The following is a 115,742-nucleotide window of genomic DNA, read 5'->3' on the forward strand; positions in this document are numbered from 1 at the left end:
TCTCTAGTCGATCCGTGTCGTGGCAAATGGCAAGATTTCATCCTTTTTGTGGCTGAGCGATATTCTATTTTACATATATATTTATATGCATATGTATTTAGATATGTATGTGTATGTGTGTGTACGTGTGTGTGTATACACCACATCTTCTTAATCCACACATCAGATAACGGACATCTGGGCTGCTTCCCCATCTTGGCGATTGTACATAATGTTATAAGGAACATAGGGATACTTCTATCTTTTTGAGTTAGTGTTCTCATATTCTTTGGGTAAATGTCCAGTAGTGTAATTGCTGGATCATAGGATAGTTCTGGTTTTAACTTTTTGAAGAACATCCATACTGTCTTCCAGAGTGGCTGCACCGGTTTACATTCAGTGCAAGAGGGTTCCTTTTTTTTCTCCACGTCCTCACCGACACCTGCTGTTTCTTGTGTTGCTGATTTTAGCCATTCTGACGGGTGTGAGGTGATAACTCATGGTAGTTTTGATTTGTATTTCCCTGACGATCAGTGATGATGAGCATCTTCTCATATGTGTGTTGGTCATCTGTATGTCTTCTTTGGAAAAATGTCTATTCGTGGCTTCTGCCCAGTTTTAATTGGATTATTTGTTTTTTGGGGTATTGAGTTGTAGACGTTCTTTATATATTTTGGATACTAACCCTTCAATGGATATGTCATTTGTAAACACGTTCTTTCATTCAGTAGGTTGTCTTGTAGTTTTGCTGATTGTTTCCTTTGCTGCACAGAAAACTTTTATTTTGATGTAGTTTAAATGGTTTATTTTTGCTTTTGTTTCCCTTGCCTCAGGAGACACATCTAGAAAGAAGTTTCTATGGACCATGTCAAAGAGCTTACTGCCTATGCTCTTCTCTAGGATTTTTATGGTTTCAGGAAAAGGACCCTACTTTAGACTGCATGGTTAGGGGGTGCTCTCTCTGATTAATGACCACCATTACTGAGATAATGAGGGAGAGAGGGAGCCAGCCAGATAGAGGTGGCAGAAAAGATCCACCGACAGAGAGCAAGCAAGCACAGACACTCCTAGGGGCGATAACTGACGTTGTTAACTCCCAAATAAGCCATCACTTCTTTAACGATAAAAAACTCATGTATTAGAATGTAGTAAAAGCAGATTCAATATATATTTTGGTCTGTTTTTACGCTCCATCGTCTTGCTCCCTTATAGGGATATATATTTGCCAATAATAACATATTTTAATTATTCTTCATAATATTTGGCAGGGATAGGCACCTTTCATTATTCTTTCTTCAGAATCTACTTGGTTATTTTTCCACTACACTTAAAATTACTTCATACAATTGCAAAAGTAATTTCCTCTGGTGTTTCTATTGAGATCACATCAAACTTATGATTTAATTTTGAGGCAATTGAACTTTACACTATTGAATCATCCTACCCACGAATAGAGTACATCTCTCCATTTGGACAGGTATTGTTTTTAATTATTCAGTAGTATTTGAAAGATTTCTTTATAAAGATCTACTACATTTCTTATTCTCCTTATTTCTTGCAATTTTACAGGCATTACAGTGATTTTTCTAATAGATTTTCTAACTGATTTCTTGTATAAGTAGTTAATTGATTTTAATATGAACTTCATAGCTTATGGAAGTTCATTTATTGTTTTTAGGGTTTCCAGATAGACAAATCATAGAATCTATAAATGTCAATATGTTTCCTTCATCTCCTCCTAGTTTTTACTTCTCATTTCTTTTTTCTGCCTAAATGTACTTATTCTTCAGAATAGCATTAAACAATGGCGATGATTCTGGACACTCATATGTTTGTGACGAACGTATCCATCTAGGGGCATCTGGCTGGCTCAGTCCATACAGCAGGTGGCTCTTGATATCAAGATGGTAAGGTTCAAACCCCCACCTTGGGTACAGAGATTACTTAGCCAATACCGTCATAGAATGTAGGAAAATGACACAATGCATTTTCATGTTGGTAACACCGTGGTAAAATTTGGAGCTATCCCTGGTACAAACCCCACTTGGTTGTGGTGTGTATTCTTTAAAGATGGACCTTGACCTTATTAACTACTATTTTATTTATGACTTTTTTAAGTGTATTCATTTTTGAGAGAGAGAGAGAGAGCATGAGTGGGAGAGGGGCAGAGAGAGAGGGACAGAGGATCTGAAGCAGGTTCTGCACCGACAGAAGGGAGCTCATGTGGGGCTCAAAACCACAAACTGTGAGGTCATGACCTGAGCCACAGTTGGACCCTTACCTGGCTGAGCCACCCAGGCGCCCCTTGTTTATGACTTTCATCTTGCTTTCATAAGGTATATCTGTTATCAGTGATAAGCTAGTTTCAAAAAACTTAGACAAAAAAGTTTTTCCTCAATGCTATGAAATAGTTTAATGATGTGAAAATTGTATGTCCTCCAAATTTTGGTAGAATTCAACCTCAAAACTAACGGGGCTTGAAACATTTTTGCTGGAAAGCTGACTCGTTAACAACTTCGAAAGGTTTTAACCTGTGGTAATCGGCCTGTCTTCATTTTCTAACATTCCTAGGATCAGTCTTGGTGGTTTTGTTATTACAGAAAATAATGAATTTGTCCAGACTTTCAAATTTATTTTCACAGAGTGAGACAAAACTTTTGTGTTTCAGTTTCTTTACTATTTGTGGTTATTTCTGTCAGTTTTTTTGCATGTGTATTCCTTCTTTTATAGATAGCATTTTTTTTTCTCTCTTTCAAAAGGCTAGTTTTTGGTTCATTTTTTCCATGACATTGCTGTTTTTTAATTGACTGATTTCCACTTTCACCTTTGTAACTTCTCTATATTGTTTCCTGCTGGTTTGTACTATTTTTCTAATTTCTTGAGGTTAAGTAGAATTGTTGGGTGCTTAACAGATTTATCATTATCACGCAAGCTTGGAGAACTTTCTTTAATATTTTCCGTTAAGGGCTAGTGACATATGCTCTCAACTTTTTTTTTTTTAATTTTTTTTTCAACGTTTATTTATTTTTGGGACAGAGAGAGACAGAGCATGAACAGGGGAGGGGCAGAGAGAGAGGGAGACACAGAATCGGAAACAGGCTCCAGGCTCTGAGCCATCAGCCCAGAGCCCGACGCGGGGCTCGAACTCACGGACCGCGAGATCGTGACCTGGCTGAAGTCGGACGCTTAACCGACTGCGCCACCCAGGCGCCCCTATGCTCTCAACTTTTAACTGAAAATGTCTTAAACTTTATTTTTGAAGTATAATTCTTCTGGATACAGAATTCTAGGTTGAAAATTTTCTTCTTTCAACCCTTTAAAGATGCCAGTTCTTGGGGCATCTGGAAGGCTCAGATGGTTAAGTGGTCAACTTTGGCTCAGGTCATGATCTCACAGTGTGTGAGTTCAAGCCCCGCCTCGGGCCCTGTGTTGACAGCTCTGAGCCTGGAGCTTGCTTCAGATTCTCTCTCTCTCTCTCTCTCTCTCTCTCTCTCTTCCCCTCTCCCACTTGCTTGCTCTTTGTCTCTCAAAAAAATGAATAAATGTTAAAAAGATTAAAAAAATTAAGATGCCAGTTCTTGGTAGGCTATCTCATACTGTTTTTAATGAGAAGTTAATAGTCATTCTTACCTTTGGAAAAATTTCAGCCATTATAATGTTTCTGATTTTTTTCTCTACCTTCAACTCTCTCTATGTTCTTCTGTGGCTCTAGTTATACATATGTTTTATGCTTGATATGTCTCATGGGTCACTTCATTTGTAAATCTTTTTCCATGTTCAAATTTAGGTTTTCTGTTCCCCTCCATTAAACTTACTGTTCCCTCCTGCATTTTCCTATCTGCTGTTCAACTCACCTAGTGAATGTCTCATTTCCGATTTGTTTTTCGTTCCAGATTTTCCATGAATTAAATTTTTATGGTTTTGATTTCTCTGCTGAAATATCCTCTCTCTTCCCTCAGTGTGTTTATGCTTTCCTTTTAATCCTCAAACAGATTTATAATACTCTTTGGAAGTTTTTATTCATAATTCCACCATCTGAGTCATCTCAGATCTGTTTCTGTTGACTTGTTTTGCTCCCGGTTATGGGTCACATTTTCTTGCTTCTTTGTATGTCTAGGGACCCTGTATTGCACGTTCGATAATGAAGCCGCTATGCTGCATAGAGTCCGGATTGTGTTTCATCCCTTTAAATAACGTTGAGCTTTATTCTGACAGGCAGTTAATTGACTGATGAATGAACATGACTTTGGCTTCACTAAGATGGCTCTAGCATGGCACTTACTCTATGGTTAGTCTAGCCCTACTGTGTGTGTGTGTTTTTTTAAAACAATCCAATGATTTTAGTACATTTATAGAATGTGTCACCACCACCACAGTCCAATTTAAGAACATTCTCATCATCCCCACATGCTCCTTTGTGCCATTTACAGTTAATTAAAGTTTCTATCTTCAGTCCTAGGCAGACACTGACCTGCTTTCTGACTATAAATTTGCCTTTTCTAGACATTGCATATAAATCCAATGGTTTTTGTATCTGGCATCTTTCACTTAGCGCATTTTTAGCTTCGGACATTTTATAGCATGCATCAACAACTCGTTCCTTTCAATTGCTGAACGCACCATTTCCCTGTATCCATTTAGGTTTATTCCATCACCAACTGATGGACATTTAGATTGTTTCTTTTTTTTTTTTTTTTTTGGCTATTATAAATAATGCTGCTGTGAACACTCATGTACAAGTCTTTATGAAGACCTATGTCTTTACTGGTCTTGGGTAGATTTCTAGAAGTGGATTTGCTAGGTTGAATGGTAAATTTACGTTTAACCCTTTAAGAAACTGCCAGAATGTTACCTGAAGTAGCTGTACCGTCTTCATTCCCACAAGAATACATGAGGTTTCCTGGTTCTCCACATCTTTGTCAACACTTAGTAGTATCTGACTTCTTACCACAGTCGTTTCAGCGTGTATGTAGTGCTAGGTCACTATTGTTTTTTGGTTTTGTTTGGTTTTGTTAATGTTTATTTATTTTGAGAAAGAGAGAGTGAGCAGGGGAGGGGAAGAGAGAGAGGGAGACACAGAATCTGAAGCAGACTCCAGGCTCCGAGCCATCAGCACAGAGCCCGATGCAGGGCTCGAATCCATGAACCGTGGGATCATGACCTGAGCCAGAGTCGGAAGCCCAACAGACTGAGTCGCCCAGGCGTCCCTAGATCGCTATTGTTTTAACACACATTCCCCTAACGGCTAATGATAGTGAGCAAATTTCCATGTACTTATTAGCCATTCATCTATCTTTGTAAAATAAAATGTGCATTCGAACACTATGCTCACTCTTTAGTTCAGTTGTTAGCCTGCTTTTTTTTTTTTTTTAGTTATTATTTTAATTCCAGTTAGTTAACGTACAGTGTAATATTAGTTTCAGGTGTACCGTATAGTGATTCAACACTGCCATACAACACCTGGGGCTCGTCATGATCTCCCTCACCTAGTTAACTTCATAACCCCAAACTCCTACCCTCTGGTAACCAAAAGCTTGTTCTATAAAGTTATGAGTCTGTTTCTTGGTTTGTCTCTTTCTCTCTCTTTCTCCCTTTTTCATTTTCTCCCTTTGCTCATGTGTTCTGGTTCTTACATTCCACATATGAGTGAAATCGTGTAGTATTTGTCTTGCTCTGACTTATTTCACTTAGCATCATACTCTCTAGCCCCACAAATTACCGTGGTCTTAGAAGCCCTGATCTCTTGACATTTGTTTCCTCCACTAAGCAAAACCACTGCTCTCAATCTGGGTTAACTTCCTTGTCCTATAGTTTGGAAAGTGCCCCAGGCAGAAAGCTGAAGTGAATAGAGGAGATATCTGCATTCATGTGTTTTCCTTCTTTTAAGAACAGAAGACCTGCCTGGTATATGGTCTGATGTCTGAAAACAGCTAGTTCATATCTTTTGTGTTTTAGGTAGCTAAATCCAATAGCTGTTATATGGTCATGTCCATAACCAAAAGTTCCATCTTTATTTCAGAATGTTTATGTATTTACTTTGGGGAGGGGAGGGGCAGAGAGAGGGAGAATCCCAAACAGGCTCCTTGCTGTCAGTGGGGAGCCTGACGTGGGGCTCAATCTCACGAACGGTGAGATCATGCCCTGAGCCCAGACCAAGAGTTGGATGCTTAACGGACTGAGTCACCAGGCACCCCAGAAGTTGCTTGTTTTTTAGCACCCAAATGGTTATCTCAGAAATTTTACTCTAAATGTATATATGTACGTGTGTGTGTGTTTATTTATTTAAACACACCTTAAACTAGTCTGAAGTTTTACAAAAACATTTTGAAGACCTCAACTGCTTTTCATTTTCAAACAAATAATGCTCTCTCCTGGGGAGATTTTTAATGTTTCCATACATTAATTTAATGTTTCCACACATCACTTTCCAGCTGAAGTTTTCACTGTTCTGGGACAACTAAGTAATGACTTACAAAAGCTTGGTTTTTTTTTTTTTTTTTTAGGTGAAGTTTAAACTTATGAATCTGGATTGTTTTTGTTTTGTTTTCTATTCTAACTGCTTCATAGAAACCGAAAATGCACGCTAAAAAAACCCTCTCCCTGAGAAAGCAGATTGATGCACAAAAGGGCTGCAGTTCACATTTAAGAGGCTATTAAAAAGGAAAATGGAAGAAACCATCAGTAGCCTCATTGATCTAATCATAATGCAATTAAAATGTAAATATAGTCTGCCAGAATGGGATTGTTTGTGAATGCCACATTAACAGATGGCAATGACTACAGATCAAAATACACTTTGTGTGCGGGTCTGGAATAGTGGAATGCAGAGAAGCGTGTTTGAGTCTGTACTTAGTGCGACGGATAAGGACATTTTTTTTTAACGTTTGTGCCAGATGTCACTACAGGGATTCATATCTAACCATTTTGCAGCTGGGGCGCCTGGGTGGCGCAGTCGGTTGAGCATCTGACTTCAGCCAGGTCACGATCTCGCGGTCCGTGAGTTCGAGCCCCACGTCGGGCTCTGGGCTGATGGCTCGGAGCCTGGAGCCTGTTTCCGATTCTGTGTCTCCCTCTCTCTCTGCCCCTCCCCCGTTCGTGCTCTGTCTCTCTCTGTCCCCAAAATAAATAAACGTTGAAAAAAAAAATGTTTTTAAACATTTTGCAGCTAACGTCCTACAAAATCCCAGATCAGCCCACAAAGTGGAGACAAGTCAGTCAAATTCTCAATACAGAGGCTTTGAGAGATTCCAAATTAGGATCTCGGCTAAAAAGACTTTGCCTAGCCTCTCCTGAAGCCAAACAAGAAAGACAATCCATGTCATTTCAACTGTCTGCAAGAAAAAATGACCTGATGGAATCCTAACTGTCCCATTTACATTCTGACAAATAACTCACCCTACCCACAAAGACTAGTTATCTATGTATGTATCCATTTTATTTATCATCTATCCGTCAATGCGTTCATATCACTAACATGATTTAGTCTAGCATGTCTGCCACTGTAATTTGTTAAAGCCGTTTGAGTTAATAACTTGAAATTCTTTATCATTTATTTTTGTTAGTGATTTATATTTCAAACTTTTTTCATTCACATGGAAAAATATAAGCATAGATTCTACCCTTTGTTTCGTAATCTCTAATCTCAAGGGGCGGGACAAAATTATTAAGATACAGTTAGTTTTGATTCATATCCCTATAGAGGAAATGTGTACTGTAATATAATTTTTAGTGGCGACTAGACAGGGTCCAAAAATGAGTTGAAATCACTGTCCAATAATTAAATGATCATATCTTGTAAATGTGAAACATGATGAAAGGTGGCAAAAAAGATTAGGAATCAGGAAATCTGAATTCTAATCCAAGCAGGACAAGATTAAATTAAGTGATTAAATCTTCGTTATCTCCATTATGTTTTTCATCTAAAACTAAGGGCTTTTATCGGAAAGATCACTGTGGAATGCATCTCCAAGAACTTCATTTTATGGCTTGCAACCCAGACGTTTGCACAGAATATTTAATAAGCACAAGAGGGTGCTGAAGCCAGCCCCGGAAGAGCCACACCTTTCAATACGCCTTTCCTTCTCTCTCTTTCCCTCCTTCCTTTTTCTCAGTGTGCTTTCTGAGCACGTAATGTATCTGATTGCTCCTGCAGAGGGCATTAAGATCAGTTCAAACCACAGCTTTGTTTTACCATTATTTATGAATCCACTAATTCTCAAGTTTTTCTGCTTTCCACAATGATTACAACTAGATTTGGTAGGCTTCTAACATTTCTTTTGTTTTCCTTTGGCTTAAAACTTGTCTGGAATTTTTTTAAAAAAACATTTCTCTTAGCTGTTCTTGTTGAAAGCACATTTTCTTTGTAATACATAAATCTTCCCTATTTGATGCTGGGGACAGTTACTATATATATATATATATATACACACACATTCAATATAATATAATATTATAATAGATAATATTACATTGCAGTTTGGTCTCTAGCATGATTCTTGTATCTCCACTTCCAAAAAATCAGATGACGCACACCCTTTCCTGAGTTACTCGGGAGGGTCACCATTTGAGCTGACACCACATCCCTGCAGGAAGCATTCACACAGTGTCACTCTCATTAGTAATCGCATAGAGTTTCTAATATTAGTAATGACATCTTTGCGTACAGCACTGTCTGTTTTGTTAGATGATTCTAATGCACGTCTTCACTGACTCTGCCTCTCAAAGCTCTTCCGAAGGGGGCATGGCGGGCACTCCTCTTTAAGAAGAAAGAAAAGGAAGATCAGAGAGAGTGAACCACAGCGACTACAAGTAATGGGATTGAGGGGAGAACCCACGTTCTACAGCCCCTGGTTCAGGACTCAGTCCAGGGGGCCATCTTGCCTCTCTGAAGAAACAGCCATTTCCTTCAGCCCTGAATGACAGTGAAAAATCTCACTGGACATCTCCATGAAAATACCTTGTTTCATATCAACTCACATGCGATCAGAACTCTTGCTCCTAGTTGGAAGAATGATAGATCTCAGAGTTGCCAATGATCTGCTAGCCTTCTGATTGGTACACTGATTGTGCTGTCTTTTTACTTCACATCCCTGAGGCGTGACATGAGGAAGCCATTTCAGAGAGTGATGTTTTATATATATATATTTTTTTGGCTTTTATTATTTTTTTTATTTACATAAAAGGCAAATTTCAAAGAATGGGGGGGGGGGGAAATGGTATTCCAATGTGATCCGATTTCCCTTTGACTTCCCTCCATGATGAGTTCCTAAAAACAGGTGTCCAAATTTCCAAATACCTGCTTTAATCTGCATTTGAAATGGTTTTTCTCTCTTGCATGGTTTCCGATCGTTAATACGGGAAGTGCTTGAGTTTGGGGCCCCATGTATGGGCTAATTCCCAAATCTTAAGGAGTTGGGAATAAATGACAAAATAATTGGATTATTATTCTGGGAATAATAACATGGGGATTATTATCTGGGGAATCAAGTTTTGGGAGAAGAGCTGTGAGGTATTCATCGTTTCTATATCTTGGTTTTCAATCTCGATCACAATCTCAGTCGTTTGGCAGGTAAAAAAGCAGCTTTTCTTTTTGCCAGGCTGTCTGGCAAAATACGTTGTCGTTATCCAAAGAGAAGAAAAGGATTTTAAGGTGAGTCATCAAGATGTTAGCTCCCATGTTTTATGACTTGAGAAGAACCAAATCTGCACTTTGACAAATATAAGCTCTTACCTTAACACACTTGGGTTAGCACAACGGCATCCAAAATAATATTCACATTTTCACATATTGACTTTAGTGAGGGAGTGCTTTGGCATTGGGGTATATTTTTGTTGGCTCGAGAATCTTCTGGAAGTCCCCAAATACTTTCTTTTGGATTACCTCAGTTCTTTTCTGCAATAACAGATTGGAGAAAGCTCACAAGCCAAGCTAAACATATGTACAATCAGAATCATAAAGTGGTCCGTCCATTTGGAGTATCAGCTCGTACCCTGACATATCTTTGTTGGCCGGTGAATCTCCCCAAATTGCCATCATCGCTTTTCCTGATGTGTAGCCAATGGAGTCCTATGTTGTTTGCACCTTTATGTGATATAGTCTTTATTTGGGATTAAATAGCATTTACAAGAAGAAGGAGAGACGGAGAAGGAGGAGGGGGAGGAGGAGGGGGAGGAGGAGGAGGGAAAGAGGAGAGAGGGGGAGAAAGGAGGAAGAGGAAAAGAAGAAGCTTTGATGCAAATGAAAACAAAGATATGTTCATGTATTTGATTATCAATCTCTTATGTAAATTTCCGACATTGTGGAGGAAGATCTGAAGTAATTGACAAGGAAAAGAATGTGGGAACCCTTCCAGTAGACTTAAGCCCAGAGTGTGGCCTCGCACTGTTTCACATTAGGAAATGGAAATTGTCATGGATGGAAATTATATGGTTGTTTATGAAGTACAGGAAACGCTGAAGGTCTTTCTCATGTCTTCATACTAAAACATCTATTTATAATTATTTGTTAAGAAATTTAAAGAACCATAGTCATCTGGAGAAGCTGACTATTAGAGCAAATCTGCAGGTGATTATTAAATACCTAGCACAAACAGAGACATTTTTCTCTCTGAAAATATTGAGCGCTTATAATGATAGTTTACAGGAATAAAAGCCTCTTTCTTCTTTGTAGATGAAGACTCGAGTTTGTGAATCACTGCAAGTGTATATGACAAGAGAATAACTAAATTTATCTTAATTTTAAACACATATGTTCAGCTTATCCAATGGTGGCCTGGTAGCTGGGAGAGAATTTTGGTAAAGAACAAGGGAGATAAATATGCATTGAAATGGGCTCAATTTTTCTGGGACCTTGGAAAAATATTTATCCATTGTAAGCCTCAGTTTCCTTAACTGAAGAAGCATGCAAACCCCATGGTGCTTAAAAAAAAAAAAAAGAAAAATGAAATGAAAAAAAAAAAAAAACCATGTAAAGTGTAAAACATGTAAAGTGCCTTGCACACAGTACTTTTCATTTTAATATTTATTTATTATTTCAAAAATGCTACTCAATAATTTGAATGTATAGTGGTGTTGATATGAAACTTACTGAACGTCTACATGTTCAATTTCATAGAAATTTCCAGTCCTTTTAAAGAAAATTCATGTGATATCTTTTGAGCTTTCTTTTTTTTTTTTTAATTTTATTTTTAAATGTTTTTAAACTTGTTTTTTTAGCACTGATTTATGAGAGACAGAGAGAGAGTGCATAAGCGGGAGAGGAGCAAAGACAGAGGAAGACACAGGATTCGAAACAGGCTCCAGGCTCTGAGCTGTCAGCACAGAGCCCGATGCGGAGCTCGAACCCACAAACCATGAGCTCGTGACCTGAGCAGAAGTCAGATGCTTAACCAACTGAGACACCCAGGCGCCCCTATTGAGCTTTCTGTTTTGCCTTTAATCTTAATTTTTATTCTATTACATAACTTGTACAAAAATATTTTTTCCTTGGAAGTATTAAAGCATTGCGTGTACGGGACCACTGTTCTGAGAAAAAGCTGACCTCCTTTCTAAATTTCTATTTAAATTTTGGTTTTGTTCACTTGTGTTGCAAGAATACATTTCCTCTTTCTAAAGCATTAAAACGTGGCTTGTTAGCAACGCTGTTAAGGGAGGCGCTCATTCATCACCATGGTGGGACCAGAATAACAGTAACATTAAAAGCAGCAACAAGAGTAATGCTGACCTGGCTGCCCCATCCTTTCCAGACTCCTCCAGAGGATGTGAAAGAAAGATGTGTTACCTACGTGGTGGGGACAGCATTGGTCCACATTTTTAAGTCAAGTGGAGCCCGTCTCTTAAAAGGTTATGAGATTGAGGAACCGGTCTTTTAACTCCCTTCTCTGGCTCTGACCATTATGAGGTTAGGAAGAACGGAACTCTCTTGCAAAATGTCCCCAAGGCTTGGACTGAAAGGGAGAGGGGACATGCAGGGGGTAAATGTGATGGGAGCAAGACCTCAGCAAGCCTGTTGGCTTGTGGACCTAAGCCATCGGCTCCGTTATAGCCTTCATCCATCATAAAACTGACAGTTTTGTCCCTGTCTACATATTAATCTGTTCTTGACTTGCTGGGCCCATAAAACCCGATGAATGCCCACCCCCCAATGCCTTTGCCATGATCCCCAGCTCTTCAGCTATGAGTTGTATCTTTCCATGACTTTTCCTGTGCTTCTACGTAAAGACATAGGACTCCAGGGTGCCTGGGTGGCTCAGTGGGTTAAGTGTCTGACTTCAGCTCAGGTCATGATCTCATGGTTTATGAGTTCAAGCCCCACGTCACGCTCTGTGCAGACAGCTCAGAGCCTGGAGCCTGCTTCAGATTCTGTGTCTCCCTCTCTCTCTGCCTCTCCCTCCCTCTCTCAAAAATAAACAGACATTAATTTTTTTTTTTAAAGACATGTGACTCCAAACAGCTGTACTCCGTTTGGTTATATCTTTTTATATTTTACATATCAACTGTACCTATTATATGAGTTTTCCTGCTACTGGTTACTTTTATCTCAAGCTAGGCCCTGGAGATCTATCCCTCTGTTTAATACTTTCCTTTTTAATCACGCTTAGCATTTCAGAGAAGGAATATGCCCTGGTTTATTCAGCATTATTCCATCGAAGGAGAGTTAGGTTTTTTATAATTTTTCAACATAGAAAAAAACCCCAAAACAATCACACATTATTTTGGTTCCTGTTTGTCTATGTGTTTCTGTCTGTGTTCCTGCATATTGAGCATTGGTACAGAGAAGGAGGGACACAGACTGCATTTTGGGTTTTGGTGAAAACTGCTAAATTGTTCTTCTCAATGGCTGCATCAACTCAGACCTCGCCAGCCATGTCTAAAAACAGCTATGGCCTGTCTCCATAGCCCTAGCCACACTCGATGCCATTAGGCTTTTAATATCTACGTACCTAAGGGGAAAAAAATCTCATTTTAATTTTCCTTTTCTCATTTTTGTTGAAGGTGGACATTTGTAACATATGCGTTGGCCATTTGTATTTTTTCTGTGAGTTTCTTAGTCTTACCTTTTGAACATTTTCCTACTAGGTCTTTTGACTTTTTTTCCTTACCGGCTTATAAAATATTTTAAATATGTTTTCAGTGAGTATCTTTTGTGAGATATCTAAGGCAAATCCGTTCCCCAGCTGAGTTGTCTTTCTTAACATTTTAATGTTTTTATGTTGAACCAAAGTTTGGCATTTTGATGAACTTGAATTTTTAGTTCTTGCTTCTTACCTAAAAAAAAGGCTTTTTCTACCTCAGTGTCATAAAGATAATACCTTATATTTTTTCCTAGTAAATTTACAATTTTCCTTTTTATAGTAATACTTTGAAATGCCATCTTAAGCATTTGAAGTCCCCAAAACATAAACTCAAAGAATTAAATTCTTTCAAACACTGTTTATAAAATAATCAAATTCTTTAAAAACATTCCAAGCATAACTTTTATAACCTAATCCTCTCAGGTACTCTGAATACTGCGCTGGGAGGCAAAAACAAAAACAAATAACCCTGAGTATAAAAATTCTCCTTATCATTTAGCCAGCTCATTAGAGGTCAAGAGTGAAGATCAGAGCATAAAGCAATGTTTGACTGTCAGCCCATTGTCTTCTGGTTTCTTTCCAACTTAGTAAAACCAACTAAAGTAAAACCAACAGGTATAATTGTAATATAAGAATGAGGCAACCTTGATTGAATACTCATTATAGGCTAGGCAGGTTCATTACTAAATAGCCTAATGAGATGTCATTAGATCTTCCTGCCGATTTCTGAGTTTTGGATTATTTTTATCCCCATTTTTAGATCGGGAACTTGAAGTACAGGGAGGGTCAATGACCTATTCGGGAAAGCTTGTAAGCAGAGGAGGAAGGAAGTAATCTCAGGAACTGTCCTGTGCGCCTGCGTTGGTAGCCAGTGGCCACTTTGTATCTTTCCTTTATTTTTTTTTAAGTTTATTTATTTTGAGAGAGACAGAGAGAGGGAGAATCTCAAGCAGACTCTACACTGTCAGCCCAGAGCCCGATGCAGGGCTGGGCTTGAACTCACGGAACTGTGAGATCATGATGTGAGCCGAAATCAAGAGCTGGACACTCTAATGACTGGGCCTCCCGCGTGCCGCCACCCCCCCCCCCCGACTTTTTATCTCCCTAGAAGGATGTAGAGTATTTACCCTCTTGGGACATCATTTTCGTCATCGATTAAATGAGAAGATTGGAGGAGCTTTTTATATCTAAATTCAGTGATTCTTAAAAGCACACCCAAGACTCAAAGTAATAAAGTGACCTAGAATCAAACCAGATCAACTATTTCCAATCACCGCTTCAACTGTGTAATTTGGATGTCCTCCTGTCCAATTGGGTGTGACCTTGAAGTTGCCAGGCAGTGAGAGCAGCCCCAGTTCGGGCACAACAACTCGGAGATGCTGAGAGGCACCAGCCTAATTCTGCTGGGTGGGGCTTCTCTCAGCAACCTGAGGTTTAGTGGTTCTCTAACACCGATCTCTGGGCAGACCTGGGCTCTGTGGAGATTCCAGCTGTGATCTTCCCCTGAAGAAAACTCTCTGTGCCTCACTTCCTGCTAGATTCCAGCAAGAAAAAAGGCAAGCACGGAACAGCCTCAGAAATCTGTACCTTTCCCTGAGTGGTGTACTTTTCATTTGCAAATATCACACAGCTCTTTTTGCCAGCCAGCCGACAGCCCATCTTCCTGGGGATGAACAAGAACAACTTCACTTTTTCAAACTTGGAGACGGAAGAGTTTCCGTAAGCTGTCAGCAATAACCTGTTCGGCTTATTCGTTTTCCTTCTGCCTTGTCTGGTTTTCCTGCAAAGCAACAACATTAGAAAACATTGTAAACATGGGGCGGCATTTACAAAGGGGCGCGGGTGGGTTTTAGCGGAGTCGCAAAGATCTGACCGTGGTCTTGCGCAGGGAAGGTGCTTGTAAGTATTTGCTGGATGACTGTTGGCATCTGCCCTGTTGCAAAGCATCCCAACTCACTTAAAAACTCGAGTCATCAGTGCTAACATTTATTCAGATGTTTCTATGCACCAGGAATTGTTAATTTCTGCGTACTTGCTATGTTTTTAACTGAGATGTAACTGACAAATAACATTGTGTACGTTTAAGGTGTGCGCTGGGTTAACTTGATACGTTTGCATATTGTGATGCGATTGCCGTGGTAGCATATTGTGATGCGATTGCCGTGGTAGCATGAGCTGACACTTCTATCACGTCATGTGATCAGCGTTTCTTTTTTGTGGTGAGAACGATTAAGATCTAGTCTCTTAGCAACTTTGGAGTTTATAATACAGGATTGCTGACTGTAATCACTATACTGTGCATTATTAGGTCTCCAGGACTTACCCATCAACTAGTCGCAAGTTCATACCCTTAAACAACATCTGCCCAACCCTCCATTCTACTGTGGCTCCATTCTACTGTTTTTTCCAGTTCTGCTTTTTTAGATTCCACATGTAAGTGAGATAATACAGTATTTGTCTTTCTCTGTCTGACTTATCTCAGCATAAGGCCCTCAAGGTCTATCCATGTGGTCATAAATGGTAGGGTTTCCTTCTTTCTCATGGCTGGACCGTACTCCACTATATATATCTATATTTATATATAATGATAAAACAATAATGGTTATTATTATGTATAAAGATCACATTTTCTTCATCCATTCCTCCTTTGATGGACACTTAAGTTGTTGCCATAAATCTTGGCTGTTGAGAATAATGGTGCAGTAAGAGGCATGGGAGCACTTACCGTTGCCCTAAATGACAGATGAGAAAATTGAGGAACAGAAAATAATTTGATAATCAGCCAGGAAATTGTGGAGTTGGGATGTGAATTTAAGCATTCTGTTCTTAAGATTACTCGTTTCCATACGCAAGATGTTACATGCCTCTACCCGTAGTACCGAAAAGAACTAAGACTGAAGCTTCTGTTTTGATTTGACAAACAGGTAAACTCTGGAACATATAACACCTACGCTAATAATAATCTATGGGCCTGGAGATACTCTTTGCACATTCACTCTTTCTTGTTCATATTCCATACGGTCATACATTTGTGGGACGATTTACAGCAGTTAGGAATGCAATCATTGGCCACTGGAATAAGTCCTGAGCAGAGACTGAACTGAAGTTCAATCACACTCCAGCCAACAGATCTAAGTGGCCCCTAACACCGGGCTAAATTTTAATGAAATGTGCAGGTTTTACACATCAGTTACACCATATTACAAGTCATTTACAAACACACTCAGAATGTATGCCATATGCTGAAGAGGAAGTTATTGAAGTAGCAAGAGTAAAAACAGCAATGAAAGCTTTAAGTGCTTGTAAGAGACAATAACGAAAGTATGTTGTGAAATATTGGCTCTAGTTCAGCTGAAACGCTAAGGAACATAGGACTCTCCCTATAGAAGAAACTTTAAATGTTTTGACGCCTCAATCTGTTTTGTCTTCCAAATCCCTCTTTTTTTTGAAGGATTTAGAAAAATGACAACAAAGAGTTCACAGGAATTTGTTTAGTTACAAAACAAAACAAACACAACATTTTCTAGGATAGGCCCCTGGGGTCCCTGTGTCAGTTCTGATCTTTATCTCTATTTAAAGAACCTTCGTGGGCATTGACCTGAAGGCATTCAGGGTTGCTTAAGCATCAAAGAGGATTGATGTACCATGTACTAAACATTTTACAACTATTTCCAACAGAGGCTGAAACAAAGAAAAATATCTCTTATCAAGCATTTAACTTCGCGGTCATTCACCAAAGGAAGTCATTAGTGATTTGGGTCTGAAATTAATTTTTAAAAAGGTGAGTTTTAAAAGTTATTTTTTCTCCCATAGATTACTTCCTGAGGTTCAGTTTCTTACAGTCAACATTATGAGTTCAAAAAGGTGCAGCCCCTTGTAGACTATGAAATGGTGCAAGTTATTTTATCAGAATAGTTAATATACTTTCGATGAAGGCTGGATCTTTCAATAATTATTATAATGGTACATGGTACATTGGTTGGTTATGAATAAGCAGACTCTGCATGAAAGCTTAAACTACTTTTGGTGGGCTACTTCTAGGGAATACGAGTGTGGAAGTAACAGAAAAGGTCTCAAGGTATAATGTATAAAGATATTCCAAAATAACAAAAATCAAAGCTATCAAAGGATGCGATTGCTGAATCAAAACCAGTCTTAACATTTGACCCCACGGGGCCAAACTAAGCCTTGCTATTAGCAAAGAAAACTAAGCATGCCTGGCTAATTGACTGATCTCAAAGCTGGCTTTTCTTTCCATGATTGACCTCCAGGAATGTAAACTCCTGTTGTCTTTCACCTAACATGGTTTCCGTAGACCCCATTTGGCAACATTCATAGGTAAATAACCAAACATAAGGTCTTTCAAGTAACTGGAAATGACTGAATGAAAGGTGTCCTGTCTCCAGCAAAACCAACCACATAACAAATGTCTATTGGTCTTTATAACGTTATAAAACGTACAAATACGTGGACTTTATGAAATTATTCACTTCTATGACTCAGACACCGAAAGTAAGAACTGGCAAGTCGGCAAGGGTTAGTTCTATAGAGTGACCTCCACTGGTGTACTCTGAGATATGGAATCACTTGATGAGGAGCTCAATTATTTCTTTTTCACTTTTACTGCTTCTGTAAAAGGAATTTATTAATGTCTTCATTTCCTTCTGAATTCCTATCTTTGCTTTCTTGACATTATATTTAAATAGCACAATTTAAGATATTTTTTAAAAGTACAATTTGATGCTCCCTTTTGCCCGAGAAATACATTTAAATAATTTTCTCCTCTATCAAAAATCATAGAAAATTGCTCTATTTCTTTTTAAAAATATTTCCAAAAGGATCAAATTCAGAGACTTTATGATATAATGTTACACTGTGCTCAAACCATGTTTGTGTCCAAAACAATGTGGATCTATGTTCAACTTTCCCTTTTTGCTTGACTTTAACTACCATAAGATAGGTAACAAAGACATCTTTCTGAATGATGATTAATAATTGACACCTCATATACTTTGGAAATTTGCATGTTTTATGCTTGATTAGAATTGTCACTTTACATGCTATTTTATCTCCTGTTTAAATATTTCTTCACTAATATTTCTATGGCTCCTGTTATCTCAATGATGAGAAAAGGCATATAGAAAGGTTATAAAATCTAATATCTATACAAATACGCATGGCGCTGGACCTATTCATTTCATTTGGAAATTTACATGGGATGTTTTATGAATACTAAGTAGACTTTCACCTAGAAATGAATACAATACAACACAATTACTGTGTAAATCATTACTGAAAAGCAGTACGGTGGGGGGGGGGCGGACACGGAGCTAGTTTTCAATCCTAGTTTCACTCACTACTTTGTAACCCTTAGATATATTCTCAACCATAAAATGGGATTAGCATCATATCATATTGCAATTATCAAAATTAGAAATACTGCATTATATACAACGTGACTTGTTCAGAAAATACTCTGTTGCACCCGTGGATCTCAAAACATATCTGCATGGATACCTTATTAGTTTAAGAAAATTGACCTAATTCTGAAAATGAACGTATCATAACTTTTCAAGCCAGGAAATTTTCACATGTGATTTGGAGTTTCATAACAACAACCTAAGTCAGCTACTTCTTTTCAGAATGGGGGATGGCCTGGGTGGTGGGGAAATAAAATGTAAAGCTTTCCATCATTATCCCAACAAGCAGCCTCACCTCTACCAGAATCCAGAGCCTCAAAAGAATAACTCTTCATTGTGCCGAACTAAACCCTTCATTTCCAACGGAACCTCAGGCATTAGGGAACGAGGCAGCCCTAACTTCTCCGAGCACAAAAGCATAGTGATGAGACTTTTGTTATAGGGGCACCTGGGTGGCTCAGTTGGTTAAGCAGCCGACTTCGGCTCAGGTCACGATCTCACAGTTCGTGAGTTCAAGTGCCCTATTGGGTGCCGAGCCTGCTTCCAATTCTCTGTCTCCCCCTCTCTCTCTGCTCCTGCTCTGCTTGGGCTCTCTTCTCTCTCTCTCTCTCTCTCTCTCTCTCTCTCTCTCTCTCAAATAAATGAACATTAAAAAAATAAAATAAAACTTTTGTTATATGTTGTGGGGACTTTTTATTTTAAAAAGGGCCCCGACTACCAAATAAGCAAAATTTGATCCGTGACTTTGAGAGAAACACCTGCCTGGCCCTTCTTCCTGGTGTCAGAATGTGGCTGGGTCACCGATCCTCGTTTCTGGGGCTCTTCTTTGCTGCACCTGCACATTGCCAGAGCAGAGAGGTCCTAAGCACCCAAGCTCGCGGAAGTGGTATTCTTTTAGAACTTGGCCTCAGCATGCAGAGGCAGGGACAAGAGTCAAGCGTGCCCTCCCCTGGCTTGTCCTGATAGATCTTAATGGATTGGTGTGAGTAATACTGGAATTTTTAAGATCCTGGTCTTCCCTGAAGATATATTCCTCTATGTCTGGTTATTATGCAAATGTGAGTTTTCCTTTGTGAGCCATGAATTCCCGCCAGCTGCTTGCTGGGAGGCTAATCCTGTTTTACGTAAAAGTTAATGGAGGGGCGCCTGGGTGGCGCAGTCGTTAAGCGTCCGACTTCAGCCAGGTCACGATCTCGCGGTCCGTGAGTTCGAGCCCCGCGTCGGGCTCTGGGCTGATGGCTCAGAGCCTGGAGCCTGTTTCCGATTCTGTGTCTCCCTCTCTCTCTGTCCCTCCCCCGTTCATGCTCTGTCTCTCTCTGTCCCGAAAATAAATAAAAAAAAAAAACGTTGAAAAAAAAAAAAGTTAATGGAGACAAGGCATTTCCCTCACAATGGCCCACTCTCCTTTATTCATACGCCCCAAACTCACTCTCTCATTCTCTCTCTCTCTCTCTCTTCTCCTGGAAAGACAAGGTTACGGCTATTCTTTATTTATTATTATTACTTTTCATTATGATGCCTCCTTATTCTTGCTGCTGCTGTGACCTTCCTGAAGCCTGAAGGGCTTTCTTGGCTGCGTGGCGGACCATCCAGGCTGTCCGGCCTCTGGCCCTCTCACAAAGGCCCTTCTCTAGGCTTGGTTTCCAGAGCTCGATGGCCTCAAAACGTGCGCGTTTCTTTCTGTATTGCTCGGGCTTGGGATCCAGGCTTGGGATCCAGAAGTCACAGTTACAAAAAAGACTTCCATGATGTTCTCTGGTCGTGAGGGAAGAGAGCGTGGCTATTTTTTTTAATATGGCTCTAACTAATGTATTTCTAATATCCCAAGACGATGTTGTTTTTTTTGGGGGGGGGCAGGGGGGTTGAAGAATGGCACACACTGAACTTTATATAAGTGAATCTGCTAAATTTTTATTTTTATATTTTTTAAATGTTCATTTATTTTTGAGAGAGAGAGAGTGAGTGGGGGAGGGGGGAGACAGGGGGACAGAGGATCCCAAGCAGGCTCTGTGGTGACAGCCGAGAGCCCAAAGTAGATCTCACACCTATGAACCTTGAGATCATGACCTGAGCCGAAGTCAGAGGCCACCCAGGCACCCCCAAACCGCCACATTTAAAAAAAATTTGTTTTCATGTTTATTTTTGACAGAGAGAGAGAGAGAGAGACAGAGCATGAGCGGGGGAGAGGCAGAGAGAGAGGGAGACACAGAATCCGAAGCGGGCTCCAGGTTCTGAGCTGTCAGCACAAGCCCGACGCGGGGCTCGAACTCACGGACCGCGAGATCATGACCGGAGCCAAAGTCGGACACCCAACTGACTAAGCCACTCAGGCGCCCCCCCAAACTGCCACCTTTTTAAATGCAGTTTCATTTTTTCCTGTTAAATTTTGTCTTACATCCAGCCCCTCACTCCAGTTGGCCCAATCTTCTTGGACATTGATCCTCATCTATCTGAATTGTCAACAAATGTCTTCTGTAATTTTATTGAGTCTTCCAATTAAAAAGAACTGTGGTCAGCTTGGTAACGGGTACTGTGTGTCTACCTTCCTGCTCCCGCCATTACTTCCTTTCCCTCTCACTTTTCTGTCCTGTTATTGCCAGTTCCTGAGCTGAATTATTAGCACATTAAAGAAAGGACTCTGACCCACCGGGTGCCCTTTCCACTTGAAGAGCCCACACACTTCTTTTTTTTTTTTTTTATAAAAATTTTTTTTTTCAATGTTTATTTATTTTTGGGACAGAGAGAGACAGAGCATGAATGGGGGAGGGGCAGAGAGAGAGGGAGACACAGAATCGGAAACAGGCTCCAGGCTCTGAGCCATCAGCCCAGAGCCCGACGCGGGGCTCGAACTCACGGACCGCGAGATCGTGACCTGGCTGAAGTCGGACGCTTAACCGACTGCGCCACCCAGGCGCCCCAACTTCTTTTTAATCTTTTAAGTTGATTTATTTATTTTGAGAGAGAGCTGAGGGACAGAGAGAGAGAAGAGAGAGAATCTCAGAAAGAATCCCGATGTGGGGCTTGAACTCATGAACTGGGAGATTATGACTTGAGCCCAGACCAAGAGCTGGACGCTTAACCCACTGAGCCACCCAGGTGCCCCGAGCCCACACACTTTTAATCATCTTCAATTCTGTCCCTTGTTCTTCACAATATTACCACGGCGTTGCTGGGTTCTTGCTAGACCAATGAAACGCTGTCGGCTCCCTTCGCCTTGATTCTTCACGCTTCCTGCACCATTGCTTACGTGCAATGCTGTTGTCACGCAAACTTTTTAAATACCACTCCTGCACCAGCATGATGAAGATGCAAAACAATGAGAGACGCAGCCTTCTTGTCTATAAAATGGGAGAATAATACTTGCCTTGGTTAAAATGAGGTTACATTTTTTTAATGCTTATTTATTTTTGAGACAGAGAGACAGTATGTCAGTGGGGGAGGGGCAGAGACAGAGGGAGACACAGAATCGGAAGCAGGCTCCAGGCTCTGAGCTGTCAGCCCAGAGCGGGGCTGGAACTCAGGAACCGAGAGATCATGACCTGAGCCGAGGTTGGCTTAACTGACTGAGCCATCCCGATGCCCCTAAATGAGATTATAAACAGGACATAGTAGGGATAAATCTTAACCACATCCTCTCTGTCGGTGATGTCCTTCCCTTCTATTGTTTCGGCTTAGTGAAGTCCCTTCGAGGCCACGCTGGAATGTCACATGCTCCATAAAGCGCTCCCTGATCAATTTAACCAGGAGCTCTTCCTTATTTGTACTAATGCTCTTGGTTACACATATCCCCTTATCAGTGGACACCTGAAACCACAGAGTAGTACTGACCTCTATTTACGATGTTTTTTTTCCAATACATTCATGCCTGTGAAAAAGTGTAACTTATCAATGAGGCACATTAGAAGATCAACAGGAACTAATGATAAAATAGAACCATTGTAGTATACCAAAATGGAGATCAGGTGCGTGGTCGCTTTCTCTCAAAAGATCTTCCTGTACCATACGCACCACCTTGGGATGATGAGAGGGGATGGAGGGAGGTGAAAGACACAGGCACCACTACTGACCTGCTGGGGATGGGCCAGAGGGAGACCACCTGCTTCTGGGCCGAGGTAGGCTGCGGTAACCGAACCCGTGAACCCGCGGAAGGTGAAGCTCCTTCGCCTCTCGAGATCCTCTGCGCCTTGTGCTTGTTCTACTAGGACGTAAGCTCCTACAGAATAGATGCTATTTAGTTTGCGTTTAATTCCGATCTCCAAAGTGCCCTCTACATTCTCGGTGCTAAATATTTGTGGAAAGCCCGAGCGAAGCCTCTTTTCCACTTAGGTTGGTTCCCAGACACAATTTTATTTATTTTAAAGTTTATTTATTTTGAGAGAGAGAGAGAGAGAGAGTGCAGGAGAGTGAGCAGGCAGCGGGAGAGAGAGAATCCCAAGCAGGCTCCGAGCTGTCAGCAGACCAGGCACGATCTTAACTCACAGAGTCATCTCAGCTATTTTTATTGTACTGCGTAGCATTATCTCTAGAGCCCCAAATCCCATCCCTTCTTCAAAATACAGCAGTCCCTAACATAGACAAATCGCTAATTACTGCATATAAAAACTTTCTTAACTCTCAAAATGTTTACAGTCTGTGGTTTCTAAGATACGTGTGGTCTGGTATCATTCTCTAGTTTATATGGCCTAAGTCTTAAGCAAGCATGCTCCTTTGGGGTAGAAAGCGTGCTTTCTAATTTCTTTTGTATCTTGCATAGTATTGGAGTTTGTTGGTACTTACTACAAGTGCTGGGTTTTGGATGCCTAAATCTGCTTCGGACCCGAGCCTGGTTCAGAGGAGAGGGAACACCAAGGAGTGGGTTATATCTCTGCTTTAACTCTTATGTCTACAGTGCCTGCACACTGTATGTATTCAAGGTTCTGGATGAACCCAATATACGTAAAAGCCTCGTGACTTTCAGATTACATAATTTGTAGAAAAAAAATGTTTTACCAGTTTTGCTTTAAATTTCTTTTTGTAATGACGGCAGAGAGTCAGGGTCATTAAAAGATAAATATATAAATAATAACCTTCATTGACGGTTAAAGAGATAACTCCAAGTCATGGGAAATCAGTTCGGCAGAAGATTCTTGTCTTAGATTTAATATCCCGTGTTTAGAATGGATAGGTAGTTTTGAGACAAAACTACTTTAATAAAAGTCACCTTTTGGTGTGGCTGAAACTTGATCTCAAAGTGTAAGCTTAAAAACAGAAAAGTAAAGAAGCTCATTGATGTTATATTTTGACCTGAGCACACATCAAGAAATATCAACAGTCTTCCAACAAAAATAATGAACATCTCCATAATCCTTGTTAAGCCCTATCATTTAAAATTCAGATTAGAGATTAAGAGTATTATTTATACTGTTTCTGTGAAGTGAAATGAAAGTCACAGCTGTATTATTTAAAAAAATGAGAAATAAAACCTCTACATGAAATATTATCAGTTAATTATCATTCTGAAAACATTAAGTATCATTATAGCCTAAAGTTGAGGGAATGAAAACAAGTTACTTGAATGTCACTGACGTCCATTAACTCAACATTTTCATAAAATGGATCTAGCAACTTTTGAAAACTAGAAAGATGAACTTTTTTTTTTAGAAGTTTTATTAGGTGAGATTTATTTATTTTCTTTAATCTCTACCCCCACCATGGGGTTCGAACTCACGACCCTGAGATCAGGAGTCACATGCCGTACCAACTGAGCCAGCCAGGCACCCCAGACCTTTGGCTCTTTAGCTACAACACTTCTGAGAGTGACATTGCTGTGGGTTTATAAAAGAAGATACTGAAATTGACTCACATTATGCTTTTCATAAACGCACAACTGTTTTGCTAATAACATCATCGGGATTCGCTATGGTCATTGTGCTCTCAGTCTCTAGTGACCTGTCTCTTTCATGACAGTACAAGAGAATAAAAGTCACGTGTAGTCTCACTAGCTGTCTGGATTGCATCATTTGAAAGTCACGCATGTTTAAGAATAACAATGCTCCTTAGGAAAAGATGACTTTGCAGAAAGTGTTCAACATTATTTCCTTGTATTTTGTTTACATAACTATTTCAAAATATAATGGCTCACACTTAGGTTATAATGGCTCAGACTTAGGTAATGTTTCTTACTTAGCTGTATATTTCAAATGCCAGCAAAATATTTGCAAGCCACATTAAGAGTACTAAAGTCACTAATATTAAAGATATGTGTATAATGTAATGAATCTTAAAAAGTCAAGCCTGCAAAAGAAGCTTAAGATACATGGCAGCATTAGATAAAATTCTCAAGGGGGCATCCAATTATATCACAACATTTGGTATTTGGTTAAATGTAGGAAAATTAAGAAAATTCTCCCTCTACAAACTAAAAAGAAAAACCCAATCCTGAAATTCTGAGCATTACTTTTGAATTTAGAGAAGTTATACATACCTAAAATGTGATTACACAATAAAAATGTTACACTGCTTTAAAATCTTTGGCCAAGTACAACAACAGGTGTAATAGAAAGCATGACATGAAGTTAAGACAGTAATTTTGAGGTATTTGATGGATAATGGACTTCATTTTCAACAACCGTATTGATAGATGGATATAATAGAAGTTTCTAGGATTCTTTTCAAATCTATCTTGAAATATAAAGTTTGTTTTTTTATATTTTTGAGAGAATTTTGGTACTTAATCTGTCGGTAAGAGTAAATAAAAATTTAAGCATGCGTCCAAAGCATCACAGACCCATCAGAGCCTGCTGCGGCCAGACTGCCTTCTAGAGATAATTTAGGTTTAGGGCATGCAGACCGAGATGGCAGGTGCCTTTCCCAAAGTCACAGGAAGCGGGGCTCACCAACAGCAGGTCTCCAAACTCCTTAGAATACTTCCCCCAAGGAGTCTGTGGTCTCAATGGCTTCAGAGCCCTGGTATCCCCACAAAGGAAGCCGCCTTTAAAAAATGTGAATGCATTGCCTTCACGATGTGCGACATACTCAATTCCAACGTTAAAACACGTTCTCACAGATCTAGCATCTGTAACGCCTAGGTCATAATGCCAATCGCTGCCAAGGTAACTGAATTTTTTTCTGAATGAGTAAGGGCAGTTAAGCCTCCCAGGACAGGAAAGCATCATTTCTAAAGAGAATCACGTAAATAATTCAAAGTCTGAATTTGGTTCTTCTGTAAATCTTGGGCCCTCTGTGGTTCGGTACTGGTCAGAGAGCTCTCGGAGCGTAAAAAAGCAGGACTTATTATGAGGGAAAGAAAGAGTCTGCGACTACTGGACAGACCTGGGGGTGGAACACGGGCCTCAGCCAAGTTCTCAGGACAACTGTTTTTGTAACTTATTTTCTGCTTACCAGAAATGGTCCCACCTGCACTGAGGAAGTTTGCCCATTCCAGGCTCTGTGCCACATGCATTTACAAAAAGAGTTCTAAGTAGCGAACCTTCTAGGAGTTCATGGCTATGAAGTTACTCCTCACAGTTGGGTGGGTTTCACGGAGTTTCACACGGCAGTAACACCAGTAAAGCCCCCGTTTCTCAAAACTAAGGGTGAGGCTGAGCGTAGACAGAACGTGACCTATGGCTATTTTCGGAACACAGATTACTGATCGCCAAATACATAAAGAAGGCACAAGTGAAGCAAAGGTAAAGTCAGTAAACAATATTTTACTGAAACATTTCATGACACAGAAAATCTGTCTGAAGTGTAAAGTTACTGTCTTACACAGGAAGGACAGACCCATTTTCAAAGACTAATATGAATACAATAAATATGGAGTTTACATACTAATTTATACACAGAAACTCTGCCCCACAGCCATAAAAATTTAATTTAACAGTGCAACATATAATTTAATTATTTGATTTGACAGGTTTTTTTTTTTTTCTTTCTAAACACAAATAACTACCTGGTTTTCATATACATATATAATATATATTTTATGTATATAGATATTCAACAATCTGTACAGCTTCTAAACATAAACTCCTAAAAGGCACAAGTGTCTATACAACATGTACAAAAATGGCTGGAGCGGACACAAAACAACAATTATTGGTCAAAAGTTCATGATTGCACAAAGATTAGTCATGAGTTTATGTCAGAAAAATGTGCTTTAAGGAAAGGAGGGTTTTCAAAGAAACCTTTAAGTGTTATATAAAAAACAAACAAACAAACAAAAAAAAAACCACAAAAAACCCCAAAACCAACCCCACCAAAAGCCCAGACCAAACCAACCCCCCCCCCAAGTCGAGGCCCACTAGGTGGCGATCACGAGCCTGTCCTCGTCGTCGTCACTACTCACGTCGCTGAACTGCGCGGTGGCCTGCCTTCGGGGCGGCGCTTTGGGCCCGGGCACCTGCCCCTCGGGGGAGCGAGTCCGCAGGCCGCAAGGCTCCAGGGAAGCTTCGGGACGCACCTGCAGCAGAGGCTCGGCCGAGGCGGCTGGTTTGCCCTGCAGGGGGGCGGGCTCCTGCGTGGGCTTCACATGATTCACAGCGGCGGCCTTGCCCGCGTCGGCTTTCCTTGAGCCGTCGGGCCGGCCGGGGTCTCTCGCGGGGGCAGACGCATCTAGAACGTGTGTTGCATTTTCCCGCCGGACTTGGGGGGACCCCTGAGGAGACGAGGCCCCGCCGCCCTGATCTGCGCCGGCTCCCGAAGTCGGCCTGGGGGGCGCCTCCCGCGCCCTGGGTTGGGAAGGGGGCATCTCGGGAACCCCCGGCGGGTCGGCGGGCACTTGACCCACAGAGGAGATTAAAGTGGGCAAGGCAATGTTCAGGATCTGGAGGCCTGGAATGTGCGCCTGAGGGGTGGGGCTGCTCTGCGGGGAGGGGTTTGCGGTGAGAACCTGCAGGCCCACGGCACTGAGCGCCAGCCCCGGCGGGTGCACCTGCGGGGCCACGTTGGTGTTGGCCAGGCCCAGGATGTTGACGGTCTCCACGCCCAGCGACGGCAGCGGCTGCAAGGCCTGCGTGCTGAGGTTCTGAAGGCCCGGCATGCGGATTTGGCCAATGGGTATACACGGCACCACGCCGCTCAATTCGGCCACTCCCGCGGGGCTGGGAGCGCCGGAAACTTCTGCGACCGAATCCCCGGGCGGGCCCACAGTTCTGTGAATCACATTGACGGCGGGGATCGTGAGCTGCATTGGCCCCGCCTGGATGGGCACGAAGGTGGAGTACGTGAGGCCGGCGGGGACCACGTGGATTCCCCCGACTGGAACCATGTTGTAAGGTGTCCTGGACTGCTGTTGAGAATGCAGAGGGAGGTGGCTGAACAGATGAGTCTGGGGAGAGGGCAGGCCCGGAGGCGGCTGGAGGGTCACTTGCTGCTTCTGCTCTTGGGCGTCAGGCTGAGGCGAGGCCCCTGAGGGAGCCCCCACTGCTGTGTGCGGGCCGCGCTCAGCCGCAGGAGGGGGTCGGCGCACGCAAGCGGTGCCCTGAAAGACAACAGACAAAACCCCTTTCCAGCGAAACTGCCAGCGTAAAATCTCCTCTTCCTAACGAGGAGAAAGCATGTATATTCACATAAAAATGACAGGCCTGCTAAAAAATGATGTCTTCATTATAAAAAAGAAATTCCCAACTAAAAAATCTATTATGTCTTTAATCTCTAGGGCAAGGAACAGCAACGCATTTCATGGAATACTTTGCAGTTTTGCAAATTTCCTCCTTCCCTTTCCCTTTCCCTTCCCTTCCCTTCCTCCCCTCCCCTCTTTTCCTACCTTCACCTCTTCCCTCTCTCCCTCCCTTGCTTCCTATGTTTGTGAAAGGTCTACTGAAGATCAGATTTCCAGGCACTGGCAGGTATGTAAGTGATCTGGGATAGAGAAGCTGAGAACACAGGTGACCAGTCTGGAAGTAATTTAATTTAAATATCAAGTATAATTTAAATATTAATGCAATTATGTTAAATTATATTAATTTAGAATAGCCTATAGAAATCTGAGCTTTCACAGACTTTTTCGTTTTCTCCAGTGTTACCTAGCAAACCAAGATCTGCCACATTTAGAAATAAACCCTATGGCCATCATCAATACATACAAGACATAAGAGAAGGTAAGAGACGTTAAGAGGTCAGTGGGATGAATATATTCGGCATAGAATTAAACACTCCTCATGAGCCACCAGGGGTAAAAAGCACCCGGAGGGTGGCTTTCTGCAGGCCCGTGTCTGGCCCTGAGCTGGTTCTCCAGCAGGAAGCTTTCCCAAGCTGGTCACAGCAATTTCATCATTCAAGCAAAGTGAACTTCTTGATACATTTTTGGGGGCCACATTACCTTTGCCACAGACACTGGTCGCTGTCGTGTCGACAGGGGCAAAGTGCAAAATGTTTGGATAATTTAGCACAGATCCGTCACATCAATCGATGCCACTGGAAAAACAATTCAGGGCAAGCGAGGGGGATAAGTAGGTCCCAAAAGTCAGGTTCCCAATTGGAACATACATATTTTTAAAAAGGAGTGTAGTTTTAGAGAACCATTTGGTTCTTTCACAGATTTATGTGAAGTCACATGTGACCTCTGATTAAAATACCTAGCAAGAATCCAGGGGGCATAAATAAAGTCCTTTGCCTTTAAATACAACCAAAACTTGCTCTTGAACCCACTGACTTAGCCATAAATTAAAAAAAAAAAACAACAACTTAAGTACATTATTTTCTTGAGCCATGAGGATCCCCCTGTGGGGAAACCCTACAACAAGACATTTACCTGGGTTAAAGTAGTGTTCTTTCCGGCCACAGAACTTCCCAGAATTTCTTCTGATTCAGGGTAGTCTACAGACATCTGGTGACACGGGGACCTGGGCGCAGCCTCAGGTGACCTAGAAGAGTCGACGGGAGTAGCCGTTTCTTCTCCGTCTTTTGCGGCGTGTGGCCCGGTCTTCACCGGAGACTCCATCTTCCGGCTGTGGTCTGACTGCACCGTGCTAAGTACGGTCATCTTGGTGGGCAAGGCTCTGGGTAGAACGTCCATCGGGTCCGTGTGCGCCCCAGAAAAGCAGTCGGCGATCCTGACGTCCTCCTCTGCGCTCCCAGGATCCTGGAGGCCACCTCTAGATGGAAGATGCTGCGGGCTGGCCGTAACGGAGGGAGCCGCTGACAAGACAGATTCAGCCTGACTGTCTTCATCGTCATCTTCATTTTCATTATCGTCCTCATCCGGGCCATCCGACTCTTCAAGGTCATACCCAGACCGCTCGAAACCGAATCTTTGCTTCTCATCTAATAAAAACAACCGAGGGGCGATGTTATAGCATGTTTCGCATGTGGACAGGTGCAGCCTTTTATTTTCTTTTAGTTTTTGTAAGCTTGGCAATGCTGTGAGGATCATAACAGAGAAGGGCCCTACTCACAGAAAGTCTCCAGTTTAGCCGAGGAGGGGTGGCAGGGGGAAGAATAAGTCAGTTGGGCCAGGAATCGGACAAGCGGGGCGCTGACAGAGAGTGGCATGGCCAGTACACTTGTCAGGGACGCAGAATGTGAAATGGGCCTCGGGAGGTTAGGCAGGTGAGGATAATATACCAAGAAAATCAGAAATAAAGGCCTCAACTATTTTTTTTTTTAAATTTTTTAACGTTTATTTATTTTTTGAGTGACAGAGAGAGACAGAGCGCGAGCAGGGAAGGTGCAGAGAGAGAGACACACACACAATCGGAAGCAGGCTCCAGGCTCTGAGCTGTCAGCACAGAGCCCGTAAAGGACTCAACTGTTAAAGAAGACGGGAAGATATAAAAAATTTGACAGAGTTCAACACAACTCTTCCTGAGCTCTATCTACTTCTCTGCCTCTCTTTTGAACAAACTGAAACAAAAAGCAAAACAAACTGATGGCATTTGGATTTGTGAGCCCAATAATTTTATTTGATAATTCTATGAAATATGTGAACTGATATTTGGATAGTATTTTAGAGAGGTTTCCATTGTGCTCTGGGTAGTAATACTCTCTAGGACTTAAGACTTCTACCTTTTTCTTTTCTTTTCGCTAAGAGAGGTGCTAAATTTTCCTGTCATTTTTTCCCTATGGTAATCCAACTCGCTCCTCACAGGAAGAGGAACCATAACTAATAAGAGTCATTAGTATCAGCCTCATAACGTCACACGGGACCGTGTTTATTTTATTTATTTATTTATAAAAAAAATTTTTTTTTAACATTTATTTATTTCTGGGACAGAGAGAGACAGAGCATGAACGGGCGAGGGGCAGAGAGAGAGGGAGACACAGAATCGGAAGCAGGCTCCAGGCTCTGAGCCATCAGCCCAGAGCCCGACGCGGGGCTCGAACTCACGGACCGTGAGATCGTGACCTGGCTGAAGTCGGACGCTTAACCGACTGCGCCACCCAGGCGCCCCAAGGGACCGTATTTAACAAAGAAGATTCAGGAAGGTCCAGGGAATAGTTTCTTAATTCTCGTAAGATCATGTGGAAACTGGATTTAAATTTTTATCTGTTCAGAATCCCACAAATTAGAGGTTCTTTCCCTTAGAAAGCTAATAAACTTTTAAAAAGTTAAATGGTGGATGAATGAAACACCTCTACCCCAAATCTCTGGCGCTGAGCTATAATAAAGAAGGTATCAGAATGTATTCAGCTTAGCTGCGAACCGTTCTGTCATTTACGCATACTTTTAACATTCTGCACTTATGTATACTTTCTGAGCAGGAAAAATAATAGGGAAATAAGCAACACGTTTGCTTCCTGCATATCCCAAATGGTCTGCGTATTAATTGATTTTACTATTCCTTCTATATTACCAAGTTCTTAGAGAAAAGTCTCAAAGGATCGACACCAAACCATTGGAGGCTGATTATTTCAAGAGGATGGAATGGACTAGAACTTTTCTGCTGTTGATCTCAAGCACGTTACTTTTACAATTAAAACATTCAAGAACAAAACACATTCATTTAGGTTACCTTAACACGTGATTTCATATGCTTTTTGCTTTGAGGGTTCTGCTGGTTTTGCTATGAAATAATGCTAATATCCTGAATCCCACCAGGCGCCCGTGCTACAGATGGAATGGGTGATTTCTGGGTAAATGGCCTGCCCCTTGCCTCACAGGTAGCTCTCCTGACCCCTATCAGATGGTTGAAATTCTAAAATTGGAGTCACTCCCAATTTGTTTTGAATTTGCTCCAACAGTGCCGAGTCAGACATATTTTAAGAGACTGAGGGGAAAATGGGCAAGAAAATCCAAAGACATGAGATGACCAAGGAACAGGTTACCAGACAGGGGGGCTGACTTCACCAGAGGCGAGCCCGGCTCCAAAGTCCAACTAGGGTGAGATGTGCTTTCACTTAAAAATTATTACTCTATCTTAAACAAACAAACAAACACACAAACAGGCCTATCTTCATATTGATGACTTTTTCAATATTCCCTATAAAGCTGAGGTCCCCGCCAATCAAACACTCCAAACTGTAAACAGAGACGGTGTCTGTGGGAAGAGAGCAGACATAAGCCAGCATCATCTGGGGTGTGTGCGATGGGACACTGGCCGGGAGGTTGCTGTTCAACAGATGACAGGGTGGTCAGAGCCAAGTATGGACTGCCCGCGTTGTGTGAATCCTCTGAAGCTACTCTTTCCTGCAGGCTCTATGCCAGGAACCCCATTCAAGTCCTCACAGGAAAGAGTGTGAAGTATCCCCTGTTGTCCAGATCTGGGGGACAGGCGCCGTAGCCAGAGAGAAGGAACAAGACATTCCACCTGGATCCACTTCCTCTCGCTCCTTTAGGGAAAAACACTGTGGAGGGAAGGGCACAAGCACTGCTGCTCTTAGGAACCTGGTGAAAACTTACTGCAGTGGGGAGAGGGGGTGAACAGGAGAAAAAACACAGCTCTACTCCTTGAGGAAGGACAAGATTACCAGCTGAGTCCCCCACAACAGCTGAGGGAGTGGTGGGAGAACACAAGCGCCATGGCCCAGAAACCTAAAAGCATGGCGCATGTGGGAGTCTGAGGCTGAATCGGAACCCGAGGGCATCCTGTCCTCCTCCCCACCCCTAAATGCCAAGCTAAGACCTTTACGTAATGGGTAACAGCCGAAAACTTTTGGGAGAGGGATAGGAGATGAACGGGAATGTGTAGACTGACACTCACTGAGACACCTAAAACTGTGGACTGAAATGGGCATTGCCCTCCTCATCAACCCCTCCTCCCCCAAAGACAAGTTAAGTCTCTAGAGGAATCTGAAGCCTCTGATGCTGGAAGCCTGCCGTATATATAACGTATCACGCACCTGCAGCCCCACTTCTAACTCCAAAAACTCTTGATGCCCACACTAAAGGCCCGGCAGGAGAGGCACACCTGTCAAGAGGCAGGAAGCCTATTTACGTAGTCTCCACTGTCTTACACAAGATGTCTAGCTCTCGTAACAAAAATTACGAGACATATAAAAAGGCAGGAAAAGAAAACGTATGCAGAAGAGAAAAAGCAATCAGAACCAGTCGGATAGGACACAGATGTCAGAAGCATCAGAGAATTCAAAGTAATTGTGGGTTAAAGGCTTGTGGGCCACCCGCAGGGTCCAGTGGGAATTTCAGCTGAGGGCTGGACACAGGTGACGGAGAAGGCAGTGAGATGCTACAAACGAAAAACAAAGTAACAATGACAACAAGAGAATGGCCAAACCCAGAGTTCTATGCTCAACGGAAACAGTGTTCAAAGACGAAGGAGAAATGCAGACTTTCTTAGAAAAATACAAACGGAGGGGATTCACTGCCAGTAGGACTTACTTGACAGTAAATGTTCAAGGAAACTCTTTGGGCAGAGAGGATACGGGCTCAGAAGGGAATGTGGATCGACACAAAGAGCTGAAGAGTATCAGAAGCAGAATAAGGACTCTTTCTGTAAAGTTCTAATTGCTTGCTCTAAAAGACAACTGAACATCTGCGGCAGACATAATGGAGCAGGTGTTTACGGCACCGGTAAACGTAGACAGTATGAACACAACAGCACAAATAACGGAAAGGAGGTACTGTGAATACAGTTACAAAGTCTCTAAGCTGCATGTGAAGTAATGCAGCATTATGTGAAGGAAGACAACTAAATTTTCTAAAGAGGGGTGTAAATAAAGTCAAGGAGGAGATAAAACAGAGTCATAAAAAAATGCGCAATGAAGTCATAAAAAGAAAAAAAATTAAATAAAAAAACCACACCCAGGTGGCAAGGTGGTAGGTTTTATTCTACTACGTGAAAAATAACATTAAAAGGAATTCAAGTCTAACACCTTAATTAAAAGAGAGAAATTGCTAGACTGGATTAAGCAAGCAAGTGCCAAGTATATATACTATATACCAAAAAACCCATTTTAAACAGAAAGACATAAACAGATTGAAAATAAAGTTTGGAGAAAAGTATACCTTACAACATTGACGAAATCACAGCTGGAAAAACTGTATCAGTACCAGGCAAAGTAGATTTCAGAACAAAGAATACTATCAAGAATGAACAGGAACATTACATCATGATAAAAGACACATAATCCTAAACGTATATCAACTAATAAACCAGAGCCTCAAAATAAATGGGGCTAAAACTGAAAAAAGTAATAAACTGATCCATAATTAGAGTTGAAGATTTTAACATCCCACTCTTAGTAAGTGATGGAACAAGCGTACAGAAAATGAGTGACAACACAGAAGGAAGACCTGAAAAACACTACCAATTAACTAGTCCCAGCTGACAGTTATAGAACATTCCAAGCAATAACACACTCTGCTTTCCTTGTAAGTATACATGGAATGTTCACCAATCTCTGCCATATTCAGAGCTACGAAGCAAACCTCAACACATTTAAGTTAATAAAAGTCACAGAGTAAGTATTCAGATGAAAACAGAATCAAACTAGAAATCAATAATTGGAAGATACCTGAAAATCTTCCAATATTCCAGACTTACGAAACATATTCCTAAATAATCTGTGGGTCAAAGAGCAAGTCTCAAAGAAAGGTTAGAAATACTTTGAGGTAGATGAATTTATATTTTTAAAATGTTTATTTATTTTTGAGAGAGAGAGAGAAAGAGCATGGGGGAGGGGTAGAGAGCGAGGGAGACAGAGGATCTGAAGCGGGCTCTGTGCTGAGAGCAGAAAGATGGATGTGGGGCTTGAACTCATGAACTATGAGATCATGACCTAACTGACTGAACCATCCAGGTGCTCCTGAGCTAGATGAATATTAAAATATAACACTCAAATTGTGGCATGCAGCTAAAGAAGTGGTTATTGAGAAACTTACTGTATCAAACACTTCTGTTAGAAGAGAGGTCTCAAATAAATAATCTAAGTTCTCCCCTTTAGAAATGAAAAAGAGAAAACCAAAACTAAACCCAAAGCAGGGAGCAGAAAGGAAATAACAGAGATGAGAACAGAAATAAAGAAATTGAAAAAAGAAAAACAGGAATCCAATAAAACCAGAAGCTGGGTCTTTGGGGAAAGAAATGAAAAAAAAAAAAATTGACAAACATCTAGTAATACTGGCCAAGGGGAAAGAAAAGATACAAATCACCAGCAATAGGAAAGAAAAAGGGGATATTACTACAAACCCACAGATATTAAAAGGATAATAAATCTATTAAAAACTCTATTGCCCACCAATGAACAACTAGAATTCAAAATTAAAGATACAATCCTATTTGGGGCTCCTGGGTGGCTCAATCGGTTAAGCGTCTGACTTCAGCTCAGGTCATGATCTTGTGGTTTGTGAGTTTGAGCCCCGCGTCGGGCTCTGTGCTGACAGCTCGGGGCCTGGAGCCTGCTTCGGATTCTGTGTCTCCCTCTCTCTCTGCCCCTCCCCCATGTGTGCACGGGCACACAGGTGTATGTGCACGTGCACTCTCCTGCTCTCAAAAATAAATAAACATTAAAAAAAAACCCCACAATGCTATTTAAAATAGCACCGAAAGAATAAAATTTAAAAATGTGCAGGATTTGTAGGTTGAAAACTACAAAATACTAGTTAAAGAAACCAAAGACAGAAGTAAATGAAGACATCTAGTATATTCATAGAAAGACTAGAAGTTTCAATATTGTTAAGGTAGCCTTTCTCCCAAATTCAATCTATAGATGCAATACAATTGCAATAAAAATCTCACAAAAAAGCTCAGTCAGTTAAGCATCCGACTCCTGATTTTGGCACAGGTCATGATTTCACAGTTTGTGAGTTGAGGCCTCGCTTCGGGCTCTGTGCTCACAGTATGGAGCCTGCTTGCGATTCTCTCTCCCTCCCTCCCTCTCTTTCTGCCCCTCCCCAGCTCACACTCTCTGTCTCCAAAGTGAATAAATAAAACAAAACAAAACAAAACAAAACAAAACAAAACAAAACAAAACAAGGTAGCTCCATGGAGAAAGGACAGTCTTCTCAATAAGTATCACTGAAACGAATGGACATCCACATAGGAAAAACATGACACATACTTTGTATCTTCCACAATCACTCAAAACCGATCGTATATCTAAATGTAAAATACACGACTGTAAAACTTCTCAAAGAAACTGTAGAAAATCTGTAACCTTAGGGTAGACAAAGGTTTCTTACGTAGGACACCAAAAGCACAATTAAAAAAAAAATTGATAAACTAGGCAACCTGAACATTCATTTTTTTTTTCCTCTGAGAAAGACATTGCAAAAATGAACAAAAAGAGACATAGATGGCGAGAAAACTTCTGCAAATTACATTTCTGACAAAATATTTCCAGGATATATTTTTAAAAATATTAAGATTCAACAATAAATACATGTCCCACTTGAAAAATGGGCAAAATTTCTGAATACTTCACCAATACTTTTCCAGACATCTGAAAAACAAATAGCATATGAAAATATGCTCCATATCATCAACTGAAGAAATGCAAATTAAAACTGCAACAAAATACCACTGTAAACCTGTTAGAATAGTTTTTTTAAACTGTGCTGGGAAGGGCACAGAATAACTCGACTCCCATGCATTGCTGGTGAGACTGTAAAATGGTGCAGGCACTTTGAAAAGCAGTCTGGACAGTCTGTTATAATGCTAAACCCATACCAGCCATATGACCCAGAGATTCCTACCCCTAGTATGAAACCATGCAGAAATGGAAATTTAAATTCATATAAAAACCTATACGTGAATGTCTTTAAAAAAAATTCTTTTTAGCATCTATTCATTTTGGAGAGAGAGAGACAGAGTGCAAGCAGGGAGGGGGAGAGAGGGAGACACAGAATCTGATGCAGGCTCCAGGCTCTGGGCTGTCAGCACAGAGCTCGATGTGGGTTCGAACTCGTGAACTGCGAGATCATGACCGAAGACGAAGTCGGATGCTTAACGGACTGAGCTACCCAGGAGCCCCATGAATGTCTTATAGCAAGTTTATTCATATTTGCCAAATACTAGCGGCACTCCAAATCTTTTGGCTGGTCTGTGGATAACAAATCATGGCACATCAATACAATGGAATACTACTTAATAATAAAAAGAAATTAACTATGGATAACTCTTACTTGCCTTATGCTAAGTGAAAGAAGCCAGACCCGAAAAGCTACTTACTCTATTTTCCCTTTTATATGCACTCTGGAAAAGAGATCAGTGGTGCTAGGGGTTGCTGGGTAAGAGAAGCAGTTGTCTATGAAGGAATGGCACTAGGGGAGTTTTTGGGGTGACGGAACTGTGGGGGTAGACACACCATTCTCTGCATTTGTCAAAGACTGCCATAGAGTGAGCTGTAAACCATGAAGTGAACGTTATGGGATGTAAATAGAAGCATCATCAGCCAGGATGTGGGAAGAATCCAAGATAAATGCAGGCTGAGATAGATGACCTAACTGAAGTACAAGTGAACCACACACCCGCTCAGTAGGGATGGGAAGAAAGGTCCCACCCTAGGTGACCTTCGCAAAGAGGGCTCTGACCAGGTGAGGTGAAGGCTAAAGACAAAAAGAACTGCACACAAACACTGCACTGTAACTTAAATCTGTCCTTCTCGGGTGGGTTAGGATTTCGGGAACTGGCTCACCGATTAACACTGGAGTTGAACAAATAGGTAAACGCATTGTAGATGAGGACCGGGTTCCTCACTGTGGGTGAAAGAAAAAGAAGGAAATAGAAAATGCTAGAATCAACTTTGTGGTGCTGGCCTGGAATTGGAAACATGTATGGACTCGTGTTTCATTCATGTATATGGCATAACATGTATGTGCGCGTGCACGTGTGTGTGTGTGTGTGTGTGTGTATTCACACACACAGATACAGAAATAGTGTGTAAGTAGGAGTTAGCACATGTGCATATACTTCCTAGCGCTATCCACTGAGAGGGCTCAGAAGCAGTGACAGGTCAGTAGCAATGAACACACCATCCAGCGAGATCTTGGTTTCTAAATTCCATTCTCCGGTAAAGAGAACCAGAGGCCTTGAAGAAATGGTTGATTTTGGGGTTGAAACATCTTGGGGTGCTAGAAAATCAGGAACTTCTTAAAGAAAAAAAAACAAAACATGGGGCAGGTTGAAAGGGCACAGGAAGAGACCTCAAAGAGCTCTCGATGGCCCGTTTTATTGAGCTGTACACAAGAAAACACCGTAAAAGATTATAACCCAAAGAATACAATACATATCTTTGAGTCCATAGTGATATAACTGAATAAAAGGCTGAGGGGACAAAAGGAGACATGGTAACTTCTCCCTGCAGAAAAATTCTAATTAATAAATTAGAACGCTCTAGTAATCCCCTCGGCAAGATCCACCAATGTAGAAATAGGACATCTACATATTCTCAAAGCATCTCCGATAAACGTTTAACAACGACAACAGGCAGTAAGTTAACAGTAGAGAGTCCTGGTTAACATGACCAACAATACCTACTGACGTAATGTACCTCCCGATATCAAACACTAACAAAAGTACAGTCACCCTACGGCACCTTCCTAATACTGCCAACCCCAATCCCATCGTGAGCGTACATCAGAAAACCCTGAATTGAGGACGTTCTACAAAATAACCGATCAGTATTCCCTACAAACATCTAGGTCACGGAAGACAACAGCGACAGGGGAACACACTGGCAGAGTCTAAAGAGGCATGGGCCACGAAGGGCAGTGTGGGATTCTGAAGGAGACCCCGGGGCAGGAAAAGGACAACGGTGGCAAAACTGGGGAAATTCAAGTCAGTTCTGTCCTTTAGTCAGTAACGTGGAGCTGGAGTTAGTCTCTTCGGGTTGGCAAATGTCCTGCGGTATGTAGACGCAGACACAAGGAGAGGCTGGGTGAGGAGCTCACGAGAACTCTCTACACTCGTTTGCGGCAGCTTTTCTGTGAGACTAAAATAATCTTTTGGAAAACTGCGTGAAACAAACAATTTGTCAGTGCTCCAGGGTCTTGTCCTTACTCTATCGACACGAAGATTCCATCTCATTCAGACAGGCTTGCAGGAAATGTACCCCCTGCTGTTCTTACAGTCATAAAGACTTCTCTTTCTGCGAAGCAATTTTTTTCTTTCCTATGGTTTAATAAGAAACTATGAGTTCTTGAGACCAAAGCCAACACTTCTCTTGGTCAATCGAAAAGCACAGGAGATTTCTCCAAAATATACCAGGATCTACATACACCTGTTAAATTTTTACCACCCGAACCTGTTCCTACCTTGTATCTTGCACCTATTTTTACATCTCTTGGTTCGTTGTGCACAAGGGGACTGAATGGCTCTACTCTGGGTCTGGCCACCGGGACTCTAGTGGAATCTAGCTTAGCACGTCACATAGCTCAATCCTATTTGATCATAACTAAAACAAGGACTAGCGACGGACGTGACATTTCCTCAGATAATAATTTTAAAACCTGTGAAATGCAGTTAATTATTTTCAAGTGTCAAGCCCACAGCTCGCAAGTGTCGGGGCTGAGATTCAAACCCAGGTTATGTTTGGCTCCTGAGTCTGTGCTAAACATCCCCCATTCCAATGTCACGTTTTAAAAATCTAACTACAGGGTGATACGAAAGGTCAACAATAAATTACGGAAATGCAGCTAGCTTATGAATACGCAGGAGTTGAAACGTTTATAGGTACACACATTAGAATCTTTGATTATGAATAGGAGAACATACAAAATGCAATCCCCAAGAAGAATGTAAACTAGTAACTTAACCTTTTATATTTCACCACAAATACACTGCAATTTATATATAGGTACAGATTTTCAGTGTATGCAATTTATGTGAGAGATTTAAAAAACAAAACAACAAAAACCATACACTGTTTAAGGAGAAGGGGGTAAAACTATTTGGCTCCATTTTAATCTGATTTCGCCTCGATCACGCCGAGTTTCAGACCAAAGTTGGAGGTATGATGGGTAGGAAGACACACAGGGTGGTTTTACGGGACCTTCCTTTCTCCCTGGCCAGAGCCACAGGCCTACAGCTTGGGAGGACTTAACAAGGGCTGGGATTCCTTTCTGCAGATTTCCTTCGCCAAGACAAGGAGAGAGTCATGTTTACCTCCCTGCATGCACTGTGTCTTCAAACTCCTGAAGGGGGAGACCACTATCCCTGTTTGGAAACCTGAAAATGAATTCTGGATCATTACATACTTGTTAAACAGGGTTGATACCCTAGGGTGACAGAGAAAAGATAGACCGGAGAGCTTAAATGAATGGAAGACGATGGCATCCTTTTAAATACCCGTAGCACCGACGCAGAGCCCACCCACTCACATGAACACGAATTTGTTTATGTGTGCTAATAAAAGTCCTTTCATGTAACCCCGCGGTCCCCTTAGCCCCGCTCCCACCCCCAAAGACGATGATTGCTACTGCCCCAGAAATTAGGCTGACAGAAGACAAAGCGGGGAAAAGTGACTCGTCTGTGATCACAAGCCAGCGGGGACGAGAACACAGACTTGTTAACCACTCCCCAAACTTAACCATTTAGGACTCTGCGGTATCGCTCGTTTTGCTGTAGCAGGTTACACAGTGTAGTAACTACTACGCCAGACCACGCCGAGCACCTGTTACATCAGAAGCCGGTAAACTACGGCTGCTGGGCTGGCCGCGTGCGGCTTGCTGCCTGTTCGGGTCAGTCAAGTTTCACCGATGCACAGCAGGCCTGCTGGTGTACAAACCGCCTCAGGCAGCTTTTGGCCACAACCACAAGCGTCAGTAGTCACGGCAAAGACCGTATGACCCACAGAACCTAAAAATATTCACTATCCGGCCCTTTCCAGAAAAAAATTTGCCCACGTCTATATTCTGCTGTCAGGCTTAAATCTAACAAGCACCTCATAGCAGCACCGATCATCAAATTCATCCCAGTTCAGCGATTTCTATACGGCTCGGGCGCATCAGAGTGGAAATCTGGAACCAGGTTTCCGTGTATCTAGGAGTCCTGTCGTTACGCCAATAAGATATACTGACTTCGCACTATTCTTGCGACCGTTCCCTTCATGGTGTGGACAATACAGAGTGTAATATTCCAGGAGCGTCAAGGCTGGAGCGTCTGACCCCTCTGCATCACCCAGGGAGCCCGGAACAGATACAAAAAAAAAAAAAAAATACTTGTTCCCAAACTCATAAATGCGTGGCCCTTAAGACTTGTATTACTTCCTATTTTTCCAATACTCAGTAAAATTTGATGCAAGTGTAAAATTAACTTTATTTTCTGTGAATTTAAATTCACGAGGGAAAGAAGAGGTATTCGGTGCAGCGACCTTGCTCTTCAAGAGTAAATGTTTCGAACAATTTCCCTAGACATGGATTTCAAAACCCAGCGCCAGCTGGATGAAGGGTACCCCGCCCTCCCATCCTTGCCAGACAGTGACACCTGCTGGAAGGTGCTCAGACTCACGAGAGGTCAGCACCACCCCGTCTGGGATCCACACTCTCCTGCTCTCATCTGTCTGTTTTTGTTCTTCTCACATGTTTAGAAATATTACTTGGAGATCCAGACAAACAGCCGCAAAAACTGGGGAAATTTTCCCTGAAAGCCCACAACTACTGCGGTAACAAACTTTTGTGTTATTTTTGGATGTTTTTAAAGATGAAAACATCACTACGCATGTAACGGGCCAGAGTTTAACGTTTTACTTTAGGAAGTACACCGAAAGACCCTTATCTGTGTCGTTTGTTAATGACATTAAGACTTATTTATCTTAAATATAAATCTTAAGAGCTCTTACGGTTTCACATCGTACACGGAAATTTTTCTTAGGAGTACTAATGTTTTCCAACAAAATCCCAGTGACAAAAACATACTGTGCAGGTTTCATGTAGACAGGATTTCATTTAGAGAAACACGCTTCAATTTATTTTAAGGGTAAATGTGCTACAGTTTTAAATCCTGCGAGCTAACATTGTTTTCTTACACACATTATCCTCTACCTCACCCCCAGCGAGAATCACTTTTGCAGCTGCATTTTGCCACGCTGAATGGCTCTCCCAGTTTGGCAGCTGAGGGCACATATTAACATTCCTAGCACTGAGGTCCGGCATTCTGTTGACAAAAACATTCTTTGGATCAAGGCATGAAAGCAAATAGCCAGCAGCGCGTTTTTTGACATAAAAGGTGAAAACGAAAAAGTATTCGCTAATACCCCGAGAACACAGGGACCAAATTCCTGAGACAGTGTAATTTTGCACGACAAGACAAATAGGAGGGCCATGTGCAGCTGGCTGGAGGGATGAGACTTTTCATGAGCACATACTATAATTACAACTCGAGTTGCTGGTTTTAAGCTAAACAGAAACTTCTTCACAATGCCAAATGCCCGTATTTTATTTCCTTTTAATTAAAAAAAAAATCTACTTTTTTAAATATTTATTTTTGAAAGAGAGAGAGAGAGAGAGAGAGGGAGATGCAGAATCGTGAAGCAGGCTCCAGGCTCTCAGTTGTCAGCACAGAGCCGGATGAGGGGCTCGAACTCAGGAACCATGAGATCATGACCTGAGCTGAAATCAGAGGCTTAACTGCCTGAGCCACCCAGGCACCCCTTGGCAAATGTCCTTATTTTAATGGTAGGCTTAGAACAATTTGTAATTCCTCCTGCTTCATTCAAAGTAAATGTTTCCAAGCATCTGTCCATTTACTCCACTTGGACATCAGCACAAGAATTACAGGCTAAAATGGGCAGCCATGCAGCCTGCTGTTACTAAGAGTAGTAAGGAATTTAAACTATCCAGGGTCTTCAGTCCTTCGTCCACTATCCTTTTCACATTGATCCTCAGTAAGTGCTCTTTATCACCCAGCGAGCATGCACGTGACCCCAATGAAGGACATTCCCAGTATCATGTTGGTGGGCACAGAAGAGAACAGGTTTAGGATCAAAAAAAAAAAAAAAAAAAGATTGACGATAATACCAGGAAAAGAAACACCGAGGTTAAGGAGAAATAAACCCAGAGGAAACCTTTGGTGAAACAAGACAAAACGAGGCAGACATCCAGAAATAACTATACATATAGCATAGGAAGCCTTGGACTTTTCCCAGAAGGCCCTAAGCTGGCCAAGACATTACCAAATGGTAATAATGGTTAAGAAATAAATACTCGGGGGCGCCTGGGTGGCTCAATCGGTTGAGCGTCCGACTTCAGCTCAGGTCATGATCTCACGGTTCGTGAGTTCGAACCCCACATTGGGCTCACTTCTGTCAGCGCACAGCCTGCTTTGGATCCTCTGTCCCTGCGTCCCTATCCCCCTCCCCTGCCTGTTCTCGCTCTCTCTCTCTAAAAAAAAAAAAAAAAAAAAACAAAAAAAAACCAAAACCAAAACAAAACAAAACCAAAAAACCCCACAAAAAACAAACAAAAAGAAAGAAATATTCTGGTGACATACTCTAGTAATTCCTGCCTTTCTGAGCCTTTGCTACATTTTGTTGAACAAATAGAAGCTCAGAGAGGACAGTTCTTGGTGGCAATCACATGTGTGCTACAGAAAAGATCTATTTAAATGGCCAAACCCCTAAATTTTTCCTGTAAACCTAAACACACTGTTCTCAGGATAGGGTTTTGGGTGCTATTCTGGCAAGGTCTGGCATTTAGAATCCGGTCTCCCTAATAACATCATTGTGGGTTACTTTCTCCTTTAAAAAGATTGACCCCCATCTCTCAGAGGTCTGAGGTGATCAAGGTTTAAAGATATGCTGTACGTTATTACATGTCCTGTTAGCATGGGCAGTCTGTCTGCGATGGCCGTGAAGGTAAGCCCCCTTCCTACGGCACCGTAGGACCCCACTGCCCATGCCGCTCCCACACTGTTAAACCAGGAAATCTGTCACGCGGCTATCAAAACTCCGTAGGAATTTAAACCAGTACCCGGAGAAGACAACGTCACAAATTTTCATGCTGATCGAGCCTTGACATTTTAGAGGAATGGGTTCGGTTCCCAAAAGACAAGGGGCTCCTGAATCTCACTTAGTTTTCTTGAATCACTATTCTCTTTAGTAGGCATCTACAACCTGTCAGCGTAATTAGTGACCAATGTCAACTGCGTTTGGGAAGAGCCAGGTGCTGCTACGGGACAGTCAACCGGTTGAGTTTACTTAGTTATTCCTGACTTCCACTTTTCACCTGGCTGGACTAGCTGGCTCCCGACAACCTGAGGCTGTGTCGGCACGAAAGGCATCTGCGAAGCCACCGTAACCACTACCTTTCTGAAATATAGGTGAGAAAGCTAACCGTGCTAAGAGCCGTGCACCTCGCTGCCGGCCAAGCCCTTCGCACTTTCCTGAATGTTTACTGTGGACACGCGGCAGCTGGAATCCCAGTGTGCTTTCTGACAGTGCGCGTGCACAGGCTTAATACTGGATTTATGTTAGATTACAAATATGAGAAACGATATCAAGACCCCAGGATGCCACAGAAGCATTTGAGAAAGCTGCTCACCACTGAAGAACAAAGACAGCACGTTTGCTCGTTTTCATCGGTGGGGCCATGAAGATGGAGAATATGCTCTCAGGCAGGAATGTCGACATGGGCAGGGGATCCTAGGTGGCAGCTAAAGTCGCAGAAGGAACCACTGCCATGCATCTGATCCCTACGAGGGGGAGGCTGCCCTTGTGGCCAGGGTGATGGGCAACCCCAGCGGGTAAGGAGGGTGCAGAGAAGCGAACCTCGAATGGAAGATCACTCGACACTGACCAGCCTCAGAGCCCCAAGCTCCGGTCTACCAGCAGATGTACGCTTCAAAATTTAAAACTGCAATACCTGAAAGCATTGACCCTCCTTCCTAAGTTTTTAAAAGGCAGCCACTTCATCTCCTACAAATGTATGCCTGGTAATTTGTATGTTTCCTCGGGAAGGGAAATTGACGGTAAAAGTGAAACACTTCATAACAAGCTGCTAGGCCTTATCACATCCTTATGGAGTCGATAAGGGCAGGGTTTCCAAATATACACAGAAACCTTAAAAGCGGGAACAAATCAGGCCCTTACCTTTTAGGACAGTCTATTCTATGGGGACAATTCTATACCAGAGTGATGCTGGGTCAGAGTAGAAATTAATTCCAGGGGAAACAGTGCTCCCTAATTTAATAAATGAAGAACGAGATTTCTAAGTTAGTCGTTACACATGTATACATGCAACTGGATGTCACGAGAGAGAAACCACGCCAGACTTTCCACCCAAACTTGTAAACTCCATCTACAGGGGAATAAGGGACACAGAAGAACTGAGGCACTTTCTCTATAGAAACAGCCTTCCAGAAAGAGGCTTTTGCTCTATGTTACGGTTTTATTGTTGCTGCTGAACGGGACCATCCACTTAATGAAATCATGCTTCTTTTAGTCACTATGGTCTAATTTCTCACTACAAAATAAAATCACATCATCGGTGGGGGCGGGGGGGAGAACAAAAATAAAACCAAAGCAAAACAAAAAAAGAGCTCAGCAATGAAAATTCCAGAGTCACGGATTAAAAGCCCCATTATCTTTTCTTTTGTTTCAGAAACATTTGAAAAAATAATCCAGATTGAAAGACAGGTGTATGTGGGTCTAAGGAGGCAATGGCTTTAAATGACTGTAGGTGACATTAAAAAAATTAAACTTTTTAAGTCTTGGGAACACTTTACATATTATGGAATGTTTAAAAGAATAAAAATATGGGGGTACCTGGGTGTCACAGTTGGTTAAGTGTCTGACTTGGGCTCAGGTCATGATCTCACAGTTTGTGAGTTCAAGCCTTGCGTTGGGCTTTGTGCTGACAGCTCGGTTTTGGATTCTGGAGCCTGTTTCGGATTCTGTGTCTCCCTCTGTGTCCCTTCCCCATTCGCACTCTGTCTCTCTCTCTCTCAAAAATAAATTAAAAAACAGAAGAGTGAAAGTACTAGAAAAATCATAGCAAAGAAATAATGGTTTTCGAGTGTCACAACATCAAGACATCTGTATCAATTGCCACAGCAGAGACTCTGATTCTATCTAAGGATAAGTGAGCATAGTTTGCACCTGGAGCGAGTGCTCCCTTGCATAGTCGGACCCGTCCCTCAGCACTGGTCAGCTATGTGTCCTGTCCAACTCTCTCACATCTTGTCCCAGTTACATGCTCATCAGCACCCTACTTCGCTCTCCTAACCCCGGGGCTTTTGCCCAAACGACTCTCTCGGTCCAGAATGCTGCCCCCCGTCAGCTGCAGGTACGTCGCCGATAAAGCAACGTATGAATAGATAAGCCCCTTCCCCTACTTCCGGGACACCCTCGGTCATCTTTCTACAACCAACGAGGCATCTCTGCTCCTTCCCCAACCCCAGCCTTGGGGAGCGAGCCCTGCTGAGTCTGTTTCTCCTGAGGGCAGTGACTGTGCATGTAACAGCTGCTCAAGTGCTAAGTACATAAATGGATGTGTCAGTGAGAGAATTAACTTTTCTTCTCTGGAACTACTGAAGAACAGAACAGATCTTCACCCATCTGGAATGGTGGAATCATCGGAGAACTTGAACTAACTTCTAGTCTTCTGATCCAATGACCAATAAATAACAAATTAACACATGCCGTCATCGTCTCAATGTCACCTGTGTCTGCCTAGGCCATGTCACGTAAACACTGCTTATAGTAAAGGCATTAAATACTATATTAGGGCTACCACCGGATTTGAGTGAAGGGATTTCATAGAAACTAACATGTCAAATTCTAAACATAATAATATGGAACAATTTTCTGAGAGCTAATAGGTCATTTTCCCCTCCAGTCCTTCATTAAATCAGCAACTATTTACTACCTGTCACTTGCCAGCCACCATCCTAAGAAGCTGGAGATATGGCAGTGGGCATATTACAATCCGTGTCCTTATGATTTACTTCCTAGTTGAAAGGAACAGATAATGACACTGACACACACACACACACACACACCCGGGTAGGGGTAAGTGCCATAAGAGACAAAGCAGAACAGAGAGGAGCAGGAATTGCTGGCAGGAAGACAGTGAGGGTGCTTTTGGCCCAGGGGGGTCAGGAAGCCTTCCTTGACAGGGCGGCACTGGAAGAGAGCGCTGAAGGGGGTGATGAGCGAAGTCCTGCGGGATCTGGCGGAGGGCACTCCGGAGAGAGGATATGAGTGCAGGCCCCGAGATGGGGCCTGCTGGGCTGTCTAATGAAGAGCAGGGAGGTGCGTGTGGGTGTAGCTGACTGAGCCAGGGCAGAAGACGCGGGAAACGAGCTTGGGAGAGACAGTGTGAGGAAGGTGAGTGGGCTGGAGAGCCCTGAAGCACACAGCAGAGCAGAGCTCTGAATGAGACGGGAAAACTTTAGCGGGTTTTAAGCAAAATGGTGACGTGATGAAAACAAAACACTTTGGCAGCCGTGTTGAAAGAGTCCGTAGAGAGGCTGGAGTTGGACACAGAGACCAGTCAGGGTCTCCTCCAAGCGATTTCATAGAGGCGGTGGTAGCTGTGACCAGGGTTGGGCGGTAGAGGTAATGGGATCCTGAACACCTTTTGAAAAAAGAAAAAAAAAAGCCAAAGGTTCTAGGGGTAAATTGGAGACGGAGGGTCTCAAGGATGACTTCAAGACTTTTGGTTTAGTAGCTGGAGGATGGGAGAAGACGAGAGGGGAGGCGTGCTTCTTGGAGGTAAGGGGGGAAATCGGAAGTCTGGGGCTCGTCCGACTTGAGATGCCCATCCGATTCGCGAGTGGGGGTGGCCGGCAGCCAGATGGATGTGCCAGTTTGGAGTGAGTGCTGGAATGGGCAGCAGATAGATGGTATTTACGGTCAGAAAACGGAATGAGATTAACCCGGTGAGTGGGTATAGACAGAAAAGAAAAGAGATTAGCCAGCCCAGCCCCAGGGTGGGGAGGTGAGGCCGGGGAGGTGAGGAGGGGCAGCCAAGGAAATGGAAAGAGAAGAGCCAGCTGGTGCATTCTGGGGCTGTGTGCGATCAGAAAACAGGACAGCCTGCAGACAGGCAGCACCCCACTGCAGGCTTCTGGGCTTTCTCCCTTAAAAGCACAGACACCTGAGGAACTGTTAAGCAAGATCCCCTGGCTAACTATCATTGATTTAATAGAGCGGAACTTCTTTCCAAAGAATAATAAGACACAACCACCTTAGGAGAGTAATGAAGAAAACACAAACAAAGATGGCAGACTATCACTCATCTAATCGGCCGAAATGTAAATTCCTGCAACGTAAGTATGGTTAAGGCTGTGCACAAAAAGAAATGGCTCCAGAAACCCATTCAAAGTTATCAAGCAAAATTCATTTTCTTGGCATCGACATACAAGGTGATAGATACCGTTCATGCAAATTTAAAACACGAGCCAACCAACCACATACTATTCACAGATGTGGAAATAAATGTATGTCACACGAACTGAAAAGAGAACCCCTCAGCTCAGTTGGCGTCCGCCTCTGGGAGGGAGAGTGACCGGGAAAGGTGACCTGATGTGTAATGACTTGTTTCGCTGTTTTTGTTTTCCAAAAACACACTGAATTTATGAAAAAGACTTGAAGCAGATAAGAGAAAAGATAATAATCAACTCTGGCGTGAATACATGAATACAGGTAACAAAACTCTTTGTAATCTTTTTGTATTTAGAAAAAATCAAAATATTGTTTTTTGAAAGCACAATAGAGTGAAAGGAAAGCAAGACCACTGGTTTCAAACAACAAATTTGTACTACATTTACACCTACATTCCAAGCCCATAATAAAGCGAAGGAAGAAGAGATTTGTTGGCATATTCATTAGGAACCGTTAGGTCTCCAGAATGGCACGACGCTTGGCAAAATCCACCTATGTGCCAATATTGAATCTACTATTCAATAAAAACGGTGAAAAAACAAAATATACTACCCATCATCACAGTAATTAAAAAAACGTAGCCAAGAGAAAAACAAGTAAAATACCTAGCTTTAGCAGAGGGTCTCCTCTGAATATGCAATTAGAATATCAAGTTTGAGTTATAACCCGAACCCTGCCTCATGTGCTTTTGGAACAAGCTGCGGAATAGAAAAATGAATGAATAGATGTGTAAGTCGGTCTGTCAGCCAGTCTAAACAATACATGATAATTCATGGAAACCACACTTGACTGTCCTATGCAAATTCAGAATATAAACACTCCCTTCCTTTAACTGTAGAGGCTCTTTCACTTACTTTTTATAAGACAGAGAGATCTTCCTCAAGAAGTAAAACCTGTAAATGAGCATATATTGTGATAATACTTCCTGTGTGTCCGTGTTTTTCAGACAGTAGTATTTCCCATTTCTGCCTCATACCTTTCCTAGTCAGTGGGTAATAATAAACTTGCTGAAACTCTTATTCATTCTTCCCAGTTTTCTACTTCTGAATGCCTCGGTAGAATAGCAATACAGCAAATAATAGCAAAGCAAATCGATAATAAAGCAAATAAAAAAATTTATTCCCTTCATGATGGTAGTTCACTCACTGCATGATTACTAACAGCAGAAAACAAACCAACTGTCTATATTAGAAGTGAATTATAATTAATTCTATCAACTGTGTCAGTGTCTTTGTTTCAAGACACGGACGTAGAATTCAATTTCTGGCAATTCAACAATCGGCTTTTAACAAATAAGTTCCTAAGAAAAGTGACATGTACATTAATGTGATAGGCACTTTTAAATCCTGATCTGGCCACCCCTAACATGCATCAAAGCAACAAGGGTGTCTAAAACACTTAAAAAACTCCTTATTGTCCTAAATTTGTTACGATTATCTTTTTTCTTCTATCAAGAATGCATCAGTTTATTCCCCAAAAGGAGTTAAAGGCAATCCTCTCCATGTGCTTAAAATACCGAATCATATCAGCTGTACCACTTAAGACGTGAGTCACTTCCTCTGCATATTTAGAAATAAGTTCAGGCTCATTCATTTAGTGTGCTACCGGTTGTTAGGTGGAATTAAAAGCGTTTGACTTTTTACCTATATTTACCATGGTGTGCTCACCATTTACTCTTTGGAAATATTCTACGTATCAAACTAATGCATGTTAACTAAGACATGGCAAGCAGGTAAATGTCTAATTTAGGGCACTTTTCAAAAACAGAAAGTTTCTTTTTTAAAGAAAACTTATCTCTTTGATAAATTCTTGACCTATGTAAAAAGTCTCACGAAAGAAGAATTCTACTTTCTAATTAGAACAGAAGAATGGGTTTATTTTCCCTCAAAATTGGTCAGAGATAAACACTTAGATTTGTTAACACCGTTATGAAAACCCCCAGCCAGCGTTTTCAAAATGACAAACATTTTGGGGAAGCACCCAAGTGTTTTACTGCACAAACATTCCCAGAGCGGCTGCTACATGCAAGGCCCTGCATTAAGGGCTGCGGGTGCAGCTAGGATCACTCTGTCGTCAGTTCTGCTCATGACCTGCTTAAGAATCTCCGTGAGGAGGAAAGGTCGGCATGTAAATAATCCAAAAATGAGGCAGAAAGAGATTCAATGCTTTCAGAGAGCAAACTCGGAAATACTACAGGAGCTGAGAGAAGAGAAAAATGGTTTCCCACAGTGTGGGAAGGGAAAATCAGAGACGGCTTCATGGCGGCGGTGGATCTGAGGGAGACCTTGAAGGAAAGTACGATGTTGTCCGATGCGCACTGGGAGCCACGTTCTGCGTGGGGACTGAGGGCGGGGTTTTGAGGGAGGGCTGTACAGGCAGAGAGCCAGATCAATGTCACGTAAGCAGGAAATTTAAGCATTAGGGTAGGTGAAAGACAGAAAGGAGAAAGAAGGGTGATAAGGCAGGCGGACACCAGATCATAAAGGATTCGGGGGATGCGAGCTCATCATTTATTCAGTCGGCAAATGGAAACCAATGGAAGACTTGCAACAGAGTAGTACGACCAGATGCAGGCTTCACGAAGATTAATTTAACATCCGTGGGAATGGATGGACGGGAAGGAAGACAAATTAATGATGGGGAAACTGAGCAGGAGTCTGTTGTACAGTGTAAATAAACAGTAACGAAAATAAGAACTAAGCAGTATCAGTGGGAATGGAAAGAAGAACATGGACGCAAAAAAAAAAAAAAAAAGAATAGTACATCGTAAATAGCATTTATGAAAAATATGGAATAAAGCCTTACCTGATTCTTCTGTATCTTGTTCATCTATTAAACCTACTGAGACGCCTAAATCCACACATTTCTTGCTATGTGTCTTGGACTTCATGTGTTTTGTCAGATTTCCTTAAGGGAAAAGAATGTTTACTAAGCTTACGCAGTAGTATTTTGCTGCTGCATTTGTCAACACTGGCAAATTCCATTCCTACTTCAAATGAAAGCACAGACTGTGGTTATACAGTTCCAAGACTCAAATTTGGACAAAAGAAAATACTGGTATCTGTATGTTGTAATAACCTCGTTATTTACTACTAACAACTTCTCTTTTCAATTCTGCCTCTTCTACTTGGATAATGTCTACTTTTGCCTTTGGTCTCTATTCTGTCGTCCTTATTTTTTTTTTTTTTAAACATTTTAAACATCCTCGATTTAAAGTCCCTTTTGGATCGCACTAAGATGTGTAGTTCCTGGCGTCCAAATTCTCCACCACTGTGCCTGCCGGATCTCCCTCATGGTACTTTGTTTCCCTGCATGCCTTTTAGTTTTTATCCTAAGCTTATCTTTAGCAAGACTGTTTTCCACGGAGCCTTACATACCCTGAGTTGCAGAAACATCTCTGTGGGTCAGTTTTCCAACTGCTTCTACTCGGGGCTGAAGGTTTCAGACCTCTGATTCTAGACCAGTTCTTTCTTTCTTTTTGCATGGCATAGGTATGGGATTTTGCTCTTCAGCAGAAATGTTTTTCCCACATGGTCCAAAGTCACTGGACAGGAGGGCCAGGCTTATTTCAGAGGCCTCGGACTCTATTCCAGTATTAACATTAAAATCCTTGAGCTGTGGGCATATACCTGGCTTTGCTGTGCCCATGAATTCTTGTATTTTAAATTTTATTTTTTATTATTATTATTATTATTATTATTATTATTATTATTATTTTAAGTGTCTATTCACTATACTAGCATGGAGTTTCTTTTTTATTTCTGTTACCTGGGAATTTGCCTTTTTTAAATTTCAAGCTTGACTATCTATTAAACACTACATTTGTTATATCATAAACAGCATTTCTGTTATTTGGAACAGGAGAGAATTTCCTGTGTTAATTTCACTTCACCATATTGACTAGACGTCTCATAACAGTACCTCTAAAGACGTGTTTCCTTTGGCGGTTAATGTAGCTAAGTATTATCAGGTTAACTGGGACCCACTGGGAACGTCCATCCCAAGTGATCACGAATGCATGGGAAGAGCTCAGATTCTAAGGATGCCAAGCAGTCTGAGTGCAGAACGCCACACACACAAAACATCGCCAACAAGGGAAGGTCCTCTCTTTTGAGAAAACAAAATCCAGATACTTAGCTTGGTGAGCAGGGGCGAATTAGTATTTGAGAATAAGCCTGGAGGTAAAGATGTCTGAATCCTTGGTCTTAACTTTGGGCTTGCAGTAGCTGAAGGGCCTGTGAAACTGCTGTATTTATAGAGCCTCAGTACCACTAAAACTTCCCTAAGTACTTGGAACTGGTCACACTGTTCAAGCCACTTCTTGCACTTCACAGCGTGCAGCACCTCAGAGCTTAGTGCTTAAAGGGCTCAAGGGTGACAGGGTTACCTGGACTAGATGATATCTAAGACCCAGCAAACCCTGACTTCTGTAATTCCGGAGATGACATCCGGCTTAAATGGCTTGGCCATGTCTGATAGTTACTTGAAATACACTTAAAACAAACAAACAAACAAACGACACATGAGGTAAATATGGCAAAATGTTAACAATTAGTAAAAGGTGGACTGGTTGGTAGACTGGTGTTCATGATACAAATCTCTACTTTCCCGTAAGCTTCAAAATGTTCATATTAAAAACTTGTAAAAAAAGACGCTTTGGCCATCTCAATATGGCTTAAATTTCCATTTACAAGCCAAAGCACTTCCTAATACAATAACACTATTACAAACCAAATTACTTTACCGAAAGTGCTTTCGTTCCCTACATGAACAGTCACGGAAGGTTATTTGCTTCTTAGAGACGTTAATGGATAATTGTAACCAGACAAATTTGGGACTATAAGCTTTTAATAAGCATATCTTCTCATAATTCGAGCTATTACTTACTACTAACCTACTTCTTAAATAAGTTAAAATAAACACGACAATTTGCATTTTAACATGCAAAATAGATGCATATATCCCTTAGCAATGCCATAAACTCTGTGCATCAACATAATAAGTACATTTTTCAACAGACTTAAGAAACATTAGTCTAAATCCTCTGGAAAGCATGTGAGGTTTTGTTTCTGGGCTCCTACAGCTACACAGAGAGTCTAGCTTTCTGTGACATAAATGGTAGTAAATCCTGCAGGGGTGCAAGCTCACTGTGTCTTTTCTGCTGACTGACCTTTAAAGCAGAACAGTGAAAACAAATCAATTACAATTCTTTTGGAAGTGTACTCATCAGATAAATTAAGGGGACAAATGACAAAGTAGAGATTTATAGGCACGAGGCATCAGAAGCATCAATTTCTAGCACTGCAGACTGTTTAGCTGGCCGCAGCGTGCTCTTTCTCGGTACCCATATTTATGTGGCATGCCATTACATCACTGTTTTTCTGTTCCTATCCAGACACATCCAGTGGGGAGTAGAGTTGCGCTGGCTAGGACGACAGAGTAAATCCAGGAGGACAACATCTGCAGCCTAACCTAAAAACGAGTCGACTAGTATTCAGCTGCATTTAAAAGATCCTATGGAATCTGTTTTACAGATATTCACAAAAGGCAGACTTCTACGAGGAAGCTGACCCATAAAATAAAGAACTATCACCCTGAGAAGAGGGAAATACTGAATTTCTAATATTTTCTTCACCGGTCTCCTTAGCTAGGGTCGCTTTCCTCAAATACGCATTTATCGCAAAATTGCAATGGATTTTCTGACAAGACAAAACATCTAACGTAAATTCAGATCGGCAGCATATCCGAGAAGTTGGAAGACGTGAAAACTGCAAAGATCTAATGCTCACTCTTCAGGGGTCATTATGCTCTGTCCGCCTCTTGGGAAACATTTATCTAAACCTTTACGTGACGCTGTTTGGAGTTATTTCACTAAGATTACTTACTTGGTGATTCAGAGTATTTTTCTTGGCCAAGAAGGTTCATTTGGTTTTCCACACCTAAGTTTCCCTCCCTTTCTTGCCCTCATTTTATGAATATCATTTAAGTATCCTGGTTCCTTCTCTTCTTTCTATTGAGAAATACACATTTCACATTATACCTTGATCCTCTTTTATTTAGCAACATCATTCTGTACTTGCTAATCTTTTATGAGTTATATTGGCCCATTTCTGGTCTCCTGGCTGTGTACTGGAAATTCGCAGATGTTGCGTAATCACAGGATCAAAACCAGTGAAAGGGCAATAAACTGGGTTAAGAAATCATGGTACCTTCTCCTATCAAAGCCTGCACACAAGACCAGGAAAAGCATCCTGAAACCCACCCTCCATTTCCAGAAGGTGAATCCACATCACAACCAGAGGACTACAGACAGTGAACCTCTCAACTACTCATGATGTCCCAAAGCTATTCAGAAATATTCAAGACTAGCTGAAGAACAATTCTGTTGTTGTTATTTCTATTATTCTTGCTTCGGGTACTCCCGGCATCTAAGGAGAGCTAATGTGAATGTTTAGTTGCTATGTATCATAACTCTCCTTAAACGCCAAAAAATTCTAGCCAAATAACGTAGTAAATTTTGCTGATGAGTTGATCAATCTCTAAAACAAAAACCCTGAAGGCAGCCAATATAATCAGACAAAAGTGAGTGTTCACTCAAAGGGAATAAAAATAAAGTTTCTGTAAAAAAATCGTCAATTAAATATTTTTTACAGATATCACACTTTCAGACAGAGAATTTTAGGATGACATTGTTTTCTTTTAGAGAGGTTCTTATTTTTAAAAGGTAGGGAGGAAACTGAAGTCTCAAGTAACAAATTTTTATGTAATGATTCGTGAGCAAGGAGCCTAATGGAGAAAGTGGGCATTATTTTTTAAGTAGTGTTCTCGTTATATGTAGCAGGGAATCTGGAGAGGGTAAAATTACCTTAACTATAATAAAGACTTGCAATTTAAATAAAAACATATAAAGCATACAGAAAGAGTACTAAATATAATTTTAATGACTAGTTCTGAGTTCTGTGCACATTAAATAGGACAACAGAAGTTTTCTGAAGCTGAAATTCAATAGAATTTGGGTAAAAAACAAAAAGCATCATGGAAAAAAAATGGCCTTTCATGCCTAAAATTAGATAATAAGACACGAATGCAGTCATTGTAAGTTTACTATAGTTATTATTTAAACTTTCACTTCAATCCTGTAGCACAGAAAGGAGTTTCCTTATCATCATGAAAATTTTTTTCTTCTTCAGCTCCAAAGTATTTTTGAAATGTATTAGTCATCATGTTATGCAACTCTAATCTGGGGAGGGAAATAAAAAAGGGTAGTTGCTCCTTTTAAAATGTTATATTTATTATCTATATGGTGAAAGTATATAATTAAAAAAAAAAAAAAAACTTTTTCTTCCTTTCCCTGAGAGGTCTAGAGACATATAAAGAGACAAGGCTACCGTGTTGACAAGATGTTATTTCTATCAGTCTATTCAAGTTACTGCATCCTTGGTCACAGAGTGTCAAGGTGGATCTTGGCTCTACTAACTCAATGCATATCAAAAGGACCACCGAACAATGCCATTTCATACCTTTCGTCTTAAAGGAGAAGTTACAGTAAGTGCAGTGGTAGGGGCGGACATCTGTATGGGTCCGTATGTGTTTCTTTAACATACTAGGTTTCTTACAACGTATTCCACATTCTTCACAAATGTACTTTCCTCTTCCCCTGCCTCGGACATATACATACTCTTCATTTGATTTATATCTAATTTAAAGAAAAAAAATAGGGAGATTGGATACTAGGTCTTCGAGAAAATATTGATGATTAGAATTCAGCTTACAAAATACAAGAAGTCACCATTTTTACACTCAATCAATACAAATTTTATGCACATGTAAGTAACAATATTCCAGCTTTTCGCATCAACATTTAATATGCAAATAGCCAATTCTGATCAAACCACCTTACTCGATACCAGGTTTAATTTTAGGACAGAACTCCCTCTTTCTCAGCCACTGGCTCCAAAGTTTTCTTTATTATTAAATTCAATTACAGCAACTCTAAAAGTACTGAAACTTCTCTTGGCTTCACTAGAGCTACAATCAGCTTTTACAACGTGTTTTTCTCATAACTGAAAACACAGCGACATCCAATAGGCAGTGAATTTGTCTCTCTTCGAGCAGATTTCCCACGGAGCTCCTTATTGTAAATCAACGTGAAACCCAGAGTTTACTCTGAAAATAGTTCTTAGCTGCCTCCTAGGACCTATGATGTTTCCTAAATATTTTCTTGATCAAAATGGATTTATTTAACATGACATCTAACATATATTTTGCCATGAAGATTCTGTTAATAAGCTGAGAAACCTTGTAACATTTATATAAAATTGGCACTGGTTAAGTCTTCATTCACATGAAAGCAAATGTACATTTAAAAAGTAAGTTTAAATGTACATTTAGAAAGTAAAATTTGTACTTGCCCTCCATCAAATATTTTAATTCTTCTTGGTTCACTTTTGATTAAGGAATTTTCTTTATCTTGCTCACTGTTAATTTCAGAGGCATCTTTATTGCTGAATTCAACTACTGTGGACTTTTGATTACCTAATGCTCTCTGAAAGGAAAAAAAAAAAGAGAAACTAATTTAATAAAACTGAAAACACAAACATGCTAACGTTTCACTTGGAAATTAAAACATGGCAGAGTACCGTACGCGTAGTTAACTTAATGGAATGCATTTCAAGGAAATAACATGTTTAAAGGTCATTTGCTCTCTCCCCTCCCCTATCTTTAACCTATCTGTCTGCACCACTGCGAACTGATAAATTCTATGTTGTTTTAAGATCCCACCACAGTCTCCTGACCAATCATTCACACTACACTGTATTTCTGAAACGAGCTTTATTCTTCCAAGATGGGAAAGTGCCAGTTACCCCGTTTGGTATAATAATGTCTCATACTCCTAAGAACGTGACCAATTCCCTGCGACGTCGGTGGACTGTAACTGCACTTCGGTTCAAGCAAAAGTCCGTTTGCCAACATTCTCCCCTTCTCCTATCATTTTAAACCATAATTATGTTTCCCTGCTGTATCTTCTCAAAAGTTCCTGAATACCGATAACTGTGACATACAGGCAGGTCACAAGTCAGGGTGTGGACTGATAATAATTAAATGTCTGGAAAACAGTAACACACATCAACATGGCGAGTGTTGGGTGCTTCTCCTCTGGAAACACTACCGTGACACCACCTGAGGATTTCACAAGCGTCCCCCTCCTCAGTCCCTACCATTCTCACATATCCTGCGGTGCCAGCAGCACAGGACCCAGTGTGGAAGGACACTCTCAGGGTGAAGTCACTTGTCCAAGGTCAAGCTTAACAGCAAAGGCTCAAACTCCAGTCCTGTGGCCAAATCCAAAGTGAGGCACAACTTTTCTGATCAAGGGGCCTCTTTGTCACAAAACCTTAAAAACCACATCCCCAAGCAGATGGCTCTGCACTGAGATGACCTGATTCTAGCAAATGAGAGAGTGTGCGCCATGGTCAGAGGGCCCGCGCAGCCTCAGAAGGTGCACCCTGGGGAGCTCAGGAAGGCAGTGCGAGGAGGTAATGACACTGACCCTAGCAGACAGGAAGGCATCGGTCTCCTCTTGTCCTAGCAAACACACCAGGTGTCCCCACAATCTGGAATGCACACGCACACTACTCCTTGACTTTATACCGTTAACGCTAATCCTGCTTTTTACCTTCTTTTCAACACCAAATTCCCATTTCTCTGTGCCTCACTTTCCTACCATCGAATCTGGCTTCTGTTCACCAATTACCAACGAGCCAAATGCCCAAATCCTTATCCCTTCCTTAGTCTTTATGTGCTTGGCCACCTGTGCAGTTTATGTTGTTGACACCTTGCTTCTCTTAGAGACCCTTCCATTTCAGCACCTTTCTTTTCCATTCTCCATTATAAGTACATTAACATCTGGGTTGTGAGTCAACCCAGTACCCAGGCCTCCACAGCCACCTGCTCATGTCCCCAACACTCCAGCGATATTGGGACCGCTCGGTCCAGGAACCACGTTAGTCTCCATCTTTATGTGACCTTTATTTGACCTCTCTGTCTGAGTATCTTTCCATGAAATTTCCTCCTTGATCTATGTGATACCGCTTTCTCCTGGTCCTCTTCTTTCCTTGATGAACAACCTCTCTCAGTTTCCCGTATGGACTTCATCCATTCAACCCTTTAAGTAGTGGTGAATCCCGAACCCATTCTGAGATCTTCTGTCCCTCCTCCCGCTCTGAGCAAGCTCATTAACTACCCCCATGCACCAAGGAATCCTGACACCTTCCACCAGGAGTCCTCGCCTAGCTCCAAATCTAAGTACACATTTCCAGAGGCATTTCTACCAAGGCACTTGATACTGAAGGAGAACCACTTTTCCAGAGGCGCTTTGGGAATATTCCAGAAGCTCTGTCTAAATTCTCATGATCAGGTCTCATCTTCCAAGATTCTGATTTTAGTAGGTCTGGAGTAAAGCCGGGTCATTTAAAAATTAAATTCTGAATGGTTGCCTGCACCCTCCTTTGTTGAAAACGTATCAATGGCTCTCCACCAGTGTGCATATTTTTTTTGGTTTTTATCTATATTTCCAACTTGGAAGCATGTCAGTGTTTCAAACTTACACCTTCTAGCCACCCATGGCAGACTCCTCAGGATTCTTTAAAATGAACTAAGTTCTTTATCATGTCCATGTCATGTCAGCAGACTATTAAAATTTCTCACCCTTTTACCTGAAACAAAAATCCCTACATTTTTTTTTTTAAGACTCAGCTAAAATATCACCACTTTGGGAATTTCGTCCCTGTATCCATACCTCTTTAACCTACCGGCAAATTTAGAGACTTCCTTCTTGGTAAGTGTGTGTGTGTGTGTGTGTGTGTGTGTGTGTGTGTGTGATTGTGTGTCTATATATATATATATATATATATATATATATATGTATATGTATGTATATATGTGTGTATGTACGTATATGTATGTGTGTCTATATATATATGTATGTATATATGTATATATACAGACACGTTCTATATATACACGTTATATATATACATATATATGTATATATATATATATAGACACACATATCATGTCTATGAACCTATACTGTATGCTCATGAACCTGTAGAGGTCACGGACTTAATCTATAATTCTTAATGTCAGGAGTCCACCATGATCCCCTTACCTATTTATTTATTCTCACTTAAATGATTTTTCCCATTTTATAAAGCCAACAACTCTAGTAAGACTGATTACACAAATAATTCCAAATTACAGTTTTATGACCCTATTCTATACATCTTGACCAAATCCAACTTAATTATATCAAGTGTATAAGTCAGCTATTCTGTGAGTCTTCTCTCTAGCACTAAGATGATTCTAACACCGGGTGGGAGTTGGGACTAGCATGGCCAGGGGAGGCTAGTCAGGTGTACAAAGACAAGTATGAATGTCTCTGCTTATATTTCGAAATGAAATGTAACAGTCTTTGATTACTCACACCTCTATTCCCCCGCACCAGCAGGGACAAAACACAAACATAATCTCTTTTCACTTAATACAAGAGAAAGATGAAAGTTAAACCGTGATGATCTGTATGTACCATTACGTAAGGACTTCAACATTCAGCTCAGGGCAAGTTATTTCCAAAATATCTCAAGACAGAATCACCGAAGGATTCCATGTAACCCTTATCAGTCTAACTCGCGGGGTAAACTTCTCATCCTTTCGTCTGGGTGACTTTATACTTACACAGCACACTTTGTCATTCAAAATTAAGATACACTTTCCAATTAAAACATTTAAAGGCATCAAGACATCGCACAAACTATTTGTGAAGATAAATGATATGTCAAGTACCTTGCTTAAGTTGCTTTTCCACTTGCTTGAATAGACCAATAAATCTGATTTGGAATGGGTAGTTATTGCTTGACAATATAGTGATTTTCCAGTCTTCTGTTTTGAATTAAGGAGAGAAAGGGCAACTTTTGTAGGCAAACCAAGTGGGTTTGGATTACTGGCACTAACTGTCCAATCAGTATAGGCTGAAGTTTTCTGGTCATTCTGAGGCAAATGCAATGCCTTCTGCTTTAATAGGTAACACCATGTAAAGTTGGTTGAGGTCTTCAGGCTGGGGAAAGGCAGCTGCTGTGCACCTCCCGCATCAGACACTAAAAGTGTGGCTTGACTTTGGTCTTGGATGCTCTCTTTGTCACGTTGAGTTCTAACCCCTGGAGACTTCCTTTCTTGGTTACCGTCTACACGTTCCAAAGGAGAAAGGTGAATGTCTTCTGCAGGGACAGGTGAATTTCTCACTGTAAGAGTGAGCGACGTGGAGGACTTGATGTTTTCAAACTCCTGTAGTTCGACTATAGGTTCTGTAACTACAGACTTAGAGTGTTCGGATGACAAATCATCAGCTGGTAGGACATCTGTCAAACTAACAGCCTCGCTACTAATTTCAGGTTGAGAAAAAACATCCTGTTCCGACAGCACACCATCAAGAGGCTCCGTAGTACAAACCTGCCTCACTAAAATAGGTTTCTTCTGTTTATTAACTTCACTAGGTCTTGAACTCCCTGGTTCAAAGGGTCTGATCTCTGTTGTACAAATAGCCCCATTTTCATCTTTAGCACGCTTTTGGTGTTTTTCCATGGCAATGTCTAAACTGTTTGCTGGGGAAAGCATCCTTTTACTTGAAGCTGAAGATTCTTGCTGGGGGGAAAGCCTACCAACAGACGTTTTCTGGGTTACGGGCAAAGGTTCTGATGGAGGGAGAGTCTGACCCATCTCTGAAAAAACATTTTCACAGACAGGTTCTGCCTCTGGGTTTGACAAAGCATTCTGGTGTTCTGTCTGCAATTTTGGCACGGAATTTTGTTCCTCGCTGATTGGCACCATGCTACAATTAGCCTGGCAAATTGGCTGGTTGGACAGGTCTTGGGTCACCAGGATTTGTGGCAGAGGAGTGACTGTGGCAAAACAGTACGCTGGAACGTTACTCTGCAGATGGACGGGCAATGCAAACGACGTCGGCACGTTCTGCGCCTGCCCACCTAGCTTCAGTGGTGGTGGAACACATGAACCGGACATGGCATCTATCAATTTGGTTGGTAATGCTAACGAAGTCCCGCGATGGTCAGCAGCCCCAACTGGATCCGAGAGAACTTGCTTTGGCAAAGAAAGCACAGGATTGGAAGCGCAAGACTGGCTTGAAGTGAAAACCTGACAACGAAGTTGGTACTTGGGAGCAAAGCAACCTTTACTTTTAGAAGCTACACATAAACTGGAATTTGCATCCGGCTGAACACTCTGCATAGACACTTGCAGAGACGTCTGTGTGTTTGGGTGGCTGTGGGGGGTGTGGACTGGACTTAACACATTGATACCGAAAAGCTGTTGAACGGGGAAGATGTTAGTAGAGCTGGAACTGGAGGTTTCTGTTCGCTGATCCTTAACTTGAGTCTGGGAGCGCAGAGCGTTTGCAGGAAACTCGGCTAAAGACGCATTCGTGAGCTGAGGGCCCGGAAACGGTGCTGTGTTCACGCTCGCAAGAGCGATTGTTTGGAAAGATGGTGGGTTCCCGGGAGACACACGACTATCTGGGGCTAGGTTTAAAGATATCTGCCGCATCAGCGGGCCCCTCCTTCTTTCTAAGAGAGGCACGTGCCCGGTGACCCCCATGCCCGAAGGGGACGTCAGGGGCTGCGATTCAACAGGTGGTGTTGTCTGGGGTGGAGTTATGCTTCCACAGTCAAACGATTTACTTCTGAAATCGGAGACCTCCATCGACGTTTGCACGCAGCTAATGTGTTCTGAAGCGGTGCGCCTCATTTCTCGGTGAGTTCCAGGAACGTTCAGTGTATTCGAGCCAGCTGGAATCATGAGAAACTCTGCTCTGTTTAGAAAATCCATTTTGGGGGAAGCCTCCGTTTTAGAAACCTCCTCAACGTCCAATGAAGCTGAGAAACTCGAAGTGTGAGATAAACTACTCTCCCTACTTAGGCTCCTGGACAGAGTGGAGTCGAAACTCGATTCTGTGGACGAGTGCTCCATCTCGGCAAGACGGAGCCTCTTCTTTTTGGGTGGCAGCTTCTCGGTTGGCAACTTTGACAAGGTTTCACTACGCTGAGGCCAACTGAACTTCTCTGACTTTTCCTGATCATAGCCTTGGGCTTCGAGGTCCCGATCTGGCTCTTCGGTGACCAGAATTTCTGGGACTTGGATGTTGTGCTGCCGAACGAGTCGGGAGGGCTGTCCCAACACATGTCGTTCACTTGGACTCTTCCTGGGACCGTCCTGAAGTTCTGCCCTCAGAGCATCTGATGACAGCGCAGGCTGGTGAGGGTGAGACGTGTTCTGGGGAGGGCGCCCTTCTTCTGGGGAAATTCCCATCACTTTCAGAGACCCGGGCTTCACTGTCCTGTTCAGCTCCTGGAAGGAGACTGGGGAACCTCTTTCAAAAGACTCAAGCTTGTCGAATGAATTGGGTCTGCTCAGCGAGTTTGTATGCTGAATGACGGAGATTCCAGTTCCGTGCCTCTTCGGCTCCGTCTTGTCCTGGGCAGCTGAACTTATGTGTTGCTCCATGATGGTAGACAGCTTGGGATCCATGGTCTGGTCGGGACCTCTGGCCGCCAGCTGGATTTGGGAAGCCTGCAGCTGTATCTTTCTGTGCTGGTCACTTGTTATTGCAACGTTATGCTTAGACAAAGTGGAAGCAGGGCCCAGAGAATTCTGGAACTGGAGGCCTTCGGAGCTTTTCGGGGACGCCCCCCTTTCATTTTGCTGAAGTTCATCGTCATCTCCAACACTCTTCATCTTCCTCCGTTTTCTGATCTGAGGTGTCTGCTCCCACACCCCTGCAGGGCCCGCAACTCGGTAGTGCAGAATCTGAGGCTGTGTACTACCAGCAGGCACGGGGCTGTGTTCAGGTTCCCTCACGGCCACCTTTGTTTTTGGTCCATGTAACTCTGAACAGTAAAATTTCTTATGGTTTTCAAAATTCTCCAGTTTTCTATACCTGTTTCTGCAGGTTTCACACTCAAACATTGTCCCTCGCCCTTGATGGGACTTCTTTTTCTCCAAATGTGAGCCTGGGGCCAAGGACTTGCCCCTGGCCGGCCCAGTGTCACTGGCCGCACCGCATCCTGGATAGCTCTCGTCCAGGGACTGTCCAGCACCGAGAAGGTGGTTTTCATTTGCTGAAGAGTCTTCTACTGCTGACTGTCTGACAAGGGTCCGCGGATGTGCACTCTGGGGCATGGCAGTGTTAGGGCCTGACACAAAGACGTCATCGTAGAAAGCGCCAATTTTGTCATCAAATGACTGACTTCCTCTCAGGGGGTGAGGGGGCGGGATGACGCTCGCAGGTACTGCTGAATAACCTGTGGTAGGCATGGAGTTACTTCTCGTAATGGGCAAGCAGTCAAGGGAAGGTACAGACAGAAGGAAGACTTGCTTCGATTTCTCGGTAGGGGTGAAAGGGGACTTTGGTATATCCGAGCTGGAGCTTGTTCTCCGTCCCATTGGTTTCAAATCGAACTGGAAAGAATCTTTAAATATGTATGACTTGGGAGAGTCGATACTTCCTCGCCTCGAGAGAGAGGTTCTCCGTGGCTTTACGCTATCCAGCTGTTTATCGTCAACCAAGGCTTCGTTGTCTGAGATTAGCTTTGATATCCGCTCCTCAAGTGTTTTCGTCGCCAAGGGTGGGCGCATCTGACCCGGTAGGAGCAATGCTTTTTCACTTGTTGACAGAGCAGAAGGTGCTGGTGTACTGATCCGAGCTGCAGAGGGCCCATTATTCTTACTTAAGTCTTGGTCCGTGGTGGGCAACGTTTTGGCAAAGGGAGTCGGCGGACTCACAGTCTGGTCGGCACTTTCCGAACGCGAAAAGTACCCAGAATCCGTACTTCCTAAACTCCGAGGACTCAGAAGTTTCCCTTGCTGCTCTTGGGAGCAATCGGTAGCCTGCTGCCTTTGCAGCTGGGCATGTCCTGTCCCCACGTGAGGTTCCTGTTTCCCTTCTGGCTGACTCCCGTCCCCTTTCTGACGAGACTTCTCATCAGTCTCGAGGGGGGATGTCCGGGCTGAGTGGGACAGGACATTGGTTCCCTGAAGGTCCTTCGGTGTCTGTGCACTCGACAGTTCAGGTTTGGAATCCGGGAGCTTTGGGCTGTCGACTCTTAAAGGGGACACACCGACAGGGTGGACCACGACTTTTGGTAACTCTGACACAGCCTGTGATTCTGAAGATTTGTCCTGTAGCGGAAAGTCACCTACCACATGGTCTGGATTGCTTGGAATGGAACCTGATTTTGGGAACGCTTCAGAATGGGACATCACTTTCACTATCTGCACAGGCTGCGGGTCCATGGAGACCGGGTCGTTCTGTCTTTCCTCAGCAGCCCCCTCCTCATCGCTCTCCCCACTGTCTTCTACGTCCGATTGGATGCTAAGTGCTTTGGGGGACTCCTGTGACAAGAACAAACCACCAGCATCTGGTTGCAAGACAAGACCCAGTTTGATAGTATGTGCATGGGATTTTTTGTGCTTGTACAGATTGCTTTTAGTCTTAAATGAAAATCCACAGGTCACACAGGGATAGGGTCGCTCTCCAGTATGGGAGCGGATGTGCTTCAAAAGCACGCTAGGCTTTGCACAAGCTCTATTGCAATACTCACAAATGTATTTTCCTTGTTTTTTTGGCTTCTGATCTTTCAGAAGAAGATTGCACATTTGCTCCACGCTGTGGTTAACGACAGAGGCGACAGGAGCTGAATTATAAATTGGCGTGGGGGCTGATGGTGTCGAATGGGCTGGACTCACAGACATCGGTGAAGCAGAATCCATTTGCTGGTTTTGCGGAGTAACCTGAGTTCTACTGGAAGGCGGAGTCAGACCCACAGATGACGTCGCTGCCATATGATAAACCTGTTCAAGTTTGGCATTCTCTTGATTTTGCAGATTCACCAGGGACCTTGGGAAACCTGAACGTGCTGGAAGCGGCTGATTTTGTTGGTGAGGCTGAGAAACGAAGTGTTCGTGTTGGTTACACGGGTGAGACACTGACTGAACTGTGGCTGGCTCACTCTTCTGAGTTGCAGACACGTGCACTGTGTACGAGGGACAAGGAGAAGGCTGCGATTCAGAAACAGATTCTTGGGAAGTCTGAGTTGGGGCGTCCGGTGAGCTGCTGTTTAACTGAGAAGGGGGCTGTACAGTTTTATTTGGTCTCAGTTTTTCTACCTTAACTGCACAAGATGAGCCCTTTTGCGACAAGGTGCTCAGCTCTGGCTCCATTGCCTTCAGTAAGACATCAAATGCGGTGTTTGTGTAAGAGGAAGCGGGACTACGAGTGGAGGAGATACATTCACTGCGGTCAGTCCTGGTTTTACTCGACAAAGATCGAGAGTCACATTTTGCATCCGGGAAGCCCGACCTGCTGGGGTCAGAGCCTGCCGATCCCCATCGGCGCAGTTCAGATGGGTGCTGCAGAAACACGGGCTTCTTTGGGGACACAGAATCTTCAGATTTGGAGGCCTCAGCGACTACCCCAGGTGTTTCTCCATTGTGTTTGGCAAACTGCTTCCCATTTTTCACGGGGCTAGGATTCTGCTTCTTGTGAGACTCCGGCGCGCTCTGAAGAACAGCAAAAGCAGGCTCGTCTGTATTTTGTTTATGTTTTGCCTGAAGGGGACTCCTCAGGGGGGATTTTGGTATTTTTTTCAGGTGGTTCTCAGCTACAATCTTTTTTCGTTTCACACCTTTAAGTGATTCTGAAGTTGCTTTAATACCAGCCTCTAAGATTTCTGTTAAAAAAAAAAAAAAGTTAAAAAGTCAATTGGTAAGATGGTAGACATGCCAACCACGCGTATATGTTTTTTTTAAATGAGGATTACAATCACGAGGGCGTTATGACAACTAAAGAAGGTAGTTTAAGGAAAGCCCACTGTGGATAAAACTGTATTTTGATATCTTGGCATTTGTAAGAATGGTGGCAATCAAAAGCTATTGGAACGATCGTGCAGAGACCTTCGTGTCCATTTCCAGAATGCTTTGTTCCTCCCTGGACCACCAGCTCACCAGCGTCCTAGAACCTGACCTTTCAAAACTACATTATTCTCCCTCTTCACAGTGACAGCTGAGGACTCAGTCTATCCAACAGTCTGAGATACCTGCTGCACAAGGAAGAAAACTCAACCTTTTAATGCGGGGTATTTGACGGTCTTGTCGCAATTTAGTATCTTTTATTTTTATTTATTTTTTATTAGACGGAGAGGCAGAGTGAGCAAGGGAGGGAGGAGGGAGAGGGAAAGAATCCCAAGCAGGCTCCACGCTTAGCACGGAGCCCAATGCAGGGCTCGATTCTACAACGCTGGGATCATGATCTGAGCTGAAATCAAGAGTTGGATGGCTCAACAGACTGAGCCACCCAGGCGCCCCACATTTAGTACCTTCTCGAGAAAACTTCTCAGCAAGTTTTAAAGTAAGAGGATTCCAAAATAGGCAATAGTGCCATTTTTGTGAGGAAAAAAAAAAGGCTAGTATACAATAATTTTTGGAGCAAACATATCTCAGGTGCTTATGAGATATTAAGGTTGGTAGAATCATAAAGAACTACTATTGCAGTAATTGTATCAGTGAACAAAAACTATGAAAGTAAAAACATCTCCCTTATTTGTGGTTCTCCACCAACACAATTTAAAAAGTCATAATGTTGTAGTGGCCCTTAGTTTAAAAAAAAAAAAATCCCCATTTTAACGGAACAAAACATCCAATGGCTAGGTTTCTTTGTCATTAGTGACAGGTAGATGGAAGGCAGGTGGACAGGTAGGTAGAGCTAACTGTGGGAGACAAGACAGGAAGCTACCTTCATTTCTGGCTGTGTTGGAAGGAAATCCGTGTTTAACTGGCCTCAGCCCCCCACAACCTCTGTCAACTACGATGTCTGTGAGCAGTAAATACCTGCCATAATTTCATTTGTTTCCATTTGTTGGATTCTTGGGCACAGAGACAAAAACTCATTCAAGCTCCTCTTATTTATTTGCAGAAAAGTCAAATACTCAAATTCCTGGTTATTTTCAAATAGCTGTTGCAACGGACGTATTTGAAATTCGTATCAGACCAAATGCCTATGCCATAATAACCACTGGAGATAAAAAATTTACATAAAATAAAAAAAAATACCCTAGTCCTCTTGTGATGATCGGTTTATGTGCTGTGATAGATTAAGTTAATGAAAAAAACACAGGACTAACACTCTAATGATACGTTTATCCACCATAATCAGAAGAGCAAAAATTTAAAAAAGGGGAGGGTCCCTCGTGACTAAAATGCTTGAGCTAAGAAAAACAGAAAAACAAGTATCAGGTTTGTTGATACAAAATGATGTTGAGCAAATCTTTTTTATGTTTCGATCTACTCATTTACAGAATGCTTCCCACTGTTTTTCCCTTTTCAAGATAAACGCAATAAACTGAATGTCATATGTTGTGCCTACTGGGCTAATGGACACCATGAAAAACACGAATCATCATCTAGGATGAGTAGTTTCCCCAGTCACTTCCAAAAGGCTTGGAGTGGGTTGTAGGAAAGGTCAGAGCCACCAGGCTGTCAAAATACATATAAAGACACAGAGCGGGGCGCCTGGGTGGCTTAGTCGGTTAAGCCTCTGATTCCATTTCAGCTCAGGTCATGATCTCATGGTTCTGGGTGGATCCCCATGTCAGAATCCCTGCTTGGGATTCTCTCTCTCTACCCCTCCTCTGCTCTCCCTCTCTTTCAAAAATAAACTTTAAAGAAGACTGTATGTATGTGTATACACACACACACACACACACACACACACACACCCACCCATGCCAAGCCCCTTCCAGAACCTATGGAACCAGTGGCTTAGTTGGGTAGATAGGCTTATTTTGTTATGTTTTACGTGGTTTTTGGAATAAGCTTTTATGTTTAGACAGTTATTTGTAAAAAAAAAAAAAAAAAAAATTAAATGTCTTACACTTCAAAAAAAAAAAAAAAGCAAAAATTCAACCCACGAGCAGAAACACCCGGAAATACCACATTAAGTTTTAAAGGGATTCTATAAGCCATCCTATGTATGTTTTAAACAGAAAGGGTAAAATTTAACTTTGTACTTAAAATGAAGCTGAGTGAAAATAAAGGAAAAACCGCCCTTAAATCTGTATTTCTTTATGGAGACACCACTTTCCTAAAAATTCTTCTGAAGTTAAGAATTTGGACAACCGTATTTTAAATAGATATTCTGAACTGCAGGCTTCAATTTTAGAGGATTCAGCTCCCTTTTGTCAGTGTCTAACATTTACATTCTATTTGCATAGTTGTTGACTCTTGGTCTCTCTGAATTTTAACACTTACTTGGTGCTAATGCATCAATTCTTTCTTTCAAAATGTTGCAATCTCTTTTGCTTTGTGGCAGGAACCTGGAGCCAGCCTGGCTGATGGCCTCCCCTCCTAGCCATGACTTGCTTTTTTTCTGTTTGTCTATCTGCAAAATTCTTTTACTTCTGAAATCTGTTAACTGCCAGTCAGCTCAGAGTTTGTTACTACACAAACTTTAAGTCTTTCCCCCTAGAACACAGTGTCCTTCTCCATGAGGAGACGCGTTTTGTTTCTTCCAGAAAACTTTTTTTTTTTTGCATCTTCAAGTAGATCTATCTTCTGGCCAATGTTTTCTTTGGGATGGGCTCCTTTATGGACACTAATTATCTTTATGCTGCACCATCTTTACAAGGATTTAAATTGCTTCCACCTTTTTGGGGTTTTCTTGCCTTTCGCTTTCTCTAGAACTATCTAACGCTTTTCCCTATGTCAGTCACTCAATTTTCAGGCTATTAAATTCCTTACTGTTTCAAATGTCTTTATTTGTTTTGGACGAAGATTGTTTCGTTCTCATCTTGTTCCCTTAGCTCCATATTTCCCGTTTCATCTCATTTTATTGTCTCATATCACGTTGAATTGTCACTTAAGTTTATGATCTTAGGGCACCTGGGTGGCTCTGTTGGTTAAGCGTCTGAGTCTTGATTTCGGCTCAGGTCATGATCTCACAGTGCGTGGGTTGGAGCCCAGCATCGGGCTGTGCTCTACCAGCGCAGAGCCTGCCTAGGAGTCTCCCGCTCCCTCTCTGTCCCTCCCCCGGTCACGCTCTCTCAAAATAAATAAACATTAAAAAAAAATTATAACCTTATTAAGTTCAATGCTTAGAACACACTTCTGTTTCTGAGGGAATATTTTAAGGCTGAGCGTTTAGTCTGTCTTTTCATGTTCTGTGTGCTTTTCTAAGACTGCCTGAGATCATGGGGGAGGGGAAGGGGATGGCGTTCACTGGAGAATACGGTCCTAATCGCTTTTGTTCTGAGCTGCAGTCACACCTCTAAGGTTTTGTCATGTCTCCTTTAACAGAGTTCACACTCCTTGCTCAAGGGATAAAGCCCATTCCATCATGGGTGGCTGGATGGGTATGACTTTGCATGTTGGATCAGTCTCTAAATCCAAGGACTTTGTGGTCATTGTGGTTGTGAACGGAGAGGGCAGCGGACGGGATCGGAGAGAATGCAAACACAGGGAGGGGACCGGGCACATCTGAGATGAGCACCACACTATCATCCCAGAGCTGGGACTGAAACAAGTTGTGTGCTTCACTGCTGACCGTTACCTTGGTTCTCAAGACCGGGGCAGGCGTGCACAGAGTGGATGGCTAAGGTGTGCACAGAGTGATTCGGGCTACGAATCACAGACAGAAGCCTCCTTCTGGGAACCAAGGCCTGGAGTAGGAGGACGTGGCCGACCCTGGGGCCCTGGAGAACGAAGCACCCGGCACACTTTTTAATCCCGATCAATCTCCAGTGTATCCACCAGAGAGTCACGGAAGTTGCTTTCACCTGCCCTCTTATCTACAGGAAAGGGCACGATCCTCACACTCCTCACACGCTGTGGCTGCATCCACCATGTCGGGTATACAGTTGCCAGAGGCCAGAGTTAAGAGGATGCACAGACCAGAATGCCTCAAGGCAGAAATAGGGTGGGGATGAGGGCTGGGAGGGGCTGCTGTTCCCATCAGGGCCTGCGCTCACTTTAAAGGGGATCTGGTATTACGGCGTACTGAACGGAAAACTAACTAGAGGATCTGAGAGACCACAGGGTAAGTGGCAGAAGGCAGCGTAAAGGACAGTGGCTTTCCGATACGCCCACTCCCCACTGGCCAGCGCGCGGGCCTACCTTCTGCTCGCAGTACGGGCGCCACTTTGTATTTCTACCACAGGGTTCCAGGGCTGCTGGGGTTTTACTGACACTGGGGTTGGAAACACTTGGGGCGCGTGCTCTGTTTGTGTGAACGATGAGATACCACCCGCTTTCCTTACGCAGTGCTGATGTGCAGTCAGAGTGGGCAAGGGTGGGACAGGCCCCAAAACGGGAGTCAGCCAACTGCTGAACCCTGCGTTCTGGGGGCGGGAGGGAGGGGGGTTAGGCGTGCTCCTGGAAAGGGCCGGCGGCCAGGCAGAGGCTCTGAGGCATCAACGGGTCGGAACCCCAAAGAGCAATTCATTTAACAAGTACCAGTCACACTGAGGGGAGGGACCGCAGCGGGCAGCGTGACGCTGTCGGAAGCTTCGATCTACAGGGCTTCGTCAGAAAGCCATTCCTCCACTGGGGAGGTGGCCGGAACAGCTCGGAAAGATCACAAAGGCCACTTGACGGGGGAGAGGGTCGCAGTTAGAGAAACAGAGGCTAAAGCTCCCACCTTCTCTGAAAGGAAGGCACTGGCACCTCGTGTGCCAAGGACAAGCCTAGTGAACGTGAGGCCTCCTCTAGCTTTTGGAGAGGAGCACCAAGGAGCGTAAAACGGCACCATCCGCGGGTTTCCAGGATTACTTTAGAGAGTAACAGAATGAAAACAAACACGTTTCCTGAGACAGAGCATCTGAGTTGCCAGTTAAATGCGGCAAAAAATACTCCCGAGGCTGGTAGTAGGTATCGGGAACTACAACCCGACGGTGTGTTTAAAGAAAAAAAAATTATTTTAATGTTTATTTTAGAGGGAGACAGCGCATGAGTGGGGGAGGGGCAGACAGAGAGGGAGACACAGAATCCAAAGCAGGCTCCAGGCTCCAAGCCATCAGCACAGAGCCCGACGTGGGGCTCGAACCCATGAACCGTCACATCGTGACCTGAGCTGAAGTCAAATGCTTAACTGACTGAGCCACCCAGGTGCCTCTAAACAGTGGCTTTAAAAGCCCGCCTTGCTGGAAGGTGAATCACTTTTCCGGATTTACTCAGAGACGCATCAGTGTGAAAAACTTTAGGGTCTTCTGGGTCTTGGGAGACACAAGGACTACTTGTCCTCTAACAATGCAGAGCATGTTGTATCAGAAAGTAAAGAGACCAGGAGTGCCTGGGTAGCTCAGTCGGTTAAGCATCTGACTTCAGCTCAGGTCATGATCTCACAGATCATGGGTTCAAGCCCCGTGTCGGGCTCTGTGCTAACAGGTCAAAGTATGCAGGCTGCTTCAGATTCTGTGTTTCCCTCTCTCTGCCCTTCCCCACTTGCGCTCTGTCACTCTTTAAAAAAAAAAAATTAAAGAAATGAAAAAACAAAGTAAAGAGACCGGAGACATGGACAGCACACAGAAGGCCCTTCTGGAGTTCACGTGAAAGTGAAAACGCTACCTTGAATCCAGGTAGTTGACAGAGGGGCCTCTCAGCTGATTCAAAGCAAGAAAGCCTAAAAAAGATTTGCCAAAGATTCTGCTCAGTTCCTGTCTTTATCCGTGAGGCCCAAGCCAGTTTGGGAGGGGTAAAAAAAAAAAAAAAATCAATTCACTTTCCATCCCACCAAAGCTCAAACTCAATATACATGTGGAGAATTCTAAGGTGTAGCTGCAAATCCAGGGCTAGAAATTTTCAACAGAGAAATGCTTAGGCTAATTACAGCACAGGCACTTAACAGAACATTACACATCCATTTAAAATAATTACAAAGATTACATAGCAATACGAAAATTACGATCTATTAAATATAGACGCATATTCTTTTCTTTCCCTAGAGAGAAGTCTGGGCTACGGGCATAGATCTGGAAGTACCCGATGAGAGCTGTTTTTTGTAGAAGCACACCAATGATAAGGCAGAGAGAATATGCCCGGTAAAGAGAAAAGTGTGACATCAGCAGAGAAAAGTCTGACATCGTGGGTTATCCCTCGATTTAGGGTGAACTAGAAAAGAAACTGGGTAATAAAAAAGATAAAACAAAACTTGTGACAGTGAGGTGTCCAGGAAGTCAGAGGTTAGAGACTTAAAAAAAAAAAAAAATTTTTATTTTTAAGGGAGGGGAGGAGAGGAGGTTGGGGGGGGGGGGGTTGGAGCTAGAACATGAGGGGGAGAGGGGCAGACAGAAAGAGACAGAATCCCAAGCAGGCTCTGCACTCTCAGTGCAGCGCCCGATGCAGGGCTCGAACCCATAAACCGTAAGATCATGACCTGAGCCAAAATCAGGCGTCAGACACATTAAGCCACCCAGGCACCCTAGGGTTTGGAGACTACCAAGGAATATGTGGCCAAGAGTGTATTTTTAAATACTCCATTTGGATCCAGAAGCATAAACAAGAGGGTGCTCGGTTTGGCGGCCACTGGGATTAGGACACTGTGATGGCAAAAACCAGTTCACAGAAGGGGAAGGCGGGAGAGTGGGCAAGGTGAAGTGCAGGCCAGCAAGCATGGAACACTTTCTGAGAAGTGGCTGCGAAGGCACTGAGAAAGGGGGGTGTGGGGGGTATCCGGGGAAGAAAAGGACAGGAGAAGGTGTTGTTAGGACAAGGCGGGTGGGGGCTGAGTGTGCTTATGAAGAGGAAGGAAAAGGCAGCACTCAGAGACTGAAAACGTAAGCCAGGTAACGAATAAGCTAATGTGAGATAAACAAGGACACAAGAGGCACACAGGCACACCTCGCTTTATTGTGCTCTGCACTGCGCAGAGAGTGCTTTTGTTTTGTTTTTTTCCCCCACAAATTGAAGGTCTGTGGCAACCCTGCACCAAGCAAGTCGATCGGTGCCATTTATCCAGCAGCGTCTGCCCACTTAGTGTTTCTGCGTCACAGGTTGGTAATTCTTGCAATACTTCAAACGTTTTTATTATTACTATATCTGTTATGGTAGCTGTGATCGGTGGTCATCACTCACTGAAAACTCACAAGATGGCTGGCATTTCTTAGCAACAAAGTCTTATTTTTTTTATTATTTTTAAATTTCCTTTTATTACATTTATCTTTGAGAGACAGAGTGAGACAGAGCATGAGCGGGGGAGGGGCAGAGAGAGAGAGGGAGACACAGAATCTGAAACAGGATCCAGGCTCCAAGCTGTCAGCACAGAGCCCGACGCGGGGCTCGAACCCACGAACCAGGAGATCGTGACCTGAGCCGAAGTCGGACACTTAACCGACTGAGCCACCCAGGCACCCCCAACAAAGTCTTTTTAAAAACTATATCTTGAAGGGGCACCTGGGTGACTCAGTAGGTTAAGCGTCTGGCTTCGGCTCAGGTCACAGTCTCGCGGTTCGGGAGTTTGAGCCCCGTGTCGGGCTCGCTGCTGTCACTGCAGAGCCCACTTCGGATCCTCTGTCCCCCTCTCTTTGCCCCTTCCTCTCTCTCTCTCTCTCTCTCTCTCTCAAAAGTAAACATTAAAAAATAATAATAATAAATGTTCAAAATTGTGTCTTTAACTTTTGCTTAGGAATAATGCTATTGCACAGTTGAGAGACTACAGCATAGTATAAACATAACTTTTATTCACACTGGGAAGCCAAAGACTTCATTTGACACACTTCACTGAGATACTCGCTTCACCGCAGCAGCCTGGAACCCACCATGCCTCTGGGGTGTGTCCATAATCCAGAAGCTACTGCATCGACGTGGGAACAACTACGAGCAACAGGAGCCACGTTCGTCACCACGTTCTTCCCCTTCCTCATGTAATTCAAACGTGGAACGCGGCTGGAAGATGGCACGGCCATCTGGCTCTGATGACCTCTGCGACCTCCCTTTGTAACATTTCCCCCGTCCTCACTGTTTCGGCCACGTCGGTGAAGTTCTGATCTTCCACCAGGGCCCATCTCCTTCCTACCTTTGGGGATCTGTACTCGCCAGCCCCTGAAAAGCCCTCCCCGCTCTCAACTCTTTTAGGTGACTGGATCCCTTCTGACCTTTAGATCCTAACACCAGTGTCATCTATCACCAGCTGGTCTTGTCCACCCACCTAAACTAGTTGCCCCCACCGCCCACCCACCCTGTTCATTTCCTTCCTAACTATGATCACAATCTAAAATGTCCTATTTATCGGGGCACCTAGGTGGCTCAGTCGCTTGGGCGCCCCACGTTGGAATCAGGTCACGATCTCGCGGTCCGTGAGCTCGAGCCCACGTCGGGTTCTGCACTGACAGTTCAGGGCCTAAAGCCTGCTTCGGATTCTGTGTCTCCTTCTCTCTCTCTGTTCCTCCCTGCTCATGCTCTGGCTCTCTCTGTCTCCCCAAAATGATTAAACTTAAAAAAAAACAACACTTTTTAAATGCCCTATTTATTTATTTACATGTTGTTTTTGTCTACCTTCTGATTACAGTGCAAATCTGTAAGACTCCGTCTTTATTATCCATCCCTCTAAACCCAGTCCGTAATAGATATCAAAGAAAGATTTGCTAATGAAAAAATTCTTCAAGTGAGAGAAGATAAGGGATGAATTTAGTATGAGGTAACCTACTCGTACGATGCAGCATGTCAGGAAGAATAACTTAGAAATTCACGTGGCCATTTTCAATAAGGGTGAATGCTATTTAATAAAATTCAATATCCATTCCTGATTTTAAAAAATAAAGCTAGATGAGTCTGCTTTTGGACGTAGACGCTTGAAAGGAATGCTGCCCCCACCACAATGGCACAAAACAGCCAGAGATAGCACAAAAGCCCTAACTTCTTTTGAGCCCATCACACAGTTGGGGTCACAGAGCAACCGAAGCCCGAACTCCACGGAGGGATGCAGGAAACGGCTCACCTGGGGTCAAGCAGGGAAGATGTGGAGGACACGAAAGCCATGCAAACAAGCAAAATATCATCTAAAACTACAGCAAACTATGAAGGGCTGCGCATGGGCTGGATTCGCCTGGCCTCGGACCCGGGGGAGTCCATACGCACACCCAGGCTCTTTCCCGTGGGCCCCCAGCAGATGCTGACACAGGGGCCGGGGCGGGGGACCAGAGAGAGCACCCACCGTGGGAGGCACCAAGCAGGGGGTGCAGCTGTGGAAAACACACAAAGCCCGAGGCCCCGACAGCTTCTCTCATGTGGAGCAAAACCCTTCAACTTTAAGCTGCTGGGGAAAGGACAGCGGGCACATCACCCACAGGGCACAGGTAAATGCCACAGTGGCCTGGGAAAGGGCAGAAGAAGAAAGCTTTTATCCCAGGGGAAGTAGGAAACTGTCCCGGGACCAGAGTCCCATACCGATAAAATGAGAGGTCTGCTACCATGGGAGAGGGTCATGTCTGAGACTGAGGGTGGAACAGGACAGGAGAGCAATCCTCACCAACCCCCACTACCAGCCCGGCAATGAGGAAGAAGTAACAGCGCTCTACCGCCAGGAGAGGCAAAGGGGTAGAGACTTCCACTCCCACAAGGATATAGGCGGCTTAGCTCAGTATGGAGCACCAAACTGAGAAAAGCCATCCAGGCCCCCGGCTCCCCTGCATTCACAGGGAGATGGCAGATCGTCACTGGAATACCTGGAGGCCAGTGTGGCACACGGAAGACAAACACAACAATACCAAAAGCTGAACCCAGCCCAGCTCCTGAACAGACAGCCTCAATTCCCCTCCTGATGACCTCACAAAAGAAAAACAGTGCCCATTTCTAGCCATTAAAAGCTCATGACCCCAGTAACTACTGTTATGCACACAATATCCGAACCTCAATAGAGTGTTAAAATACAGGCACGACTGACCCGCTGTCAAGACACAAAACGGTCAAGAGAACCAGACTCGGGGATGATATAGGTGCCCGAACGCTCAAGACAGGGGATTTAAAATGACTATAATCAACGTGTCAAAAGGGCTGGAGGAAAAAGTTGACAACATGGGAATTTAAACTCAGTGAGATGGTCAAATGAAAATGTTAGAAATAAAAGAAAAAGTAATAGAAACAAAGAAAGCCGTTTATACACTCATTAGCAGATTTGACAAAACTAAGGAATCAGTGAACTTACAGATTAACCAAAAAAAAAAAAAAATCACACAAAGAGGAAAAACAGCATGGAGGGGTCCCTGGGTGGCTCAGTCAGTTAAGAGTCAGACTCTTGATTTGGGCTCAGGTCATGATCTCAAGGCCTGAGATGGGCTCTGCATTGAGCATGGAGACTGCTTAAGATTCTCTTTTCCTCTTCCTCTGAACTGCTCATGCTTGCTCACTTTCTTGGTCTCTCTCTCTCTCTCTCTCTCTCAAAAATAACTTAAAAATGTAGGGGCGCCTGGGTGGCTCAGTCGGTTAATTTAAGCTGCTGACTTCAGCTCAGGTCATGATCTTGTGGTTCGTGGGTTTGAGCCCCGTGCCGGGCTGTGTGCCGACAGCTCAGAGCCTGGAACCTGCTTCGGATTCTGTGTCTCCCTCTTTCTCTGCCCCTCCCCCACTCACACTCTGTCTCTGTCTCTCCAAAGTAAATAAACAATAATTTTTTTTTTAAAAGGAAAGAAAACCAGTATGGAAACAAAACAAAAGAACAGCGCATCCAAGACCCATAGGACAATGTCAAATGGTCTAATGTAGAATTAGAATCACAAAAGGGGGGGCACCTGGGTGGCTCAGTTGGTTAGGTGACCGACTTTGGCTCAGGTCATGATCTCACAGTTTGTGAGTTTGAGCCCCACGTCAGGCTCTGTGCTGACAGCTGCTGAACCTCTGCTTCGGATTCTGTGTCTCCCCCTCTCTGTCCCCTCCCCTGCTCACACTCTGTGCCTACCTCTCTGTCTCTCAATGATAAATAAACGTTAAAAGAAATTAAAAACAAAAAAGAATCACAAAAGGGAAAAAGAACAAATAGGGTAGTAGAAATAAGTGAAGAGATAGCAGCAAGTATTTTCCAAAAATAAACAAACCATAGATCAAAAAAGCTTAGAGAACTTCAACTGGATGAGTAAAAATAAGGAAAGATGAGAAGAAAAACCAAAAACTAAAAGTAAGAAAAAGAAAGAAAGGAGGTAAAAACACATAGCTAAGTTATATTCAATGTGCTGAAAACCAAAGAAAAAAGAAAATTCAAAACTTTGAAGGTACCCAGAAGTTAGAAAAATGTATTACAGACAAAGAGAAAAATTAAAGCAGACTTCTCAACAGAAACTCTGCAGTGATACTTTCACACTACTGAAAGAAAAAAATAAATGGCCCACTCAGAATTCTCTATCAAAGGATAACAGTTTGCAAAAATGCAGGCAAAACAAAGGCTTTTAGAGGAAAACAAAAACAGAGCATATTGCCGCCTGGCCTGTGCTGAAATGTTACAACTTTAATTTGGATCTCCACATATAAATAAAGAGCTCCGAAAATAACAATAAAAGGAAATTTGGAAAAGAATTTTTAAAATTGCATCACTTTAAAATATAATGCAGCGAGGGGCAGCTGGGTGGCTCAGTCGGTTAAGCCTCCGACTTCAGCTCAGGTCATGATCTCGTGGTTTGTGGGCTCGAGCCCCGTGTCGGGCTCTGTGCTGACCGCTCAGAGCCTGGAGCCCGCTTCGGATTCGGTGCCCCTCCCTCCCTTTCTGCCCGCCGCCTACTCACACTCTCTCTCCCTCTCTCAAAAGTAAATAAACGCTTAAAAAACCTTAAATATAACGCAGTAGGATGCCACATTGTCCTACATGGTAGTGTGGCAGACAAAATAATGGCCCTGCAAAACGTCCACACCCTAATCCCCAGAACGGGCGACTAGGTTCCTTGACACGTGCAAAGGGGACCTTGTCGATGTGATAAAGTCACGGACGTTAAAATGTGGAGCCTACCCTGGATTATCGTAGGATCTCTTCAAAAAAAATTTTTTTTTTTCAACGTTTATTTATTTTTGGGACAGAGAGAGACAGAGCATGAATGGGGGAGGGGCAGAGAGAGAGAGGGAGACACAGAATCGGAAACAGGCTCCAAGCTCCGAGCCATCAGCCCAGAGCCCGACGCGGGGCTCGAACTCAACAGACCGCGAGATCGTGACCTGGCTGAAGTCGGACGCTTAACCGACTGCGCCACCCAGGCGCCCCTCGTAGGATCTCTTCAAAGTGAATACACTGACAGAAGATGTGAGAGAGAAAGAGAAAGGAAAGGGAGAGAGAGAAAAAGAGAGATCTGAAGTGTGACGACCCCGAACAGCTACTGCAGCCAGGATCCAAGCACAGCAGGCGACGTGAGAAGCTGGGAAGGCCAGCATGGCCACGAGGAATTCAGGCTGACGGGCACAGGAGTTTAGTTCTGCCCAAATCTGAACGAGCAAGGAACCGGATTCTCCCCCAGAGCCTCCGGAAAGGTGGCCCTGCTGACAGACAGCCAGGTTACAGCCTGGTGAGACCACTTCAGGCTCTGACCTAAAAACTGTAAGATAATAAGTATTTTTTAAACTGCTAAGTTCACAGTAAATTGTTCTGCAGCCCCGGGAAACTAACACAGGGAGCCGCTGGGCACAGGTGACTTTAAATTTAAAACCAAGGTCTGTTGCTCCAAAAGGTTACAAGGACACAAAAGGTATGGTCTCTGTGACCACAACAAAATCAAATGAGAAATAAGACGCAGAATGGCATGTGGAAAGCCCCCAAATATTTGGAAATGAAACAACATATTTCTAAGCAGCCTAGGGGTCAGGGAGGAAGTCACAGGGAAATCAGAAAAATCTAAACAAAACTCTAGAGAACTAGGAAAACACCATAAAGAATATTTACCTTGCCCACGATATGCAACACTGAAAATCAGACACTAGAGAAATCTCTTTTGAACCATAGGATGACAAAGAGATTTTTGCCATAATTGCTATGATTTAAAAAAAATTTTTTTTAATGTTTATTTTTGACAGAGAGAGAGAGAGAGAGAGAGAATGAGCAAGGGAGGGGCAGAGAGAGAGGGAGACACAGAATCAATCCAAAGCAGGCTCCGGGCTCTGAGCTGTCAGCCCAACGCAGGGCTCGAACTCACAGACCACGAGATCATGACCTGAGGTGAAGTTGGACACAATCGACTGAGCCGCCCTGATGCCCCGAATCCCTATGATTTTTAATCAGAAGGTAGGTGTCTACCAATAGCATAAAAATATCAATCTTGTCATTTGCACCAAAAACAACTAGTTAGAAAATACAAGGAAAAGATTCTATCTGTAACAGCAATAACAGAAAAATGTCTAGGAATAAATTTGGCACAAAATATTCAAAACGTACAAGAAATTAAGCGATTTTCTGCTATTTTTTTTTTTTTTAAAAAGACTTACAAAACAAAGAAACACACCATGCTCCTGGAAAGAATATTTTGAAGATATTGATTCAGTTCTTTTCAAATTTCTAAACTTCACACAATTTCAAACAATAAAAAAAGTTATTTTTTTATTATATTTTTATTTTGAGAGAGAGAGAGAGAGAGAGAGAGAGAGAGAGAGAGAATTCCACAAGGGGCAGAGAGAGAGAGAAGCTGGGCTCACCCAATGCAGGCCTCAAACTCACAAACCAAAAGATCATGACCTGAGCCAAAGTCAGATGCGTAACCAACTGAGCCATCAAGGCACCCCAAAAAAGTTGTTCTTTTTAAATTCTTTTCATTATTTTTTTTTATAAATCTAATTTTTAAATATTTATTTATTTTTGAGAGAGAGACAGACCACGAGCAAGGGAGGGGCAGAGAGAGAGGAAAACACTGAATCTGAAGCAGGCTCCAGGCTCTGAGCTGTCAGCATAGAGCTCAAACCTACACAGGGCTCAAACCCACAAACCACAAGATCATGACCTGAGACGAACTCGGACACCTAACTGACTAAGCCACCCAGGCACCCCAAAAGTTGTTCTTTTTTTTAATTTTACGTGACTCTAATCTTCACTTGGGGAAATAAATATTCTAAATTATACTATAAAATTCTGAAAAAGAATGTTATAAGGTCACCGACATGGCGAGGCATTTAATGATTAAACAGTAAAGTACTTTTCCAAAATCAGATTAATAGTTAAACTGAAAACTCAAAGAAAGATCCCATCATATGTGTATTCAGTACACGAAAAATATTTCAAAACCTTGGGGAAAGGATGATCTAATTTTTAAACACATGGAACAAAGGGAAGGTAAACAGTAAGCAAACACCACATTCCACACTAAGCTCACTCACATTCAATGTAAGCAATAAAACCACAGAGAAGTGAACTCTCTGGAAGAAATCTGGGTGTGTATAAAAAACTCTTTGATATGCAAAAAGGCAAATGAGAAAGAGAAACATACTGCAATACGTAACGCAGATAATGAGTTGATATTCTGAAAATAGAAAGAACTGTACAGTGATGGAGAATTAAGTAATTTAAGCAATTCAAATGATATTCCTTGGAAGATGACAGAATAGCTAAATAAAATATAAATATTATCAGCTTGAAGGCAGTGAAACAGTAGGAAGGTAGTGGAAAGTTAGTGGGCCAAGATCCAGGGGAGGGTACAGGTCCAAAAGGGTGAAGTCAGCATGTAGGGCTCCTTTTGCTCAGGGAAGGTTTGTCCAGGAGCAGGTAAATGGCTGGGGCAGTTCTCACGACAATCTAAAGGAGCTGAGTAGGTACGTGACAGAATCCAGGGCACGCCAGGCGTGGAGTCCCTATGAATATCTACGTATTCCCTGTTGGGAGACTGAATGGCTTTATGCTAAAAATGAGAGAACTGGATGTAGACCAAGCAAGCTTCATATGAACTGCCAACTTGCATCCAGTGCCCTGGAAAATCACAAACCCCCAAATTGGATTAAGTGGATACCGGATCGTTAGCTCTCCTGGGAGCCTCACAGAAGTGAATTCAAATCTTCTCTGGTGGAAGATGTCAACCAGGACTTCAAACCATTCTGATAATTTTTACTTGTTCTTTTTTTTTTTTTAATTGTTTATTTTTGAGAGAGGGAGTGCGGGCGGGGGGGGGGGGCAGACACACACACACACACACGCACACACACACATGCACACGCACACACAATCCACAGCAGGCTCCAGGCTCCAAGCTGTCAGCACAGAGCCCAATGAGGGGCTCAAACCCACAAACCACAAGATCATGACCTCAGCTGAAGTTGGTGCTTAACTGACTGAGCTACCCTGGAGGCCTGATAGTTTTTAAAATAGAATGTCTAACTATTCAAAGACAACGAGGCACCTCAGAAAAGAAAGAACCAACATCACTAACAGATCAACAAGGGTCCAATATATTGGAACTGACATACAGAGACTTTAAAATAAACGTACTTACTTTGTTTATATTGAAATCTTATTGAAAATTCCAGAGGGATAACTGGAAAGTATAAAAAGAGATAGTAGTAGAGGGGCTCCTGGGTGGCTTAGTCAGTTAAGGGTCCGACTTCGGCTCAGGTCATGATCTCATGGTTTGTGAGTTCGAGCCCCGCATCCGGCTCTGTGCTGACAGGTCAGAGACTGGAGCCTGCTTCCGATTCTGTGTCTCCCTCTCCCTCTGCCCCTCCCATGCTAATGCTCTGTCTGTCTCTCTCTCAAAAATAAACAAACATTAAAAAAAAATTAAAAAGAGATAGTATAGTTGAAAAGCCAAATATAAATGACAGAACTGAAAAACACTTGCAAATTTAGAACTCACTGGATTGATTTAAGTCCAGATTATGACAGGGAACTGGGAGAGGAGTCAAAAAGAAACAACAGAGAATAAAGTACTAGAGACAAAAGGCAAACAAAATGGAGAGGTTTTGAAACAAAGGATGAGTCGAAAAGACTGGAAGTGGAATCTCGGAAGATGAGGACATAAATGATTGGGCACGAATGAAACATGTGACTGTACAAATCCAAGAGTGCTGTAAAGCACACGCATGGTAAATACAGAGAAATCACACCTATTCGCCTCACTCTGTAACTGCAAGGCAGGGGCGAGGCCAAACTCTTAATTAAAAGTCTCAGGAAGACACGTTAAAATGAAAAGACAGGTTACCTTCCAATGAGCAATAATCAGACTCACAAGTGACAATCTCAACAGCAACAACGTGCTCAAGGAGATGAACTGCCATGCCGGAAGTCTCTGGTTTTATACTCAGTGAAAGTATTTTTCGAGAATGAAAATGAAACAGACATTTTCTAATAAATGATACTTGAAGTGATTTGTCACAACAGACCTGCGCTAATGGAAAACTGAAGACTGTTCTTGAAGTAAAATAAAATTATCCCAGATGGGAAACTAGAGATGTAAGGCGAAGTGAAAGAGCGAAAGTGTGATGAATATCGTGGCTAAGTCAAAATGAGCAGCGACTGTACGAAAAAGAACGAAGCCTACGGAATTCAAACACACGGTAACAGACGGCATGGGAGTCAAAGGCGGGGCGGGGGGGGGGAACGAGCTCCTAAGAGAAAAGAACTTCAAGCTGTGTGACAAAGTTCTAGAAGCCTGGAGTGAGTACGGGCACAGCAGCCACTTCTGAGAGCATCAGGAAGCCTCATGAAGGGCATCTCTCCAGAAGATTAGAGCAATTAGTTCTTGCGGCATTCAGGGACATGTGAGTTGAGTTTTACCAACCAAAGTCAGTTCAGAGGCTTGTTAATATTCCTAACGGAGGAATACACTGAAAAGCAATGAGAAGACAGCAGCATTCCTGAACAAGAACCTCAGCCCTGAAAAGAAAAGCAAGGATAGAATGTAAGTGGAATTTGAGGTCAGCTCCCATCCCGAGTAAGACCAAGAATCATCTGGCTAAAGGTTTAAACAGTGCAAGAGACAACATTACTGAACTTCTGTAACATAACAGATGGGCAACAACGTACATTAAAAAACTGTTCAAAAGAAAAAGAACAGTAATTATGGGGGAGGGTCTGAATTCACTAGCCAGCTATGGCAGATGTAGTAAAAAGTCGCTTTGGAAACAAACTTTGGATTTCTCGGTCCTCTTAAATTTATTGATAAATCGTTCCACGGCCTAAGTTAGGACCTATCTTGGAGAATGCTCCACGCACACCAAAGAACATATGTGTTCTGCTGCTGTTGGGTGGAATGTTCTAGGTCCAGTGAGTTTACTGTGCTGTTCAAGTCTTCGAGGCTGACCTTTTGCCTAGCTGTCCCACCCATTCTGGAAAGTGGGCCACTGAAGTCTCTGACCACACTGCTGAATTGTTTACTTGGTCCTTCATTTCTGTCCATTTGCTTCGTGTATTTTGGGACTGTGTTGTGAGGTACATATAAGTTTATGACTGCTATGTCTTCCCAAAGGATTCATTCTTTTGTCATTAGAAAATACCCCTCTATTTTAAGTCTCTAATATAACTACTCGGCTTTTTCATGCTGGCTGTTTACATGATAAATCTTTTTCTAACCGTTTAGTTTCCATCTAGTTGTGCGACTTTGAATCTAAAGTGTATCTCCGTGTAGGCCGCACATAGTTGGATCTTGTTTTTTTAACCTGCCCGACAATCTCTGCCTCTGATGGGATTATTCAACCAATTCCTGTGTGATGTTTCGGTTGACACTGCCGGGTTCCTGTCTGGCAGTTTACTTTTCGTTTTCTATTCATCTTGTGTCTTTCTTGGTCTTCCACTTCTCCTTTACTGCTTTATTCTATATTAAGATGGTATTTTCTAATACAACACTTTAATTTCTTTAATGACCTCTTTTCAGAACTTTTTTGAGTGGTTCTCTTTGTAGTGATCTAGAACTGACCTTGCATTCTAACTTATCGGAAGCTAATGCAGATTCTAATACAATATGGAAACCTTACGACTATACAGCTCTGTTCTCTTTTGCCGTATTACGGTTGGTTGTGCGTATCACTTTCACAAATATTACACGTCCACAAAACACTGTAGCCATTACTCCTTCACATAACTTACGTCTTTGAAGATGCCACTGAAAGAGGAAACCAAGTATATACTTCCAGATTTGTTCTATTAACCTTATTTATCATTCCGATAAGTACTTCTCCTTACTTCTAAAGAGCACCTCAGAAAAACTGGACTTCTGTGGCTATGCTATAGCCAGGTTAGCAAAGGTAGAAAAGTTAACAACAACTGAGAGGAGGCGTTATGAGTAAGTACGTTTTCCATTTTTATAAGTTGTTCTAATGTCTTATGACAGGGCTTGTGCAAAAATAGTGAGCTGGAGAGGCAGGAGATAAAAACCTGACTGTCGTTAACAAGAGAGCTGACACGGAGAATAAAATCAGATACCCGGATGTACTTCTGCAGGTTTAAGAAGGTCACCTGGTAGGAGGCTGACTCAGCCTTCAATACAAATAAGAACTTTTTCAAAGACAGTCAGATTTCCTTGTCTTGAAGGTCATTCAGGTTTGTATCCTGTTGCACTTTCATAAGAAAGATTCCAAAAACTCTGGCAATTTTTCTAAGAAAGTCCAAACGCAGGACTGGGGCCCGTTTTGTTCTGAGTCTTACTCTCCCTATACTTGAAACCACAAGAAAAATACTGCATGATGATAATTTCTTTGAGCAGTATGTGCTCAAGACAGCTCTATTAAATATTCAGGAATTCTGGATTGCCCACACAACCCCGGGCAGCTTTAAAGTCAAGTCTTGGCGGGAGTATTTTCACCACAGGGGCAAATGCTACCAATTGTCCCTTCCCTAACCCAGGGACCAGCACATGACTGGCCCTCAATCGAAAAGAAAAGAAGAAGAAAGCAAGCTTAAATTGAGGCTAACGCTAACCAAGACAAGAAAGTATGAAATCCATTTGATAAACATTTCTACCATGAAGGCTCTAGGGGTTATAGCGTTAAACCTTCAGAAAGGTGAAATCCTCAAATCTTTATTCAGAACATCACAACCTCTCACCAGGTTAACGAAGATATTGTTATCTTACCAAAGTATCCAAGAATAGTTTTAATCTTAGTGCTCAAATAAAATCGTAAGAAAGGATTCATTTGCAGTGGCTGTCCGCAGTCTCTATTAAAGGTTAGAGAAGAGCTTTAATTTTTGCTCGATATACTTAAGTGAGTTCTGTGGTTCACCGCGGAGACATACAATTAAATTATACAGACAATTTAATATAATGAAAAACTTACTTCAGATACGCAATCTAGGTTATACCAGAAGAAATAAAAAATATCTGTGTAACCACACGTAAAAAATAGGAAGAAAGTAATAGTACGTATTGTTTAAAACTCCTGCCTGTAATGCGAAGGAGGTCACTCTCTTCTCTCCCTCACGCACGTACCCACCCACCTTCACCTATTCAGTGACCGTCTGCCAAGTGCCTACTACTCTATGCACTAGGAACTGGGGCAAGTACTGGTGGTGGGGCAGTGGGCAAAAATTAACTGGAGGAATCCCAGCACTCATAGGAGGCAGAGGTGAGTGGGTGAGGGGCAGGGCTCAGCGAGCCGAGGTCTCTCTCATTCGCCGCGTTTTGGAGACTGTCTTCAGGCTAAGAGCCACAGACAGCCATTAAAGGGTTTCATTAAACAGTTTCTGAGTGGCTAACCCCATGCTCGGTGGTGGGCCTCCAGAAATAAACACCCACAGCAACCCCCTCCTTCCCAGTTAGCGCGCTGCACCCCCAATACGATCTGTTCTGCGGTCTGGTGGAGTCTACTTCCCACTAACTAACCATCGGACGACGTGTCGATGCCACTACCTACATTTGTTCTCACTTAAACATTCTTCAGTCCTCTCTGTACCCTTCCTCCCTCGTCCACAGAATCTCATTTGCTGCTTCCGAATCTCTTCTTAAAGGAAACAGTTAATTTTGTGCTTGGTGCTCAGGGCAAAACTCTTAAGGCACCACCACTCACAATTTTATACTCCTCCCATAGGCGGTCCAATCCAGTAAAACACACTCCGAGTTGTGAAACTGACAAAAGGATACCATGTTTGGGTGAAATGGTACTTTGCTATTTCCACAACAGTGTTTAATTTTTTTTTTCTTCTTAATTTAGTTTCCAGAGTTTCTCTCAGTTGTTTAATCCATTTTCAATTTATTCTGCCTCCGCTCGCTTTTATTTTCTATTCTTCCTTTCCTGGGATTCTATTCCTTGGTTTCATGCCCACACTGTCTAGTGCCTTCTCTCATCTGTGTTAACAGAAAAGAACAAGTCTCTCTGTAGGCAATAAGTATCTGAGCTTGCTTCCCTCTTTTTCCTTTTGCCCCACACGTAGATTACAGCAGCCAAGTGGAGAAATGTCTAAATAGATCAGCAGTAACACAGATTATCCTGTTAAGTCACTGTGCGACATTATTTACGTAGAAAATACTGAGGCATGTGCATGGGGTGGGTTACACAAGAAGCAAAGAGTGTAAGTTGAACATAACCTGTTCCCCCCGCCCCACATCATTCTTCCATGAGTCCCCAAGTGAACCAACAGAAAAAGATCCATTCCTTTGTTCTTCACAGTCCTCCAGGATGCGGTCCTCAAAGCCGCTCAAATCCACACGTCGTCATCTGAACCACTTCATCTCTCATACCAAAAAATGAAGCGGTGGATGTAAATATGTACTCTGTGGACTCTCAAGCAAACACGCTTTGAAATTTTAATCTCCCTGAAATCAGGATTCATTTTCTACTCAATTATAAGAGCACTGTGTCACGATTCAACCGGCAGTGACTTTCCCTTTCTAAATGGTGCATGAAATCAGTGCGCATCTCACCATCAATAGCATCTTGAAGTCAATGGAATATGCCATAAAAATGCAAGAGAATGCAAATCGATGATATCGTGAATCCCATAAAATAAAAATCCTGTTAGCTACTGAAGTTTCTAATTTAATGAATGATTACTCAACAGAGAAGTCATCAGTCACAGAATTTGCATTCTGCTAAGACAGTAGGAAGGATTTTTGCCTGTCGTATTCTACGGGCAACAAAGTGTTGGGTGTTTTTGCATTTAAACACCATGGGTACGGAACGTTGAGAGACATTTATTTTACACTGGTGTACTAAAAAATGCTTTGATTTACCGTTGTGCAAATCATCTTCTATGTGGCTGGCACAGTCTATCTGAACAACAATGATCTCTTAGCACCTGGTGTTTTTAAATCTACAAATATTGACAGGATTGCCCTATGGTGCCTTTAGGCCAGACACACTGCCCATATCATTAAAACAATTCTAATCCTTCCGTGGTTCAAATTAGCATGGTTCGTTACACTAGGAGAAAACTTCATGAAACCTGAATGTTTAAATCTAAAATTCCAAGTAATAAAATACTAAAAGAAGAGGGCTTCTTTTCCCTAAAAATCAGAAAATCTGTTGCCGTTCTCCCAAGGGAAATTTGTTAGGCATCACTGCCAGGCTACATAAAACCTCATGAATTTTGATTCTACCAATTCAGATTTCAGGATAATTTGGCCAAGAGCGGAGCTAAGGTGATGGGTTCTTTTGAGGGTTAGACTTTTTCTTTCCTATCTACTCCCCGGGGCTACAAAGAATGTCTGAAGCACAATACAAATTTATTGAAAAAAGAATGAACTAACAACCTTATAGGAAAAACATGATGCATTTTTGGGGCATTTATTAAGAACGCCGAATTTATAAGTGTTTTTATTGAAAATAAACATCCATTAACAAGCTCGTTTAAACACATTATTTCCTAGCAATTAATTTATAAACTCAAGGACCACAACTTGTCAAGAATATATACTTGACGAGTGTTACTATATACTAAAGTAACAAAACTGCATTCCTTTAAAATGCTCTGAAGTTCAGACATCTCAATGAAAAGTACACCAGCCTTTCCTCTGGCTGGGAACTTGCATTTAGTAAATTGTTAATGCCCTTCTAGATTTATTACATTTTGATAAAGCCAACCAGGTTTTGTTTTATTGCACAAACTTTCTCCCAAACTATTTTAAAACCTTTTTATCTTACTTTTATGGCATTAACATTATTCATCTTAATTTCATGAAATGAGTCCAAATTTTCCATAATGCACCTCAATTTTAGTCTCAGGAAGGACTTCACTGTCCCTAACCTAAGAACAAGCCCTTATATTTTCTTAAATATGCTTAGCAGAATTCTTAAGGAAGAGAATGTCATTAGCATTAAAGCACATTATTAATATATAATATTATTCCAAATCAGCCTCATTTTTTAAAGTAGCATATGCTGTACTTAAAAAAACAATGGGAGTATTTTTTGTACTTCTCGCAAACTTACTCATCTTATAAGAAGCTTAAAAAAATTAGGTAAGTAGGTGAGCAAAGTCTAGGTTTCTTATGTACACACTAATTAGAATTCCACAACCTAGTTTTCTGCTCATTACTCTGTTAGTCTCACTTCAGAATTACTCTGTCTAGTTTTTCACAGAAACCTAACTTCCCTCAAGCTTCCCCGGATAGCAGGAGGGTAATTCCAGGGCATAAATTATGCCTATGTTAACAAAAATCCTACTTGTCAAGTGATTCCTCGGAGCAAATCTGAAATCACAAAGTTACTTGAGCAGTCAGTATGGATTCCTTACACTGTCTCTTAAACCATATAAACCATATATATATATATATATATATATATATATATATATATATATATATGCATGCATGCTTAGGACCTCCTTACTCTCAGATCCATGGTAAAATGGATGATTAACAGAAACTATTTTGTACATACAAAACTTTCTGGTGGCTGGAGTATAAAACTTCAGAGTGATATACCCCAGGTGCTGGAAGGAGATGGCTGGCGTTATGACGGCAATGTCAGGATTTTGCTGTTTGAGACAGAATTAATGTGAAAAATTCCAGTGCAAGCTGACCTACGATCTCTACCTTCTTCAGTACCCACTGTCTGAATCCTATTTTTTCCTGCATTATCACAACATTTTTAAAGGAGGTGACTTACACACTATCATAATCTCATCACTCAAAGGGTCATTTAGAATAGGACTCATAGACTCAGCTCTCGTCCAGTTAGGACACGAAATAATGTTAGAACAGCACAGTCCAAGACAAGGACTCGAAGCCTCCTCATTTCACTTCCTGCTTGCATTCTCCTGGGGGTAATGTTATTTGACCTCTTTCAACTTCAGCTATTTAATCTTTGTAACCCTGAAGTTTATAAGGTGCTGAATTCTAAATTGCTAGCTTAAAATCCAGGAGCGTTTTTGTAGAACATTTCCCGAAAATCTTGAGTTCACAGTGTTCAGATACAGAGAGCAAATTATGTTAGAAATACAGACTGGTTTTAAAAAAGACAATTAATTATAACCATGCAATTAAGTGACAAATCGCTAACAAAAACATAAGTAAAATCCCCAAAAATGTGAGGAAAAAAATTGTCAAGAGGGTAAAAGAAGAAAACAGCATAGACGTTAATGAAAGCAGTAAATACGAAATCGTGTACAATTTAACTAAAGCAATAACTTAGAAGGTAATTAATACCCTGAAGTGATTTGAATTAAAAAAAAAAACCAAATGCTTAAAATAAATTAGCCCAGATTCCAACCTAAGAAATTTGATAACAGAGTGAACCCAAAGAAAAAGAGGAAAAAAATATAATAAAAAAGCAAAACTTACTGATAACTTAAAAGGACGCTACAAAAGAGTATGAAGAAAATCAGAAGTTGGTATAATTGGAAGTGAAGCAGATAAGCCTTTTGTAAGACTAATCAAGAAAGAGAGAAAAAGCACAAATGAACAAAATTAACAATAAAAAAATCCAGCAGCAATGAAAGAGTAAGAGAATACCACAAATGACTTTTTACCAATAAATGTGAAGACTTAACAGAATGTATAAATTATAACAATATAACGTACTCTCTGATAGAAGAGAAAAAAGAAAACTTGAGTAGATCCATACTATTAAATATACTGATTTGACACTTAAAAATCTACCCTCAACTCCTCTTGAAAGTCAAAATAGGGGCACCTGGTCGGCTCAGTCGGTTAAGGGTCCAACTTCGGCTCAGGTCATGATCTCATGGCTCATGAGTTCGAGACCCATGTCGGGCTCTGTGCTGACAGCTCAGAGCCTGGAGCCTGCTTCAGATTCTGTGTCTCTCTCTCTCTCTCTCTCTGCCCCTCCCCTGCTTCCATGCTCTCTCTCTCTCTCTCTCTCTTAAAAATAAACATAAAAAAAATGTTTTTAAAACCAAGTCAAAATATATCCTACAACCTTCCTATAAAGCCATCATTCCAGTATTAAACAAATACGTCCATAGGAAACAGGAGGATAGTTCTCAGATCACCTCTACTGAGCTACTATAATTTTGAAATAAGTCAGGCATGGATAATTAAAAGAAACTAAAACTACAGACCAATATCTTCAATTTGAACCTGGATATAGAATACTTCAACAAATATATATTTTTCAAATTTTATTTATTTATTTTGGAGACAATCTTAAGCAGGCTCTGCACTATCAGCGTGGAGCCCAATGCAGGGCTTAGTACCGTGAAACTTGAGATCACGACCTGAGCTGAGACCAAGAGTCCGAAGCTCAATTGACTAAGCCACCCAGGTGCCCCAGAATTCTTCATCAAATATTAACAAATTAAATCTAGCAGTGTATTTAAAAAGATAAAAATCGAGACTAAATTCATTGTATTAAGAAGATGCAAGAGAAGTTTAAACACTAGAATGAGAGAAGGGAGACTCTAAGATTAAGCTCTACATATGAAGAAAAACCATTTGATGAAAAAAAGATCCACTTATGATTCTTTTAAAAATCTCAGTAGATCAAAAAGATAACCTCCTTATGCTACTTAAACAAGCGCACGCATGGACGTGCACACACACACACAAAACAAAACAAAAAAAAAAACCCTGACCCTCCCTTCCCCTAAAAAGACTTTAAACATTTCCATGAAATATTAGAAGCATTCCCTTTACAATCAAGAACAAGTCAAGGACACCAATACTACCCTTCTTTTGATTTTACCAGAGCCTACTGGGTAAAACAAGAAAACTAAATAAAGGAACAATAATTTAAAAAGGTGGAAACAAAACTTTCATTACTGCTAGCATCAGGCTGTTTACAAGAAAATCTCAAGCACCTGCAAACAAATTTTTGGAATGAATGATTCAGCCAAGTGGCTGGATACAAGATGAATATACAAAAAATATACTGTATTTCTATTTGCCAACAAGAGCTAAAAAACAATTTCACATATATACACACACAATCAATGTAATCAGTAAAAAAATAAAGCTTCAAGAAATAAATTCAATAAAATAAGTACAAGATCCATATGGAAGAAATTATAAGACAAAGAAAACACAAGTATCAAAAATATACTATTTTTGGAGATAGAAAGCCTGAAAATTGTGACAATTGTCAGTTTGCCCCAAATTCAATGCAATCCCAAACCAAGCCCCAACAAGTTATTTTAAAAGCTGATTCTAAAATTTAAATGTATGAGCAAAAAACTAGAAATAGTCAAAACACTTTAGGAATTTTCCCTGCTGTGCACTGAAACATGTAGTGATAGTAATTAACACATTGTAATATTAACTCGCAGATTAACAGAAGAGAACAGAGAGCCAAGAAACAAACCCATACCTATCAGGAAAATTAAGATGAAAAAGAGTAAAAGGAGAATGAACGTAATAAATACTCTGGGACAAATAGTTATCCATTTGGGGAAAAAAAAAAAAAAGAGAGAGAGAAAGAAAGTGGAACCCAAACTCACACTGTATTGTTTTTTAAAATAAACTCCAGGGGCGCCTGGGTGGCGCAGTCGGTTAAGCGTCCGACTTCAGCCAGGTCACGATCTCGCGGTCCGTGAGTTCCAGCCCCACGTCGGGCTCTGGGCGGATGGCTCGGAGCCTGGAGCCTGTTTCCGATTCTGTGTCTCCCTCTCTCTCTGCCCCTCCCCCGTTCATGCTCTGTCTCTCTCTGTCCCAAAAATAAATAAACGTTGAAAAAAAAAATTTAAAAAAATAAAAAATAAAAAAAAAAATAAAATAAACTTCAGATGTATTTTTTTATCTGAACGTGAAAGTTTTTTTTGTTTTTTTGTTTTGTTTGTTTTGTTTAGAATAAAACAGAGAAAAAACATGTAAGACCTTGTAGGAGGGAAGAATTTAAGGCAAGCAAATATATTTAAAAATCTCCAGAAAAACAACAACAAAAAAATACTAATCATAAATGAAAAAGCTTAATAGTTTGATATTAAAACCAAGAACTTCTGTGTACAAAAGGTACTTTATTTATTTATTCATTTTTAAAAATTTTTAAATGCTTATTTATTTTTGAGAGAGAGAGAGAGAGAGAGAGACAGAGCACAAGCAGGAGAGGGGGTTGAAAGAGGGAGACCCAGAATCTGAAGCAGGCTCCAGGCTCTGAGCCGTCAGTACAGAGCCCGACACGGGGCACGAACCCACGGACCGCGAGATCATGACCCGAGCCGAAGTCGGACGCCCAACTGACTGAGCCACCCAGGTGCCCCTCAAAAAGTACTTTAAAGAAAGTAAAAAAGTAAGCCCAGAACTAAAGCACATAACATGAATAAAGAGCTGTTATCCAAAATATATTTAAAAAAAAAAAGATGTTTAAAATGCATAAAAGATACAAGTAAGCATTTCAAGAAAGTGGTATACAAGTGAAGACATGTTTAACATTATTACTAATTGGGGAAAAATAAATCCAGAGCAGAACAAGACTATTTTTTACCCATCCAACTGGAAAAAGTAAGAACAATGACAATACCAAGTACTGGATAGCACAAAATGAATTCTTAGACACTGATGGGGGAAATGTAAAATTTCCAAAAAACTCTGGAAAAGCATTTCGCATCATCTGATGAAGCTGAACATCTACGCTCCCTGTGTATGTCCTGGAAAACTCACACATGTGCACTAGGCTATGAGAGTATTCGGAGCTGCACTGTTTGTGACAGCAAAAAGGGAGAAATAACTGAAATCCATCAACAAGAGAATGGAGGTACATATTGCATCATGTAATAAAATATTGTTACAGCAATGGGAAGAAATAGCTACTTTCAACAACATGCATACATTTTAGAAACAAGGTTGAGTGAAAAAGCTGTTAAAATTAGGGAACATAATTTTATTTTTAAAGCTCAAACTCAAGCAAAGCTAAAAAGTATACTGTTTGAGAATATGTAATTATTTTTATGAAGCATTAACACGATGAACGTAAAGCTGAGGACGGTAAATACCTCTAAAGAGCAGACAGAGGGAAATAATGACGAGCACGCAGGCTGATGCGATGGTATTGACGATGCGCCAGTTTTCACACTGGGTGGTGGAATGAAAGATCACCATGTTGTTTTTATGCTTTATAACACATTACACACAGGGGCACCTGGGTGGCTCAGTCGGTTAAGCGTCCGACTTTGGCTCAGGTCATGATCTCATGGTTCATGAGTTCGAGCCCCGTGTCGGGCTCTGTGCTGACAGCTCAGAGCCTGGAGCTTGCTTTGGATTCTCTGTCTCCCTCACTCTCTGCCCCTCCCCCTCTCGTGCTCTGTGTCTCTCTCTCTCTCAAAAATTAAAAGACAAAAATTTGTAATACATTACATATATTAACTTACATATGTCAAATATTGTATGGTAAAAATTTAAAACAAAGTATTAAAATTAAAGCTTATACAAAAGATAGACTATGAAAGCTCTCCTGAAAAACCGATCTATTTATTTCTTCCTAGTTTATACATTTTCCATTCCCACATCTGTGACATTCACTATTTTATTTAAATCCCATGTGGGGCGCCTGGGTGGCTCAGTCGGTTGAGCGTCCGACTTCAGCTCAGGTCATGATCTCACAGTCTGTGCTGGCAGTCGGAGCCTGGAGCCTGTTTCAGATTCTGTGTCTCCCTCTCTCTGACCCTCCCCTGTTCATGCTCTGTCTCTCCCTGTCTCAAAAATAAATAAAACGTTAAAAAAAAAAAAATCCCATGCAATAATTTTAAGAGTAGTGTCAAATATGATGGATGTTAAGAACAAGTAAAGAGCACTGTAAGGAAGAATATAACGATGTTATGGAGAATTATGTGAATGTTACATGTTACGTTTATCCCCAGACTGATTAAAATTAAAATAAATCAAAGTCATCTAATTTTCATTCATGTATTCTTTCTCTCTAGAAAGAGTAAAAGAAACACATTAACATAATTTAGTGCCCTTCTTTATTTTATTGGTGCATAATGGGCAAAGTCACTTTCTTTGCCACCCTATTACACTAAACAGATTAATCTTTTCTTAAAATGTTAGAAAACAATAAAGATCTATCAATGACCGAGGTGTTTTTTCTTTTTTTGTGGGTTTTTTAAGGGCTTGCCATTAATGCTAGATTCAAATTAGTTACTTGTACTAATGGTTAAAAAAAAAAAAAGAAGGAAAGGAGGAGAAAGAACAATAAATAAATTGAACAATTACAGTATCTTCAGTGGAGGAAAAAATCTTAGAACCACAGCATTGTAGAAAAATAGCCATATATAGAAGACAAAAGTCAAACTTTCAGGGGGAAAAAGCAAAGGCCTGTTGAAAAAATAGTGAAATTAAAAAAAAAAAAAAAAAGGGGGGCGCCTGGGTGGCTCAGTCGGTTAAGCGTCCGACTTCAGCTCAGGTCACGATCTCGCGGTCCGTGAGTTCAAGCCCCGCGTCAGGCTCTGGGCTGATGGCTGAGAGCCTGGAGCCTGCTTCCGATTCTGTGTCTCCCTCTCTCTCTGCCCCTCCCCCATTCATTCTCTGTCTCTGTCTGTCTCAAAAATAAATAAAAACATTAAAAAAAATTAAAAAAAAAGAAAAAAAGAAAAAATAGTGAAAAAGTGATCTGCCCTAGATGAATCATCCTAATAAAAATAACAACAAATTTCTACAGCATATTATCCAAAGGAAGAAATGAATTTCCTTTAATCAGCAGCTTGGCCAGCAAAGATTTGAGAAATCTCAATACTTTTATTACTGAAAGATTTTTATCTCATATTGTTAAAGACAAAATGATATTATTCCTTAATTATATTTGAGAGAAAAACTATTTCATTAAAAAAAAAATTTTTTTTAAATGTTTACTTACTTGGGGGGGGGGGGGAGGAGGTGTGAGCAGGGGAGGGGCAGAGAAAGGGAGACACAGAATCGGAAGCAGGATCCAGGCTCTGAGCTGTCAGCACAGAGCCCAATGCAGGGCTCGAACTCACAGACCGTGAGATCATGACAAGAGCTGAAGTTGGATGCCTAACCGACTGAGACACCCAGGCGCCCCAAAAACTATTTCATTTTTAATTTGCCCCGAATGTGTGCGTAAAAATGAAAGCCAAGTAGTAATTCTAGGCAGCGAACCGCACAGAACAATGCTCACTTGGTATTCATCCTCGGTCTTAAATAAGTGTAGCCTGCCAAGTGTAGCCCACTGGATTATTCTGAAACTCATTATCCAATTTCTTCTTCTAGAACCTTTGTTCGCTTCCTCCTTCCTATATAGGCATTTAGTTCACTGTTCTTAAAATTCTTTGCCACGGGAGTAAGAAAGAAGGAAATGCAAAACAAGCACACATTTATTTTTCTCCTTGCAGCAGCTCTAAACCATTACTGGATGTAAAGCATCTCTTACAGCCTGTGTGTCTTAACATGCTTTATGTCTATAGCAATGAGGGAAGGGACCTTTAGTCAACCGTGGAAAGGGGCAGCATGGCTACAGTGATTTCTCTGTTCTTTCTAGGCTTTTCTGCAAGAATATCATTAAAGGATCCTGTTTGTTATGGACCTTCCAGATTGCATGGAAGAAGGGGGTGTGAGAAGAAGAAAACGGAGAGACACTTCAAGGTTGCTGCACATCACAACATAACTACTCAGACCAACGCCACAACATCTTGGAGGTTCGCAGGTTGGTCCAAGGGACGGAAAACCTGGACAGCCAGAAATATTTCTACTAAAGATACTTAGCTAGGAACCTAAATCGATTTAAAAAAAAAAAAAGAAAAAAGACTTTCCATTGGATTCATATATAGCCAAATTACTGTCAAAATATTCCACTATAATTAGAAAATATAATAAGGACAAAGAAATAATAAGTCATGAAATATAAATGCTATAATGGGAGCTTTAATTATATCCTTTTAATCGATTTTACTCATTAACATACAGTGTTGGGAACCGATCCACCTGTCTTCCCCTCTCCACAGACTATTTAATATTGAATGCATTTTTCATATTATCTGGAAAAACGAACACTAGGTTTTCTACCATGAAAACCAATTTTTGCCTTTAAATTTTTTATACAAAATTACAACCATTGTAATTAATAAAAACCATAAAGCCATATAAAGGAAAGTTAAGCTTCCTCAAACCCTTCCTTCCACCTTTGTAAACATATTTGTGTGAAATGTGTATAAATATGTAGGCGTGTATGCCTTTGAAATTTGATTAAACTTATAAACTGAGATATTTTACAAGCTACCGTGCAATTTCGTTTTCCTCATTCATCAATAAACCACCACTGTCAATTGAAAGAATTAACGTTTCTTGAAAAGGTGCATAATATATCCCAAAATACAATGTATTAAACTGATTCAACCATTCTTCCCCCTGACTAGCATTCATATAATTTTATCTATTTTGGGCTTTCGTCATTACAAAAAAATACTGCATCACAAGAACATACAGAGATAGGCACATACATGTTGAAACACAGGCATCAATCACGTTGGTACTTTTATTGCTATGGGACAGTCTCATAAATAGGACTTTCGAAAGAGCTGCAACGATCTCTCATAATCCTACCAGCAATATCTTAATTTGTAGAAACAGTTACAGAATAGCTACAGAAGTAGCTAAAGCACTTCAGGAAGTAAAGTCCATATACTTTCAGGTATCAATCAGTCTAAGGTGATTTCTAATTCCGTGATATGTTTTCACTGATAGATTTAGTAAGGCTGCAATTATAGGGACCTGGATAGAAATCTCTGTTAAGAATACAGAATACATTGGGGTTGACTTTAATTTACCTTTTTTTGACACTTCTGCCCCATTAAGTTCTTTTTGTGCTTCTTCAATTTTATCTAAGAAAAACAAAGAGATTTTACAAATCAATGCATCATATACAAATAAGAATGCAGTAAGACAAACACGCTACTTATACAAGGAGCCTCATACATAGTAATCAATATTTATTGAATTATTTATGAAATAAATATGTGTAAACTGTTAAAGTAATGACATATTCCCTTATTTTAAAACTGAATATACAATTTCAATCACGTCTTTGTCACAAGGACCAGTTGCAATCAATGAATGTTTCCATAATGCAAATAATTAGTGCGTTTTAAATACTGAACGATAATGAACACATGTTTAGGTGCCTAATAAATACCTAAAAATAAAGCTTTCCTTATAAAGACAACATTAATGCCCAGCAGTGATTTTATTAGAGAGATGTAACAAATGACTGCTAGCTTAGAAACAAGTCTAAACGAAGTCCATGGATGGCCTAAAACCTATGCCAAACATGGAAGAAGGAAAAGGAAGAACCGGGCAAGAAATGAAAGAAGCAGAAGAATAGTGGAATACCCGTCCCTCTTGCCAACGCTTGGTACCAGGATGGTTACGTATGAAGTGTGTGGGTAGCCGACTGCAACAGAGAGCCACTCTATCAGAGTAATGACTCTAGAACTGTTACACGTGAGCCAGTTCTGAACGATCAGGCGTAACCCACAAGTAATAAAGGTGTAACCCACAAGTAATAATTACCAAGGCGCGGGGAGGGCTGCCCCAGGAGCGGACAGGAGAGGGTGATGAGCGTGGGCCCAGAGCCTGCAGTTGTTAGAGCTGAGGCTCGGAGCACAAGTGGATGTTGTAAAAAAGCGTGTGTTCTCCTTTGGTTGACAATTAATGTAAGGGCGCCTGGGTGGCTCAGTCGGTTAAGTGTCAGACTTCGGCTCAGATCGGAGTTCGAGAGTCAAGCCCCATTTCCAGTTCAGCGCTGACAGCGCAAAGCTCGCTTGGCATTTTTCTCTCTCCCTCTCCCTCTGCGCCTCTCCCACATGCGTGCGTTCCCTCTCTCTCAAAAGTAAACGTTAAAAAAAAAAAACAATAATTACTTTAAATTGTATAAGGATGTACTGATTTGATGATGAAGACAATAATTCCAGCTTTAATACGGGGGCCTAAGTACTCGTTATAATGGTAGAAGTTACAAAATTCCCAGGTACTTTCTTGTACTGAAGAGAATACAGTACCAATAATTACATAATATTTTAGTTAATGCATGGAAGTATCATTTCACAATTTTCAAAATATTGGTACTTCAGCCATTTACGCCCTCTGGCGTCCACCACCAGTTCCCAAAATGGTCTCCAGTGCTAGGCCTACCGCCACCGGCCACGCAAGATCAACTTCCAAAATGTTGATCCTTTTCCAAACAAATAAAAGACACGGATCCCCACCACAGGGGCCCTCTGAACCACCTGCTTCTTCTCCCATTAACCTTGAGGAAGAAGCCAGAAAATTCAGAGAACCTTCCATTGTCTGATCGAACTTCTTTTAATCACAGGTCGATTCACCCGGTCGGCAAAATAAAAGCGGAGTGAGAGTAGCAGGAAAAACGGAGTCGAGCTAGCTTGAAGTATTAGACGCTGTCAGCACTGGTCAAAAATAAACTTTCATCCTGGTAAGTGTATCCCCACAGTAATGTCCTATTTGTTTGCTAACTATCAGATCCAGCATGAGATCTACAAGTAGAGATAACCTAGAGAAATACTACAGTTTTTCTTATTCACAAATTTTAGTTATTTCTCATGAAAGGACAAGCGAACTGGAAAGGGTCCTAAAAGAAAAGAAAAGAAAACAAAACAAAACAAAAAGCAAAACACCTCTTATTAAATGTAGAAAGTGGACCCTGCATCAGCAGTAACTTTATTTCAAAAAGAAAACTACCAAATGCATGGATGAAATCTGTGTTAACATAAGTAACAAAAGGACAAGGGCCGCTTTTTAAAAAAGTAAAATATATGAAGTATGCTGTATACCTTTGAAATGTAAAGAAACAAACCATGAATTTAAATACACAGTCCTTGAGAAACATAAAAAGGAAAAAACACTCTCATTTCTATGCCAGCAGTCCCTCCAAACTTAAGAACCATAAATATATACATACATATTATACATATTCTGGTAGTAATGACTGTGTTTAAGAGTTTATGCACACATAATTTGGCATTATATAATAAAACACCTTTTTTTATTAACAGAAGCGATTGTGGCTCAAAGCAACAAAAACTCATGATTTAACACATATTTAAGAATAACTGCTATTCAGTACACTGAGGTTTGGCCACCTTCTGCTTGCACTGGTAACATAACAAATTCTTGGAAAAATGACCTCAATTTACATGTGATCACAAAATACTGGTCGTCGTTGTTGAATTTTCAATTAAGTTGCCTTTTTCTCTTGATAATAACTATGCATAAATCAGCAGATTTAGGACATCTACTTTGGTAGGTATAAGTATCTACTTAAATTCTTTTACCGAAAGCCCCAGTTCAATAGGTAAATACAATTTTCATTTAGAGAGCTCGTAATAGTCAGTATTAAAAGCCTTTGCTTCAATTTTTAGAGAAAGTCCTGTTCATATTTAACCTATGCTTTAGGATTTTTCAGGTCAAATATGTTTCAGAGACACTCCAAAATCACAGAGAAAGGACTCATACATTGTCTGCTCTTAATTGGTTCATACAAGGCAACTTATGATTTTTAAAGCACTATTTATCATTTTTTCACTATGACTCAGAGCAATAAATGTGTTTTTACATTTCAACCAATTACACCTGTGTACACAGAATTCAGAAACAAACTTACCCACACTCCATCTTCCATCTTTTCCTATTAAAAATGAATAATGCTCCCTTGCCTAGCCAGCTATATTGATTTTACAACCCACTGCTGGATTCAGAACCTGATATAAAAAGAAGTTCCCTACGCATCTTTTTTCCTTTTTATTTTTTTCCCCTTTTCCCTTTACCAAGGGTAACACTTCCCAGCAGTAATCCACGATCTCACTTGTAAGCCTTGATTTGGGGGCTTGGGGGTGTTACTTAGAATGGGATCTCAGGTTCGGAGACACCTTCCATCATGCCCTCCATGGCACTGTTATCTGAGGTAACAATCTCACAAAGAACTACACATCGAGAAATAAACTGTAGTTTCTCTGTTGCTGTTGTTTAAGAATAAAAATAGATATGTAAGCAAAATGGACATTCACACCATGTCGGTCGGTCTAAGGTGAGTAATGCATTCTTACTGTAATGAGTTTTTAGCGTACTTAAGATGTCATTGTAATTAGTTCAATTTTTACTAAATGTATTTGGAGGAGCTGTCACCTGGTAAAGACTCCAGCAACATGAATGGATCCATAATCTTTTCTACAAGCCAGAGGGGCCCATGGCTGAGCAAGTAACAGGCCAGGAGAAGGGAGAAGCTACTAATCATGTAAGTCGTATTTTGGTTCTGCCACTGTTGAAAATTTACAACTTCTTACAGATTTCCTTCCCCAATAAGGCATAGAAATTGTGAATGGTAAAGATTATGAACAATTTTGTACAATGCCTCACATATTTAAAAACTTCTGTACATGCAAACCATGTAAAAATATTTTATTCCCATCATCCATAAATAATTAAAGGGAAAACATCTCTTTATTTGTGAAAGATAATCTGAAACCATGGAGCAAAAAAAAAAAAAACAAAAACAAAACAACAACAACAACAAAAACACCCCAAAACAAAAAACAAAAAAAAAAACCAAAAAAAAAAAAAAAAAAGAAACAACTTTTCTTGGGGCGCCTGGGTGGCTCAGTTGGTTACGCGTCCCACTTTGGCTCAGGTCATGATCTCACAGTTTGTGAGTTTGAGCCCCATGTTGGGTTCTGTGCTTACAGCTCAGAGCCTGGAGCCTGCTTCAGACTCTATGTCTCCCTCTCTGCACTCCTCCACTGTTCACACTCTGTCTCTCTCAAAAATAAATTAGCATTAAAAAAAAAGTTAAAAAAGAAAGAAACAACCTTTCTTGGGGTGCCTGGGTGACTCAGTCAGTGGAGCATCCAACTCTTGATTTTGGCTCAGGTCATGATCTCACAGTTCATGGGACTGAGCCCTGTGTCATAGCACAGAGACTGCTTAGGATTCTCTCTCTCTCTCTCTCTCTCTCTCTCTCTCTCTCTCTCTTTCTCTGCCCTTCCTCTGCTCACTCTCTCTCTCTCTCTCTCTCTCTCTCAAAATAAATAAATAAACTTTAGGGAAAAAGAAAGAAAATAACCTTTCTTTTACGGCTCTGGGGAGAAGACTGAATAATTGAAACAAATCACAACAGTAAAGCAATCCTCCTGGTAGGTTTCTGCTCTTGACCATTTCCACCCCGTGGTGAAGTGGGGTGGGGGTGGGGCTCCCTGAACACCACCCCTCAAGAGCCTCAGGATGCAGGGCATCCCAGCTTTGGGGACCAACACACAAAGTCGTTAGGATTTGATTCCACAAAAGCTGTGTTTTCACTGTGGTGAACATCTACCCCGTGTCAGGAACAACAGCAGGGGCTGAAGATGGGAGAACAAGCCAAACCAAACAGACAGGCTTTCCTGGAGGGGCTTACAGATGATCACACCCTTTAAACAATCCCTTGACTCTCAATTTGAAGGTAAATATAAAGCCCGGGTTCCACTGTGTGGCCAACTCACAAGGTCCTCCTCCGCCTCACCCCCAGCCCCACTGCTGTTTTCTTTCCAGCTTCAGCCGCCCCCTCGGGGCAGGCCCCCGTCAGCTCCCATCCCATCCCTTCTCTTAACACCCTCATTCACAGTCTGTCACTCCCTGCTCTGTGCCACCACCAGACCTTGCACGCGGAACCCTGTCTCTCTGCGGTGACCTGTCTCGTGATCATTAGTAATCATGACGATGCGACGGCCCCGCGTGATTTACTGATTGGAGAAATGCTGGCCAATAACCTGCCAGGCTGCGGAGAAGCGCTGGTGCATTCTGAGAAAGAGAAAAAGGGATCCAGGCACACAAACTTACAACCGGCCTTGGGTGGTTTCACTGAAGAACCCAGCATCATATCCTCTTTAACGCTACAGATGATTTCCACATTTGGGAAGCTGTATGCCTACCGTGAAAAACACTTGAGTAAACTCTTTCTGACTCCATGCGATCAAGAACAAATGATCTCTACCTTCACTTTACTAGCTCATCCTTCTCTGCCACTTTTCAGATCTGTACCTAATAACCCCGGCTCTAACACCACAGACCCTCCCTCTTCCCTTGGCCCTAAAAGCACAAAGCAGAAAAGCTAATAGTAGAATCGTATGAAGTAGATCCTAATGAACTGTAAAAGGCACCTCTATTTACTTAAAGAGAAGCCATCTGATTGAAAAAGGATCACCATATGCGACTGTACTATTTTTACTACTAAATAAGCATAACTCCTACATCCCCTCGTTACCCGTCAGCACAAGCTCCCTTACTCTTACTGTTAACTGCTACAGCTATTTCAGTAAGACTAAATATAGACAATGATGTAATGTTAAAAACGCATCTAATACCCATACATGCTTTTAATTTTTTTTAATGTTTATTTATTTTGAGAGAGAGAGAGAGAGAGAGAGAGAGAGAGAGAACACGAGTGCCAGGGAAGGGCAGAGAGACAGGGACAGAGAATCCCAAGCAGGCTCTGTGCTGTCAGTGCAGAGCCTGATGCTGGGCTTGATCTCATGACCTGAGCTGAAATCAGGAGTCTGACTGAGCCACCCAGGTGTCCCCAATACATGCTCTTTTAAATGATACTTGTCCCTGGTGTTCACTACTAAATCAGCTAAGTAAGCCCACATTTGTAAGTCACACATTTTAACCTGTAGTTACACATCTTTGTGCCTCTGGACCTGTGTCTTTCGGGAAGAGGACACTGTGCAATAATGCTGAAAATGATTATCCAGACCAGTAATATTTCAAATTGGAAAATACCGCCCGAAGTATACAGGGAAAAAAATACAAGACTCAACTCTGTGCTAATGAATTTGAAAATTGTGATTGATTAGTAAAAGGTTCCAGAGAGCATGAAATTACTCAACTTGATCCAGGAATAACCACGGATGAAACGAAGAAAGTTACCAGAGGATGACAAAGAACTACCTTGTTTAAAGGTTCCAGGCCCAGATGCTTTTGTTATCAAATTCTTTCCAATTCTGAAAAGCAAAGCATTTCCTCAAAAGTTTCAGAGCACAGGATAACACAAAAGCTGTTCTAAGTCATTTTATAAAGCTGATATGGCCCTGACATCAATGTGACCAAAGGGGAAGAAAAATCAGCAGCACAGACAAGTTCCATATATGAATATGGATTTAACAATCTATATCAAGGGGTTCCTGGGTGGCTCAGTCAGTTAAGCATCCGACTTCAGCTCAGGTCATGATCTTATAGTCCATGAGTTTGAGCCCCACATCAGGCTCTATGCTGACAGTTCAGAGCCTGGAGCCTGCTTCATATTCTACGTCTCCCTCTCTCTCTGTCCCTCCCCTACTTGTGCTCTGTCAAAATAATAAAAACACATTTTAAAAAAATAACCCGTGGAACAGAATAGAGAACCAGAAATGGACCCACAGATGTATGGCCGGCTAATCTTTGACAAAGCAGGAAAGAATATCCAATGGAATAAAGACAGTCTCTTCAGCAAACGGTGTTGGGAAGACTGGACAGCAACATGCAGAAGAATGAACCTGGGCCACTTTCTTACACCAGACACAAAAATAAACTCAAAATGGATAACAGAACTAAATGTAAGACAGGAAGCCATCAAAATTCTAGAGGAGAAAGCAAGTAATAACCACTTTGACCTCGGCCGCAGCAATTTCTTACTCGACACGTCTCTGGAGGCAAGGGAAAGGAAAGCAGAAAGTACTATTGGGACCTCGTCAAGATAAAAAGCTTCTGCACAGCGAAGGAGACGATCAGCAAGACTAAAAGGCAACCAGCAGAATGGGAGAAGATATTTACAAATGATATATCAGATAAAGGGGCAGTATCCAAAATCTTTAAAGAACTTATCAAACTCAACAGCCAAAAAACCAAATAATCCAGTGAAGAAATGGGCAAAAGACATGAATAAGCTCTCTTCTAAAGAAGACATCCAGATGGCTAACACATGAAAAAATGCTCCACATCACTCATCATCAGGAAAATACAAGTCAAAACCCCACTGAGGTACCACCTCACACCACTGAGAATAGCTAAAAGTAACAACTCAGGCAACAACGGATGTTGGCGAGGATGCGGAGAAAGAGGATCTCTTTTGCACCGCTGGTAGGAATGCAAGCTGGTGCAGCCACTCTGGAAAACAGTACGGAGGCTCATCAAAAAATTAAAAACAGAACTACCCTACGACCCTGCAATTGCACTACAAGGCATTTATCCAAGGGATCCAGGTGTGCTGTTTCAAAGGGACACAGGCACCCCCATGTTTAGAACAGCGCTATCGACAATAGCCGAAGTATGCAAAGAGCCCAAATGTCCATCGATGGATGAATGGATAAAGAAGATGTGGTATATATATATATATATATACATACACACACATATATATATACACACAATGGAGTATTACTCGGCGATCAAAAAGAATGAAATCTTGCCATGTGCAACTCTATGGATGGAACTAGAGGGTATTATACTAAGCAAAACTAGTCTGTCAGAGAAAGACAAAGATCATATGACTTCACTCATATGTCAAATTTAAGATACAAAACAGATGAATATATGGGAAGGGAAGCAAACGCAATATAAAGACAGGGAGGGGACAAAATATAAGAGACTCTTAAATACAGAGAACAAACTGAAGGTTGCTGGAGGGGTAGTGGGTGGGGGGATGGGCTAAATGGACAAGGGGCTTAAGAAGGACACTTGTTGGGATGAGCCCTGGGTGTTACACAAAGGGGATGAATCACTGGATTCTACTCCTGAAATCATTGTTGTGCTGTATGCTAACTAACTTGGATGTAAATGAAAAGATAAAAATAATTAATAATTTAAAAAATAACAATCTATACCAAGAAGTACAGGGGCGCCTGGCTGGCTCAGTGGAGCATATGATTCTTGATCTTGGGGTCGTGAGTTTGAGCCCCACGCTGGGGCATAGAGATCACTTAAGAAAACTTAAAAAAAAAATAATTTTTTTAAAAGAAGCATATTCAAAGTTTGGAAAGCCACACCCAAGTAGGGTGTGAAATAAGTATGCAAAGATATTTCAGTATTAGGAAGGATATTGTTGTAACATAACTGCAGCAGGACAATGGAGGAGGAAAAAGGTAACAACGTCCAGAACGGACTTGACTAAATCACACTTATCATTAGTATAAAAACAAAAAAACTACAAACAAACAAACAAAAACCCGCCAACAATACATAGAAAAGGACAGACTTCACCATATAAACCAAGTATTATTCTAATAAACACGCTAAAACAAAGAAACTGACCACTAATCATGTTCTCATTTCCTTGAGGAAGTCTTCCCCAACCCAGTCTCCTACCACTGGTCTGCACCCCCAGCACTGTGCTCTCACCCCCAGAGCAGTGTTCACCACCGCCAGATCTTCTGGGATGATTTCTACAATGTTAACACACAGGACTTATTCAATTCAGAATATATTAGCTCCCGTGTGCTAGCCTAAAGATACACAAAGATGAGCAATTCTACGTGCAGGAACTTACAGAAGGAAACAAGCCATCTCTCTAACACGCGTAACAGTGTGACTCTATCCACAGGGTGCTAAGGGAACACAGAACGGGGAGATGTGGCTGTCTTGGCAATGGGAAGAGTCCTGAAACAGCTTCATGGATGAAATACACAGGCTGAAAATAAACAGAAGATGAGTGGTCTCACCATGGAGAGTGGATGAGGGCATTCAGGTAGGGGATCATGAGGAGGTTGCAAAGGCAAAGAAGAAGACAAGAAAGTGTGTCAGGAACTCAGAGCAGTTTGGAAACAAACCTGGAGAGAGCAGGTCTAAAGATACAGGATTTGGAAACTGCCGTCTTACACATCTAGTAGTTAAAACTATACCACAGAGTTGGTGGAAGCGAAAATACGACTTACTCTATAAACTGATCTGGCCATAGGTAGTGAAGATCTTTGAAAACCCACTCGTCCTTAAAATTGTGACTGAACTGCTGGAAATCTAGACTGAGACCATGAAAGGAGTGGAGCAAAGGCCATTCATCACGGTGCTTCTTCTACTATGAAAAACTAAATCATCCACAGCGCCTGGGATAAAGTAGGTGTTCAATAAGTATCTGTTGAGTGAATACTTGAGAAATGGTCAAGTAAATATGGTACCTCCATATGACAGAATATTAGACAACTATTATACTATAGGTTTCTGGAAGGAGGACCTACTGAGCCAATAACTACAGTAATGGTGGCCCCAGATTATATAAATTTTAAAAGATTTGACAAAGGATTTTAACGGGCCACCTACTCTCCAGTTAAGAATTGTGGCACACTGAGAGGCAGCGCCAACTGTTCAGGAGTAGGTAGAAGAAAGGGAAACCCAAGAAAGAGACAAAAACAAAACACAACAAAAGGAACGCATGAAAAAATTAGAACCAGAAATAATTTTAGTCACAGAGATCAAGAGAACAGTGTCTCATTGTCAAATCAGTAGATGAGGCAATCCAGAAAGACTGAAAAAGCTTCCACTGGGTTGAGCAATTAGGAGGTCCTGGCGATGCTTTGCAAAAGCAGGAGGTGAGACGAGGAGGCTGGGGGGCCGAGGGCGGAGGGAGGCAGTGATGGGATGGGAGGCAGAGAAGAGACCGGGGCAGAGCTGTATTTCAAAACATTCAGTGGAGAAGAAGAGAGTGAACTGGGGAGCCACTGAGAAACACAGGGTTAAGAGAAAGACGTTTGGTATGGTTTTCAAAGACGTTTATAGGCACAAGGTGGGGAGCCCATAAAACGAGAGCAAAAATAAAGGGAAGAAGAGGACATATGCAGGGGCAAGACCCTTAAGGAAGCAGAATAGAGCATCCAGAGTCTAGGAGAAGGGCTGGTTTTGAACAGGGGGAGAGCCAGGGCCATCCTCTGAGGTCACAGGGAAGGAGAGGAGAAGGTACGTCAGATGAAAAATCTACTGATGGGAAGGATGAGTCTGACGGAGCGCAGATCCAATGGACCGGATTTTACTGAGAGAAGAGGCATAGCGTAGCTGGCTACAAAGAAAACGGAGCTCAGCGTTTCTGGGACAGGTCTTCCAGACTGGCTAAGGTGAGCCAAATTACTGACGCGAATGGAAGGAAGAGCTGACCGGTTTTAAGGCCCTTTTATTTAAGGACAAATAAAAGCTCTTGATGAACAACAACTAGGGAATCTGTGAAGTAGAAACCCACGTGTATCTGACGGCTCCAATGTGCACAGCAGTGCTGTTTATCCTAACAAAGTCTGGCAACCTGCATGAAGAATTGGAGAAGGAATGCCAAATTTGGACTTTTCCAGGAGGAAGGACGAAAAGAATTCCACCAGATGAAGGCGCTAGAGGATGGTTCCTGCAAGCAGCCAAATACACAAGATGGGGCAGTGGCGCGGTGGGTGGTGGGTCAGGAGGAGCCGAGGAAGGAAAAGATGGAAAAGTGAAGGCAGGGGACAGGGAGCAGGACCAAAATGTACCACAAAATTACAGCTGTGAAATGCCTAGCCTTGCTGTACTTCCACGCATATGGAAAAGTATACCTTTATGTATTTTGCAGAACTGTCCATTTATCTCTAGGAAAGCATATTTCCATTGTGACACTGAGAAAAAATTAAAGTTGTTCAAAGAGAAAAGTTAAAAGCTTCACCATGCTTTTAAAATTATGGATCAAGGGTGCCTGGGTGGCTCAGTCGGTTAAGCATCTGACTCGGGCTCCGGTCATGATCTCCCTGTCTGTGGGTCCGAGCCCCGCGTCGGGCTCCGGGCTGACAGCTTGCAGCCTGGAGCCTGAAGTCTGCTTCAGATTCTGTCTCTGTCTCTTTGCCCCTCCCCTGCTCACGCTCCGTCTCTCTCTTGCAAATATAAACAAACATTAAAAGAAATCTTTTAATAAATAGATAAAACTGTGGGTCGACGAAATGCAACGTTTCTTCATTAAGAAAATCATCTTGATAGCAAAACTAACTATGGGATAACAAAACGTACGTGGACACACTGTGAATATGTTACCACTAAACCATCTCAGGCTTTTGAATTATTTTTTGCCTCTTAATAACATATACCTGGTTTCACTTTGCAGACAGTTCCTTAGCCTTGATGAGCAGAGCTAAGTATTAGGCCACTGTATGCTAACTACTTATAATAGTGGGGTCACTATACCTTTCCACCCCTAGAGGGAGCTGGGAAAACCACTGGTTTTTAGAGCTGAGCACACGTTTCCTAAGGAGTCAAAAACTAAGCAAACTCCCAGAGTGTCCCTCCTGAAACTTCACCTAGGTTCAGAACCCACGAGAAGTTCCATCGAGGAGGCTAAGTCTGATGCAAGCTCCTTCCTCAGACGGCTGCCAAAGCAAGGTCGGGTCCCTCAGGGCCACCCTTCTGGCTCTTTCATGCATCACCTAGAACAGCAGAACTCAAGCTCTGCTCCCTTAGTACTGGAGTCATTTTAAAAGTCTTCATATGAAGGCTACACCCCACATCAATCAAATCAGCATTAGAAGTTTCCCAGGTGATTCTAATATGCAGCCAAACCTGAAAAATCAATGTTCTGTAAATTACAGATATTATCAGGTCAAGATTCAAAGTTGTACAAAACGCAAGCAGTTAGGGAAAAAAACGTCTTATCAGCTGGCTCCTTGAAGCAACTTTTTATCAAGCCACAGGGACGGGGAGCAGGCAGCGTCTGCCTTATCAAGGGAGCTGCGGATGTTGGGAGAGACCAGGGAAGATAAGGAAGGTCAAATTCCATGTGTAGTTCATGGCTAAAGGGGTGCAAGCAAAGTATACAGCTAAGGTGCAAACCCAAAGCATACATTCCTAATAAGCATTATATCACAGATAGATCCATTTATTACCAAGATGAAAATCGATCTCCACCTGAAAAAATGTATGTTTGGAAACAGAGAAACTATTTAAATGTAATAAGCTACCGCACAAAGATGCTAAAATTGACATGGAATAATACAGTTTTCCAATAATCACATTAAAACGCGTGGCCTATTTTGGTTCAGATATTATTATTGTGAGAGTATGGCAACACTGGTATCCTCATCCCATTTGATGCTTTCTGATGTCGTGGATGGGAGGAGGTAGTCATGGTAACTATGACGGGGAGAGAAAGGAATATGAAGACAGAGCGTTCTTATCCTGAGACGTTAAATGCCAGGTTCCACTGAAGTTGAGACTAACCAGTAACAGATTCACACACACACACACACACACACACACACACACACACACACACACACCAAATTCAGGGGTAAGCATGTAAATATAGAGATGGCTGAGAGACACCCAAGAGGTATGGATCTCAAAGTCTGAAAAGAACTCTTCTGCTTTTCAGGCTGGCTATCTGCCTCATCCTTAGTCAGCAAATAACACATCTATTTTCCCTTTAATTTTTTAAAAGCCTCTTATTGAAAGAAAGAGAAGGGGTGGGGGAAGGAGCGAGGAAGGAAAGGAGGAAGAGAGGGAAGGGAAGGGAAGGGAAGGGAAGGGAAGGGAAGGGAAGGGAAGGGAAGGGAAGGGAAGGGAAGGGAGGATTTAAATACAAAATGAAGGACTGAAACACAATTAATAGCAACACAACTGCTATTACAGGGCAAAAGCACAGAAACTAAGCACAGCGAGCCACACACCTCCTATGTGCCTGGGGACCCTTCCTGGGATAGCCTCCCCACCTCTCACCGGAAGCCCCTCACCAGGAAAGGGTCAACACTCACAGCATGCCCAGGACCTTGGCAAGTATAATACGGGCTGGGGTCAAGAAGTTTGCTATTTCAGAGTTCTGGTTCCACTGGTTCCATGTTGTGATCTCCAGTTACTTCAGATACAAATAAATCTATATGCTCTAAGAAGTGGGAAAAAAGGTTGGGGTGGGAGGCGGGTGATGAAGACTAGAAATGTGAGGGAAGAAGGAAAACAATACTGGAAATAACCGCCCGTATTCCCTTCGGGTAGAAGAAAAGTATTTAGAGACTCACAAGACTGGACACGGAAGTACGACTACATTTCCTCTAGAATTCTAATTGGATGAAATGTCAGTCTGGCCTAAGGAATACTTGCATATCTGGGTTTCCCGCTGTACATCTGGCAAAGAGCTATGACTTACGGTCTTCCCGGCTACCTGCCACTGGATTTGTCACCACTGTGTTGGCTCCTTCTGGGCCTGTGGATGTGCCCGCTCCACCCACCCCCCCACCCCCCACCCCCACCCCATGAGTATAGACGTTATGTTGCAGTGGTTCAAGCCCTGGCCTGCTGGTTTGTACACAGCATCCCTTCGGCAAGATTCAATGCTATGGAAAGACAAACTCCAAGACATCTATGCCACAGTGAAGAGACCCTGGAAAGGCCTCCCTCTGTATGACATTGAGCAGTTAACTGCATTCTAATGAAAAAGGAAACAAGATTTTTGTTTTGTTTTGTTTTGCTTGTACCCCTACCACAAATTTAGCAGATACAATACACTTATCATGTAATGCATGGGTATGGCCACCTCTCAGGATTGTATTTAAAGTGATTTTATCTGGGGTGCCTGGGTGGCTCAGTCAGTTAGGCGTCTGACTTTGGCTCGGGTCATGATCTCAACGCTCCCGAGTTCGAGCCCCACTTTGGGCTCTGTGCTGACAGCTCAGCCTGGAGCCTGCTTCGGATTCTGTGTCTCCCTCTATCTCTGCCCTTCCTTCCCCTACTCATGCTCTGTCTGTCTGTCTTTCTCTCTCAAAAATAAACATTAAAAAAACTTTTTTTTTTTTAATATTTAAAAAATTTTTTTTCAACGTTTTATTTTTATTTTTGGGACAGAGAGAGACAGGGCATGAACGGGGGAGGGGCAGAGAGGGAGACACAGAATCGGAAACAGGCTCCAGGCTCTGAGCCATCAGCCCAGAGCCCGGTGCGGGGCTCGAACTCCCGGACCGCGAGATCGTGACCTGGCTGAAGTCGGACGCTTAACCGACTGCGCCACCCAGGCGCCCCTAAAAAAACTTTTTAAAATAATTTTATCTGATTTTGTCTTTTATTTCCTTGTGAATTTTTATTTCAAAGAATATTCCATATTTCAAATCTAGAAACATGCATTTAACTAGTAACTCAAACAAAATAAAGCCATAAATGCCATAACTGGACAATTATTTTTTTATTTTTTATTTCTTTAACTAACGAGAGAGAAAAAGAGTGAGTGCACAAGCAGGGGAGAGGGAGAGAGAATCTTAAATAGGTTCCACACCCAACATGGAGCCCAGCGTGGGGCTTGATCTCACAACCCTGAGATCATGACCCGAGCTGAAATCAAGAGTCGCACACTCAACCGACTGAGCCAACCAGGTGCCCCAGTTAAAACAGTTTTTAAAGAAACCTATTTATGTATTCGACCATTTACAAACAGAACCACTGGTAGGAAAAGTCTAACAGAACAGAGAAACTAGTTTCTCTGACAAATGTGCAAAGAATAAAAGAATTAGGAAGGGTACCAATACATCAAAAGAACATAAAAGACATATCAAACTATAAAATACGTGGACCTTATTATTAATGCCCTGATTCTAACAAAATGCTTTTATTTTTTTTATTTTTTTTTTTTATTTTTTTTTTCAACGTTTATTTATTTTTGGGACAGAGAGAGACAGAGCATGAACGGGGGAGGGGCAGAGAGAGAGGGAGACACAGAATCTGAAACAAGCTGCAGGCTTCGAGCCATCAGCCCAGAGCCTGACGCGGGGCTCGAACTCACGGACCGCGAGATCGTGACCTGGCTGAAGTCGGACGCTTAACCGACTGCGCCACCCAGGCGCCCCACAAAATGCTTTTAAAAATTATAATACTGTGGAGAACTGGAAATTTAAACACTGTGGACATTTGATCATATTAAGGAATTATTGTTTGTTGTTGTTTCTTTATAAAGATGTTGTGATTATGTGAAAAAAATATTACTTAACTTTTGGAGTTTATATAAAAAAGCGTATTAATGAAATGGTACATCTGAGGTCCGCTTGAAAACATTATGGGGTGGGGGCAGGGAGAGTGCTCACAGAGTAAATGAAACCTGACAGGCTATCAGCTGTTAACCGCCAAAGGTAGATGATAGATAAGAAGAGGTTTATTATACCATTCTATTTTGTAATCATTTTAAAACTTCCGTGCTCAAAAGTTTCTAAAAGATGCGCAATTTAAAAGAACTGAAAGAGTACCGAAGTATTATTAATGTGTTGTTATGGCATCATAGTTCAAATAATAACCATAAGCAAGAAATGAGATACAACAGGGTTAAGTAAATGAAACAAAGCACCCATGGGCTCAGCACGCAGGGGTCATTCAATGAAGGTCACTGCCCCCACGAATAATCAGAAGCGATTATTCTGATCAAATAATTGAGGAAATCGATAATTTCAGAGGAAATCAAATAATTTCTGAACTACCACTAGGAGTCAGTTTTGTACACACCAAAGCTGAAAGGGGTATCCAAAAGAAGAGAAAATGATTTCTAGAAATTTGATATCCAGTGTTCTTAATTCCTTTGGGTGTGGCAGGGGAAGGATAAGAATTTGAAGATTGGCAAGTTTTCTAAGATACAAAATTAATGTACATAGTATTCTTCCAGTTGTGTCAAAACCAAATGAGTGTGTGTGTGTGTGTGTGTGTGTGTGTGTGTGTGTGTGTGTTATGGAAGGATACAGAAGTCACTTCTGCTGGTATTCAGAGCCACCCCTGAGGAAAGGGGTCCAGATAAGAAAGATATATTTCATTGTATTTTTAAAAGTCTTTTCTGTTTGAATCTGTTAACATTGTGAGATTTACTTAAGTTCTGAAACTTAAACAAAAATATAAGGTATGAGAATAAAACAATATTTCAACTACATAAATTGACCACTGTTAGTATACTGGCACATCAGATTCCAGGTTGTTTTGGGTGTGTATACACACACACACACACGCACGCGTGCACGTGAAGTGAACACATACTTTTTAAAATGAATTGATGCAAGAAATAAACACGACACCTTTTTTAAGATTGGAATATCTTCATCCTACTCCAATACTGATCCATTACTTTTTATAATTTTTTTAAAAAGCTACTTAAAAACAATAAAGTAAAATTTCAAAACGTCTCTATTAAAAAATCCTATGACCATCGTGTAGCCTCTGCTAGACAGTGACACACACACACACACACACACACACACACACACCCACTTCCATATGATCTCAGGGACTGCAGCAATCAACAGAGACCCTAAACCCAGGTTAGGAACTTCTGACGCGGACCTGATCTACACTATTACTACTCTTTTGTATTCTAAGTGTGGAAAAAAGGTAAATTTTCACAGTGATACTAAACACGTTTTCATTTTTTCAATTGTTAAATTTCTCCCCAAATAATGTAACAATATAGCTCTTACTAGTACAAACTTTTCTTATGTGGCCACATGAAAAAAAAAGGGGGGGGGGGTAAGAGTAGGTGCTTGTAATAAATCTGTTCTTTTTCTTAATTTCCCAGTCCTGTTATATTTAACAACTCTTTACAGAGCAGAGGAGAGTAGACAGAAAAGAAGAAAAAAATCACTGTTCTCAGGACATCAGGCATTGTGCTTGGCACAGTACATTTCATGTCATCCTTAGAACCTACCCTATGCAAAGATCTGATCTAGATACAGTATCTTCCTTGTGGAGCCCAAGCTCTAGTGCAGATGAAAATATATGAACCGAGGAAAATACATGACTGTAGTAGTACCTATAGCATATGGTAAAAAATGGTAACCTCACAAGAGGAAGAGGAAAAAAGGACACGAAGCAAAGCTCTCCTAGTACATGCTCACCCCATGATCCATCTGCTTTTGCTTACAATGGTGTGCGATGGAGAAGGCTGTATGGTAACATCTTCCTCTACCTCACCTACAACCAGCTGCCAGTCAACCTGGGACACCAAACTCACAAACCAAAAGGATTAGAGGATGGTCTTATTCCTCCACCATGCCAATCGGGAGGCTTCCCAGAGTCTCTTAAGTCTTTAGATAATCATCTTACTAATATTATAAGACTCTTCCACTGACAGCAAGAATTTATTACCTACCTATTTAGGATTTCTCGCTTCTGGAAATGGCAGAACGGCTTACACGGGACTAACTCTCTCGTCAATACAATAAAAGTGTGTACAAAATATTAAACAAACAACACAAAGAAAGGTACTGGAGAGTGACCAAGAGCAGGCAGAAACCGGAAGGGACTTGACCTTGGAAGGGTAAGCAGCAAACAAGGGAAGGTCCACATTTCATTGGCCGTTTCCCCAGGGGCAGCCACCAGTGCCTGAAGAGCCGTGGCTGGAGCAGACAGCAGCAGTTACCCTGGGCTGAGGAGACAGAGCTGCAAGTTGGGACTGCCGCAGGAGCTGGGCACTGAGGGCAGAGGGAAATCCCAGGAGAGAGGGAGCCCTGGAGAAGAGCCTAGAATCTGTGAACAAGCCCCTCAAATCCTTGGCGGAGTCTTCAACTACTTGCATGGAGGGTAAGGCTTTGAGGAACCTAACGGAAAGCAACCCAAGGGTGGGCTGAAAGAGCCGGGCAGAGTAACAGCAGCACCTACCGGTGTCAATATGGAGGACACCAGATTTGGAACTCAAATCTTGCCACATTAGAGGACCCACATTAGAATACAAGGCAAACACCTTGTGCTTCCAAAGAAGTCCCAGTAGGCCACGCCTTGGGATTGACATCACATCCTAGCCTGAAACGGACCTACTCTGGGGGCACCTGGGTGGCTGTGTCGGTTGAGAACCTGACCCTAGATTTCAGCTCAGGTCACGATCTCACGGTTTGTGGGTTCAAGCCCTGTGTCAGGATCTGTGCTGATGGTGCCCTCTCTCTCTGTCCTTCCGGCATGTGTACTCTCTCTCCCAAAATAAATAAATAAACTTAAAACATTAAAAAAGAAAGAAAGAAACCTACCTACTCTGAAAGCCTCCACAAATTTCGGAAGATCTGATAGTACTTTTACTGTCTGCTAGTACAAAATTCAACAACCCTCAGATGATGATAAGGGAATCCGGACCTCTAGAATGTATCCACACATCATTCTGTATACAACAAAAAATCAGGACGCATGTGAATCATGAAATTGTTACACTTTAGAGAAGGCAGGAAAAAGGATCAGACCTACAGATGACAAAGATGTTGTAATCAGCAGACAAGGAATTTAAATTAACTCTAATATATGCCCAAAAAGCTAGAGGCAAAAAAAAAAAAAAAAAAAAAAAAAAAAAA

At 41.9% G+C, this 115,742-nt stretch overlaps 1 protein-coding gene and 1 long non-coding RNA gene across 4 annotated transcripts; one reads left to right on the forward strand and one right to left on the reverse strand.

Annotated features, from left to right (window-relative positions):
- Positions 1-26,143: 26,143 nt before the first annotated feature.
- HIVEP1 (HIVEP zinc finger 1) lies at positions 26,144-82,459 on the reverse strand. 3 transcript variants are annotated; one of them, XM_040460608.1, is made up of 7 exons: positions 82,369-82,459; positions 60,017-65,970; positions 56,584-56,717; positions 55,693-55,868; positions 50,978-51,079; positions 29,208-29,719; positions 26,144-27,935 (listed from the first exon to the last, which is right to left on the reverse strand). In XM_040460608.1, exons 1-7 carry the CDS (start codon positions 82,442-82,444, stop codon positions 26,757-26,759), a joined length of 8,133 nt encoding a protein of 2,710 aa, XP_040316542.1. In that variant the 5' UTR covers positions 82,445-82,459; the 3' UTR covers positions 26,144-26,756. The 3 variants fall into 3 exon arrangements, with proteins under 3 accessions (XP_040316542.1, XP_040316541.1, XP_040316543.1); XM_040460607.1 differs by having other exon boundaries at positions 26,144-27,995; XM_040460609.1 differs by lacking the exon at positions 50,978-51,079 and having other exon boundaries at positions 26,144-27,995.
- Positions 82,460-82,533: 74 nt separating this feature from the next.
- Positions 82,534-98,941, forward strand: LOC121020535 (uncharacterized). The gene is made up of 3 exons (XR_005786182.1): positions 82,534-83,067; positions 95,987-96,151; positions 98,816-98,941. It is a non-coding gene; the product is annotated as an uncharacterized LOC121020535 (long non-coding RNA).
- Positions 98,942-115,742: the final 16,801 nt, after the last annotated feature.

The sequence above is a fragment of the Herpailurus yagouaroundi genome, unplaced genomic scaffold, assembly GCF_014898765.1.
Source record: "Herpailurus yagouaroundi ecotype Mexico unplaced genomic scaffold, PumYag 250, whole genome shotgun sequence".
In the NCBI taxonomy this organism is placed as follows: Eukaryota; Metazoa; Chordata; class Mammalia; order Carnivora; family Felidae; genus Herpailurus; species Herpailurus yagouaroundi.

Excerpts from the sequence above, each read along its gene's own strand:
- HIVEP1 (XM_040460607.1), bottom strand. The coding sequence starts at position 82,444 with ATGGCAGTTCATCTCCTTGAGCACGTTGTTGCTGTTGAGATTGTCACT. Across the intron at positions 55,869-56,583 it reads ATTAAAATATTTGATGGAGG|ATATAAATCAAATGAAGAGT; the intron begins GCAAGTACAAAT and ends TCTTTAAATTAG. Across the intron at positions 51,080-55,692 it reads CTTCTCCTTTAAGACGAAAG|GAAATCTGACAAAACACATG; the intron begins GTATGAAATGGC and ends TTTTCCCTTAAG.